Source organism: Apium graveolens, chromosome 10, assembly GCF_009905375.1.
Source record: "Apium graveolens cultivar Ventura chromosome 10, ASM990537v1, whole genome shotgun sequence".
In the NCBI taxonomy this organism is placed as follows: Eukaryota; Viridiplantae; Streptophyta; class Magnoliopsida; order Apiales; family Apiaceae; genus Apium; species Apium graveolens.
Genome location: NC_133656.1, coordinates 235,259,130 through 235,398,952, shown reverse-complemented (window position 1 = coordinate 235,398,952; position 139,823 = coordinate 235,259,130). Strand labels below are relative to the sequence as shown.

General features: G+C 34.3%; 10 protein-coding genes across 11 annotated transcripts; 4 read left to right on the top strand and 6 right to left on the bottom strand.

The window, feature by feature from the left end:
• Window positions 1-7,039: 7,039 nt before the first annotated feature.
• On the bottom strand, window positions 7,040-12,121 carry LOC141693747 (nuclear pore complex protein NUP43). The gene is made up of 5 exons (XM_074498908.1): window positions 11,349-12,121; window positions 11,008-11,077; window positions 9,217-9,451; window positions 7,473-7,546; window positions 7,040-7,358 (listed from the first exon to the last, which is right to left on the bottom strand). Exons 1-5 carry the CDS (start codon window positions 11,975-11,977, stop codon window positions 7,305-7,307), a joined length of 1,062 nt encoding a protein of 353 aa, XP_074355009.1. The 5' UTR covers window positions 11,978-12,121; the 3' UTR covers window positions 7,040-7,304.
• A 10,592-nt stretch (window positions 12,122-22,713) lies between these two features.
• On the top strand, window positions 22,714-35,964 carry LOC141693457 (protein REDUCED CHLOROPLAST COVERAGE 2). The gene is made up of 23 exons (XM_074498563.1): window positions 22,714-23,347; window positions 23,732-23,793; window positions 23,881-23,973; window positions 24,795-24,867; window positions 24,988-25,287; window positions 25,795-25,859; window positions 26,087-26,218; window positions 26,315-26,356; window positions 26,439-26,963; window positions 27,096-27,253; window positions 27,537-28,056; window positions 28,456-28,518; window positions 28,617-28,718; window positions 29,683-30,003; window positions 30,092-30,184; window positions 30,272-30,373; window positions 30,460-30,564; window positions 30,698-30,831; window positions 31,594-31,777; window positions 32,373-32,504; window positions 32,588-32,700; window positions 33,387-33,471; window positions 33,571-35,964. Exons 1-23 carry the CDS (start codon window positions 23,278-23,280, stop codon window positions 35,680-35,682), a joined length of 5,586 nt encoding a protein of 1,861 aa, XP_074354664.1. The 5' UTR covers window positions 22,714-23,277; the 3' UTR covers window positions 35,683-35,964.
• Window positions 35,965-36,788: 824 nt separating this feature from the next.
• On the bottom strand, window positions 36,789-38,536 carry LOC141693458 (S-adenosylmethionine decarboxylase proenzyme-like). Its single transcript, XM_074498564.1, has 3 exons — window positions 38,429-38,536; window positions 38,202-38,339; window positions 36,789-38,093 (listed from the first exon to the last, which is right to left on the bottom strand). The coding sequence occupies exon 3, from the start codon at window positions 37,972-37,974 to the stop codon at window positions 36,889-36,891; it is 1,086 nt and encodes a 361-aa protein (XP_074354665.1). The 5' UTR covers window positions 37,975-38,093; window positions 38,202-38,339; window positions 38,429-38,536; the 3' UTR covers window positions 36,789-36,888.
• A 1,419-nt stretch (window positions 38,537-39,955) lies between these two features.
• Window positions 39,956-40,414, top strand: LOC141692074 (glutathione S-transferase T2-like). Its single transcript, XM_074496815.1, has one exon. The coding sequence runs from the start codon at window positions 39,956-39,958 to the stop codon at window positions 40,412-40,414; it is 459 nt and encodes a 152-aa protein (XP_074352916.1).
• Window positions 40,415-51,337: 10,923 nt separating this feature from the next.
• LOC141693994 (uncharacterized) lies at window positions 51,338-55,751 on the top strand. 2 transcript variants are annotated; one of them, XM_074499195.1, is made up of 9 exons: window positions 51,338-51,638; window positions 51,735-51,788; window positions 52,367-52,450; window positions 52,986-53,111; window positions 53,412-53,479; window positions 54,610-54,679; window positions 54,818-54,883; window positions 54,982-55,059; window positions 55,158-55,751. In XM_074499195.1, the coding sequence occupies exons 1-9, from the start codon at window positions 51,369-51,371 to the stop codon at window positions 55,197-55,199; spliced, it is 858 nt and encodes a 285-aa protein (XP_074355296.1). In that variant the 5' UTR covers window positions 51,338-51,368; the 3' UTR covers window positions 55,200-55,751. The 2 variants fall into 2 exon arrangements, with proteins under 2 accessions (XP_074355296.1, XP_074355297.1); XM_074499196.1 differs by lacking the exon at window positions 55,158-55,751 and having other exon boundaries at window positions 54,956-55,059.
• A 1,379-nt stretch (window positions 55,752-57,130) lies between these two features.
• On the top strand, window positions 57,131-63,525 carry LOC141692393 (uncharacterized). The gene is made up of 16 exons (XM_074497209.1): window positions 57,131-57,449; window positions 57,867-58,098; window positions 58,201-58,280; window positions 58,892-58,992; window positions 59,123-59,245; window positions 59,373-59,442; window positions 59,668-59,754; window positions 59,840-59,905; window positions 60,020-60,112; window positions 60,587-60,643; window positions 60,766-60,894; window positions 60,981-61,071; window positions 61,350-61,438; window positions 61,722-61,912; window positions 62,328-62,441; window positions 63,308-63,525. Exons 2-15 carry the CDS (start codon window positions 57,885-57,887, stop codon window positions 62,410-62,412), a joined length of 1,476 nt encoding a protein of 491 aa, XP_074353310.1. The 5' UTR covers window positions 57,131-57,449; window positions 57,867-57,884; the 3' UTR covers window positions 62,413-62,441; window positions 63,308-63,525.
• Window positions 63,526-64,466: 941 nt separating this feature from the next.
• LOC141692392 (uncharacterized) lies at window positions 64,467-65,473 on the bottom strand. Its single transcript, XM_074497208.1, has one exon. The coding sequence runs from the start codon at window positions 65,378-65,380 to the stop codon at window positions 64,814-64,816; it is 567 nt and encodes a 188-aa protein (XP_074353309.1). The 5' UTR covers window positions 65,381-65,473; the 3' UTR covers window positions 64,467-64,813.
• A 1,487-nt stretch (window positions 65,474-66,960) lies between these two features.
• On the bottom strand, window positions 66,961-72,868 carry LOC141693087 (protein FLX-like 4). The gene is made up of 4 exons (XM_074498092.1): window positions 72,752-72,868; window positions 68,446-69,035; window positions 67,496-67,635; window positions 66,961-67,389 (listed from the first exon to the last, which is right to left on the bottom strand). Exons 2-4 carry the CDS (start codon window positions 68,979-68,981, stop codon window positions 67,181-67,183), a joined length of 885 nt encoding a protein of 294 aa, XP_074354193.1. The 5' UTR covers window positions 68,982-69,035; window positions 72,752-72,868; the 3' UTR covers window positions 66,961-67,180.
• An 8,516-nt stretch (window positions 72,869-81,384) lies between these two features.
• Window positions 81,385-82,065, bottom strand: LOC141692073 (uncharacterized). Its single transcript, XM_074496814.1, has one exon. The coding sequence runs from the start codon at window positions 82,063-82,065 to the stop codon at window positions 81,385-81,387; it is 681 nt and encodes a 226-aa protein (XP_074352915.1).
• A 26,542-nt stretch (window positions 82,066-108,607) lies between these two features.
• On the bottom strand, window positions 108,608-116,701 carry LOC141689572 (E3 ubiquitin-protein ligase XBAT32). Its single transcript, XM_074493914.1, has 10 exons — window positions 115,535-116,701; window positions 115,330-115,389; window positions 115,050-115,121; window positions 114,782-114,957; window positions 114,537-114,697; window positions 113,118-113,176; window positions 112,995-113,041; window positions 111,803-111,949; window positions 111,146-111,237; window positions 108,608-109,527 (listed from the first exon to the last, which is right to left on the bottom strand). Exons 1-10 carry the CDS (start codon window positions 115,727-115,729, stop codon window positions 109,058-109,060), a joined length of 1,479 nt encoding a protein of 492 aa, XP_074350015.1. The 5' UTR covers window positions 115,730-116,701; the 3' UTR covers window positions 108,608-109,057.
• Window positions 116,702-139,823: the final 23,122 nt, after the last annotated feature.

Genomic DNA, 139,823 nt, shown 5'->3' with positions numbered 1-139,823 from the left:
TTTTTTTTATTTCAGTGTGTAATCATCAGTAATCGACTACTCGTTCATGATAATGGATTTGTTTACTGTAATTTTATATCTGGTTAGATCTTCCTTGATACGTCGATTTACGTTCAGATAGGGCAATGCATCAATCAATAGTTTTCCACGATACATCTGTCTACTTCAGTCGATTTACTTTCGGGTTAAATGTCAAAATAGTCACTAAACTGAAAGGCATATATCAAAAAACACACTCAAATTATCAGTGCCTCATTTGCACCACTCTTGTTGAGACTTGAAAGTAATGATAGAGTCGTTAGTCAAATAGTTGACTTGACGGAAAATGTTCTTGCATTAAAAAAAAATAATTACAGGTTGGAGGACACCTGGCGACCTAAGCTCACCTAATTTCTTCTATATATAATAGAAGAACAAGGGTATAATTAGTGAGATTAAAAAGTCTCGGTGAAAAGACTAAACTACCCTTATTTTTAATTTTTATATAAAAGATGTGTTTTGTGGGAATCGAACTCAAAATATTTAATTCACCTATACAACCTCATACAACTATACCATAATGTCACATATGCTTTTTATCTTACACATAATATGTAACTGTGCTAAATTAATATTTTATTTAACTTTAAAGATAGTTACTTGAATTCCGTAAAAAAAAGATAGTTACTTGAATATTTGTACAGTTAATTTTAAAGAACTTAATTCCGGATACAAAATTAGACATAGTACATAAATGAATTATTATCTTATTTATTAATTATTTTTTAGTTTGAAAATGTATCTCATATATTTTTAACATATTTTATTATTATAAAAAGTAACAAAAATGCACATATATAATTTTTTTTAAAATATTGAAAATAGAATCGCTTATATGTAAATAATCTATATTACTATTACATATTTAGATAAGTTCGAATTATAATGAGTCAATGCATTTTAGTTTACTTCGAATTTGAAATCACAACTTGGCTTATTGTTAAAAAAATACTCAAAATTTGATTATATGACCCGGCCGAAAAACATCGTCACATTCTACGTTTAGTAAATTTAAATTACAAGCTCGCAGAGAATATCTTATCAATAATGTGAAATATTTTAATATCTTATCTTAATATAAATTAATGTATTTGAGGTCTTGATAGGATCAAGTCAATTGATAATTTGTATTAAAATTACTAAATTCACTGGTAGCGTAATTGTTTTTGGGACTTGTCCCGATTTTAAAAATATCAAAATTTGATATAAGATCTCACGAGATTTGTAAAACTACGATGATATATTAAATATATTTATTTTTCATTTTTCACTTGAAAAACTAGCCTTTTAAAAAGAATTTTTTTAGATAAACAATATTCATTGATCAAGAAAATATTGTACAAATATTTTGAATTATTTTAATATTTTAAATTATACAAATAAAAGTTATATCTTTACTATATTGTAGCATTTGATTCAAGGGAATTTACCAAAATACTATTTTTTATGAAAATATTTGCAAAAATACGGATACAGGTTGCATATATAGTTGGATATGAGGTTGAACGGTTGCATATGAGGTTGATCCGTATTTTGCAAATATTTTCTACAACTTGGGTATTTATGCAAAAATTCCTTGATTCAATGCATTTTATACTATTTAAAGGGAAATATATATATATATATATATATATATATATTGTTCAATAATTTGAAGGAATTAACCAGTTTAACTGATACTTATAAAACTTTATCGAATTGAAAAATATTTAATTTTAGGAGAATAGTATACAATGTTATCAAATTATTATATGAAAAAATATTAGAGTCGTAATTAAAGAAACTTAAAAACAGTTTAAATAACGATATAATTACAATTTTTTCTTCGAGTTCTTGAATAAAATCATGAATATCAATAATAAGTCTTTACAATTTATAATTTAATTTTATGTTACAACCATGTTTGGTACTCGATTGCATAACCCCTATTTTTAATATTTATATAAAATATGTGGTTTGTGGGAATCGAACCCAAGTAATTTTATTCATATATACAACCTCATACCACTACACCATATTGTTATATGTGTTTTTTATCATACACATATTATGTAAGTGTGTTAAATGAATATTTTATTTAACTTTAAAGGCTTTAATTGAATGTTTGAACAGTTAATTTTAAAGAACTTAATTCCAGATATAAAGTTAGGCATAGTACATAAATGAATTATTATCTTATTTATTAATCATTTTTTAGTTTGAAAATATATCTTATATTTTTTTAAAAAAATATATTGAAAATAGAATCGCTTATATGTAAATAATCTATATTAGTATTACATATTTAGATAAATTTGAATTATAATGAGTCAATGTATTTTAGTTTATTTCGAATTGAAATCAAAACTTGGCTTATTGTTAAAAAAATACTCAAAATTTGACTAAATGACCCGGCCGAAAAAATATTGTCACATTCTACGTTTAGTAAATTTAAAGTACAAGGTCGCATAGAATATCTTATCAATAATGTGAAATATTTTAATATCTTATCTTAATATAAATTAATGTATTTGAGGTCTTGATAGGATCAAGTCAATTGATAATTTGTATTAAAATTACTAAATTCACTGGTAGCGTAATTGTTTTTGGGAGTTGTCCCGGTTTTAAAAATATCGAAATTTGATATAAGATCTTACGAGATTTGTTAAAACTACGATGATATATTAAATATATTTATTTTTCATTTTTCACTTGAAAAAACTAGCCTTTAAAAAGAATTTTTTTAGATAAATAATATTCATTGATCAAGAAAATATTGTACAAATATTTTGAATTATTTTAATATTTTGAATTATACAAATAAAAGTTATATCTATACTATATTATAGCATTTGATTCAAGGGAATTTACCAAAATACTATTTTTTATGAAAATATTTGCAAAAATACGGACATAGATTGCATATGTGGTGGCATATGAGGTTGAACGTTTGCATATGTGGTTGCATATGAGGTTGATCCGTATTTTGCAAATATTTTCTGCAAATTGGGTATTTATGCAAAAATTCCTTGATTCAATGCATTTTATACTATATAAAGGGATATATATATATATATATATATATATATATATATATTGTTCAATAATTTGAAAGAATTAACCAGTTCAACTGATACTTATAAAACTTTATCGAATTGAAAAATATTTAATTTTAGGAGAATAGTATACAATGTTATCAAATTATTATATGAAGAAATATTAGAGTCGTAATTAAAGAAAATTAAAAACAGTTTAAATAACGATATAATTACAATTTTTCCTTCGAGTTCTTAAAAAAAATTATGAATATCAATAATAAGTCTTTACAATTTATAATTTAATTTTATGTTACAACCATGATTGGTACTCGATTGCGTAAAAAATAGTTATGGATTGTTTGTCAGTGATAATGTGAATACCATATATAAGTTATTGCAATTTATTTATTACATAATTTTAATTTTTGAATAATTATAAATGCATGTTATTTAAGTAATCAATTGTCCCAGTAAATGTTAATAATGAATATAAATGTACATAAATCAGCGATTTAGCATATAAATAATTGAAACCATCATAATTTACTAAGAAATGTAACATATGATAATTTACATGCTGACACATACACATATAACTTAATCTTACCTTTTTAACAGTAATGTAAATAAAAAAATAACATTTTTTCATACATACATACATTGAATTTCAAAAAGTAACATTTTTTATTAAAATCAACTTTTATATTGACAGTATTGTAAATTTTACATTATTGTATATTATTATTGCAAGTCATTTTAACTTCAGTTATGCATTTTTTATCTTTTTAAATTGCGTAAGTTAATTGTAAGTTAGTCGTGAACTCAGCAGTACATATAGTTTATTTAAATAAAATTCAAAATTTTTGGTCAATTTTATATTGAACATATATGTTAATTTTTAGTTTTTTTTGTAAACATAGTGACGGCATTCTACATATTAAGTTAAATCGTTTCATTTTAAACGTACATCGACTATCCTGTTTATATTCATTCATTAAATACAAATTATATAGCACAAACAAAAATATATATATTTTGCTTAATGAGCTATATTAGAAACGTTGTGTAATTTGGTAATGTATTGTATGAAAATAATACATGTTGATAAAGAATCAACTTATATTTACTATACGTTAGATATTGTACAACATTTACAAATAAGAAAATAACTAAGAACATTATAATTACATGACGCATAAAAAAAATCTAGAAAATAACAAGTGTTTCGCACGGATTATTATGCTATTTAAATTAACAATTGAACTTATATATATATATATACACATACAAATATCTATATACACAAACAAATGTCTGAAGCTCCTTTAATTGAAAGCCTCATAATTGGTTTGATGGATGAATAACATATCTATGTTAGTCAATGTCCTCGTGTGTTAAGCTGTGTGTTGCATGTGTAACTTAGTTGTGCTTCTTTTTAAATTATATGTTTTCTTAACTTTTTATTTTTCATTCTTACATCAGAATATAGTTCTTGTTAATTTCATTGATAATCTCAAAATTAGATATAATCTAAACTGTCAAATTGAAAATCTTGTTCAAAAATATTATAGCAATTTTTTGTTTCCTTTTTAACTTTTCAACAACTTTTGGGTTTTTAATAAATTTGAAAGGAGTGGTTGAATTCTAAAATTTAAAAGTTAAAATCTTATTTTTAAATAAAATTTCGATTATTTTTGTAAAATTTTAAAAAATACGTAAGTTAAATTCTCAGTTTATTTACTTTTTACTTTCATTTTCTTTAAATTTCACCGATCTATAAATTATATTACAAATACAAAAGTTTTCAAGTCGAAAAATAATCTTTTCAGAAAATCATGACGAAAAAGTGTGAATGTAAAATTTAAAATCTTGATTGATTCAAAATAAAACTTCAACTTTTTTATAACTTTTAAATAAAGGTTTTTTCATTTAATGTAAAATTTGAACCTTTTAAAATATAGAAAATGACTTTTTATTTAAGATCAAGTTTATTTTTAGAACAAATTGATGACTAATTATAAATTTAAGTTAATAATTTTTATAAATTTTAATATATTTCCTAAAAAATGTTATAAATCTAAAATGTAAGGTTTTAATTTTTATATAAATAAACTTGATTTAATTTTAAAAGTTTGAAAACTGATGTTAAACTTGAGCACCTTCCACCTGACATCATTTCCAGCTATTACTTTCGTTGAGTTCTGTCATTTTTCTGTTAAGACAATGAGATTGACTAACGGAACTATCATTACTATCAACTAGAGTGGTACAAATGAGATGCCGATAACTAGAGTGAGTTTTTTAATACAATACCTTCAGTTTAGTAACTACTTTGAAATTTAACCCATTTACTTTCCTATCAATGCACCAATCACATGTTGTAGTCACTTCGGCCAACTTGTAACTGTGCAGGAAAACACAAATTATGAGTAAATTTGAACTGAAAAGCCCGTAGCAAGCAAAGAACGCTGAGGACTCCGGTAAGTATATTTGGACTCTTGATGAGGCCCATCTGCAAGAGTTAGTCTAGAAGCCTAAATTTGGACCGGTCCAAATCTACCCAACCGTGGTGTATTGTTTTGTTCCAATTTAGGTCACTAATTACTGCCGGTCTAAATTTTTTTAATAATAAAATATTATCTTTTTATATTTTATATATTCGTTAGTTTATTGATTTAATGTTATTATATATAAATTAAGTAGTTTTAAATTATATTTTTTAATTTTCACTTATATATAATAGTTATTTAACAAAAATGTATTAAACACATTTTATTTTCATTTTTTTTGTTTAAGTGTAATGTTTTTATAATTTAATAAATTTATTAAGTTTGAAATTAATATGATCTTATTCGTTTCGCGTCCAATTGAATTAATAGGTATCTGAATTAGTACCAACACATTAAAATAACAATATATTAATAATTGAAAGAATAAACTATTAATATATGAATTTGGACCAAAATTTAGCCCGAACTGTTGGAATAAAGAGTTGTCTCGGTTCAAATTTAAGTCAAGATTTAAGCCAAAAAGTCTGGCTACTCTTGGAGCTAATAGTGTTAAAAAAAATCACCGAATATAAGTACTTGATAATTTTTTACATAAAACAGTCTAGCAAAACTGTCCAAAACCATAGAAGTTTTGAACAACACACAATCTAGCAACACTATCCATAAAAGGCTCAAAGGTGAAATATCAGTGGATACCATTTTAGAAAGCCTCAGTTTCCTCACATTATTCTTCTTTGCAAGCAAATGTTGCTTCCCAGCTCTCCTAATAATCTCCCCACTTCCGGTTGATTAATGATAGAGTCACAAAAAAAAATTACAAAAAAACTATTATCAAATGACGTGTAATGGGTGATGTTGCCGGTATGAAATAATTTGGTATGAAATAATTTATTTGATGCTATTGATATTAATAAGGGGTCCAGTTGTATTTAGAAAATAAAAATTTGACATGTGACATTTTATTATTATTAGTCACATGACATAAAAGGTTGAGGAGTAAGACTAGATGTAAGAGAAAAGAGTCTCTGGCTAATAACTGACCTAATGTGATATATACAATGGAAAGAAGACAGATATATGTTTTGTTTATCGAAACTTTCTTGATTTCAAAGCCTCGAAATTTCACCTTTTCATTTGAGTTGGCTGGCCCAAACTTGGCGAAATGTTGGTTTCTTTCTCCTTTTTTTTTTTCTTTTTTGCTTCTTGTTTTGGGTTTGCTAGTTATACAATTGGGATAATAGGGATTTAAGGTTGGATTTGTTTTGTTTTGTTTAAGTTTTGGATTATAAAATTTATAATTACATTTGAGGATAATGAGTTGCAACTTTTTATCATATCATAATGTGTCGTGTTCATGCATAGTGTGTTGGCATTTTGCTTGCTAGTAAAGCTTCTCTGAGCATCCTTTTAAATAAGATAAAAAAAATGTTGCAAAGAATTGTCATGACATGATATAAAAACACTTCTTACTCATCAGGCTAATTCAATTGCATTCACTTCCATTCAGGACATAATACACAGAGGCTACAGAGATGAGCAATTACAGAAGTTTACTAGGTCAGTTTTTCCTTGATAAAATATAATGATATCCTTAAAGCCAAAGATTCTTTTTAAGTTCCTGTTCAACAAAAATAAAGTTATCATAAACCAGAAATCGGAACCAGGCTTCTCGAAGGTGGAAAAGAGGGATTTTGATAATTTCCCCAAGGTGCTTCTGTAAAGCTATCATCTTTACAAGTTATGCCCTGGACAGTATTGCTATGGACTCCCATTCCAAGCTACATATTACATCCTGTAACAAACGGAAAAGGTCAGGTCAAATGTGTGTAGCAAGTAGTAACTTTCACAGGCTGGGATTCGAGGAAAATTACAAAGTTACAAAACCGAAAGAAATTTATTAACATACCGAGGGATTTTGCCTATCAATATCGAAGCAATTGATGGCACACGGTTCTACTAGAAGCTCAATGGGTTCTTCACCTATAAAAAACAAAATTCAATTGAATTAGTCACAAATTACCAGGGGAAAAAAAATCACAGCAAAATCAAGTCTCTTGAAATGCAATTGAGCATACTGAGTTGGGGGAAATCCAAAGGACATATTATTCTCTTGACTTCAGCGAGAGATATCCAGCAAGTAAATAGATTCACCTAACTTGCTTTGATATATTATAGTGTCATCATGCTATTTTTCACTTCCTAACCGTGAATCATTATAAGCAGGGTTTGGGGTGAAAACATTCTCCGAAATTACCCAAAAAATTCCACCAACTAAGAAAAAATATTATTAATTAAAATTTAAAAATGTAGAAAAATAATGCTGCCCTCGTAGAGAAAATCCATCATAAATAACCAAAATAAAAACCCCACAACGAATTCCATCACTACAAAACTCTATCTAGAAAGAGAGGCCTAGCACATATCCCCCGCAGTTGGACGCCGACGGTAAATAGTAGATGCAAGAAGAATCCAATAATTATGTGAAATATAATTCAGAAAGAACTCCCCCTGTTTAATAATGACTTTATTTAAGGTTTTGCCCCTATATTCCTCGTAAATGGGATCGATCATCAAACAGTAAAGTAGGCTGACACCACCCATTGTAAACACATTTCATCATCAGTACTCCTTCCAGAGAATGAAGTTTCATTAGCGGTTCAAATTACTTAAAGGATTGGGTACAGTTATCATGGATAAATAGAATTTTAGCAGCAACACACCATATAATTTTCTCCAAAATCAGAAAGTAATAAACATATACCATACACAGTATCTATAATGATATACTATCATTGTAACCTTCATAAATTTCTAATAAACAGGCGCATCAATCACAAATCTGGAGAACGGGCTGAAGACTAAATCATATCGCTTTGAGAATAAAGATATAAAGGACCCAAGATATAGTAAAAGAGGGCACAAGTATAATTAGTACTTTTGAATTTTGGTTTTACTTTCCAGCCCCAGTTACACATTAAAAAGTTGAATCGTAAGCTTCTCTGGCAAGATATAGTTGATTCTCAATTCCAGGGTTGATAAAATGTAAAAATAAATATAGTATATGAGGCGACCCGCTTCTATGAAAAAACAAAACCACAACCTATACACTGTTAATCACCAGCTAATCCAGATACTACTGATACACATACAACAAACATTCAGCGGTGACACATTAATCCTACCACAACGACAAAAAACTGAGATGGATTGGCCATTTATATATCCAACTCTAAGTAACATATATAACTTCTCCACTCATCCTTTGCTTTGCCTACTCTTTTTAAAAAATTCAAACAGCATTGTCGTAATTTTATTTTACTCTTTAACGATAGAAGTAGGATTTAAAGTCTTCTCCATAATGATGTGCAAAATAATCACTCGACCTTTACCATGGGGCATGGGAAGTACAACTTTATAGGAAAACAAATTATTTCATTTATTATAAACTTTTACATCTGCACTATACTGTTTAGAAGGAGAACATTATTTTTTCTGTGCTAAGACGTAAAGATCTTGACAGAGTTGATAAACTGCTTTTCAAGGTATCATGCTTCGACTGGTGATTTTTATGCTATCCATTAGCATATGAAAAGTTAAAAAGCACATAAAACAATCAATATCTGACGCACACTGCATCAAGAATTCCATACCTTGTTCGGCTACAGCAAGGATTCCATCTTCTGAGCAAATCATTACGGGTAAAACACGTGTAGATGAGACCCTATGATTTGAAGAGCGTGTAAAAGTGTCATACTGAACCTCCCAAACCTCACTTGCAGATAGTGATCGAGCTGATGCATCAGCTTGCCCCACACCTGAAAGAACTATTGGTTGTTGAGGCCACCGAATATCCCATGTAAAAACTGTACCAGACGAGCCTCCTGCCTTCAAACAGAGACACAAATTAAACAAAATGCTACTTTCACATTGTAAATCATGGACTAATATAAGACTTAATATCTTAAATTTTTGATACAAGTTAATATTAATCTTCATCAAGCATGCTAAAAGAGGAATATGAAGTTGTGAACACATAATGCAATATAATTAAAACACTGAAGTACTTCCCAGAATGTAACAAGATTATATGCAAGAATTCACTTCAAATTCTATGTATTTGCTGTAATAATCAGTCCTATTTGCAATGACTAAATTGCATTCTTCAACGAATTATATGCATATATGGTCGTATGAAATTATAGAGATTTTTGCCAAATGTGATTTGAGCTAATTTAAAGAATTTTATGCTGTTATGCATCTGCGCAAAGGATCATCATCACGGCAGTAAGTCAAGTCGGCGGGGATCTAGCTAGTCGACTACTATAATTGAACAACAGCAATAAATAATATAATATATAATTAATTATAGTTCTAGTTTCCAACACATAAGATTGTTGTAACATTCCGTTTTAGTCTGAACTAACAAACAACTAGTGCAACTGTGCAAGTAATTAATCTGCTTTACAATTACATCTCTCTCCAAAACAGTAACTATTTACCACAGTGCAGAAAAAAAACAGACAGTAATATAATCATACAAATTTGGAGAAAACGGAATGCTTATGACATGAAGAATGCATTCTTTGGATTTATAACAAGTGCAATGCTGAATACAGATTTAAAAATGCAAAATATTAGAAAATTTACTAGAGCAGAAATATGGAATGTGACTAAAGGTTGCAGGAATTAAATTCAAATTTAATACTTGACAACCAGTCAACTTTCCAATTGACAAGTCACCCCACTAGTTGACATTCCAGTTGACCAACTTCCTAGCAGAAAGCAAGACCACCAAAAATGACTGGTCAACTAGTCGTTGCTAGTCCAGTGCCGTGAGCCCATAACAACCACAGTGCAAAAAGTTTTAAATTGATTTCAAAGAATCAATTACATGAATATATCCAACTGTTTACAGGATTTTAGCAAAATAGCAACAATACTCTTTCCCAGCTACTGGAGATAAAATAGGACATACTAAAAGGAAAATTAAACTATGTAGGGCTTTTATAACAACATATAATTATTCAATGTCAAATTAACATGCCCAAAGTTTTCAATCAATGTGCCTTGTGAATTCTTTAACAAATAAATATTTGTAAACTTTTTTGATCAGGATCGGGTTAACTTTGCAGAGACGTATTCAAATTCACCGGCATAGAACAGGATGTTTATACATATATAGCCCGGAAAGATGAAAACACCTAGATCCTTGTTCATGAGATCTGAGAAAATCATTAAGAGGTCCTACAAGGAGAGCATCCTATCTTGTAAGACACCGAAGCATCAAATATATAACGTATTTTAACCTTATTTCCTAAAGTTAAACATTTCAATTTAGTATACATATATAATGTTGTGCATATAAAAATTTATACACCGAGTGACACATGGCTTCCCACTTCATTACAAGGTAATGCCAGAGTTAAAATTACACAACTTACCAAACAAGTGTGCTTTCGTGACGGATGAATGTCAATGGAATGCACTATCCCAGAATTATTCCCCTGTTCCCTGCAAATCATCATCTCAAACTTCAAGATTAAAAAAAAACATACCAATTAAGTATTAATGCTTTAGCAAAAACAGAAATCACCAAATGCAGTCAAGGGAAGCAATAACATTTACTCCAAACAAGCAATAACATATTTTAACTACAATTTTATCTATTGCAATACAAAATACAACATATATCAACAACTGTTATTAAAAATCGACAACTCGAGTATAACTAAAATTCATCCAAGAATCAATACACACACATATAACAACATTCGCAACTCACCAATTACCCTTAAACTGCGAAACAGCAGCACCAGGCTTCCGCAAATCCCACCACTGCACACTATACCCCAACCCACCCGTAACAAACTCCGATGGACTAGCCCACTTAACGGCACTATACGAAACCAATCCACAACTATCAAACACCTTCCTATAACTCAACTCATTCTCCCCCACACTCACCAAACTCACTCTCCCATCCTCCCCAACACAAACACACTCCGACCCATTTCCCCCAATGTCAATACAAGAAATGGGTCCCACATGTAAAACCTTTTCGGGCACAAAAAGCTCCGACCCATCAAACCCAACCTCATTAGGCTCAACAAATAAAAACCGAACCGAACCTGAAAAACTCGAAACGGCAATCAGGGGTTTGTGGAGAGTGTGAGAGACTTTGAGAGAGGTAGTGCGGGAGGGTAATATATGGGAAGAAAGTGGGGTCAAAATTGAGGGGTTAGAGCGATTTAGGGCACGGATTTCGAGGTGAGAAGCGTCGGAATTGGAGTCGGAGACGGCGAGGACGATGAAACGTTCGAAGACGGAGAGAGGTGGGAGCCACCGGACGGCGTCGATGTAGGTTGATTGGGGAATGCGGTGGATTTGGAGAGTTTCTGTGTTGATCGTCATTTTTAGGGTTTTAGAAAGAGGGGTTTTTGAGGTTTTTCAACAATTTAACGGTTAAATGTTGGAAATCACATCACATGCTTGCCATTAAGATTGGCCCGAACTATTTTTTTTAAACACGAAAATAGCGCATCTCTTAAAACTGCCGGTAAGGTGGTCCAATAAATTTTTTTTTGACACACGATAGCATTTCTTGAACTGTGTCTAATGTCCGTTATTTTTAGAGGGGTAAAATTGTAAGAATATTATGCAACGGCTATATACTTACATACTGCTGTATATATATATATCTCCAATTATATTTGAAGCATACCCTAAAATCTTTCACTAAATTAGTGTTCGGGTGCTTACATTAGGCTGGAGTTTGTGAAAAATGGCATACCAATGTTACTGTTGTCAATGGGCGGTGGAAAGAGTTGCACAGACAACTATAAATCACGGGCGAAGGTTTGTTGGATGTGTGTACGGAAGGCGTGGCTGTGATTTTTTCCGCTGGGGTTGAAGGATGTCACTGTTGCAGGGGTCTTGAAATGGAAATTGAACAACTTAAATTAGAAAACAAAATATGGAAATAAGGAGTTATTGGCATAGTGTTGTGTTGTATTTTGTATTTCTTTGTTTCACTGCCTAATGTAGAACAGATGCTAGGTTTGTAATTGTCTTGTTATATATGATAATGTGATGGTAATATGCTATTAATAGAGGTACTTTTGTGTATAATTCTAACATTTGATAAAGTAAGACTACAATTGTAAAAATAACCAATGTTAAACAGAAGCTACAAAGATCCATTACCAAAAGAAAAGTAGTCATTACATATAAGAGGATTAATAGATAGTTGCAATGTTTGTCATTGTTTGACAAGCAATTAGTAACCAGCCATTACACCTTCCAACTACCAAGTTACCACAACAAAAATAAGTAACCATCAACCAAAAGTTATGGCACATAAAAAACTCAGCTACCTGGCTATTTATCCTCTACTTTAAAACTAAAACAAAGGCAACGTTGGGTTCAAAATAAGTGGTTGCAACCACAACTACCACCATAATAGTCCCTATTCATTTCTTTTCCTTTTTCTTGGAGTAATTTTCTTGCTATGGACATGTTTCTGAAATCCTGAAGTAGAGCTGTATTGAGTGTCTTATGGTGGATTGGTTTGTTGTTGCTGGTGCTGCTCCATCATCTCTGGAATTGTCTATTGATCATGGTTTGTTTGCTGATTATGGAAAATGGAGATGCAAGAATAAGTCCCCCAATTCACAAGTGTTTAACATTATAAAAGCTACGAAAGGTAAAGTATTACCTTTGATGGACATGTCCTAGAGTTGTGCCCAAAATTCTTGCAAGTTTTGCACACAACTGTTGACCTATCTATGATAGGAATACCACCAGCATCTACAACCTTCTTCATCAAGTCATTTTTCTGTCTCATACATGAAAGAAGTTATAATAAGTTGAGAATGAATGGAATGTAGTCTAATATTTTAGAAACAAAATCTAAAACTAAGAACCATACTTTTGCAGCACAAGTTCTTGCATTGTGTTCTTGTGCTTTACAATATGTGCAGTTTATAAAAGTCCCCACTTTGCTCAGCTTAGTTGGATCTCTTGGAATGTCATTCTTTGTAGATCTTTTCTTCTTAGGTCTCCCTGTAGGAGTCTTGACATTTGGAGGCCTTGGACGGGGCTCATTAGCCTTTTTCCAGAATTCAGGGCTTACTGTTGGTTCCAAAATGCAGTTGTATAGCTGAAAATAGAAAATAGACATTTTATGAAAGACAAGTACCTCCAAAATATGGATTCAAACAAAAAGTACCTCCAAATTATAAGTGCAAGTAATGTACCCGCATATACATATCCTTTGAGTAGCAGTTGTGGATGTGTTTATCACAAGGCTCATTCTTTAAGGCTATGCATGCAACTGCATGGTAGCATGGGATTCATGTGAGATCCCACTTCCTACATGTGCATGTTCTCTTATTCGGATCAACTACCAACTCATGTCCACCTTTTGTATAAGTTGCCAAATAAGATGTGCCACCAGACCAGTTTACAACACAATTACCAGCAAAGTGGATAGCCCTAGCACAATGTCACCAAAATCATAATAAAACTTAGATCCCAATTTAAACACAATTAGAGTAATGGATCCTTTTCATGACAGATTTATGAAGCACTTTAAACATGGTTATGATTGGCAAGTCTCTAAATTTCCTTATAGAGCTGTTAAAAACTTCACAGTGATTGTTAACAAACATATCACTGTGAACCAATGTCCTAAATAAGGATCTTGTTCATTGACTGAATGACTTAACCATTAGCCATTCATAGCATTTTGGAGCAATCTATTTATAATCATACATTGTAATGATGTTAGTACTAGTTTAAATTAACATACATTTGATACATGCAGTTATTACATAAGTACCTCTTTCATCTTTGTCATGTGTAATTTGAGTTCTCACTCTGTTGAAGCCCTTGCAGATTTCCATAGCAGTTGCCTTAAAGCAATATCCTTGAAATCTTTATTCATGTTCTGGTACAAATGCATAACACATAATCTGTGTTCTGCATTTGGTACCACTACTTCCAAAGCATTTATGAGACCCTACAAACATACATCATAATTAGTCCAAACAATTATGTGATAAACATAAGTAAAAGGTTTAAGGAATTTTTAAAACCTTTTGTCTGTTAGAGATAAATGTCCACTCTTGTACAATATTGCCATCAATTTTCAAGTTCTGAGCCAGAAATTGCAAGAACCAGGTCCAGAACTCTTTAGTTTTTGATTCAACAAATGCCCGGGAAATTGGGTACATACCATCATTGGCATCTACCCCAGCTGCTATCAACAACTACCTACCAAAAGGACCCTTGAGATGGCATCCATCAACCCCTACAAGATGTCTACAGAACTGTGTAAATGCATTCTTCAGAGGGCCCAGACACACATACATCCTCATGAATCTCCCACTTTATCTTCACATAAAATCTTCATTGTGCTATCTGGGAGTACTCTCTTCACTTCATAAGCATAAACCCACACTTGACCAAACCGTGCAGAATGAGTGCCATTAATCTTCACGAGTGTTCTTGCTTTGGCTCTATACACAACATACTTGGAAACATTATATTTCAGATCATTGAAAACCTTCTTATGAAATGCAGCCACATGCCAGGTTGGATTCATTCTAATCTCCTTCTCATAGTACTCAGCTATCCATGTTGAGTTAATTTGTAGCCGGTTGAATGTGGGCATGCAACTGTGCTTATTCACAATGGTTTTGATCTGATAAGAGGTTGTCTTCTTCATTGGAGATGCATACACTCTTCATTCACAAGGCTTCTCACAAACATACTTCACTTTCTCTCCAAAATTCTTAACAAGTTGGATAGGTCTCCTGTCAAGAATAGCATGGGTCCTCACTGCCTTTCTAAAAATCTGAGATGATTTAAATATCATTTCAAGCTCAAACACTGGCCTCTCCATATCAACTTCCTCATTAAACACTAGAAATTTTAGTTACTCATCATCAGTTGAATTCTCTGTCATCCTCTCCTCATCACTTCCAGCATACACAGTAGAAACATCTGAATCTGCATCTTCATTCACATTTTTGTCTTCTTCTGCATCCTGATTGAAGGTATAATCTTCAATAACAGTCCTATCAACATACTTCTCAAAAATGAGATCATCATCCTTGTTAGAAGTATCAGAATAAAAGCTCTCAACGTCGCTGTCACTTCTGTTCAAAACATATTCATCACTATCATCAGGATCATAAAAATCCTTGTAAACATTCTCCATTTCCCTGATTGCTTCTTCCTCCTCAAAATCAGCTTGTGTTGATCCTAGGAATGGATCCTCCATATGAATTTCATCACCACAATCCCACCCAACATTCTCTTGACTTAAGGGTTCAATCCTAGTCTCATAAATCTCAACATACCTATTAGTCTTAGGCCTATCCTTGGGATTAATGAGTGCACACATTACCATCAAATCATCATCAGTTTCTAGGTTAAATAGGCCATGGTACATTGTTGTCCCTGGAAGTTTGTACCATAAGTTATAACCACCCCCCTACAACCACTTTCTATCAACATACTATTAATCTCAATCATACTTATCTCATCAGAGTCCCAAAAGTCCACAAATTTAAACATGCCCTCAGTATACCTCTTAGGGTTTTCTTCAAAACCACCATTACAAAAGAGCCTAGTTGTGAAAAGTTCATCAGCTGTTAAACAAATACCCACTTTATATTCTACAACTGAAGCTACATAACTAACATACATCAATTCATAGAGACTTAACACATGTATAAAAAAACAAATTTTTACACATTTATGCCTCCTATCCTAGCATGATAACATGAATTACACGAAAAAGAAATAAAAATCGAACACAGATAGTTTTTATCCAAGCCCTAGACCATTGCTTCAACAATTAAGTTAATATACAAACACCCAAATGTAATTCACACTAATAACTAACTCTGGAAAGCAAAACCCTAAATTATATGATCATACGCACAAGTTTTAAGAAAAAAAATGTGAGGGTTTCAGTAATTACCAATATACTCTGGACATTCATATGGCTCGAACGCATTTTCATCTTCCTTGGACCTCAACAACCATACCATTTTGCTTTGATCGCACTTGATCGCCTCATTATCTGAGGGTTAGGGTTTTTTGGAGGGAGAGTTCGAGTGAGTAATACAATAATTGAAGTGTATGTATACTTTATTTGACATCAATTACCCATTTAACCCTGTCCCTGAGAAAATAAAAAGACACGTTATCGTTCAGTTAAACTAAGTTAACGGAATGCTATCGTCTATTGATATTTTTTTCGTTCAGCCACTTTACTGATAGTTTCAAGAGATGCGCTATTTTCCTGTTAAAAAAATAGTTCGGACCACATTAGTGCAACTAAGTCTAATTTTTATTTTATTAGATTTATATGATTAATTAGGGTCATTATTTCACGAAGAACATCCTTATATAAAGAATACCAAAAAATATTAAAAATCATATAAAAATACATATTTTGATTCTAATTTTTATAAAAAAGAAAAATATTTATGTTACAAAAGTATATAAAAGATTTTATACTGAATAGTGCACTATATTTCTATTTTATACTAAATTTTTAATTTTAAATGAAATTCTAAGTTAGGTTTGATATGTTATGTTTAATCGATATTAAATATTGTGACTGTAATCTTAACAAACCAATCTTTTTATAAATAAAACAAAGTATTTTGATATTATTCTTTATATAAGGTGTTTTTGTGACGTGCAACCCTACAAATTAGTCGTTTTATTTTCGGATCGATACCAATACAAAATTTAATTAAAATTGAAAAAAAATTAAGATCTCTTCAATAATTTGACAAACATAAGTTTTTGAGATTTCCTAAAAACATAGCATCATAATCAAATTTCATAACAATACATCTAGACGTAATCTTTTTGATGTCGTGAAATATGAGGTTTTGCAATTTACATCGCGTTTTCATTTAGCACTATTTTGATGTGTGTATTCCATATTTCACAGTACACCATATAAATTATTATTAATGAAAAATAATTCAAAAGATAGTAAGACATTAAACTCTACACAACAAATAACCTAAAACTAGCATAAAATCATGTGCAAGGCACTTGTCGGTAACTTAATTTTTAATTAAATTATATATAAATAATATTGTTTAAAAAAATTGTAATATGAAATTTGATATGAGTAGTACTGCACAAAAAATTTTAATTTTGTCGGGGCTCGTGAATATAATTATAATGTTTTGTGGATGTTGTCTAAATTAGATAATTTTTCAGTATACTCATTCCATATTTCCAATTCTTCGAGAATTATGTTAAATGAATTTTAACTCATTAACAACAATCTTCCTCATAAAATTTGAATAGTTTTTTCAAATGTCGTGTCCTAAAAGTTAAAGTTCTAGTTTTAGTTTTATTGAAAAATCTTTAAAAATATTCTAAAACGCTACTCAATAATTTTTTATAACTATTTCGTATTATTTTTTCTATTAATTTACAATCTTTTTAAATATTTTTTGTCTTTCTTTCTCTTTCCATATCTTAATTTCTTTACATTAAGCAATTCAATTTTGAGCAATTAATTGAATAGATCTATGTTGTATTACAGGATGATCATCTTTTGACATCTGGGCTTGAGATTAATCAACTATGACTTGATAAATATTTTTTGTGTTTCCATCATCATAAGTTAAAATTGTTCATGTTTCTTACCTGTCCTTAGACAATAAATGTATTCATTTTTTTAATTAATTATAACTTCATTCACAAAAGTGTTTTACTAACGGGAGTGAATAAATAGACTAATCATTAAAATAAGTTTGTTTTTACTATAAGAGTAATTGCAGAAGTCCAAAAATATATTACCAAAACTTTCCCAAAAAATGAGATGTCGCTTTTCTATAAGTTATTTTCTCTTAACTAAAATAGACTCACGTGTGTTAATATGAATCCCACCAATTAAAACATGTTATTTATTTTTATGGAGTTATTTTGGTACCGATTTTGGTACATCTAACAATACTCTTATTATATTGAGCTTTGTATATGCACATTATTTATTCTTTAATTATTAAAAGTTTGTACATGATCCGGGTCTTTAGCCTAACTTTTTTCTAAAACTTATTTACAAATTTTTAATTTACATTTTTTTTCAAATTTTCTAAATTTACCTATTTATCAAATCAATATTGGTAAAACAATGTTCATAAAATTATAATTTCATCAAATGAATAACTTGTATGAACAATTTGTATGGTTTCAAATATAGTAGTGAAATATATGTTATTCTTAATTAATAGAAGAAGAATATCAATAAATGGAATATTATAATGGCTCATGAGGGTATTCATTGATCGAGATTTAACTGTATATTTTGAATTGATTAAGACTAAAGTTGGTTGCGCGATCAAACATTATTAACTCAACTTCCACATTAATAAACTTTTAATATAGAAAAATATTTTTTTTCATATTATCCCAAATGCTTAAATTATTCAATATTATTATCGCTCGTCGTTAAATGCTATCTACTATCATAAATTCGGTTTTTTACACTTTGTTACATGAACATCTATACATAATATTCTACATTTTGGTCTCTTATTATACAAGTTCCGCAAGTTATATACTATGCATGACTTATATGTATTTTGTGAGACACAACTATAAATTGTATAATATATATTACATATAGTCCTTTTTTAAAAAAGTGTATTTTGACCTAACATTCACCTAATTTGTATATTGAATCTTTTATTTCATTTTAATGAGCTTATTTTCAAAATCAACTAATTGTACTACTTATCGAATTCTACTAATAGGTTATTATATTTCTTGTCATAATATACAATTTTAAAAATTATATTAAAATTTTTATCTTACACTAAAATTTTATATTTCTAATTTTAATATATTATTGTATAGTATCCACAATCTTGATTATAATACAATATTATATCTAATTATGTAATATGTAACTAATAACATATAAATAGACTGGATCTCATTTATAATCATTAAAAAAAATTCAAAATTTCATTTTTTTCCTATTATTGATTTATTATATTTTTTAGTGTTCATAATTTTTTTATAATGTCATCTTATTATTGAACTAAATATTCTATGTATTTATTAAAATACAATCAATATTTAATTCATAATTTATTTAGTTATTATTTTAAATATTTTCTAATGTTTCATATTTTTTTATTATGTATATTTCAATTGATCAAAATAATACATCTCAAAAGATTAATTATTATATTTCTTATATAAGAATTTTTTTTATCAAAATGCTTGTATATAGATATAGGCTTACATATAATAAAATAATATATACAAATTATCATGCAATAGTCTACGACTATTGTATTTTAAATGAATAGTAAAATATTTATTGAGGATATTATAAATTAACGAAGAAAACTTTATGTACCTAATTAATGAATTATAACATAAGGCTAAATGTTCTTCTAACTTGGTTGGGAGCTTCAGTTAAGTTACTTGTGGTTACGAGTTCAATTCCCATTAACAACAAAAAAATATTTGTTTATGAAAGACTCACTAATTAGGTGTTCGTAAGATTTCTAATAAGATGAGGGTAAGAAATAGGGCATCCGACAAGTGGATAAAAGAGATGCGGATAATAATAAAAGAGGTGAAAGTTTTATATACATGAGTTTTTATGTCGTGAGCATACAATAAATATGAAATTTAATTAGTCTTGACTTATTTTTATCAATAAAATTGGTGTGAATGCATAGTTCATCAACATCTGTGATTTAGAGATCAATTAAAAATTTATCACATTATTTCTTTTTGTTCATGAACACACTTTAAAATATCATTTTTTATATTCATGACATGGTGCATGAGCATTATTATTTTAATATTCATTAGTTTCATTATTTTTTAAAATATATTGGTCAAAATATACTCAAATATTTAAATACAACAGTTAATTAAAATCCATTTATGCTAAAGTTTCTTTTAACGAAGCTTATTATCAAATATATGTTTATAAATTTTGATTATATAAAAAATATATATCAATCAAAATTACATTTCCATATTCTTGTTTAAACAATTAATGTAAGGAATTTAACACACCATTAATATATATTTTTAGACTATCATTCACCGATGAAGATGGATATACTCGCCCGCCCGCCACTAGTGGAATCAAGTTGGCCCCTGGGCTGGGGAAGTGGGCATTTCCATCGCGAATGATTCAATCCACTAATCTCAAATTTTTTGTTTCTCAAATAGAGAGAGTGGTGAAATAATATAGTGGTGAGTTTGTACTATCTATAAAATTAACCTAATAAACAAATAAAATTATATAACAAATACGAGAGAAAATAATTCAAGAATCAGGGTTTTTCAATTGGCAATCATGAATATCTAGTTTGTATTTCTTGTTTGCTAAAAACAATCCTTCTTATATTTATAAAATCCTCTCTCAAGGTAAATTATAGTGCCTACAACTATCACTTGAACGCCACTCCCATTATCATACAAAATACAATTATAGATTATTAAAAATCAAGTATTATAAGTTTCACAATTTTCGTATCAATCTTCTGATCTAATACTTAAATCGTATATATCATATTATGTACCAGAATTACAACTTCTTTCTCGATTCATTATAACTCCTAAAGATTCAATTAGAAGTTAACTACTCCTCTATTTGTATATAGTGTTCAATGACATATTAACAAACACAAGAAAATCACAGTAAAACGAAATAAATATAATAAGTCAAAAAATACTATCCAACTCTTAGATAAAGAGATTAGCCACTCATGATAAGATGAACAAGATAAAAATTTAGATCGCAAATCACGAGTTAAGAATTTAAGTACAAAAAAATACAACTCGAAAATTTTCTTTTAAATCCGGATGAATCCCTTCACTCCTTCCATCTCATCTCCCTCTCAAACTGCTTTTATCTCTTCTCTCAAGAATACGACTATATCTATTATATTTTCTAATAAAATATGTTATTGTTGTCTGTATACAATATGTAAAGCCGTAATATAATGGAGTTTTAATACGTTTTTCAAAATAAATTGGATTTTGATGTAAAATTCGTAAGCTATCTTCGAGGCCTGATTCTGGGTTGCTCCAGTAAGAATCTTGATGTTGGACCACTTCTAAACTGTACACAATTTTATTAGTTTCTCATGGGTTATATGATCGTCCAAATCTGATGTATAGAACTCAAGTTAAGGCTCAAATAGTGGTGTACGCATACGCAACACAATAAATATGAATTTCCTTTTGATTTGTGTCCAAATAAGCCTGATTCCATATAAATTGGGAATTCTTATTTCATGTCACTAAACATTAAACTCTAATTAATAATATCCAACTAATGATATAATATTATAAATATGAGAATAAAATCCTTTAATATATATATATATATAAATATACTCCATCAAACACTCTTTATCTCCGTCATTTTTAAGACACTTTGTCCCATCCCTTATTTTATTTATATATATATATTAAATATTTATTTTCTTCCATTTCTAATCTTCTCTCTCCTCTCTCTCTGTTAAATTTAATATCTACGACCACAAGTTATCTTGTTATTTTTAAATAAATAAATAGTGTTATATATACGCCAAACTACTAAATTATTAAACTACTGCACACGTAGTCTACTTATCCAACTAAACTACTTATACTATTATTAAAAAAATAAATAAATATTGTTATATATCTGCTAAATTAACAAATTGTTAAATACTAGATATAGCATGCTTATTCTAATAAACTACGACCACAAGTTATTCTATTATTTTTATTATAAATTTATTATTATTATATATTTATATAAATATTTTAAAATTATAATATCACAGGATAAATAAAAATTTAAATATTAAAGAAACCCTTGCGATGCACGGGATTTAAATTAGTAATAATAAGAAGAAGCATATATTAAAGAAAACCTGTGCATCACTAATATTTTAATATTTTATAATATTTATAAAAAACAAACTAAGAAGCTTTTACATATGCTCCAAGTGCCTCCATATAACTCATACTATACAAATTATAATCTAATAATTGAATTTTATTATGCCAAACAGAGGTGATCAAAAAATAAGACAAGCTGCGAGACAGAAAGTTACAAATGGGGAGAGATAGAGAGGAGAACGAGAGGGCCAAAATCCTTGGTCATTTTTGTCACCCCGAGGATAGATTATGGCACCCAACTAGCTAAGCTTCCTGGGCTTACCTTATCCTATCCAATTCTCTCTCAAATCTCTCTCCCTAATGCATATATCTCTCTACACTCTCTCCACTGTTCTCTCTCTGGCCCCTCTCTCCCTCCTTCACCTACACATTCACTTTTCCACTCTGTTCTCCAACCTTAAACTTGCTTACACACATACATGTCTAAAGTAATAATATATTTACACACTCTAAACCACCTTATACATGTAACATAATCACAGTCTAATTCTCCAATCCCATTTCTTTTCTTTACCTATTTTTTTGTATAAATTTTCTCTAGTACAATTCAAGTTGAACATATAAAAATAAAATAAACACAGTGCACATTCAAGTTTCGTATTGCGAACAGAGATTTTTAGTTGTACTTTTTACTGTTATGTAACGGCAAAAACAGTTTGACAACTCGAGAAAGATAATTTTAGACACATATATATATATATAGTTTACTCGATAAGTTTGTGTTGAAGACTCCAGCGAAAATGGCTCCCAAAACTGGAAAAGCAAAGCCTCACAAGGCCAAAGGAGACAAGAAGAAAAAAGAAGAGAAAGGTTAGTCACTGCACTTCATTTTACCGTCACCAAGGACCGAGTATAAATTTTACTCTTTTTTCCGACATTCAGTTGTAGCTGACAAAATTTGAATTCTCGACTTTTTACCTAATAAATATTACTGAATAGTAAATATTATCGAAAAATATACGAGTTACGCAATATGACTAGTAATATATTATGTTATTTTATTTATATTTTTTCCAAAATTTACATGTAACACAGGTCCAATTTGAATATTCCCTTATTATTATTATTAGATTTTTACGGAAAAGTATGTGAGTTATGTAACAGAACGAGTGATAGTTATTATTTGACGATAAAGTGTACATGTATTATTGTTGAACGAAGAATGTATGTTAATGAAGATATTGAAATTTGCAGTTTTGCCGACGGTGATAGAAGTGATGGTGGAAACACCGGAGGGGACACAGTTGACGCTTAAGGTATGTCGGAAAAAAAACACTATGACCACCTTAGTGTACTTTCTGTTTCGGGGATGTTTTTAGCTGATTTAATTTGATTTTTGATAGGGAATATCAACGGACAGGATTTTAGATGTGAGGAAGCTGTTAGCCGTCCACGTGGAGACATGTTATTTGACCAATTATTCATTCTCACACGAGGTACGCTCTCCATTCACAAGTGCCTTCTACCATAATTTACTTTATTATTTTAGTAAGTACTGATTATTAATATTTGCAATTTGCTTATTTTATAAAAATAAGTTATAAAAAAATAATTATATATTATTGAAAATAAAGAAGTTAACTTTTGTAGGTGGTCATAATGACGGATTTAAAATAAGAATTAAAAATATGAATTATTCCTAATATTAAAATATGATTTATTAAAATTAAGTTCGGAAGTGGTTGGTTTCCCGTGAAAGAGGTGAGAAAGAAGTCCAGAGTAATTAGAAGTTAAGTTAAATTGTAGTTCAAAGAGTTTGTAGATCTTATATTAGATACCTGATTTAAATAAATTATTTTTGTTTTAACTTTATTTTGAAAGATGAAAACAAATATTTTAGATAAATAAATTATTTTTTTAACTTTATTTTGGAAGGTGAAAACAAATGTTTTAAGAAAGTGTTAACCAACCGATCAAAGAAAACTATGTTTCGCTTATAATAATATAGTATAAATATATAGAAGTAGACATTTTTCTATGAATATGTAATTCAATAATTATTTCAATAAAAATTTTAGTATTCTAAAAATCGTTTGAGTTGAACGAGTATCAGACGAGTATTCGGAAATCAGATATCAACCGATTCAAATTTAACTGAGTATAACTTATTCTCGAGTTTTATAAATTTGAAGAATGTAAACAAATTTTAGTGCAAACAGATTTTTACGGCAAGGAAATTGGAAAAAGTTATTTATAATGATTTCTAGTGTGATTAAGTATTCATTTAAAATCTGAATTTTGTATTAAAAATTAAAAGGTGCGAGGAGCTAAACTTAAAGATTCGGTGGAAATCGTGACTCTAAAACCATGCAACCTCACCATTGTTGAAGGTATAGTTCTCTTCTCAACTCTCCAATTCACAATTTTAATGAAATTAAATATTATTTTTTTATATTACAGTCGAAAAATGAAATTAAGTTTTTCGAATTTTACTTTCTAAATTAATGCAGAGAATTACAGCGAAGAATCGAGCGTGACACACATTAGACGTCTCTTGGACATTGTTGCATGCACTACATTTTTCGGCGGTTCAACTAAACCGCCCGGTCGTCCTATTCTCAACGAACCGGGTTCTGCTGACTCTCTTTCCGGTCTAGATAATGCCGGTTCGACTGACAAGAAATCGCCCAACGGCGTTAAGTTGCTTAAGACGGACGGTGACTCCGTTACGGCGATGATGTGTCCGCCACCTAGACTTGGACAGTTCTATGACTTCTTCTCGCTTTCTCACCTCACTCCACCTATTCAATGTGAGTATTTTTACCTCAACTTATTAGTACTTTTCTGTATGCATGTTTGATTTGTGATTCATCGGACGATTTTTTAAAAATTGGATAATCTATTGGTCATTTATCGGAAATTGTTTAAATCGGACAAATATTTTTGACTAATTTTTTAACAATTTATCGGCAATTTATGAAAAGTCGGCCGATTTATATAACCATACTTTGTAGTTACCAGGGTATGCTAAAATCTCGACCAATATATTTAGTTAATAATTTTTTTAAGTCCAGACTAGCTTGGAAAATTAGTATATTTCAAAATATTGTGCATTTTCGTTTTGCTCTTTTTAAGATTTCTGGTTCAGCCACGGTTGCATCATGCTGCATCATGCTGCATTGAATATATTCTTTTAGTACAAATCTTGTATGTTTACTGAGAGTAAATCTTCTTGTTAGTATGAGATTTCAGCTGTGTTGTTTTCTCAAATTAATTCTATGGCTAATTATAATATATATATATTTTACATGATGCAGATATCAGGAGATCTGCTAGACCCTTCCTAGAGGATAAAACAAGTGATGATTTCTTCCAAATTGATGTGAGAATTTACGTAATTTTTATTTTGGTGGAATAAGTAGCAAAATTTTATATCTTCAACTATCCTTTGCATTCATTTAGTTGGAAAGAAAAGCTCCGATGAGCAGACAATGATGGTGTAGTTAACCAAAATATCAATTTACATGCACACATAAAGTTTATTTGGCTGGTCTGGTTACTTAACTAAGTGTTTAAAGGCTATGGCTGAATTTATACAATTCCATACAGGTCAGAGTCTGCAGTGGTAAGCCAACAACGATTGTTGCGTCCAGCAATGGATTTTATCCTGCTGGAAAACGAGTTCTTTTGAGTCACTCGTTGGTGGGGTTGTTGCAGCAATTGAGCAGGGTTTTTGATGCCGTGAGTAACTCGTTCAGTCTATAATGGAATATTTTGGTTATCAGTTATTTTCACACCATTGGTGTAATATAAATGTTTGGTCTAATTGTGGTTCAGGCATATAAAGCTCTGATGAAAGCTTTTGTTGAGCATAATAAAGTAAGTTCAAAATTTATTACCTTGCAGGATTACTACAGTTAGGCAGTAATGTAAAATCTGTCTTGTTTATTTGTCATTCCAGTTTGGAAACCTGCCTTATGGTTTTCGAGCCAACACATGGGTTGTTCCTCCGATTGTTATTGATAACCCATCTCTTTTCCATCCACTTCCCTTGGAAGATGGAACTTGGGGAGGAAATGGAGGTGGACAAGCAAGAGATGGCAAACACGATCATAGAGAATGGGCAAAAGAGTTCTCTATTCTTGCAGCTATGCCTTGTAAAACTCCAGAAGAGAGACAAGTTAGAGACAGGAAGGCCTTTTTACTTCATAGCTTATTTGTCGACGTTTCAGTATGTAAAGCAGTTGCAGTCATTTCGACTCTCATCAGCAACAATCAAAGCCCTGTGACTGCTCCTAGTGCTCCAGCTTCACATGAGGAAAGAATTGGAGATCTAAATATGATAGTGACTAGAGATATGTCCAATGCAAGCATAAAACTGGATGGCAAGAGTGATGGATGTCGGGTTCTAGGAGCATCAGAAGAAGAAGTTGCCAAGAGAAACTTACTCAAAGGCATAACCGCAGATGAAAGTGCCACAGTTCATGTCAGTATATCCTTTGCTGCACTGTTGCATTCATTAATTACTTGATTGCAATTGTTTGAATCATTCCAATTACTTGGCATTTGGCAATGATGCTAATTCTATATTAGGTGGTCAAATTTTCGTGTCTTGCAGGACACTTCCACTTTAGGCGTAGTTGTTGTCAGACATTGTGGATACACAGCTGTTGTAAAAGTTGCAGCTCAGGTGAAGTGGGATGGAAAGACCATGCCTAATGACATTGACATAGAGGACCAACCGGAGGGAGGTGCTAACGCATTGAATGTAAATAGGTCAGTCCAAGTTCTTTATCGTATATTATGGTTTGCCTCTTAAGTATTTGAAAGTCAAGTTTTTATTTTTGCTCAATACTTGTTATTAGGCCTACCATTTGATTACTGTAGTTTTCAGGCATCAACTGCGTATATGCATAGGGTGCGCTTATTACAAATACAGACCTTTAAAAGTTAACTCCTGGGCTGGAAAATTCCTGTTCTAATGCATTTGTTATGAAAAAGTTAAATGGGATAGACTGTTTAATCATCTTAGCAACTTTCCTTGCTTCTTACTTAACAGTTTAAGAATGCTATTGCACAAGCCATCCACGCCTCAATCATCTGGCGCAAATCAAAAGTTACAGACTGCAGGTGGTGAAGATTTATATTTTGCTACATCATTGATAAGGAAAGTACTGGAAGAAAGCTTGCTGAAGTTGCAGGAGGAAGACTCAAAAGACACAAAGTCTATCCGCTGGGAGCTGGGGGCATGTTGGGTGCAACATATACAAAATCCAGTTTCAGGGAAATCGGAATCTAAGAAAACCGACGAAGCTAAGGTCGAAGCAGCTGTAAAGGGTCTCGGAAAGAATGGTGGATTGCTGAAGGATATTAAGAAGAAACTGGATGAAAAGAATAGCAAGACTGAACAAGGAAAGGAGGCGTCTCTAACTAATAGCTTGGACCTGCAGAAATCATCCGCTAATAATCAGAAAGAATCAGAGAAAGAAGATGAGGAAAAGGAAAAAATGTGGAAAAAACTGCTCCCAGAAGCATCATATCTGCGCCTCAAGGAGTCAGAAACTGGTTTTCACCTCAAGGTTCGTTGAGTGATTATCTATCATCTACTTCCTCCATCCTAATTAAATGTCCTTTTCTTTGGATAATCCAATTTAGATGTTCTCTTTTTTTACTTATAGTTTTTCCAGAAAGAAAATCCAGCATTACACTTTAGTATTAGTTAATTGAAACGCAGAAAATTCTCCAGCAAGTAGTTTTTTCTTAATGAGCATGACAAAACAGCAGAGGACCTCTAAATGATGGATTTGTTCTTTTAAATCCTTTAATAAAAAAATACATCCATAAAATCTCTTTCAAGAGGTCATATGATATTTAAGATGCTGAAACCCAAGCACAGTTTTCTTTAAAAAAATTGACTTCCCTCTGTAACATATTACCTGCTTGTTCACATATTTGGTTGGTTCTGTTTATGATGGCAGTCACCTGATGAGTTGATTGAGATGGCACATAAGTATTATGCGGAAATAGCTCTCCCAAAACTGGTCAGTTATGTGACAGAATTTAGTGTTCTTACCTTAATAATGGTATTGGATGTTAGAGAAGCAACATGCTTTACTTTTGCAACTTCAACTTTTGCCAGGTAGCAGATTTTGGCTCCCTTGAACTTTCACCAGTTGATGGAAGGACAATGACAGACTTCATGCACACTAGGGGTCTACGAATGTGCTCCTTAGGGCGTGTGGTAATTGCTTCATTTATAATTCTGGCTTAATCATTAATATTCATACTACTTATACCACCAAGAGAAATTATTATTTGCTTCATTTAACATTCTAGCCAAATCCTCAATATTCATATTACTTGTACCTCTATGAAACGTGATCATATTTGATCATGCAAGTGCCATTATATTTATTTAGAACGTAGAAAAGAAGAAGATTTGATCGATAACCGCCAGCATTTTTAGTATAGAAACCTGTGAATTGGCAAATTTTATTTTATTTATATCTATATTTGGCCTGAAAAATTCATATTAAACAAAAGTTATTATATACCTAAGAAATTCGTCTATATTCTATAACGTACAACAAAGACACAAATTTACTCTCGTCTATGGTTGCAGAATGGTAACTTGACTGGATATCTTGTCAATTAATTTGTTCAAGGTTTTAGGAATTTACTTGGGATTTGACTATAGGTAAGTACAGGATTACGTTTTCCGGTAATGAGGATTTATTTTAATAGTTGTCGAGGAACAAAAAGGATGGCCATCATGTATACACAGGGTGTACATAATAACCTAGAGAGCATATGATTAATATTAAAGAGATTATCAAATTTACATTCTTGCAGATGTACTTTTACAGAAGAAGCAATACAAGTAAGATTTTAGAGCATTGATCGAGGTCTTTGGAATTAATAGGAAGTACTTTTGGGCCCTTATGAATATCATTATCAATATATTTCATACAAGAAATCTCTAATGTTGCAGCACTCTATCTGGCTTCGAGAATGATTTGCCCATGCGATGTTATTTTGGTCTAGTAATAGTTGTTTAGACCTATAGTTTTTCTACTTCATTATGTTGTATCAGGGTCTATGATCACATTCCTTGACTTGATTAAATAAACAGTTTCAGTTGCTTTAACTACATGGCTCCAAAGAATTGGCACTTGCTATAACCATCTTTCATTTTGTTGCTTCAGGTTGAACTTGCAGACAAGCTCCCACATGTGCAATCTCTTTGTGTACATGAGATGGTTGTTCGAGCTTACAAGCACATACTGCAAGCTGTTGTTGCAGCAGTTGATAATTTTGCTGATTTGGCTGCTGTAGTAGCATCATGCTTAAATAGGTTGCTGGGGACACCATCTGGGAACAGTTCTGATGCAGATAATGCCAGTATTGATACATTGAAGTGGAAGTGGGTGGAAACCTTCCTAATGAAGAGATTTGGATGGCAGTGGAAAATTGAAAGCTGTCAGGATCTCCGTAAATTTTCTGTTCTTCGTGGGCTTTGCCAAAAAGTATAGTATTCTCAACTTGAAACTGGGTGTCCTCTGAATTACGTTTACACTTTCTTGTCCTTTATTCTGATGCAATAATTTTCATCAGGTTGGACTTGAGATTGTTCCAAGGGACTATGATATGGATGCAGTGTTACCTTTCAAGAAGCCGGATATTGTGAGCATGGTTCCTGTATACAAGGTAGCATTTATATTTAGATGATTTAAAAAATGGTCGCGAAGTACAAGTGTTATATCTTTGGAAATTTTGGCAACATGGTTATTGTAGCATGTTGCATGCTCATCTGCTGACGGAAGGACACTGTTGGAATCATCTAAGACTTCCTTGGACAAAGGAAAATTGGAGGATGCTGTCAATTACGGCACTAAGGTAACCGACTACCTATTAATGTTAGATATATTGTTAAACTTTACTGATAAACTCATTGGATCAATGTCATCTTTTAATTTTTGTAGGCACTTTCAAAACTCGTGGCAGTCTGTGGCCCTTATCATCGAATGACGGCAGGTGCATATAGTCTTTTGGCTGTAGTGCTCTACCATACTGGGGATTTCAACCAGGTATGTTTTTTTTTGCCTTGATAGGGTAAAAGTGCTTTTTGTTTCACTACTGCTGATGCTTGTGCTCATGTACTAATTTGAAATTGGTGCAACTCAAATGTCATTTACCCCTATTTTTTCTCTTATAAAACAGGCTACCATTTATCAGCAAAAAGCTTTAGATATCAATGAGAGAGAGCTTGGACTTGACCACCCAGATACGATGAAAAGTTATGGAGATTTAGCGGTTTTCTACTATAGGCTCCAACACACAGAGTTGGCCTTAAAGTATGTTTATGTATATTACGTGTTCTTACTTCTTTTAGGTTTCCCTTCATGTCTTTTGAATATGTAGTAAAATTTCCTTTTTCCATGCACTAGTTTATTGCATTGTTTTAGTTCACTATGAATTAATATTCTGTCTGGTTTATAAATATTTGGTATCTTGGAAGTGGTTGAGCAGTTCAAAAAGAATATATTCATCTATCTCATTCTTTTTAAGAAGCTTGAATGTTGAAACATTAAAAAACTGAAACAGATTGAACTGTTAACATAGAAATAGTATGGGGAAATTTACTTCCTAGAAAGGTATGCTAATTGATCATCTTAAAACTGATCAAAGTTTTATTAGTCTATAGATTTTATTACTGTAAAAGAAAGTGGATCCTTGGAAGTTGTTACTATTATATATATGCCTGAATAGACCCTCCTTTTAGTCCATGTAACTTCGTATATGCAGTTTCTCATTTGTGATTTATTTCCTGCAAATCGCTCTCTTATGTTCTTTTGCGGTGTTTCTAAAACCTTTGTTGGATTATTGATTATATGGATATCTTTATTTTACTATTGAATAAGTAAGGACTACAATTATTTTTTTAGTAAGGCGATAAGAAGATCAAAGTATCAAATGACCATAATTCTCAAACAATGATACATTTTTTGTTGGCAATAAACTGATATGATAATGTCTTGGAATACAATTTCACACTTATACTATAGAACACATTCTTATTCTATGGAGATTAATACATGTGTCTATTCCTTTTCAAGGTATGTCAACCGTGCACTGTATCTTCTGCATCTAACATGCGGGCCTTCTCATCCAAACACCGCTGCCACGTATATTAATGTAGCAATGATGGAAGAAGGTTTAGGGAATGCACATGTTGCTCTAAGGTACCTTCACGAGGCTTTGAAGTGCAACCAAAGACTACTTGGTGCTGATCATATACAAGTAAGCTCATTCTCTTTGAAGTTCTATTACTAGCGAGCTATAATGTGTTCATGTATCTCGTAAAACTTGAAACTAAAAGCTGTGTCTCACAGAGTCACAGTCACAGGCCAAATTAAAGGTAAAATGAATATTCAACTTAAGTAGGAAGCCATAGGTACTTTCTTATAAACAATACAGACTATAGAACTTTCTAATTTAGAAAGTAAGAGAAGATAACTCAAAGGGATAATCTGTGTATCCATCATCCACTCAAAGTGTAAGTACACAAAAGGTCGCACTGGTCTTTAAATTTGAATGTAGGGCTCTAATGGACATCTTAAGCCAACCTGATGTAGGGCTCTAATACACATGTTGTAAGAAGGTTTTGTTAGGTCTTAGATCTGTAAGCATAGAGAGTCCGTAATTAGGAAAAAACAACACAATTATACTAGCTCTACATTAATAACTAAAATCTAAAAAAATCTGTATTAGTCTGTTCTATACAATATTTGAGATATTTGTCATTTCGAATAATCCCTTGGCATGTTCGAACAATTTTTGGCAACAGCACCATGCACTTATTTTCATTCGAAATTTGCTTATCTTCCACTTTCAGACAGCTGCTAGCTATCATGCTATAGCCATTGCTCTCTCTTTGATGGAAGCTTACTCCTTGAGTGTTCAGCATGAGCAAACTACTTTACAGATATTGCAGGCAAAGCTTGGACCAGATGATTTAAGAACACAAGTAATTTCTGATTAAATGTTTGTTGACTAAGCGTCTTTATGTTAAGGTGATTGATTTCTCAAAGTTATTTCTAATATCTGCAGGATGCAGCTGCATGGCTTGAATATTTTGAATCTAAGGCTCTGGAACAACAAGAGGCTGCACGGAATGGAACCCCAAAACCAGATGCTTCCATCTCCAGCAAGGGTCACTTAAGGCAAGTTTTATCTCCTCGTCAATGTTACAAATCCACATCTACATACAAATGTTATTTCATTTCCCTCTTTCAGTGTTATTGGCTACAAAATCATCAACAGAAGCCGTACTAAAGTCCCAGGTCTTGTAGATAATGACTTCTTGACTTCTTTTAGTATAACAGAGCCGAGTTCAGATATCGTTTCAAAATAACACTTGGCGATTTCTCTTTAGACTGGTACCTAGTACTAGAGTACTAAGCATTTTCTGGTATAATTATGCTAGCCTTATTGTATGGATTAATTATGTTTAAACGTGCATTAAGAGTATCATTGAGGATCCATTAATAGCCTAGCGTAAGGCACCTTCCCGGTCACGGGCTTAGATCCTCACTTCCCCTTCCCCTTCTACTTATAATTCTAATGCACTGGAAAAATTGCAACATACAAACAACAACGGGAAAAAGAACTAAATCGATGGTCACACATTGTTTCTTTAGATGTTTGTAAATTCAATTTTATTTAATTAGAATTTTGATAACTTTATGAAGTCACGACATATCTTTTACAGGGATCAGATGGATTGTATTACAATCTTGTTGTCATCTCAATTATTGTCAAATATCTAACCTTGTGTTAAAGTATGGAGTTAGTTCTTCAATACATTGCTGTTTAACTAAAATTAATACTTTTTTCTCTCATGGATCAGTGTATCGGACTTGTTGGATTACATAGCACCAGATGCAGATATAAAAGCAAGAGATGCCCAGAAGAAGCAAGCTCGCGCAAAGCTGGTAATTTCCTGCTTGGCACAACATTTCCTTCAAAAGCGAACACTCCTGTGTTTTAGATATCCCTAATATATCCTAAATGAAGTCTTTCTAATCATCCAGGTTAAAGGCAGACCAGACCAACTTGAAGGGACAGTTATAGATGAGTATCAGAAGGATGAAAATTTATCACCAGGAGACCTTATTAAGACAAATTCTACTGACGAAGAGACAAAATCTAAACCGCTAGATGTTTTTCAATCTCAGTCTGCTGACTCGATGCATGACAAATCCGAACCTGTTCAGCCTGAGCACATTGGAATGACTGCAAACAGTGACCTGCAACCAGATGACATCTCGGACGAAGGATGGCAAGAAGCTTTCCCAAAAGGCCGCTCACCATCAGGCCGTAAATCATCTAGTTCAAGAAAGCCAAGTCTATCAAAATTGAACACTACCTCTATGACTGGTACCCAGCCCTCAAGGTACAGAGGGAAACCAACTAATTTCACATCCCCGCGAACAGGTTCAAATGAGTCTGCTGCTTCTGCTCTTCCAGTTCCAAAAAATTTAACAAAGAGTGCTAGTTTCAGTCCAAAACTAAAAAGTCCTGCTACACCTGCTGGAACAGAAAAATTACCCAACCCAAAGTCAGCCCCAACTAGCCCGGCTGCAGCCGAACAAGTTGCGAAGCGTGCTCAAGTTATTAATTCGGCCAGTGTAGTAGCTGGAAAGCTTTTTTCCTACAAAGAAGTTGCTTTGGCTCCTCCTGGTAGTATCGTGAAAGCAGTGGCCGAACATTTACCCAAGGAAGGTATGTCTGAACAAAGTTCTGAAGTTACTAAAGAGGTGCCTATTACAGAATCGATTGAAGAACAATCCAAAGGACCGCACCCCACAAAAGGTGTTTCAGATAAGGAAATGACGATGAATGTTATCAAAGAACAAGATATAACTGTTGCTGAAAAAGTCACTGCTGATAAAGACCAAAAAGTGGAATCCGGCACCATTCCAGAAGTAAAGAGCGTGTCTAGTTCAGATAACTCTAAAAAACTAAACACCAATTCCAAAGGTGAATTGTTGGGAGCAGAAGTAGACAAACTCGCGACTTCTACAAAATCTAGTTCTGAGATTGTAGTGGAGGACAATACTACAAAACCACCAGACAAAGATGCCCCCGGTCCTGAAGCTGAAGCGCCATGCATAGAGGAAACTTTGCCTGATGTAACTAGCTCTGGTGGAAATGTTGATTGTCTGGAAAAGGACTCTGAAAAACAAGTTAATGCAATTGCTAATTCTGTCCCGGCAGTAACTGAAGGTGATGCAGAAAATGGAAAAGAGACGACTAAGAAGCTATCTGCAGCTGCACCTCCATTTAATCCATCAACTGTTCCAATTTTTGGTTCAGTTGCAATACTAGGCTTACCAGAACAGGGTGGTATATTGCCTCAGCCGGTGAATATTGCACCAATGCTTACAGTAAATCCTGTTCGAAGATCACCCCATCAATCAGCAACAGCAAGAGTGCCCTATGGTCCACGCCTTGCAGGTGGTTATAATAGATCAGGAAGTCGTGTCTCACGTAACAAGCCTGCATTTCACAACGTTGAACATACTGTAGATGGCAACCACTTCATGCCTCCATTAATTATGAATCCACATGCGGCTGAGTTTGTACCTAGCCAGCCATGGGTTCCTAATGGCTATCCAGTTGCTCCAAATGGTTATGTAGCTTCCACAAACAATTACCCCATATCTCCAGATGGTACTCAAAATGATGTCTGCGTGATTGAAAATGATATTCCATTATCTCCTGTAAGTCCAGAAAATTCTCCTTCAGCAACTGAAAAATCTCCTTCAGCAACTGTTGAAGTTGCTGCTGAAAGCCAACATGATGTTGAAGCAGATAATAGTGACAAATCCTCACCCGATGACAAAAACATCAACCAGGATGTCGAAAAGGAGCTGTCTGTAGTTAGCAAAGAAGCAGATGCTGGTGGAGCAGGAGTAGAATCAGGTTCTGTTCAGTCTGTGTCTAATGAAATAATTTATCAGTCTGAAGTTGTTGAAATACCCCAATCTGTAGCTGAAACCAATACGGATACTGATGCACCTTCAAGTCCTATAGCTGCTGCAAACAAAAGCTGTGTCAAAGTTTCTGCAGAAGAGAAACCAGACAAGCGTTGGGGAGATTACAGTGATGGTGAAACCGACATTGTCCAGGTTACATGCTGAGCTATTATTTTTTTTATTTCACGGAAGTAGAACTGGCCTGTCCCAAGATCAGTGTTTTGTTACTGTTGAGAGACGAATAAGCCACTAGGAAAACAGTGCTTTCTTACAGAACCTCGGAAAGGGGCCGGGGAAGATTATCCTGTAAAACTGATTTCTCTTGATGAACCAAATCCCATATGAAGTCTGTTACCTCTGGATTCATCAAGGCTGCCTTTCAATTTTTTCACGGTGGAAGCATCTTCACCTAGCTTGTGGATGATTTCATTGTTGTACTTTTTAGGCCTCACAGTTTTGTTTTGTTTTTCGAGAGAAATCATTAGATTGTGAGCAGCTTCACTTTTACAGGTCAGGTTGAGGAATCGACTGTGAGTTAACTTAAGAATTTACTAATTTGTAGTTTGGAGTTTTTTCCATTGCTATCATTATTGTGGATGTAATAAACAGAATGAACCAACATTCTTGACAGCTTTGACATGTTATTTATAAAACAGGCTACTATCATTCAGCCTATTTTTACTCTTTTACACTCTTGTTATTTTTGTATAACACTTTAACTTCATGGTTCAAAGCACCAAGTCGAGCAGGATTCACAAGACAAAGTTCTGTACCAAGTTTTTTAGTTCAATTCATTGCTTCCAGTCCGGAAGCAGGGCCGGAATGTGAAAGAGATTCTAATACGGTTTTGTATTTTAATCTCCTTCCCATTTTTGTTAACCGAGTCGGAATTCCATGCTCAAAACGGCACTGTACGGTTTTGTATTTTAATCTCTTTACCATTTCCGTTAACGGAGTTGGAATTCCATGCTCTAAACGGCACCATAGTATAGTTCGGTCAGAGGAAAAGAAAGTTAAACTTCTTAAGAAACCAGTTGTCTATTTGTATGTTATTAATAGAGTTTTTCAGTCATGCCACATCTTAGAACCAATGTGTGAATTCTAGTGAGTTATTATGTGTTCCTGAACTCTTTCTGTGTCTTGCACTGTTGTACATACCTTCTGGGCTGTGACTAAATTGATAGAAAATTCTCGATAGTTTAGCAGTAAAATCGACTATTCGCAACTCGTATTAGAAAATTCGAAAATTAAATGAAAAAACACTCGAAAAATAACGACGAAAAGATATAATTCCATCAAATTATGCAACATTGTTGTTCATGAAATTACAATGTACTACTACTAGCATTCAGATTCAACACCAGCAGTGAACTAATAAAACAATTTGTCTCCAGCTTCAGTAGCTTCCACAATCTCCTCAGCAAATCTCTCCCTGCATTTCGAAACCGCCTTCACCGCCGAGCTCCTCCACTTCTTCTCATCAGCAATAAAACACAAGTACACAATGCAGCCTCCTCCAGGCAACTCCTGTTTCACTCCGACATTACAATCGTACCCTCCAATCTCACTTCTCCACCACTCATCACCGCTCCCACTGCTCGTAATCGCAATGCTGAACTCATCCGGCTTGAAACACTCCAACACTCTCTTCACCATTTGCTCGAATCCAATTGTCGAAGGATCAAACCCCATTGCCTCGTAGCTCGCGTAACTAAACCCTTCCTCGGGTGTCACGTGAATAGTCGAGTATGCTACATTGTCAATTCCGTTCATTGAGTATCCACAGGGCTCAAACTCGAAATCGCATATGGTGTGGCTGGGGATAATTTTCGATATCCCGGACATTTTCGTCATTTTACCATCATTCTCCGGGGTTTTGAAAAACACTGAGGCTTTTTCCCTGTTTAAACCTGTCATACACATTTCCACCCTGATGTGGTGCTCGTCCGGGCTTACGGAGCCCGGATATGCCACGTAGACATGCCAGTATCGACTCGGAGAATTCGGATCTCCGAGAATAAATGCCTCTCCGGATTTGAAATATTTGTTCAAATATCCAACCTCTTCGGAAAAACTGCGGTGAGGGGCAGGTTGGACATTTTGAAAAATAAATGTTCCTCTCGAGTAACTCACTGAGTTGACTCGGAGTGAAATTGACTCAGCGAGTTTGAGAATTTGTGGAATTGATAAAAGCAGTTTAGTAGTTCCACATGTCTTGATAACAATCTTGTAGGGGAATACAAACAAACTCGACTCGGATAACACGTACGAGTCAAACTCAGAGTTGGAGAGCTGAGACACAATAGTGCAAGCAGCTGGTTCGAGAATCGAGTCGAGTTGAGAACGAGTCAGGACCCGGAGACCAGACCCGCTCGGGTCAGTAAAAACAGATGATTTCGAGAAAGTAATTTCGAGACGTTTCTCGTAGCCTTCAAAACCAATCGGTGAAACAGACATTTTTTAAGGACGGTAAAAAAATTGAACAAACGAGGTTAAAAAATTTGGGGATTTTTTAAATTGAGAGATAAAAAACGAAATGTAACGGTAAAAACTAATCAGGATGGCTTCCTCGCGCACTGCATAAACAAAATCAAAATATAAAATCAGTATATGCGGAATGCCTAAATTATAATAATCCCGATAAATAATCTCGATAAATGAATAAAATTATCCGTAACACTTACGTCGGAGTAAGCAGCGGATCTGAATTTCTTAATGCCACCGTTAGGACGAATATCTTCGATGCAATAACCAAGAGGAGTTTCGTATTGGACGCTACTGTTTGTTTTCGTCTCCATCAGTACATTAAACACCTTCAATTTCTGTAAAATCAACCAATATTATCAGATCAAACACACAAAAAACATAAACATCTATGCAAAAACAGATCTAAATTGATCAAAAAACTTACATTCAGATTCAGATGTATCAAGTTTGTTGATAGACACAGATATTTGTATGTATATAATCAAGATATTGTAGAAAAAGAGAGAAAAGGGGAGACTGTATAATGAAAAAGTGAGGAGGAGAATGCGATTATTTATAGAATAAAATTAGGGGTCTTGAGGAGGGACACGTGGCAGGTGGTAGGGGACGAAGGTTCAAGAAGAGTACTGGGGGTGTCACGTGGGGTGAAAGTGCGTGTTTGGTATGAGTGGATGAGAATTGATGGTGAGGTCATTTGTGTTGAGAGTTGTTGGCTGAAAGCATGTGACGAGTATTGAAAGTGTTTGTGGCCACAAATTTGATTCTATCCCCAAAAGTCGAAGTTTTGTTTTAAAATTGCTTGGCTATTGTGGTGCCACGTGGAATTCTTGGGAGGCGTTCCATTCAAGGACTTGTTTTCTTGCTCAAGAGTCAAGACTCGGTACTTGACTAGTCAATAGGTGTGATGTGAACCGTGTGATGAATTTATTTATTCTAAATATTAATCCCTCGATTTAAAATAATAATTCATTTAAAAAATTGTTTAATTAAAATCAGTTTGGCATTTTAATCTTCACAAATTCGTATCAATTTTGTACTACCTATTCTTTTCGAGCCTTTCTGCTAACTCTTAGAGCAGCCACAGCGGAGACCCGTTTCTTGGGCCGCATGAAGTGGTATTAGAGCAGTTTCAACGCCGTCTCATTTCCTCCATCGGTCCAGGTAAAAATGGAATTGGTCAGACCACATGGAAAAGTATACACTATAAGAGATTAGAAAATATGGGCATGCCCAGCTTACTGGTAGCGGCAGATTATTTTGTTTATATTATTTTTTCTGACTTTTTCTTATTACTACAGTTCTGCCATGTGAATGTTAATATTTGAACGTTATATATAAAAAGGTAACGTATATATTTTTAACAGTTATATTTCTACTCCTATATATAATCATCTCAATATACATATTTTCTATTTCACAAAAAATTTAATTTTTCTCTCTAAAAAAATGAATCCAAATAATCCCCCTCCTCAAATTCTCAAAATCCAAACCCTCAATTTTCATATCCTTATCCAAATTCTTATTTTCCAAATCCACAAAATTTTAATTTTACTACTCAGAACCCACACCCATTTTCACATCCTCAAGTTTCTCAATTTTCATTTCCGTATCCTCAAAATTCTCCTTATCCATTTTCATTTCCTCAATTTCAAATTCACAATTTGAAACCCAACAATCACCTATCAATATCCAAAATTCTCCAGATTCGCAAGTGTCGGCCTTTGGTACAAACTTTGTTGATCTAAATGATGATTATGAGGAAACGAAAGATGTACATGAAAATACTGGTCACTGGACGTGGGTTGAAGATAAGCTCTTAATAAGTGCATGATTGAATGTGTCAATTGATCCACTAGTCGGTACTGATCAAAAAGCTGAAACCTTTTGGGACAGAATTAAGCAATATTGTGAAGAGGACAATCCCGACGTCATCAAAAGAGGAGTTGTGGCTATGAGAAAAAGGTGGCAACGAATAAATGAAGGTGCTCGGATATTTTTATCATGTTTTGATGAGGCTCAACGAATGATTAGGAGTGGTTCAAACTTGGATAACATAATTGAGAAAGCTAATGAACTCCATATGGCCCAATACAAGAAAAAGACGAATTTTGATAATCATTGGCGTGAGCTTCGTAGACATCTCATGTGGAGAACTCCTGCAACTAGTGCAAGTTCTAAAAGAACTAAATTAAGTAATTCTGGAGCTTACTCGTCAAAGGGGAATAACGATACACCAACATCTGATGAATTTCAACCGGTTCGTCCAAAAGGTACAAAAGCTGCTAAAAAGAAGGGAAAGGGGAAGGCAACAACTGCGGAAATTGAAGAATATGAAGCTATTCAAGTTAATGACTTGAGAAAAATGAACATAATGGATACAATAAATGAAATGAAGCAAAAAAGAAATTGAACAAAGAGAGCTTGAGACGAAGCAAACTGAGCTCGATTTACAAGTCATTTTGGCGGATACTACTAAAATGAATGATGCTCAATGGATGATTCATGCAAAAATGCTTGAGAAAATTATGGCAAGAAACTAGTGCTTATCTATCTTTTCTTGTTTGTTTTTATTTGTTTGTAAACTAGTCGTTGGAAGCTAGTGCTTGTCTTTTCTTGTTTGTTTTTATTTGCTTGTAAACTAGCCGTTGGAAGCTAGTACTTGTTTTTATTTGTTTGTAAACTAACCGTTGGAAACTAGAATATATTCGTTTTTATCTTCTATATAAACTACATGTATTAGTTCTTTCAATTCACATCAACATGAATCAAACACCCATAACAGAAAGCTTCACAGAATAATTTACTTAAGAATTTATGGAAGAGTTTTGCGATGACACTAAAAATAATCATCGACTCGAACTCTTTCATAAAATATATGGGCAGAGCTCAACATCCACGCCTCGAAGATGTATTTACAGAGATCGTGAAGCAGGTCATCAACGTCTAGTGAATGATTATTTTTCACCGAATCCAGTATATCCAGAAAATATATTTTGACGAAGATTTCGTATGGGAAGACATGTCTTTCTTCGTATTGTGGATGTTGTCTCAAATTTTGATCCATACTTTCAACAAAGAATTGATGCAGTGAGAAGAAAAGGTTTATCACCTTTTAAAAATGCATTGCGGCAATACGTATGTTGGCTTAAGGTATATCTGCTGATGCTGTTGATGATTACGTTCGTATTGGAGAGATTACTGCGATTGAAGCCTTGAAAAAAAAATTCTCAAATATAATTACGTTATTTGAAGGTGAATACTTACGAAAGCCGAACTCAAATGACGTGCGACGTCTACTACAAATGGGTGAGGCTCGTGGATTTCCTGGTATGATGGGGAGTATTGATTGCATGCACTGGCAATGGAAAAATTGTCAAAAAGCATAGAAAGGAATGTTCATGAGTGGTCATAAAGGAGTTGCAACTATCATACTAGAAGCAGTTGCTTCATCTGATTTATGGATATGGCATGCATTTTCCGGAGTTGCTGGATCAAATAATGACATAAATGTTTTAAATCGGTCACTGATATTTGATGATGTGCTATAAGGTCGTGCTCCAGAGGTAAATTATAATATCAATGGAAATAATTATAATGTGGGATATTACTTAACAGATGGAATATATCCTGAATGGGCAACATTCGTTAGAACGATACCACGTCCACAAGGTGAGAAAAGAAAATTATTTTTAAAATATCAAGAAAGTCAGCGAAAAGACGTTGAATGAGCATTCGGTGTATTACAGTCCCGTTTCGCAATTGTACGTGGTCCAACACGCTTTTGGGACAAAGACGATCTTGGGAGAATCATGAGAGCATGCATCATAATACATAATATGATTGTTAAAGACGAAAGAAACACGTACGCCACTCAATTTGGTCCCCTGTCAAGTTATAATGATGCAACAAATGGTTTATCGCAACCAGAGTTGGGCGAAGAACCTTTTGTCGCGTATGAAACGTATATTCAAAACATTGTACAGATGCGTGATAAACGGGCACATCGTCAGCTACAAAATGACTTGGTTGAGCATTTCTCGCAATTTCATATTAATCGTTAATTTTTTTTATTGTAGTGTTTTAAATTTAACGCTTTCTTGTATCTTTTTTTAATATAATATTTTTCCTTGAAATTGTTTTAAATAATATGATTAATTACGGTGCATATCTTTTATATTATAAACTACCATTTTATTATAAATATAATATAATAAGAAAAAAACATGTCCTATAAGATTGGTAAATGGGTGTACCATTGAACAGATATGGCCAGTTTATTTCGGCGGCCAATTTTGTGTATGTGGCCAGCAGTGGGGTCAGGAGAAAAAGGAAAATGGTCATCAACATTGTGGCTGCTCTTAAGACCATCTCCAATGCATGGCTGAAGTCCACATTTTTGGGACCCAATTTTTATGCCACATAAGCAAGAATTTATTTTGTAGAAAAATTGTCCAACTTGCTCCAATCCATAACAAGAAAAAGGTGATTAAATAATCAAATAAACAAAAAGTTAAAAAAGTTGTTGTAGTTGGCCAAGCCCGCCAACTTGGGCTCCAGCCAAGTCCGCTTTTTCCTCCAACGCAAAAAAGAGGGGCAGAATTCGGGTCACTGTTTCTGATGCAACACTTGGGCCTGCATTGGAGATGGTCTAACATGCAAAATGCAGGGTCACTTGCCGCTGGAGCAGAAGGGGAGAAAGTGGGCAGGCTCTCTAACTTTGTTCCGTCCCACTTTAATATTTTTATGTTTTAAAATGTGAAAAGGTTGGTAAATCTGTAAACCACATGTGTGTTGCTACTCTGTCACTCCGCCAGTCTGCTTTTATATACGTTATAATCTTAACGTAAACATTTTAAAACGGTAAAAATTTTCTATATAAATACTCAATTCTCTCTTCTTCTTATTCATACTTTTTATTTCCACAAAAAAAATTCTACAACAAAAAGATAAATCCAAATAATCTTCCATCTTCAAATCAACAAAATTCATATTCTCAAAATCTGAATCCTCAATTTCCATATTTATATCCAAGTCCCTATTTTTCAAATCCGCAAAATTTTACTAATTCTCAAAATCCAAATTTTCAATATCAATTTTCACATTCTCAGAATTCTCAATTTCCATTTTCACATCCTGAAAATTCTCCATATCAATTTTCATTTCCTCCATTTTCAAATCCACAAGTTGAAACACAACAAACACCAATCAATATCCAAAATTCCCTAGAAACGCAAGTGCCGGCTTTTGGTCACGAAAACATTATTGATCTAAATGATGATTGCGAAGAAACCGAAGATTTACGAGAAATTACCGGTCAATGGAGGTGGGTTAAAGATAAACTCTTAATAAGTGCATCGTTGAATGTGTCAATTGATCCACTAATCGGTACTGATCAAAGGGCCGAAGCATTTTGGGACCGAATTCATCAATATTGTGAAGAAGATAATCCTGGTGTCATTAAAAGAGGAGTTGTGGCAATGAAAAAAGGTGGCAAAAGATGAATGAAGGTGCTCAAAAATTTGGTTCGTGTTATGATGAGGCTCATCAAAAAATTGGGAGCGGTTTAAACTTGGACAAAATAATTAAGAGATCTCACCAAGATCATTTAACAAATTACAAGAAGAAGTCTAACTTTGAGCTTCATTGGCTTGAGTTTCGTAGATATCCCAAGTGGAGAACTCATCCAACTAGCGCAAGTTCTAAAAGAACTAAATTAAGTAGTTCTGGAGCTTACTCATCAGAATGAAATAATGATGCACCAACATCTGATGAATTTGAATCGGTTCGTCATAAAGGTACAAAAGCTGTAACTAAAAGGAAAGGAAAGGGGAAGGCCACAACTGCAGAAGTTAAAAAATGGGAATTTTTACGAGTTAATCAAGAAAGAAAAATGGACATAATGGATAAATTAAATGAAATTCGGTTAAGGGAGTTGGAGGCGAAACAATATGAGATGGATTTACAAGTCATAATGACAGATACAACTAAAATGAATGATACTCAGCGAAAGGCTCATGCAAAGATGCTTGAGAAAATTATGGCCAAAAACTAGAGTTGTCTTTTCTTGTTTGTTTTTATTTGTTTGTAAACTAGCCGTTGGAAGCTAGTATTTGTTTTCATTTGTTTGTAAACTAGCCGTTGGAATATATTCGTTTTTACTTTCTATATAAACAATATGTATCAACTCTTTCAATTCACATCAACATGAATCAAACACCAGAAAGCTTCACTAAAGAATTTACTGAAGAATTCATTGAAGAGTTTTGCGATGACGCTGAAGACAATCGTCAAGTCGAGCTCTTTCATAAAATATATGGACAGAGTTCAACATCCACGCCTCGAAAATGTATTTACAGAGATCGAGAAGCAGGTCATCAACGTCTGGTGAATGATTATTTTTCACCTAATCCAGTATATCCAGAAAATATTTTTCAACAAAGATTCTGGACGGGGAGACATGTCTTTCTTCGTATTGTGGATGTTGTTTCAAATTTTAATCCATACTTTTAACAAAGAATTGATGCAGTGGGAAGAAAAAGTTTATCACCTTTACAAAAATGCATTGCGGCAATGCGCATGTTGTCATACGGTGTATCTGCTGACGCTGTTGACGATTACGTTCGTATTGGAGAGAGTACCGCGATTGAATGCTTGAAAAATTCGTCTCCAATGTAATTACGATATTCGCAAGCGCACAATTCTCGTTTTAATATTTTTGATTCATTCCGCAGAGACTAAATTAATTTCGCAACACTTTATTTTTTAATTTAGGCGAACCAGAACAATTTAAATTGGTAGAATTTAGTTTATGCAAAAAGAAAAATTCAAGAATGATTCTAAAGTTAAACGGCCCAAATCAAGTAGCATTATAGTCAAACCGGTAAAAAAAATTGCAGATGAATAATACCACTGATAAACATTAACTAAGCTAATTAAGGTAACCAAATTATTAATTAACTATTACCTAATGTGATTACACCAACATTAATTAAAACAAATGACTACTAATTATCATTGCTATGTACCGGATAAAAGAGGGGGATTTTGGACCATGGGCCTAAACCGGAGTGGGCTAGAAGAAAATAAAAGAAATGCAAAGAGAGTGTAGTAAAACATAATTTTGTAACTAGCACTGCTATTAACATGAAACTTAATTAGTACTAATTAATACTATCTAGTATTAATAGCAAGTTTATTTTACACTAATTAACGACTAGCTAATAAATGATGCTTAATGACGAGACAAGAAAATAAAATATGAGAAATGAAATGGACCGGAGGATGTTTTGGGCTAGTAATTAAATAATATGGACTATGTGTATACAGACTTGGCTAATTAAAATACTAGCAAACTCTAACACTAATGCAAACTGTGAGCAAGGAGATTGATATTTTAAAAGGCTAAACCTAGTAAACTATTGTAAACCGAAGACTTCTATGACTACATACAGTAATATTTAACGAACTATATAAAGAAATGAATTGATTTTGACAAGCTGGAAACATGATGCAGGTGCTACAATTTTAAGCGGACCAAAATGAAATACATGAACACTCTCTCATCCAAAACTGGTTTAGACAAGAAATTAACATGTACGTATAAACATAAAGTAATCGGGGAGAGGATAATAAATTCCTACCATCAAGAGTAATTTAAAGAAAATAACAGACTTCTCTGAATGAACAAATACTAAAACACAAATTGAGTTAATGCTGGAGTAACAAAATTTCGTCGGGAAAAAAAAAGTTTCAAGATCTCACCAGAAAAATCTAACAGCCAAACAAGCAAATAGTTACACTAGTAAGACAAAAAGGAAAAAAAGAAGAATAGGGAATAAGAAGGAGGCTCCTTTCATATCTCCAAGTATATAACTTGTGTGATATTAAAAGATATCATAACCCAATATTAAAATAACAAGACATAAAAGTAGAGGAGAAAATGTAATAAAAAGACTTTAATGACATTAATTGAAGAGAGTGTTTACAACTTTTGAGAGTCATTACAATGGAAATGAGAACTAGATCTAAAAATTCAAAAGAGAGGCTACTTTTAAATTTAGGATAAATTAAGATAAAACTGAGGTGATGAATACAAGGGGGAAGGGGGGTATTCATAGCTAAAAAGTAGGGTTTAGGGTAGAGTTGGGTGAATCTTGGTCATCCAAGTGAGATGTGTGTTTTGTTGATCTTGACCCTTGATTTCCGCCAACTCTTTTTTTTGGCTTTTTCTTCTTAAGTTACTTGGTGATATTATATTTCTTCCATTTTTGCCCTTTTCTCCTATTTTCTTCACATTTATCATATTTTCGAATATATACAAAATGGTGAGAATGCAACGAATTAATTTATTTAAAATATGAAAGCAAGCAATAAATAGGTATAAAATTATGCAAAAATATGTGATTATCAATTAATACTTACAAAAGCCGATCTCAAATGACGTGCAACGCCTAATACAGATGAGTGAGGCTCGTGGTTTTTCTGGTATGATGGGAAGTATTGATTGCATGCACCGACAATGGAAAAATTGTCCAAAAGTATATAAGAAAATGTTCATGAGCGGTCATAAAAGAGTTGCAACAATTATATTGGAAGCGGTTACTTCATCTGATCTATGGATATGACAAACATTTATTGGAGTTGTTGGGCCAAATAATGACATAAATATTTTATATCGATCACCAGTATTTGATGATGTGCTACAAGATCGTACTATAGAGGTAAATTTCACTTTCAATTGAAATAATTATAATATGGGATATTACTTGACTGATGGAATATATCCTGAATGGTCAACATTCGTTAAAACAATACCACGTCCATAAAGTGAGAAAAGGAAATTATTTTCAAAATATCAAGAAAGTCAACGAAAAGACGTTAAACGAGCATTTGGTGTGTTATAATCCTGTTTCGCAATTGTACATGGTCTGACACACTTTTGGGATAGAGCAGATCTTGGAAGAATCATGAGAGCGTGCATCATAATACATAACATGATTCTTGAAGACGAGAGGCACACATATGCCACTCAATTTGGTCCATTACCAACTTATGATGATGTACCAAATGGCTTATCGGAACCCAACTTAGGTGAAGAACCTTTTGTCCCGTATGAAACATATATTCAAAATAATATGCAGATGCAGGATAAACTGATACATCATCAGTTACAAAATGACTTGGTTTAGCATATTTTGCAGTTTCATAATAATCGATAATTTTTTTATATTGTAATTTTTAATTTTTTTCTTGTGTAACGTTTTTTATTTAATTTTTTTGAATAATATAGTGCATTTTAGTACGTGATTCTTTATTTTAATAATAATTTAAAATTTTAATTTACTTTAATTTTATTATTATTATTTAAATTTTATTTTAGAGTTTAAAAGTAAAATTAATTTATTAATAAATTGAATAAATAACATTAAATTATGTTACCAAATTCTATCCGAACTAAGTTTAATTAATCTATATAAAAAAATCCTGCTAAGTATATTTTTTTATAAAAAGCGCGAATTGGGTTGTCGGTTGGAGTAGTTTGGCCACTTATTCTTTCAAGCTTGTTTTGCCTTACGTGTAGGGATGACAATCGGGTCGGTCGAAACGGATTTAGCAAAAACCAAACCCGAACCCGATTATTTTTGTCAAACCCGAACCCGAACTCGAACCCGGAAAAACCCGAACCACTAAACCCGAACCCGATGGGTTCGGTTCGGGTTCGGTTCGGATTCGGGTTTGTAGATCACTATCAAATTGCACCTTAATTTGCACAAACTCTAATGAAAAATTACTAGGATCTGATATGAGCAAAGTGCTCATAAATATGACGGTATTGAAATTTTTGGGATTGAATTAGAGGGTTTTGAGAAGAAAATGGATAATATACCTCTATGAATAAAATTGTTGGTAAAATAATGCAACGATCTTGACCTTTAGTATACTTGTAGTGAAAATGCTGCTAAAAACATATTTAAATAACTTTAATGCAATAGTTTATAAAAAGTATAATTTTTTAGTACTAATATTAGTAATATATTATATATTATATTATTACTTATAAAATATAAAATATTATTTATATATTAACACCGGTTTCGGATCGGGTTCGGGTTCGGATCGGAACGGAACGGGCTTCGGGTTTTCGGGTCGGGTTCGAAACGGTATGCCTTAAAACCAAACCCGACCCGAAAATGGTTCGGGTTTAAAAATCAAACCCGAACCCGAATCCAAACCCGAAATATTCGGGTTCGGTAAAACCCGATCGGATCGGTACGGATCGGGTATCTATCGGTTCGGTACAAATTGTCATCCCTACTTACGTGGCTTGTACGTGGGTCCAAAAAAATAAAAACTGGTCCATGGCGCTGCAGATGCTCTTACTCCCTCTATACCGTTCATTTTTATAGATTTTTCTTTTTAGGATGTTCATTCAATTCCATATATTTCAAAAAAATATCAAAAATAGTAAAATTTAACAATATAAAAATTAACAGCACTCACTGCTTTCTTGCACTGTGCCGAGTTTATTCATAAAAATATTGATTAATCCCATCATTTTATTCACTTTTTTTTATTTTTTAACTAAAGTGTATTTTTTTTCTTAACCTCCGTCCTCATTTCATTCGTATAAAACTCAGTGGGACGGGGATATTATTTATTTTCTTTTCATCAATTTCATTTCATTAATACACCATTTGTCCCTTTGGGATTTATAAATTGGGAGACGAGGGCTTGATAAGTATTTTAAGATTTTTTTAAAATATATTTTCATAAATTATTTAAAATATTTGTTTAACGAAAATTTATTAAAAAGTGTATTAAAAATATATATTAGAAATAAATTAAGAAAATATATTTTATAATTACCATATAATCAATGCCGGCCCTGGACCGATACTCCCGCCCTTAGCCCATTGGATTCAGGGCCCAAAATAAATTTTTAGCTTGTATATGTTCTCGCATCTATCTGCAGCGTCAAGAATTTACTAGGCCTTTTAATCTTTCTTTAGCGACCAAAACTACTTTTATCAAATTTCCAGAATCATCATACTTCGAAATTAGATAATCATTCCATCCCAAAGCTGTCTTCCAATTTAAATCTTCAATTTTCAGAGAATCAAACAATCTTTTGTTGTTTATTTGTGTATCATCTCAAAAATTGTAGGATTGTGGTATTTTATTAAATCTTTATTTATTAATCTCGGCTCTGAATAAATAGTATGATATTATTTACCCCTAACAATTTCATGTTCTTAATACTTTTTACAGTCTACTAAATCTTATAGAATGGTTTTGAGAAATCATGAACCATTTTGTTACATTATATCGTAAGTTCTGGCAAATTTTTATTTTAAGAATATACTAACAATTATTGACATAAGGGTCCAAAAAATTTATCATGAATTATTAACATAATTCAAGATCGGTTATTCTCGAGCTGGAGCACAAACTTGTTTAAAAAAATTCAGTCAGGCTCCCTGATTGAAAAAACTCGGTTGGCTTTAGTTCAAACATGTTTAGTTAAACAAATCGAACTTGAAAACTTTACTGAATCAACCTCAGACACATGCTTCATAATTATTCATAATTTAATGAAAATCAAATTATAATAATTTATCCGTTGTCGTCACTGCCCATACTTTAAGAAAAAAAAAGATGAACACCGGAAGTATTGCGGTTATGCTTTTATTTAAGTTTCATGTTTGGTTTTTTGGCCATTTCTTTTAAAATTTTAAACTGAAAAGTAGGAAATTTGAAAGTCAATCCCCAAATTTGACTTTGAGTATTCAGAATCAAACCGAGGTTTGACCGTTTTTCTTCAAAATTAGTTTTCTTCTCTATGACTCGAAAATCGGATCGGTCAATGATAAACCGAGTACTCGTCATTATAATAAAGTTACACATTATAAATAAGTCTAAATTATATTAAATTACAACATCATAATAATATTAAATAACAGAACAAGAATCTATGATCTAATCTTCAATAATAATAATAAATTTATTATTATTACATAAAACTATATTCCCTAAACTTCATTCATCATCAAAATATACGACAATTATTTTTTCCCAATAATTCAAAAGAAAGAATAAAGAATGTAAAATATATCATATACAAGGAAAAATAAAGAATGTAAAATATATCCCAACATTATAATAATGATCATGATCTAATTATATCTCATATACCAGAGACGTGATATTATGCACACCTGCCAATATAAATTGATATCTAGTTCACTTTCACTCTAAACTCTATGTGAATATTATTAGTAATTAAACCACACACATCGTTAGGAGAGCTCATACCCTAGCACATGTAATCAAGTACTTTGACGATGTGCTAGTGAAGTTTGTCCATGAATTTGCGAATGTAGTAGTTCATATCCTAGTAAGGGTCTGTTGTCACGCTTACGGCAGTATATTTATGTAATTTTGAATTTTTTGAGATATACTATTTATTAATTCAATTTAATGAAAATAAATACATTTACCACAAAATCGGTCTAAGAACCCAAAATAAGTTACATACGAAACAAAATAAGATGAACAATGTCATAAGATAATGCGAAATAAAACAACATAATCAAGTTAAATGCAACATTAGATCTAATAACAATGAACTCAAAGATAAGATATTGAGAATGCGTACAAGTAAATATACATTGAGTACAATAAAGTCATAATGTCAGAAATGTATATGAGAATAAATTTAATAAATATTTAAAAGAAAGGGACAAATAAAGAATTCGCACGTCATATAAAAAACGAGCTAATTTTAAAATATTTGAAATCAGATGTACTATATCGAGTTTGACTGATTTTTGGAACACTTATTCGTAAATATCGTAAAATATTTAGTCATATTATTCTCAAATTTTCAAATAATTTGAAATCGTTAACTTGCCATTACAATTGTACTAATGTTAATTTTGAGAGTTTTTTTGAAAAATGTCCAAAGCCAAAAATATATTTGCAAAATTATTGTCACTTTTTAAAAAAAATTACAAATAAAAGGTATTTTTGCAAATTTTTAAAAACTAAGTTTTTTTTTTGAAAAAAATGGTTTTCTACAATTTGATTCAACTATATGCAACATTCGACGAGTTTATACAACTTCATGCAATCTCGTACAAACTCAAATGCAACAAAAAAACTCAATTCAACTAGTTATATGTCTGTTCAATTTCGATTGATTCCGTATTTTTATAAAAAAATTTTAAAAAAATAAAAAAATTGTAAAAAATAAATAAAAAGGATAGTATTTTTATTAATTTGTCTGCTTTTTATCAATTTGTAATAAACATTTGGTTTGAATTCTACCTTCTAAACACTAGTCAAATCCAAAAATACAATAAAAAATGGCGACATCGTTAATGTGCCGTTGCGTCAATTCTCTCTCCATCTTTCGCACTCGTTTATTCACCAACACCTCTATACCTGCACCAAACGCCGTCGTTTTTCTAACCGCTAGAAAACACATCGCGTGTTCCTCAATCGCCGCCGCAGAAACCACCAGCTGTTCCGACGCCGTCGTTGTCTCCGGCGACGAAAAGTACGGCCATAAAGAAATCATCAGTATCACTCCACGCCTTTACGATTACTTACTTGCTAATGTCAGAGAACCAGAGGTGTGTATGTAATTTGATGTGTGTTGTGTGTATGTGTTTGTCAATTTAAGGAATGTGCGTAATTTTGTGATGTTTGTTTGTGTTTTTGGATTTTAGGTTTTGCGAGAATTGCGCGAAGAGACTTCGACATTGCGTGGTAGTCAGATGCAGGTAACTGAGTTTTTCGTGATTTTTTACGGTTAAATTAGAGATGTGTTTATGTCGTTTTTGTAATCTGAAGTGTTTGATTGAGATTGTGACATGAGATAATCGAGTTAGTTGTCGAATTTGTATATAATCTGTTTAGTGTTTCCGAAGGAAGTTATGGCTCTCATTAATCTGGAAGTAGCATAAGTAAGCTCATTGTGTGAAAATGTTGATCGATTTTATGCAGATAAGGATATAATTAAAGTGTACTCCTACCTTGCATAATTGTGTAAAGATGTGGTCAGCTGAAAAAGCATCAAGCAGGAGATATTAGTAATAATAGATTATACATTTTTATCAGTAATGTTTCAAGCCGGGGATATTATTGATAATAGATTATATGATTTTATTTGTAATGTTAATGCATTGGAAATTGAGGTCTGATGGAGTGTGCAGTACTTATCAAGTCTCAAATATTACAATGTTTGAGCTATAGAGTGTCGAAAGCAAATATTAATTATTGTAAGTTGATTAAATTGGGAATTGGGATTCATTTTTGAAGCTTCTTTATTTTCTTTTTGATGCTCATGCTTTGTCCATAGGTATCTCCTGATCAAGCGCAACTGCTTGCAATGTTGGTCCAGATTCTAGGGGCGGAAAGGTGCATAGAAGTTGGTGTCTATACGGTATGCAAGTTATAATTCTCACTGGTTTGTTCGACCTCTTTTTCTTCATAAGCTTACTTTCGAGGACTTCTCAAATATCTATGCAATGTGTTAAATGTTGTTAAGATATAGTCGCTTTAAAGCAGTGTCACTGCCTTTTTGATGAAAAATTATTATAGAGCTGCTATATGTATCAAAGAGAAATGCAGACTGGACAACCCTAAAAATCCCCTTAGTTTTTTTACAATTTTAAGTAAGTCTTGGAACAAGGCTTCAAGGCTTCAGTAGTTTAGTTTTCCTGCAAGACTGCCTCTGGGCCTTCTTGTCTGAAAGATAGTTGGAAATTATAATTGTTGAGCTACAGAATTGACAAAATTGTGCTACCATTTTTCAAAAATTACATACTTAAGAAGTTCATGAACAACACAACCAAGCACCAACGTGCAATGTTCATTTTGGTGTTGCAAAATGTTGAACACACTTTTATAACTTTGTTTTAAATTTTTGGGATTCAGTGAAATATTATGAAACTTCTTTGGTTAATTATTGCTTCCAGGGATACTCCTCACTGGCTGTTGCCCTTGTCCTACCAGAATCTGGCCGTTTAGTTGCTTGCGAAAGAGACGAGAGAGCCCTTGAGGTGGCAAAAAGGTATTATGATCAAGCCGGTGTCTCCCATAAGGTGATAACTATCTCCTCTCCTGAGTTTGTATTCTGAAAGTGTTTTCTTTCCAATTTTCTGTCATGCACTTATGTTCTCTACTTTTCTATAAGATACATTGACAATTTTTAGGTTCTAATTAGTGATTAATAATATCTAATAATAATGATATAAACAAGGAACCAATTCTAAACTTTCAAGGCCAACTGCAATGACCCTGACTTGGCGACTCCACATAGTAGGGATGCTCATTTTTGTATTGATTTACGATCACGCACATTTTGCTGAGATATTTTGTCTTAAGATATTTAATTGCGTCAGGTTGATGTCAGACACGGGCTTGCAGCTGATGCGTTGAAATCAATGATTCAGAATGGAGAAGGTTGCAGGTATTTCTCAAATTTGTTTGTTTTGAAGTTGTGTGACTTCAGCTTACTACATAGACCATAGTAAATTCATACTACCTTATAGGAAATGAGGAAAGTCAAAACCTATAAAGAGATTACCGGAGGGTGTTATGTGGCATTTGTAAATTAAATTTATATGGGTAAAATTATTATGAAGAATAGACAGCTAAATAAGTTTATTAGTTTCTAATTTTATTTCCCAGAGTTGGTTTACATAGTTTCTACTTCACCGGATTAGTGGTGGTATGTTTAGAAAAGAGATTGTTTATCTTGAACAAGAAAGGATATGACACTTAAAACATAGTGGAGAAAGAGGTAGATTTAGATTAAAATTTATAGGAGATGACAGTTGAGAATTGAACTGAAACCTTGACCTTTATAGTTATACCATTGGTCAATTGGTTATGCTATCACTGTGCTAAACTTCACCTCACGTTTCTAGTTTAATCACCTCAAAGAATGTACTTTATAATGTGCATCGAGAATGGATTAAGAGAGGTATCTTAAGTATGCACCAATTCATGACTCATGAGTTACATTATTGAAGTACTTTAATAGTGAAATGGTTCGAGACGAGATCGTACCTAAGTTTTGGTTTCTACAGCCATAGTGCGTGGACATGAAAGCGTAAATATTTTTCTATGCTTTGTAGAGGTACCCTTAATGCGAACAAGCGACCTCGATGGTGATAAAGACTTAGAATATACTATCCTGCAAGAGCCTTAATTTCACTAAACATTCGAACTCGACAAAAATTATAGTATGAACTTAAAACTGCTTTGCTGAACATAAACATTTGGCCGGATATTTTTTCGATTTGCAACTTATTTTTTTTTCTTTTTATTACGTGAGTATTGCCCTACCCCTAGTATGAAGAATATACCAAACCCCAAGGCAGGAGAAAATTGTACTTTTGACAAAGCAATTCTGCATGTCAAATGATAGTATTATGATGTATTATTTATTTTGAAATATTGTTGTGAATTTAAAGTACTGTACTTTTCCTTGTGCTCCTCACTCTTTGCATATATTTTTTTTCTTACTTTCTTCAGTTCACTATTAATTGTAACATATCTAATGAATCTGGAAATTTACTTGTGTTATCTCTGTAGTTATGACTTTGCATTTGTTGATGCTGACAAAAGAAATTATCAAGAATACTTTGAATTGCTGTTACAACTGGTTAGCATCATACCATTTACTATTCTGTGTCTAATATGCCATCTATTTTTCTGAAGGGGGTACATGAATTTGGATGGTTCAGTTTACATCCATCATATGGTTAAGATATATAAACTTCTCTTAATCCTAATATTGTAGGTGAGGGTTGGTGGGATTATTATAATCGATAATGTGCTTTGGCATGGAAAAGTTGCTAATCCACTGGTAAGTAAAGTTACTCAATATCTAGTGAATGAAGTAACATGCTGATGCGAATTCTGAATTTCAACTGGTTAGATTATTCCATCAATCTATATATTCAGGTAAATGATGCCAAGACTGTCAGCATTAGGAATTTCAACCAAGGTATAATGGAGGATGAACGTGTAAGCATAAGTATGGTAGGTGCCTGAAGTTGTGCAATTTTTCTACTAAGCGTAATTATAATCATCTCAAGTCTATACACATCGTTTAAATATATTTCTAATTTTGTTAACAGGTGCCCATAGGTGATGGCATGACAATCTGCCGAAAAAAATGATCTCTATCAGTATGATGCGACTCTAAACTCTACTAAATTTTTTATCAAGAGGATGCAAAGTCTTTTCCAAATTGAAGGGTTGACACCTGATGACCAAAGCTAAGCTGTGAAGGGGGAGATGTGGTTCTTTGAAGAGCTAAAAGATATGTCATGTTCATGAAGAACAGATGTTACAAAACTACAGTCTGCGGAACATGAAGAAGACATGTTATGAAACTACAGTCTGTAGTTAATCTGCATCTTTTGTGGAATGATATATCATATCATATCACTCACAAGTCTAAAATCAAATAGGGAATAGTAGGAAAAATGCATCAGCTATATGCAAAAAAAAAAATTATAGTCTGAATTGACTGGGAACTCTCTGGTGCATAGGGATGACAACGGGTCGGGTTCGGATCGGGTATCATAAAATTCAAATCCAAATATTTTCGGGTTATCCAAATCCAAATCCGTCGGGTTTTGGATCGGATCTGGAATTTTTCGGATATCCAAAATTACGAATTATGTAGTCAAATTTTGTATTAATTATACATACACACTATTAATCATATTTATATGATAGCTAAAATTAAAATATATTAACTAATAAGTAGTTAAACACATTATATTGCATAGGTTAACATGGTGAGTAATATCTACGATTAATAGGTTGATAACATAATATTTAGTATTTTATCACAAATTATTATCTTTATAAATATAAACAAAGTATATTTTACATAATAAAAGTTGATTTTAAAATAAAAAGTTATAATTCACTATATAAGTGTTGATAATTTTGATAATAATCTATTATTATACAAATAATATAAGAAAATTATGTAAATTATATGTATTACATCTAAAATATTAGGGTGGTGGCCCTAAAATGTCACATGGGGTTAAAAATGACCCTAAATGTAACTTCAAAACGGTACATCGTGTACCGTTTATGCAAATCACATAAAAAGGAACTTCGTGTAATGTTTTGGCATTTTAATTTTTTTTTATGCGCAAAACGGAAGATAAAGTACCGTTTTGGAACAAAACGCTATATGATGTACCGTTTTCAACCTCCGTTTTGCACATTATAAAAAAATTAAAAAAAAAACAAAGTACCAAAACGGAACACTAAGTTCCGTTTTGCATTAAAAATACAAAACGGAAGATGAAGTGCCGTTATGAAGTGACATTTTGGGCCATTATTTTTAAAAATGACATTTTGGACCATTTAACACAAAAAAATGACATTTTGGTCCATTGTTCAAAATATTATATATAATCTATAATAAATGTGTCGGGTTTTAATCTCGGATTTCGGGTATCGGTTCGATATAGTTAAAATCCAAATCCAAAACTTCGGGTTTCAGATCGGATATCCGCCGGATCAGATTAATTTGCCATCCTACTCCTGCAAGAGACTTGTTAGGATATAACCTATAAAGTATGAACTGGTAGTGCCGTAGGGCTAGCTGGTAGGTATGTGTAGTTATATGCATGATGCATCTAACTCGTTATTGACATGCTATCTAAATTTATCAATTGCAATTAGTTAATTATCATTTACTTTCTAAAAGTATTTGTTATAATTATTTATTAAAATGCATTTATTGTTCAACTATAATCAGTTAGTAACTTAGTTTTAAGAACCAGCAACAACTTAATTAACTTGAAACGAAATTCTTAAAAAAAATTGATTTATTACATTAAATTTGAAAAGTTAATTAAGAAAATCTCGCTCTGAAAACACTGGATACAGTTATTATGTTCCCATTTTTGTTTTCCTTCAATGTATTACAAAATTACAAAATACTATTAGTAGAAATACAGTGAACCAAGAATCAAGAATCAATGTATTGCACAGGCTAAAAAAAGTAAGTTTCCGATTAAGGACATAACTACAAAATTATCTGGGGAAAGAAACAGAGGATGGCAGTTACTTGTAACTAGATGCATTAAAATCTACTCATTTCTTACGTACACTTTTCAATTCAATCAAGAAAAAATTACAGATACACAATACATAATTCTTGTACATACAGGCCAGTACTATATTCTTTCCGGCCCTCTGGCTTTCTTTTACTTGATACCATTTGACATTTGTCCATTTCTAGCTTTATATACATGCAAGATTGCATACCCTTATAGTCCATCAACAAAATGTACAAATATATGTTCTTGATTTTTGTAATTTGAATACCTTCATATATGCACCAGGGGCTCACAATTTTTGGTTTGGGCAAAGTCTGATACTTAATCATCACCCAGGTAAAAAAAATGTTTCTTTTTTATTTCTTGTTGACAATTTGGTTTTTGGTGCTATATTCTTGTGAAAAACATGTTTTATGTGTCATTGGTATCATTTTCTGGGGGAGTAGCATAAGCGGAATGTGAATGTGAATGTGAGCGAGAGAGAGCGAGAGAGAGAGCAATACAATGTGTTGTTGTAGTTGTAAAATATTTATGATAAAACAATATAATGTGTTCATGTTTTCCAAAGAATTTTACTAGTGTTGCTTTCAAATTCAATTATCTGGGAATATTGCTTGTTACAACCTTTTTATGTTTTGTTTAAAGGTCACTTAAATGTACCCTTTAATTCTGCTTTAATCTGCAGTAGAGGATCTGTGTATGGAACAAAATTTTGTTTACAAGCTTTTGATCACTTTCTGCATCCATTTATAGTAAAGCAAAGATTCAAAGATGAGGATGTTTGTTCGTTCTGTGCGACAATTTAGATCAGCTTGCCAGCATGGAAGGACTAACTTTAGTAATGAACTAAAGAACATACCCAATCGTTTAATTAGTACAAGTCCAAAATTTTTGAATTATACTGGAGGTGTGCTCGTGCAGCAAAATCCCTCTTACATAATCACAAGAGTGTTATGTACTGAAGTTTCTAACGTCTCAACTACAGGTAGGCCTTCGTCGTAAGGCCTTTTCAACTCTTAGCTTATTTAATACAGTTTGCAGGTCTAAAGATGTCACATCGTTTGTTGAACCTTTAAATTGATCACAGGATCACATTCCGGAGGGCCTCTTGTGGAGTATGAGCGTAGAATTGCTGCAGGGGAACTTGTGGATGGTGACATTTGCCAGGTGTGATGATTGCCTTATTCTTAATGATTGTTGTGAAGCTCAACTTGAATTATCAGTTGATACTATGTCCATGACCGTGACGTGGATCATAAATTTGGCCCTTCGTATTGAGATTTCATTTAAAATTATTACTATTCTCTTTGATTCAACATTTATCTTCCATTTGTTGGCATTCTAGATAAATTTATTAGTAAGCTTTAATATCCATTAAAAGTTTATTTTGTGTAATTGTTGCAGCTAAAAATATGCAATTTTTCTTATAGATATGATATGATATTCACAGTATTTCTAGAAGTGTTACCACTGACAGTTCTAGCTTAGAAGAATAATAGAATACATATTTTTTCTTCTATTTCTGCACAAATATTTAAATGCAGAAATTTGAATAGTAACACACCTAAGCCTCCACTGATCACTAACCTCCTATCATCGGGAGGTGATGGTATCCACCGGTTATATGCCAAGGGATTTCAATAGAATAAGTTGCCAGCGCATTTTTGTGGCTAAATGTGAGCAATCAAGTCACATTGTTTGTTGCATCTGCTCCTGTTGTGCTAACCTCTTGAATTTTTTAAACCCTTATAGACTATATTCTTACAGTAATTTTGCAGGTAGGCACCTTAAAAGAAATTCAGAGACTATATAATGAGCTTATTGAGTCAGAAATGGCCTGTCGTTTAGATCGCTATGATGCTTCTGAGAAAGAATTGAGGTAGTGTATGCTTCACTCTAAGTTTAAAGCATCATGACCATTAAAATAACGATTTATGTCAGTTAGTGCATTAGAGTTCCCACCCTTCATTAGCATACCATGAATACAAATTCAGTTAGTGCACTTTCAGATGTAGGTGGTTGTGGTCCCGTCTCAAACCTCAGTATACTTACTCACCTGTAAAAGGACTTTATCTATATGGAGGTGTTGGCACAGGAAAAACTATGTTGATGGATTTGTTTTTTGAACAGTTGTAAGCTTTACTTAAATCCATGCCCCCTTTCATTCTTTAAATATTTCGGTTAATGGGAAATATTCTGCACATCTGAAGCAGGTACTGTCCAAATTATTGTGCTTGACTTCTATTGTTGTTCACTCAGGCCTTCTAGTTGGAGAAAAAAGAGGATCCATTTCCATGACTTCATGTTGGATGTCCACCGCCGCTTGTCGGTAAGGAAATATAATGATCTTAAACGTGAGTCTAGTGAGCATCTCTGTCTATACAAGGAAGGTCATTCAAGCGCTAAGATTTGATGTGTCCATTGGCACAAATGAGCTAAACTTTGGGAATTTTGATGCAATTGTTACGTTTTCTTGAATCATGATAGAATAATTTGATATTTACTCATTTTATACAGACGCTTTTTAATAATCTTCAAAATTTTGCAAGTGCAGAAGCACAAGGGTGTGGATGATCCCCTTGAAGTTGTTGCCGCTGAGATATCTGATGAGGCAATTTTGTTGTGCCTTGATGAATTCATGGTATGCAATGGATTTATGTTTGTTATTTGGACACTCAGTTGCGTAACGATGGCTGATCCTTTCTTTCTGTTTGATGCTCTCAAAGGTAACTGATGTTGCTGATGCATCATTATTGAATCGTCTTTTTAGACATCTATTCAGCACTGGAACTGTAAGTTCAAGAACCTGTATTCTCTTGTGCCGTTTGATCTCTTACTTTGAGCTACATTTGATCAAATTGAGTAATGTACTATTTTATGTGTATTTGTCATCCTGACAAGTACAGATTCTCATCGCTACTTCCAACCGTGCCCCGGACAACCTTTATGAGCGTGGGCTGCAAAGAGATCTTTTTCTACCATTTATTTCTGCCCTGAAGGTATGTATAAGTTAATTTCTTAAGAGTATAAGGAGATTCCTTAGGAGGGTGCTAATCAGACAAGCTGAAGCAAGTGTTTTGTGCTCTTACTAAAGCGGTGTCAATCGAAAGAGACTAGACATGATTTAGACTTTTGGTTAGACAAATTTTGTGTATGGAAGTTCTTCTAGGAAGGTGCTATTAGCCAAGCTGAAGCAAGTTTTTTATACTCCTGATAAATTGGTGGCAATAAAAACAGACAAATTTAAAATTAGAGATGTCCACTTCAGATCGTGGGGTGACATAACATCTGCATTGTTTCAGCCTATTTGATTAAAGCTACTACTATTCAATCCTAGTACACATAACATCTGCATTGTTTCTATATAGCCACTATTTGATCCTAGTCCACAGACATTGCTGTATGCAGGATCAAACACATCAAGTGTGTCGACTCGGTCGTTGTTTAGTAACTTGGTGCCTATCTGATTGTAGGAAAGATGTGTAGTGCATGAAATTTGTTCATCTACAGACTATCGCAAATTGACTTCGGTAAAACATCATTAATTTGCACTCTTTTATATAGAAATTACATTAAAGCTTTTATGGCTGTCATATTTGTTGGAAACAATCTTATGCTTGGATGGGCCATTTTATGCTTTTACTTGCGGCAGGCTGAGCAAGGTTTTTATTTTGTTGAGAACTCTCCATCAGGCCTTCTAAAGCAAAAATTTGAGCAGTTAATCTCTCACCATGCAGCTGTTCCGCAAGAGGTGGAAGTTGTAATGGGAAGAAAATTGCAGGCAATATTTCTGCAGCTATGCTTTGTTAAGGTTTTTTTTATAGTATGAATTGCGAAAGATTTTACCTTGTACATGTTCCTGGTCAGGTTCCGCTTGGTGCTAATGGATGTGCATACTTTACTTTCGAGGAGCTTTGTGACAAACCTCTTGGAGCTGCAGACTATTTTGGATTGTTCAGTAAGTTGTTAAAAGTAGATTCACTATTATGGCTGTTACCTGATGTCAAGTAGCTTTTGTGGTGTTTGATTAATTAGACTCTTATCATCAGAAACAGAAACAGAAATCTGTAGAATTTTAGTCTGTTTTGACCTGAATAGGAGCAAGGCTATCCTTTAAAATGTCGCACTAGTTTGATAAGTTGTCATAATATTTATTCGTTATAAGTTGCCATTTCAAGTTTATACAAATCAACACCCTCTCAAAAAAAAGGACCATCTTTTGATTTTGGTTTGCAGAGAAATTTCATACCCTGGCTTTGGATGAAGTGCCAGTATTTGGGCTCTACAACAGGGCAGCAGCCTATCGTTTCATCACTCTAGTTGATGTTAGTTCATTTCCTTCTGAATTGGTTTGATACTTGACCTAGTACTATTCTGACAGTGTCGAGAATGTATTGTATGTGTTGGCCAATACTGTATACCAGCCAGCACTGTCGTGTGAATTAAACAGTAAATTTAAATCTTATGTTTTTAAATGTAAAAATGGACCTAATAAAATTATTTTCGCGTAGGCGTTATATGTGATTAAAAGGGTAAAAGAATATGAAACTGGTTGCATCTTTTTCCGGATAGTACAAACTTGTCACAATTTTTTTATTGCATGTGCAGGTTATGTACGAGAATAAAGCCCGGCTAATTTGTGCAGCTGAGGGAACTCCCCTCCAGCTATTTGAAAAGATCGTCACAATTTCTGAAGCACAGAGTATGGCACCTAGAGGTTCAAGATCAAGGAGGAATGATGATATTGACCTCTGTGTGGATAATGAATTAGGTTTTGCAAAAGATCGGACTATCAGCAGGTAAACTTTTACTGTATTAGTGATTAAATTCTGATTACCATATTTAATATGCTGCATTTCAAATTATTATGAATGTGCAACTTGTATACATTTTTCAATTAGTCCTATTCGTGCATTTCATTTTGCATCAACCCTTGGCAATTAGCAGGTATGCTTGATGTTTCTACAGCACTTTTTGTGAGCATTATTAGTTGAAAAAGCTACATACTTCTTAGAAAGGTTTATATACTGTATGTGATGCACTTGCTCAATAGCAGAAGGATGTCAACAGAAGGATCTGGAAAAGTTAAAAATTGTATTCTCAATTAATACAATGTTTTAACTGAAAACAAGGCCATTCATTATCTGTTTGGTTCGATCATGCAATCCTAGTGTAGTTGGAGTGACTGAAGGTAAAAACAACTTTGTGATCCAGGTTAACAGAGATGAATAGCAGTGAGTATCTAGAGCAACATGCTGAATTGTTGGCAGAAGCGGGGCACCAACAAGGTGAAAACTGACAACAAAGGGCTACAAGGATGACTAATAGGTTCTTATGTCCTCATTTTTTCGTTTGCTTTACGGTTGCTGATCATATATATTAATGACAATATATGGTTAACTATTGCTGGATGCTTTGTTCTCAACTGGAATGGATTTTAGTATACGTGGTCTGATAATTAGCTGTATCAATAATGTTACGATTTCATTTAAACATACAGTCATGCGAACCCAGAAATCAAAGTGGGTTCATGTTCATATATAAGGCTGTCCTGAGTAATCAGTAATCACATATATGCATTTCCTTATGTGATCTCTCTACAGACAGATATTGAAATTACAATCTCTGCTTAATTGGTGGACACATAAATATTCAATGTTACTCTTTCCTATACACATGAGATCATCATTCATGTTAGTCATTCACAAGTTAAAACTATCAAACTCAAAAACGTTAGTTTTGAACATATAAGAAAAGTTGGTACGTAGTAACAAAATCTTCACAAAACGACACTCATCACTTTCCTTGCGACAATATAAGTGACAGATGTCGAGCAAACTTGATAACTTTTGCACTCAGTTTGTACTTTGAAACTTTGTAACAATAATCTTGCAGTTGATAATGAGAGAACTTTTGAAGAACCCGGTATCTTTTTCCCACACATATTGTACTTCTAGTACTATTAGCTTCAGAAACTTGCTTCTGACCTTTCAGTTCTGTGATTGTTGTTTACTTGCCCATAAATTTTGACAGTTTATTTTACTTTTGCATGACGGACTTGACTTAATGGGAGGAGTCTAACAGCTCTATTTCGATTGATAGTACTCAGACTAGATAATGTGTAATCTCTTTTTGCTACTCTACCTAACGCTGACTTAGTTGGAGTGATGTAAGTAATATTTCTTGTGATCTAGGTTAACTGCAAGTACATGGAGCAACACTCTGAGATGTTAGCAAATAAGTGGCACCTACAAAATGATAACGAGGCATACAAGCATTAGTACTCTGCTGAAAGGTCTTATGCAATTAACCATCGCGAAGATGAAAGCATCATCTGCAGAAGACGCTGTTCATGCTTCGCATAAAAGAAGATAAATTAAATAGAAGGTGTTCAGTGTAAATTAACCGTAATCTTTATAGTTCTTCCATCTGTATGAAAATGACATTGTTATTCATCTCTTTTCATGACATAGATTATGTGTCGCGTATCACTCAATCTGTTACGTTAAAACTAATGATTAGGAGATGGTGCTAAGCTACTGACAATCTTAGCACATCTAAAATAAACACGAGCATCATTAGAAGCAAAAGTAGATGCTTCATCTTTGTTATCCATAACGCTAGTAGCCAGTCTCACCATTCCTTTGTGACAAATCCATCCCATCTTCACCAGTTCACCGCAACAAAAACCTGAAACCTCTGCAACCCCAAGCAGATCATTTCTTATTTCCTTACCACAGCTTTTCGTCAAGTTCTCACAGCAATTTGCCACAAAACTTTCAAATTCCGATGATAAGTTAGCACCGGAAGATGGAAATGAAGTAGGTGGTAAAATGAACTCGTTTTCGAGTGAAGAAACTAGGGAAGCAGGAGCCAAGTTTAAGATACAGAGTGTGAAGAAAATAACCACGGTGGACAAGTTTGTAGACTTAGCTGCCATGGTGAAAAAGAGAGCTTGTTTTACTACTAGTACTAGTACTAATGTTCTCTTGATGAGGAATTTTGTGTAGAGACATGAGCTATTTATAGGGCTGGGAAGCTTGAATAAAGTTTAAGTTTCATTAATTGCGTTTATGGTTTTATTTAAAGTTAGTTTATTATTATTGAACACCTAAATGTACAAGTAAAATATTGTCTCAACAAATTTGTAGATGCATGTATCCATTCATATTGTATTTATTTATGATATTTTAATTAGTTTGGATATTGCAAATGATAGGAAAGTGTATCATACTCTTTTTAGCATATATGGTTTAGGCTTATATTCTCGTAAATGATTATTTGTTCTGACAAATCTGGGACAAAGCGAGACTCGATCCGGGACATGAAATGACTGGCGACAACCAATAAATCTCAGGTAAGCATAATTTTTAAAATTCTACTTGTCTTATTTAAAAGGTGACAAGTACTAATCATGTAACAAAGGATAAAGGGGCATGCAACAAGACTGCAACATTACACTGATGTACAATTCTACCAAGTCATACATACCATAACATACAATCACCAGTATGAAATAGACTGATATGCAGATATAAGCATATCAATCTATATCATCACCACTTATTAGTTATTTCATAACACAAGTACAAACAATGGCATTTCATTCTACCATTATAACTTAACACTAGTTATATTATTTGTTTATCATGATTCATGGTGCTAATGCAAGTACTTGGAGTTTCCACTCTATACTTCCCTTAGTTGTTGTCATTGGATCCTGAACCTGCCCTAGAACCTGCATGGGAGCCAGCACCTGAACCCGCTTCGGACCCGGCTCCTGAACCATCCCTGGACCCGGCATGAGAACCAGCATAAGAACCTGCTTCAGAGCCTGCCTCAGATGACCCGCCTCCAGAACCAGAACCAGAACCGGCATGTGATCCAGCATGTGAACCCGCTTCAGAGCCTGCTCCAGATGAACCGCCTCCAGAACCAGAACCAGAACCGGCACTTGATCCAGCATGCGAACCAGCTTCAGAGCCTGCACCGGACCCGGAAGAACCCGAACCAGATCCAGACGAAGAGGCCGAACCCGAACCAGAACTAGACCTAGAACCTGATCCAGACCCTGCCCCGGAACCAGCCCCAGCTCCCGAACCCGAACCAGACCCACCCAAGCCTATACCGACTCCAGTTCCAATCCCAAGACCCACACCACCAAGATCCAAACCCAAGTCCTTCCTAGCAATTCTACACTCAGATACTATAAAAGCAGACATCACCATAACCATAAAAACAAACCCTACAGCATTTCCAGCTCCCATTTTTTCTTCTTAAAAAAAACTATAAACCTTTGGTGCTTGCTCACTAAATATTTTAAATGAAGAAGAATGTTTCTGCATATATACAATCTGCATGGAGACTCTCAGCTATTTATAGACATGTATGTTTAGCTATAAACAGTAGTTTGGGAATATAAATGATCATTGTAATTTGAGTGGAGTTGGTGGGATATACATAAAAACTGCTGCATGTGGCTAATATTGCATGTTTTCTTGAGGGTGCTCTACTTTATTGACAAGTGCTATATAATTTACAGGGCCAACTGTAGATTATGATATCCACCAAGTGTAGTGGAGCTCATAGTTAGCCAATCTTTACTGCATATTGGATCTATATATTGTCAAATGCACATTCTGCAGTCTCATCTAATTTAGCTGTATAGGTGCAGACTGCAGGTGATTAAATTGAAATAAACTTTGTAGTATAATGCATAGAATCGCTTCCGTTTCTGAGAACGTTTCCTAGCATTGTTTCGCGGACATTTTCTAACAGGCAAGGGTCTAAACCTGTAGCTCTAAATATTTGATTCACATCGGCAATAACCAGAATAGTTTGTGTTTGTAAACATGACACCTAATTCTAATAATCGTATCACCAAATCGATAGAATTCTAGTTCTTATGGTTCTTTTCCATTTCATCGTCTTTCACAGTTCCTTTGACCAGAGTTTTCTCAGTCTCTTGTTCACTCACAATTCCCAGTTACAACCTTTTCTTTCTAAACCTATGTCTGCAATGCTTCATAAAATCTTCTTGTTCTTAAAGTATACAAACATATATGAAAGGTTAACTCTCAAAAGCCTTCACTTGCTAGCTTTCAAACATGTTACAACTAAGTACAATCATATAACGTACACAATTACAACCTAAAGGAGATCTTGCAGTTTTAAAAACCATAAGAGGGTGTTTGAAAACCTATATTTCATTTCAAATGACATGATTTAAATTGCTATTTCAAATTCTCGTGTTTATAGTAATATTTGAATGTTCCGGATTTCAAATGAAATCCAAATTCAAATTCACAAACAATTTATTTGATCAAATTTAAAATTTTAAATAAAATCCAGTTTTCCAAACGAGTAATAAGATAAAAGGAAATCTTGCAATATGTTCCTGAGCTATACATCCGGAGTTTTGATTCAGCTGTTCCTTATTAAGCCTTCATCAATATATATACTCCATATGTTCCAAAATAACAATAGCTTGACTTTTTGACACACAAGTCCTCAAGCGCTTTGACCACGTAGTTCAAATTATCTTATTTAAAGAAAATCATTATTTGAATTAAAAAAGTTAAAAATTATATAATTAATATTATAATTTAAAAAAAAATAATAAACTAATATTTCTACTTGTGTGATCAAAGTAATTGAAAGTGCCTGCCAGAAAGTCAAGCTACAGTGTATATTTAAATTATTATTATTAATTTATTTGAATGCACTAACAATATTAAATAATTAAGACCTACATGGAATGTCAATCCATTAAAACTCTTATTATCCTATTGGGCTCAAGACATAAGATATTCATCTTATCTAAGAAGATTATAGCAAGGCATCCACAATCATCAACTTCTCAGTTCTCATGTATTTACGTCACCCAAATATAACAGTTGTAGAATCCCCCTACTGAAGGGGTCAGATGAAATATTAGTAGCTTTAGACAGTATATCTCCCTCAAGAGTTGTCTTAGAAAGGGAGTAAAGCTACCAAAACTACTATACTTTCAAGAACAGAGTATCCAGGTGATTACTACTACTTGCATAAGATGCATTGTCAACCTTTCACCTCAGACCATGTGGGTGATTATACGCTCCAACAGCTGAACCAGGGAAAGCAGTCCCTCCAACATTATTGGTAGCTGTAGCATTGCTACCTCCATAAGGCCTCATAATCTCACCTGAAACGCCAAGGCTCGTCTGCATGGATCTGCTGTAATTGTCAACATAACCACCAGCATTATGCATGTAAGGAGCACCATAAGGGTTTGGCACTGCACATACATCAATAAGAAAATTGTTGAGTGAGAATTACAATGATGCCAGCAGTTGTATAATAAACTAATACAAGTGCAAATCAAAACAAACAGAAAACCATACCCCTTGCCCTTCTCTCAGCATTTGCCACCTGTTCACGCAAACTCTCCCGTTCTCTTGACATGGCAACCAGATCCTTTTCCATCATTTTCATTTTCACTACTTTCTCATTATTCCAACCTTTTTCATACTCAAATGTAGTGCTTCGTAACCAGAATACAAATGAAAAAATTTTAGGGAAGCATGTTTGAGCAGGAAATAATATTTGCTATAGACAGTTCTGCTGAATGGCACATTATTGCATCCAAAGAAACAAAAGAAGAATCTATACACAACTATCACTAGATAAATGGCTAAACATTGATAGTATAGGATTCAGGGATTGCCTACTGCTGAAGGCTCAAGCCCCCCCCCCCACTCTTGTACTCTAACTTGATAAAAATCAATATTAGCCAGTGTAAGCTCTAGTATTTGTTTATTATTTTGTTTTTTCTATAGATTTAAAATATATATGTGTGTGTGTATGTCTGTGTAAAAAAAATTAATCTAAAGGTCATTACAGAAAAGTTTTTTATTAGTGCGCCTCAAATTCACAATATTTAGACATTTAAATAAAAATCCAACCGTACAGATATAAATATCAAGTAAAAATTAATAGATATGCAAATTTCCAAATGATTTAGTAATTTGATCAATCACTTTTAAACAAAAAATAAACGATCAATCTCTACCGTTTATTTTATATAAGAAAATAATATCGTCATAAAAACAATACTATACAACTTAGATTTGCACAAAAATTGTTCTAAAACAATATTTTTGACCTAATCTTTATATCCGTACGGTTGGATCTTTACAAAATATTTATTTAATATGATTATAGGCCGCACCCGCACCAAACACATATACTGGATGTTCATTCATTACAGCTATTGCCATTTAACCTTATCAAATGAACACTCTGATACAAAAGAACTATTTTCAATGATACAAGAAGATGAGTATTCACTTACCGTAACCTTTGGTGTTCGTTCTTCATACTTTCTAGTTCAGAATGCAATTCTGGGAGCCTTTTAATATCAACACGAGCTATTTCCAATTCTTGGCTGGCTTGCTGAATTTTAACGCTCAACTCTTGATTAGTTTTTAAAACGCCCTGTGCCTCAATATGAGCCTGCTTCAGGTCATTCTCTATACTTTCACCAGCAGATCTCTCAGCTTCCATTTTTGCAATTTTTTCAAACAACACCCGAATTTGGATATCGGCTTCTGTCTGGGTACTTCTTATTTGTGCTCTTAGACTTTGTATGTCCTGCTGAGAAGCAACAAGATCATGTCTCAAGGTTACATGAGTAGAAGCTAGTCTATGATTGTCCCCGGAAAGCCTTTCTATTTCAGCTTCCTGAACTGCCAGTGTATTATCAACAAGTTCAGGAGGAAGGGTTCCCAAAGTCCGGTTTGCAGAAGATAATGGACCATGACGCATCATCCCTGGAGCTTGCTCAGAACGTCCACCATAACCTGGTGGTAAATGTCCTCTTGCTGCCATTTGTTGCTTGAAAGAGACAAGTACTCACAAGTATAAGGTTCTGAGGGTCCACGCCTATTTGTCCAAAAGAGTTATAGATATAAATAAAATATAATAGAAAGTATTTAAGTACTTTAGCACACAACTTCAAATGGATAAAATCATAAAACAAATATAATTACTATTAGAGTATAGTAATTCTATATTGCACATGCATATCACATATTCAGGAAAGTTGTGCCGACTATCAAATAGTAGACCTATTACACATTAGCTAAAGGGGAATCTGTGGTCCACTACTGCACATTTTACACACTAGTTTCTCGCCCCCTTCCCCCAAATTACACATATAAATGGATGACACATCAATATTGAAATCATCAAGATGCCCAATGGCCTGTCCTGCAATCAAGTAGAGAGGCACACGAAATCTCTCACTTAAAATAGTAACATTAGAAAGCATTATGCTTTGGAATGCAACTACAGAAAGTCAGCAACCACTGGTTACGTGCATCACCAACCAGCAATTATAGGTATTCCGGAAATCTAGAACTTCTTTTATTTGTTTTTGATATTATATTTGACGCCAGTTCCCCCATTTAGTTCTAATGAGAGAAAATCAATAAATATGGCATACAAATGATAGGGTGAATAAATATATTAATATAAATAGTATTGTTAACCTCAGGTTTCTTATCATAATTTCCACATCTCCTACTCAACGGACTTCAAAAAGTTGTCACTGTTACACGGGTATTGTTCTCCCAAGTTGTTGGTTGCTATTGGTATCAGAGTTTTGTATGTATGAATGACACTTTGTAGTTTAATTCGGATTTGGGTTTCCGTTGCAACACAAATAGCCAAATTAAATAATGTATAATTTCCAATAGGTTGATGGTTAGTTTAAATTTTAAAAAATACTATGACATGCAAATTGCTGACTGGATGTGAGATTCAGGTTTTGAATATTTCTTGCCTTTTTCTCGGTCATCAAATCCCAAACAAAGTTAATTTTAGAACCCTGATGAATTATCAGCTAACTGTTCACGTCGTATATGCCTTGAAAGAAAATGAGCACTAAAATTACAGTCATTACCTAGAAATCTAACTGTCTGTGTGCACGTTAAATTAACAAATAAGATGTATGAACAATCAAAGAGTGCATAAATCTTGACCAATTGTAGCTGTAGGTCTTGGCACAAGGTGAATGCTTTATATGTGTCTCGCTTTTAAGGCCCCGGGAGACCACTCTGCCTCGGAAAGACTTTTCCTTAAATACTGCCTTTCCTTTATAGTAATTTAATCATTAGAGATTAATTATTTTTTATTTCCTTGATCATGTAAGATTCTGTGTTTAATGGTACTGAGCTAGTCATCAGCTTTCAGAAAAGGATTCAATAAAACATTAGTATGCAGTGAATTACTTATACTCATAAATTTTTTGCCTTTTTTAGGCTTAGTGTTACACAAGTACGTGCTTGGGGTATTTGTAAAATTTTCATACTAAATGTTTTCATAAAAAGTAATCGTGTTTTTTGGAATATTTACTAGATCTTGTATAAATACGTTTTCAAAGTGTTACTGGTCATTTGTTTTTCTTTATGATGAATATATTAGAACCAGTAGAAACTAAAAAGTTTCATGTCTTGTGGCTTGTTTCTGATCCTTAGACAAAATTAAGGAAACATATAAATCTATTATAATGAATAATCATTGTCCAGCTTCAGACGCAAAAGGAGGATCTTCTCGACGAGAGGATTGATAGTCATGTGTAAAAAATAGAAGTTTTAGCCTCTGTCCATATATTCCCTTTATTAACACTCAAATATGGTATACATTATATGCAAGTAGTATTAAAAAAACTATTGGGTCTAGTTACCCCACCCGCGCCACGTAAATTTGCCAATGAAGACAATAACAACAAATTCACAAAGTACGGAAATCGACTTAGAAGTATTTGGTTCCAAGGGCCCACACCTAATTGTCCAAAAAAGTCTTCGATATAAAGAAAGTAAACGGTAGTTAAGCCATTCAGCACCCAAGTCCTCCCATTTAACTCCAGTTAAAGAAAATCAAGAAGTATTGCATACTGATTAAAGGGTAAATAAGTCAGCGATAGCCTTGTCACTCTCAGGTTTCTTTTTATAATTTCCACATATCCTAGTTAACAACTTCAAAAAGTTGTTTTTGCTACACAGGAATTCTTCTTTATCTCTCATTTCCCGTTGCCGGTTGATTTCAGTTCCAGGATTTTGTTTTTATTAATGACACTTTGGTAAATATATTTGGGTTTGGGTTGCTGTTGCAACACAAATAACCAAATTAAGTTAATGTATAATTTCTGATAGGTTGTTAGTTAGTTTGGTTGATTAATAGAATTATTTGTAAGTTTCTGACTGGCTGTGAGACCTAAAGTTTGAGCTTTTGTTGCCTAAAATGTTGGTCATCAACACCCCTGCCAACCCCGGGACGAATAAAGTTTTGCAAGAAAATGAGCACCAACTCAACTTTACAACGGAAATAAATTAAGAGATTAATGCTATCAAACTAGAAATCACCATCCCAGTATCTCACTATCAAACATTCAGATATATGTACAATGTACAATTAATCTTTGTCCATTTGGGAATCTCCTGTAGTTCAAAATATATGAAAAAAGGGTCTAGACATATGATAAAAAAAACTAATCAAGACAATCTGAGGTGGAGTTAGTAGCTAAAACTAGCGGGGGTCAAAAGTTATAACTTTTAAGATTGATACAATTAAATGATTTGTATGTTATCTAAGCTACATGAGTACGTACTTAGGGCCCTTAAAACCCTAAAGATAAATATATGTAATAATTTTAAAGAAAATGTTTTCATAAAGTAGTCATGTTTGTATAAATACTTTTGGAAGTATCATTTGTTTCTTTTTCTATGATGATCACCGTAAATTACAATATAAACAATAACAACAGTACGGAAATCGAATTGCTCTATCTAAAGCAAGGCATGAGTTTATCAACACATACGTAAAATGTGATATAAAGCTGTACATCAATCCAAATATACCAAAAATGCATCAAACTACATGCATATATTACATAAATGCTTAATTTCCTAGCAAATTCAGATAAAAGCATTTTACATTTCCAATTTGGCAAATGATCAAAATAATAAACAAAAATTGGCAGTATAAACGGTACCTCAGCTTTGATTCAATTGAAAACACAAGTTCTCTCTCTCTCTCTCTCTCAATTGAAAACACAAGTTCTCTCTCTCTGTGTGTGTGTGTGTGTGATTCAATTGGAAACACCAGTTCTCTCTCTCTCTCTCTATCTCTATCTCTCTCTCTCTCTATCTATCTCTCTGTGTGTGTGTGATTCAATTGGAAGTGTGATTCAATTGGAAACACATGTTCTCTCTCTCTCTCTCTCTCTCTCTCTCTCTCTCTCTCTCTCTCTCTCCGTGTGTGTGTGTGTCAGTGTGTGTGATTCAATTGGAAACACATGTTCTCTCTCTCTCTCTCTCTCTCTCTCTCTCTCTCTCTACGTGTGTGTGTGTGTCAGTGTGTGTGATTCAATTGGAAACACATGTTCTCTCTCTCTCTCTCACACACACACACAAGTCACAACACAGAGAGATATAAGCACATGTATAATGCCTAATTTTAACATTCAACGAAAGCAAAGAAAGTACATAAGAAACATTTATCAAAGAAATAAAAATGAATTATAATCGATCGCAGAGTACACACAGAGAGTAACATTTATAGATACAAACATAACTTGTGGGCGTGTGTGTTTTCACCTGGATTGAAACCAGGAGCGACAAAGATGCACGAGTGGAGCTCCCCAGACCAGAATTGAAAGAGAAATTGTAGCAGTGCTTGTCTCCCGCTGCACAAAAGGGTTTTGTAATTGAGCCACGGGATATAATTGTAAAACATTATTTCGACATTTTAATATTTATTTTTCGTAAATAATTTGAAAATTATGAATTATAATTTACAAGTTCGATTATACATCATCTTATATGGATTAAATTATATGACAATTATTCACGAGAATTTAGACCACATTTTTTATTTGAGAACATGAACCTAGATCATATACTTGTCCTCAAGTATAAATGTGAAGTTATATAAATATTATTAATCTGAAAATTATAATATAAACGTAAATCACAAATTAAATTATTTAACTATACAGTGGAAATATTAAATTAAAATTAAATTATGTAATTATATAATGGGTAGTATGCATGAAATAATACATTTTTTGAAAAATTAGATGTGCTGGTTTGTTCAATTAAATTTGTGGTTCGATTAAATCTTGTATTAAGGAAAATTTGAAATAATCTAGATTACACATGGTGCATAGAAATTTATATCATACATGATCTCAAGTATAAAAGTGAAGTTATATAAATATTAGGAAAATTATTATTGATGTGCATATGTAATTGATTTATTCAAATAATGTCATTATATATTTTACAGTCTGACATCTTTAAAGTAAGTGATTAAGTTATTAATGTCTTTTAATTAATTAAACTTTATATTAGTACATTTTTTCATGACAAATAGATACGTCCATCACCGATATATATATATAAATACAATCATTATAAACACACATACGTTATATTAGACATACCATATAATACATGCAGAATAATACACACACGTTGACCACACACATTTTAAATACCGTACATGCATTAAACACACACCATAATAAATATTTCAATCTCTCCCTCGATCTCTCGGCATTTCGTTGGAAACAATTTGTCACCACCGCCACAAAGCAGCCGTTAGTGGTGCCTCCATCATCATCCTTAAACTTCAGTTATCAATCATTTACACAAGTTTAATAGAAAATATAATTATTTAGCCAATATATGTACTGGACTCCAGACAAGAAGCCCAAGTGTAATTAATACGACATTTAATGTGTCTTTAGGATAAATTTTCTATCCATATCGTTTGCCCCCAACTTCCGTGAATACTGCTCGAGTTTTTGTGGAAGTTGTAATGGTTTAATCGCGACTCGGGGTACTTTCGGCCCTTCTCAGGTATCGGCCCTTCATGGGTGTCGGCCCTTCATGGGTATCGTCCCTTCATTGGTGTCGGCCCTTCAGGGGTATCGTCATTTTATCGTAAAGTGTGGAGCAACCTACACATTTACAACGACTTGCTAGTGCGAGTATACACACTTAAGTCCTTTGCACATGCTATTTGGATAGTGTTTAACACTAAACGGTCCTAATCGGGACTAAAAAGCGAGCATTTATCACCCTTTAACCTTCGTCAAGGTTAATTATAGGGTGAAAGCTGCTAACTGGCCCTAATCGGGGCTAATCGGCCCTAATCTGGGATAATTTCCATGTACAAGTTGTTAATTAGGCTTATAAGACCTAATTTTAAGCTAGAATGCACTAATTGGCCTTAATCGAGGCTAATCTGCCCTAAACGGGGCTAATCAGGACTAATCAACATGCATAAGACACTAATTATCCCTAATTCACACTAATTATAAGAGCGAACAGGTTAAACGACCCTAATATGGGCTAATTTCATCATACGAATCACTAATTCTCCCCAATTCGGGCTAATTACACTTAACATACACTTATCGACCCTAATCTGGGCTAATTTTCATTAATCGGCCCTAATCTGGGCTTAATCTAAAAATCCTGAAAATTCAAAAATTTCAAAATTTCTGATTTTTTTTCATTTTTTTCAAAAAAATTTCAAATTTTCGAAGGGGGGTCACCGGGGTCGAGCAGAACCTTCTGCCGGCCACATGCCATTGAATGTGGGTTGGTCGGCCTGGAGCAGGTCCTCCTGCTCCGTGCTCCAATTTTTTTTTTAATCTCCCACTCAGAGTTCAAGTCTTCCACATATCTTGTCATGCCCTTCTTGCTCTTAGTTGTCCATGGAATTAATCTCGTGGTTGCTTTTGAGTTCCTCATTGCTCTGCTACAGCTGTTTCAGTAAACGTTCTGTACTCATCCTAGTGGACGTTCTGTACTCGTTCTTGCTAAACGTTATGTGTCCTATTGAACTTGTTCTTATAGGAAGTCTTATAATTCACTGAACTTGTCCAAACCTCTTTGGTAGGATGTTCTATACTTCAGCAAACTCGTTCTCGTAGACGTTCTAGTCTTCACGAAACTTGGAGTTATCCTTTCTAAGAAATTTTCAAAGGACCTCTCAAGAAGGCCTCCAGAGCAACTTTTGAAGGCCTCAGAGCTCTCCTATAGGAGCTTCTGGTCGGCCAAAAGGCCTCAATTTGTTGGTTGGTCGGCCAGGGCCACTACGGAGGCAAATTGTGGTCGTCTTGCCTCTTCTACGGAGGCGCCTGGTTGGTCAAAAAGCCCCAATTTCTGGTATAATCGGCTGGGAGAACTACAGAGGAAAATTGTGACCGTCTTGGCTTTGCTACGAAGTCTCCTGGTTGGCCGGGAGGCCTCAATTTATTGGTGGGTCGGCCAGGAGCACTACAGAGGCAAATTGTGGTCGTCTTGGCTCTGCTACGGAGGCTCCTGATTGGCCAAAAGGCCTCAATTTGTTGGCTGGTTGGCCGGGAGCACTCTGGAGGAAAATTGTGGTCGTCTTAGCTCTGCTACGGAGGCTCCTGGTTGGCCAAAAGGCCTCAATATGTTGGCTGGTCGGCCGGGAGCACTACGGAGGCAAATTGTGGCCGTCTTGGCTCTGCTACGGAGGCTCCTGGTTGGCCAAAATGCCTCAACTTGTGGGATGGTCGGCCGAGAGCACTACAGAGACTAATTGTGGCCCTCTTGGCTCTGCTACGGAGGCTCTTGGTTGGCCAAAAGGCCCCAATTTGTGGGCTAGTCGGTCGGGAGCACTACGGAAGCAAGTTATGGTCGTCTTGACTCTGTTACGGAGGCTCCTAGTTGGCCAAGAGGCCTCAATTTGTGGGCTGGTCGGCCGAGAGTACTACGGAGGAAAATTGTGGTCGTCTTGGCTCTGTTAGGGAGGCTCATGGTCGGCCATATGCCCTCCAATTGTTGGTTGGTCGGCCAGGGCCACTACGAAAGCAAATTGTGTTCGTCTTGGTTCTGTTACGGAGGCTTATGGTCGGCCATATGCCCTCCAATTGTTGGTTGGTCGGGAGCGGTCTTAATGGACCTTGGGAGCCTCCTGCAGGGTAGTCTGATCCGTCGGGAGGGGAACGTTTTGTTCTCGTAATCTTGAGTTCAGCTGAAAAGCTAATCTTATCTTAATATTTGTAAGCTCTGATAATCGTGGTGATTAGTGTAATTAATTCTCAGTTTAGACTTACGACTTGTGTTTAGCCTCATCCAGGCTTTTTTGATCGTTTTCTAGTGAATGTTCTATTCTTCATGAAACTTGTTTTCGTGTACGTCCTAGTCTTCACAAAATTTGTTCTCATGGACTCTTTAGCCTTCACGAAACTTGTTCTCGTGGACGTTCTAGTCTTCACGAAACTTGTTCTCGTTGGGTGCCTAATTTTTCAAGAATTTTCAAGGAATTTCAGAGGAGTTCCAACGAAAAACCTTCAGGAGGATCTGGATCAACCCTACAGGGGTTCCTGGTCGGCTATGAGGCCTTCATGTGGCCTGGTCGACCAATCCTGCTCTTTTTGGTGGACGTTCTGCCCTTTTTCTAGTGAGCGTTATGTACTTGTTCTCGTGAACGTTCTACTCTTCACGAAAATTATTTCCCTCCGTGAGGGTTCTAGTCGGCCTAATCCTTCCTTGTGGATGACTAGGCGTCACTGACTCTTGATAGGCCAGAATCTCACCTCCGTGAGCGTCTTACTCTTCATGAAACTTGTTCTTGTGAACGTTCTATTCTTTACGAAACTTGTTTCCGTGGAATTTCTTGTCTTCACCAGGAGCATCTCTTGGCTCTAGTTCATGATTTTCTTGGAACCTTCACTTGGGGGGCATCCCTATTAGTTCCGGACGTCTGTAGACGTTCATTCGAGGACGTCCTAGTCGACCTGACCCCTCCATGTGGAGGAGTCGGCCTCAAAGACTCTTGGTCGGCCATAGAGACCAAGCCCTTGAGGCCGTGGTCGGCCGTAACCTCAATGTCTAGAGCTTCTTGGCCCTTCTGGACCGTATTTTGTGGAAGTTGTTGAACTTCAATATGAAGGGTTTCGAGCACATAAACGCAACGGAAACAGTAATTAAAAACGTGAAAAATCAGAATTTTCGAAACCCACCGCAGGATCCATGCGAAAAATAGATAGTTAATTCGTAGATCAAATTGTTTACCTTAAGAAGTTTTACAAAATGGTTGACTAATAGAGATCCAAAGATTGTTCAATTACCACGCATCTTGCTCTCGCGATCTACGCTCTATCGGTATCCACACGAATGCTTGAACTCAAGGATTGGATGTGTACTAGCACAAACTCATTTCTTCTTGCTCTCTCCATCTTCTCTTTTGGTGGTTGGGGTTTTAGTAAAAGTCTTGCATACAAAATCAGCCACAAAAGATATTATATAGAAAGCAGAAAAACAAATTATAATTCTTAATTAATTAGGAGTTATTATTAATTTGAAATTCCTATTTGTATTATAATTAAGTCTCACTTAATTATTTAACAAATAAATTTCATAATTAATATTAGTAAATTCGAATATCATTATTTATCTAATTAATTAAGTCAAACTTAATTAATATTATAAATAATTCAAATTACTTTAATTTAATTTAAAACCAATTTAAATTAAATAATCCTTCAAGCATTCTTTGTATGTGACTATATAGGTTATTATTACGTTGGCAACGAATTTTAAATCTAATTTAAAATCGTAAACAATGAGCGGCATGTAGTAATACATCATTGCTACCAAGTAATAATAATTAAATCGGTGATCGATTAAAACTTTCGTGAATAATGTACAATATAATATAATGCCTTTAACCACATATTATAGATTAAACTAGAGATATGTAATGTGTCATCCTCATCAATGTTTAATCCAGGTTTTCTTGATCAATGAGTAGACTATCATATCAAATCAACATTTAAGTGTGGCCACGCATTTCATAGTCTAGCTCACACAATAGCTCACACCCGTGATGAGGAGGGTTAAATCCTTTCTAGATCATTCATATTTCTCATACGATTCATAATATACCCGAAATATACTTTTATCATTACCCCGGTCAAAGGTACGAACGCTGGCCTCATCTTTGTCCTCGTCAATGAGATCGAGAGCGAGCCTCATGCCTTCTTCATTGGTCTCTGGCTCGTAAGTTTTGATCCTAGGGGATCCATGAGTAATCTCGAGGGGCACCACGACCTCGCATCCGTAAGCCAGCATAAACGGGGTAGCTTCAGTAGTCACTTTGCAGGTGGTACAATATGCTCATAGTATAGGCAGTAACTCATATGTCCAAGTGTTTCTCGAGCGTTCAACCCTTTTCTTTAGTCCATCAAGGATGATTCTGTTGGCAACTTCCGCCTGCCCGTTTGCTTGTGGGTAAGCAACCGAGGTGAAGCAAAGTTCTATGTTATCATCATCACAGTACTCTCTGAATTCCGCATTATCAAATTGTCTCCCATTATCCGTGACGAGGATGCATGGGATCCCAAATTGGCATATCATATTCTCCCAGAAGAATTGGGTAATTTGTTTGGTGGTTATCTTGGCCAGTGCTTTTGCCTCAATCCACTTAGTAAAGTAGTCTATAACTACCACAATGAACTTCCTCTGTCCCGATGCTACGGGAAACAGTCCAAGTACGTGCATTCCCCATATTGCAAAAGGGATTGGTGTGCTGATAGATGTAAACCTCTTTGGGGGTTGTCATACTATTGGAGCGTGCCTCTGGCACCTGTCACATTTCTTCACATAAGCCTTAACATCGGCTAGCATAGTTGGCCAATAAAATCTCAACCAAGTTATCTTGTGAGTAAGGGCCCTGCCCCCCAAGTGTTGTTCACAAATCCCTTCATGGGCTTCTTTAAGTGTCTCCTCTACTTCAAGAGGTGTCAAGCACTTCAGGTACGGAATAACAAAGGACCTTTTGTAAAGAAGGTCTTTAATAAATGGATATCTCAATGCTCTGACCGACAGCTTGTGTGCCTCCTGGGCATCATCGGGGAGCCAACCTGTCTCCAAGTGGGTCTTGATTGGGTCTATCCAGCAGCTTGTTACACCGATCGGTGCTATCACATTTATGACATGAACAGTAGGGGTCTTCAAAACCTGGAAGTAGATATTTCTCGGATAGTTCTCGATTTCAGACGAGGCGAACTGAGATAGGGCATCCGTCGTAGTATTCTCCTCTCTCGGAACATGTTCTGCGTACCATTCATCGAACTGAGTCAGTATTCCCTTTACGACTCTTAAGTACTTGGTCATAGTATCATCCTTGGCCTCAGACTCTCCATTAACTTGAACAACTACAAGCCTTTAGTCTCCACATACCTTCAAGTTTTTGGCCATCACGACTCTAGCCAAGCCTAAACTCGCTATCAATGCTTCATATTCTGCTTCGTTGTTCGTGGTTGGGAAATCCAACTTCAAAGCATACTCAATCATAAACCTATCAGGGCTTTGCAAGACTAGGCATGCTCCACTAGATTTTATTTTGGACGCTCCATCAAAATGGAGGATCCAATACTCTTTCAGGGTTGTGCCTTTATCCTTGTCCTTCTTTCCTCCTTCTGGGTTATTATCTTTTGCCCCCCGACTTCTTGGTCGTTAATGGTGCATTCGACCACAAAGTCTGTTAAGGCCTGAGCCTTAATGGTCGTTCGAGGCTTGTACTTGATATCAAATTCTCATAACTCAATTTTTTACTTGATGAGCCTTCCACTGGCCTTTGGGCTATGAAGAATGTTCCTCGAGGGTTGGTCCGCCAGGACTTCGATCTTGTGAGCCTAGAAGTATGGTCTCAACTTCCTCGAGGTTGTGATGAGAGCGAACGCGAACTTCTCCGTAGTGGAGTAATTCAACTCTGCTCCACGGAGTACCTTGCTTACATAGTATACAGGCTTCTGGAGCTTCTGCTCTTCCTTCACGAGAACCGCACTCACTGTTTGTTCAAATATCGCGAGGTACAAGTAAAGGGTGTCCTCCGGACTTGGTTTGGCCAGAAACGGAACTTCAATCATGTACTTCTTTAGTTGTTTAAAGGCCTCTTGGATTTCAGCTGTCCATTCAAAGTCCTTCACCTTCTTACGGGTTTTAAAAAAGGGCAGACATTTGTCTCCATACTTGGAGATGAACCTCCCCAGAGCTGCGATTCTTCTTGTCGGTTTCTGAACGTACTTGATGTAGCATGGAGGCTCCATGTCTAGGATGGCTTTAATCTTGTCGGGTTTGGCCTCTATTATCCTCTTAGAGACCATGTGACCTAAAAATTTTCCAGATTCAACGCCAAAAGCACATTTGGATGGGTTTAACATCATCTTTTGGTGCCTCAGCACTTCAAATGCCTCTCTGAGGTGACTAATATGATCGGACTTGCTTAGGCTTTTGACTAACATGTCATCGACATAGACCTCCATGGTCTTCCCAATTAGATGGGCAAAAATCATGGTTTACCAATCTATGGCAAGTAGCTTCTGCATTTTTAAGTCCAAAAGCCATAACAAGATAACAAAATACACCAAAGTCAGTTATGAAAGATACCTTGGGGGTGTCATCCTTATGCATTCTAATTTGATTGTAACCACTGAAGCCATCCATAAAGCTTAGCATCTCATGTCCAGCAGTGACATCGATCAGGGTATCAATCCTTGGTAAGGGGTAACAGTCATTGGGACAAGCATCATTCAAGTCAGTGAAGTCAATGCACATCCCCCACTTCCCATTGGTCTTCTTAACCATTACGGGGTTGGCCAACCATTCAGGGAATTGCACTTTCTCAATGAATCCAGCTTCTAAAAGCTTCTCGACCTCCTACTTAATGGCTTCCAGTCTATCAGGGGCATAAGTCCTCTTATTCTGCTTCACAACCCTTCGGGTCGAGTCAACGTTCAATCTATGAGTTATAAGGTTCGGGTCAATCCCAAGCATATCAGTTGTTGTCCAAGCAAACACATCACCGTTCTCTTGTAAGAAAGTTGTCATTCGGCCCTTCATGGGCTTTTACAGAGATTCCCCAATATACGTGACCTTCTCTAGGTCTAAGGGGTCTAGGGGAATTGGGACCAAGTCCTCGGCTTACTTCCCTCGCAGTTCGTCATTCTCTCGGATATCTATATCTTTTATGGGGATGACTTGCCCCACGGTTCCATCAGGCCTAAGTGCTGTAATATAGCAACTTCTTTCGCTTTTCCAAAACCATTCCTAGTTGGGAACTTCAGTACCATGTGTTAGGTTGATGGCACAACCTTAAAAGCATGGATCCATGTTCTACCCATGATAGCATTGTAAGTAGAGGTTGCCTTGACAACCTGAAAGTTTAATATATGTGTGGCCTCTCAGGGCTCTTCCCCGATAGTTACGGGAAGTTGTATTGCTCCTTCGACTTTGCATTCCACGTAGTTAAATCCGTAGATGGGTGCATCAGATGGAGTTAGTTGAGAATCTTTATAGCCCATCCTTATAAATGTGTCATGAAACAGAATATCCATGGAAGCCCCATTGTCCATTAGGACCCCTATAACATGACAATTTCCAATTATCAGAGTGATAACCAGAGGATCATCCTGAGGAAATTTCAAACCTTCAAGGTCTGGGTCACCTAACTCAAGCGTCATATCTGACTTAGAACACTTAGATGGCTCTCCAATTATGCTCATTACTTCTCTCACATAAGCTTTTCGGGAGTTCCTTGTAGTACCATTTGTTGTAGGACCTCCCAAGATCATATTAATTACCGGCCCTCGGGGCTGTGGTTTGCGATCTCTGTCGCTACCTCTTCGATCGTCGTCTATTCGATCATTATCTCTCTTTTGGCCTCTGGCCTCTTCACCCTTGGTGAAACGTCCGAACTTTCCCCTTCGAATCAGATACTCAATCTCATCCTTGAGTTGCCTACAATCGTCAATATCGTGACCAACATCTTTGTAAAACCTGCAATATCGACTTTTGTCTCTTTTCTTGGGGTCTCCCCTTAGTGGCTTCGGCCATTTGAAATCTTTGTCTTTCTCAATTTCCATAAGAATTTGGATCCTTGGAGCATTCAACCTCGCATATTCAGTGAACCTTGGTTGCTGATTCTTATTAGAAGAGGAGGAGTCGGAGCTTCTGTCAATCCGTGGATACTTGTCCTTGGCATCGTACTCCTAATCCGTCTTCCGCTTCTTGCTTCCAGTAGGTTAATTATTCACAGTCGTCTTCTTCATACTCTCCTCCACCTTGATATACTTTACGGCTCTATCATGGAGCTGCAACATGCTTTCGGGAGGGCTCTTAGCCAGGGACATCTTCAATAACTCGTATTTAATCTTTTGATGTAGGCTATCACAGCTACCTTATCGTCAAAATCATGGACCTTTAAAGCCTCCGTCGTAAATCGATTCAGATACTCTCTCAGGGATTCCTTTGCTCCTTGGACTATGCCCATGAGAGAGGCCGAACTCTTCTCGTGTACTCTGCCACTTATCAACTGCTTGATTAAAGTTTGGCTCAAGTCCTTAATCGACGGTTATATCACCTTTGAGCCATATAGGATGGGGTTTGAAGGTAGGCCCGACACTTAATAGTGTCATTCACGGGCTGTAACAACAGGGCGTTAGAGAACGTCCAAACATGATTAACAGGGTCGCCAGTACCATCGTATGCTTTGATGGTGGGCATCTTGAACTTTCTTAAGGTGCATGCGGGTATTCATTATCTCTTTGGTGAATGGTGAGTTTGGATCATCAGGATCTCCTAGGGGCATAAGATCACTTGGATCAACCCTTTGGGCAATAACCCTTCTTGGTATTGGACCATCCAGGTCTATAATTGGAGGAGGATCTCTTCGTCTTGGAGCAAGTGGGGATCTTGGAGTCAGATGCGTCTCCAGGTTGCGCTTTAGCCTTTGGATCTCAGCTTCATGAGCCCTGATCCTCTCTTAGACATCTTGAGGATTCGTCCCTTGAGTGATCTTGGGGTGCTGGTCAGTACTAGTCATTGGCTCTTTGCCAGCACGCTTCCTTCTCGGAGCAACATCATCATCTGATGATTTGAAGTCTCTATAGGTATAAGGTCCAGAGAATTCTTGATCCTACAGAATATGAGCCAACCCACGTATGTATTGGGGCATCCGCCCTTGTGCTTCACTCCTGTTAGAGTGTCCTCTTCCTCCAACTTCGGGGTATAGAGGCATCCTGTAAGGGGGGTTAGTAGTCACAATCATCGCGTATTCATACCCAACGATTGAGAGTTCACAGGTGCATGTAGCTGCTGAAATTGGGGATTCGTCCCATGAGGAGTCGGGGGATTCGTCCCTTGTGGCTGAGCCTCAGTTGCCCCTACCAGGATTCCTCCTTGGTTGAAGGCATATATTGAGTGCGGTGGTACTTCCACCACTGATGCGATCATTCACAATGGGACATGAGTGTATGTTCCACTATTGTTTCTGCTCCGTGTGTTCACCATGGTTGTTGTAATCTTCCCACAGATGGCGCCAAATGTTGTGGAATAAACACTAGCGAGCTTCGAATTTTAATAACTGCTCTTGCGTTCGGGACTATCGGTCCTTGCAAGATGCCCACATATCTCTGTATTGTAGAGAATCAAGCCAAAAACGTAGTTCTAGGTTGAGGGGTAGAGCACTTTATATAGAGGTGCGTCTAGTGTTAGACTTCTGTTGAGAGACTTGGTGGACAAGTCTCCAAGTTAGATGGTAATTAGGAGTCCTGTAAGGGAAGGAACTCCGGAACCTTCTGTGTAGGACTTTGAGTCCGTTTAGAACACATGTCTCTACTCTTCCGGTCGTATTGGGCCTAGTCCGTGAACAGTTTATGTTCGTAGAACTTGACGACCTCAGCTGCTGGGCCTTGTCTACATGGGTCGTCTTAAGTCTGCTATGAGCTCGGACCAGACAACTCTGTACTGGACTTCAGACAAGAAGCTCAAGTGTAATTAATGCGATATGTAACATGTCTTTAGGATGTATTTTCTATCCATATCAAAGATTTTTTTTGTTTACTTCTTAAAGTTCATGATGTTTCGACTGTCAGGAGGATATCAGGCTCGTAATAACTTGTTTTAAGGATATCCACGAGCAAAATGGTACCATTTGAAAATATCAATTATAGAAGGGCACTAACGAGAAATTCTCTAATATTATTACTCTAAAAATTATAATATATGCGTAAATAACGAATTATTATGTGATTACATTACGAAGTATACTGAAGGTCCACAAAAATTGCTATTTAATCAAAAAAATTAAAAATTATATATATATATATATATATATATATTCGTTAAGTGAAATATGCTCATGATATAATTTTATGGATTAATATTTACGATAATTTTCTATAAATATGACATGTTTTATGATATATTTAATTTGAAATATGCCTATGTTTTCATAAAATATTATGTTTTGCAAATATTTTTAACATGAATAAAAAATACATCATAAATACACATTAAATGTCACATTAACGCTTGTAATTCATGTTCAGAACTTAATGCAAACCATGCCGGTCAAGGCTTGTCATGAACTAGAAACGGCCCAGATCGTCAAGATCCATGAACATAAGTTGTTCGTGGGCGAGACCGGGTGGGAAGACAAGATACATGACGTCGAACATGGACATTAACTCCTAGAAGGAGGGATCTAGAATCTGCTGCCTTACAAAAGTCCTAATCACCATCTAAGTTCAAAACTTGTCTCCCAAGTTTGCCGACCCAAGTCTAACCCTGGACCCAACTCTATATATATGATTCTACCTATCAATTTAAAACTATGTTTTTGACTTTATTCTTTACAACAATTAGTTCACAAACGCGAGAACATCCACTACCCTATCATTAAATAGTAACAAATCCTAATTTTTATTTCATCATAACTTTCTTACAAAATGTATTAAATAATATATAGGGCAACATTTTACAAAAAATATATATATACTTTAATTGATATACTCATATACAATTTAAGGATGCTATTTTCATAACTAGTACTCTATCAATACAAATATAATTTTATTAGTATATTTCTGTTACATAGCTTTTTGATGGGCTACTGCGAGCCCATATCTGTTGGTAGGCCGAACTTGCGTAAGTCTATTTTTAGATTTGTATATTTACTAGTAGCTATCCCTGAAAATGGGCCTGAATAGTTTGCTGAAATATTTGGACCAGCAAAACACAGGGCTTCGTAGATCCATTCTTACATTTCTAGACTGCGGCCTAATATGTACTGCAATAAAAGTCTGTAGAAATTTGGATTTATGTATATTTTTATATAAGAAAATATCAGTTTTTTTTTTAATTTTGAAGGAGAAAAAGTTGAAAATCTACGCAACTTTTTGTAGTCAAAGAAATATGTCATACAACGCGGCAAACATTCCGAGAGCAATGTTATATGTTCCGATTTTTTTAAAAAAATATATTTTTTAATATCGTTACTCGATAAATTACGAATTTTAATTTGTGAGTACATATGTACTCTTGCAAAATTTTATTTTATTATTAATAAAATTAACATTTGTTAAGTTACTGATTTCTCCGGAAGAGTTCAAATGTTCGAATTATGATTGATGTATTTACAAGTTATTGATTTCTTTAAAAAAGGAGATCAAGAGTTCAACTGAATTATAAAAGAAGATTGGCTTGCTTCCTCAGCTAGGTTTAAACGAAAAATAATTATCATTCACTTTTTTTTCGTAGTTAACCCGCAGCCGCTACCCTTCGGGTGCACTGGGTAAACCCTACGGGTTCACGTAATAGCCTGCAAACCACGTGAACCAAGGTAAATCGCATTTAAGCGACAGGCTCTGGCTCAGGAGGCATAATCATAAATTCTCCTCAGGAGGCATAATCATAAATTCTCCTCCCGTGAGATTCGAACCTGTGACCAAGAGGTTAGTTTTTCCTCTTTTTAACCACCTGTGACTAAGAGGTTAGTTTTCCTCTTTTTAACCAACTGAGTCAACCCTTGCGGCCAAAAAACACTATGAGTGAACACCACCTAGGCTACCATGACAAACAATACATATATGCATGACGATTCATTCTAAAAGTTCGTTCATGTTCTTGGTGCAGGAGGAATTATTTTATGCAGGGGATCAAAATTATAAATAGATATATGCATGTAGTGTTTAACAATGTAATTTACTACAGTATAATTTACTACATTTTCAACTGTTTGCAGTACCACCATTCTTGTTTTCAATTCCAAGGGCTTGGATCTTCCTCATAATCCTCAGTAGCACCAATTCTAGAATTATACGGAAGAAAATGTGAAAGTTCCCAAATATTCGATTGACGATCATAATTATACGGAAGAAAATGTGAAAGGTCCCAAATATTCGATTGATGATCATTATTTCATGTTGGTTAAAAATGGAGTACCGACTGAAATCGACCGCTCTATCGTTATTTAATTTAATAACAAACGATTGTGTAAGTCGATCATTTTTTACGAGATTGTATTATATAATTTCTTAAAAGGTACATAATTATTAATTTACACAAAATGTGAACATATATGATATATTACTTGTAGTAGAGCTTTTGTTGCTGCACATGATCTATAATCATCTTGAGAGAGCTGACTTGAGATTGAAGCAGACTGATATAATCCGCAGTCTGCTGAAACAACGAATCTGTGTCATCGATGACTTGGCTCCCCGGTGTTATTATACGCTGCAGTTTTCTCAACATCCTCGTATTGTTTCTGCTCTTTGAAGAATATACTCTCGTTCTTCTTTTCCTTCCTCTTATAACCAGCTTCATTCCCATCTCTCTCTCTCTCTCTCTCTCTCTCTCTCTCTCTCCCTCCCTCACTCTCTTTCTCCCTCCCTCTCTCTCTCTCTCTCCCCTTCTCTCTCTCTCTGCTGAAAAGAAGGGGGTAACGTACAGAAACAAGAAGTTTGTGTTCTATGCAATATGTTTAAAAAAGAAAGGAGTTAAAAAAGGGCATGTTACATGTAGGAGAAAGGTAGTTTATGTTCTATGGTTTTTATGAAATAAATGAAGTTGATGCACGTCTATATATAGCCAAAATTTCAGCAACTGTATGCATATCAATTACAGGTGTAAAACTCGGAAATCGTTTTTACTCAGTTAGCCTACTCAAAATTCTGATAATTCCAAAATAATCCCACTAATTAATTATTTTTTGAATTTTTATTTTAAGCGGTTTTAATTAACCTTCAATTATCGAGTACCGCTTCAAATCAACCAATTTTTATAAACATAATATAAATGTATAAAATGACAGTTTCACAAGTTGAGATATATAATGTACATGTATGTATATGTATGTTAAACCTAAAAACAATTTTTTTGCGCACCATTTCTTTAATACGAGTGAAACCAAACTCCCTGCGTATAGGAGACATAACAGTGTTTCTTTAGTCTCGAACATATGTGGTTTTGGCGATCTTCCCGCCGCTAAAGTATATCAAATGTTACGCGTACACTCATTATGAATTATGTCCGTTTATGAGATTAAGTAGTCAATCGAATGTAGAATCATGAATGTTATCCTAATCGAATTAAGTATATTAAATATTATACGTACACCCGTTTACAAAATTAATTAATCAATCGATTATAGAATCATGAATGTTATTGTAATCAAATAAAGTACATCAAATATTACGCGTACACTCATTATGAATTACGTCAGTTTATGGGATTAATTAATAAATCGATTATAAAATCATAAATGTTGTTATGATTGAATAAAATTACGAATGTAGAATCGCGAGACTCAGACAAATTGAATAACAGGAATCATAAGATAATGCTTATATGATGCATAAAAGTTTTGCACTACTTTGCAGAGAGATATATGTTTTTTCCCTTACTCGAACTACTGAATTTTTGCGAAGTAGAAACAAAGGATATATTGCAACAAATGAAATATTAAGTTATTATGAAAAAGAGCAGATTACTACAAAAAAAAACAATCAGTGGCCGATATCATTATGAGTAGACAAACCTAATCAAGAACACTGTTCATACAATAATGGTGCATCAACGTATATAGACACAATGAATCTTTTTTCAAATGCTCGGAAGAATCCAAATGACACCCAAACTTGGATAAAGATTGAGGTGATTTTACACAATTATTCATGGTATCTTGTCACTACGAGAAAATCCGATATTCCTGGTCATTTAAAAAATTATAAAAAATGATTGATTATAATCGACCGATCGAGTAACCTTATTTCTGACGGGCAGAAATATCCGATTTTACTTATATACAGTAGATTATCAATAAGATATATTATATCTCACATCAATTTAATTTTTCGTGATATGATCATAATAAAATCTCGTGTTCGAGCACAAAAATTCTACCGTAAATGAACCGCAAAACGAAAATATTTAACAATAATTTATACTTATGTCGTGACAATCGTTTGTTCGTGGCGGGTCTCAATAATACACATGATATTGTATGCAATAAACACAAAAAGGTTGCTTTCGGGAGAGGGATGTGAATTAATGAGACGCACGTTGGGGGGTTGATAATAGTTTGTTGATTGATACATGCATGTTTTATGGTGAATGATACAAGTAGGCTAGGTTTATAGACTTAGCTGGTTTCTATATGGGCCTTCTTCAAATAGTCCCTCTCATTCGGGGTGATCACCACATGTGCTGCCACGAATATCCCCCTTATATTTACTCCTTTTTCTTTGGCCCAACTCCGGCCTTGTCATCTTTCATATCGCCGACGTTGGACGGATCCAGAAATTTTAATTTACGAGAGTGTTAGGCAAATTTTGAAAAAATATTTTTATATTTTCAAATTTTTAGATAATACTTCAATATTTTTATTAAAAATTTAATACATAAAATTTCATTTTAGGTAATACGTGTCTCCCGACACTTTTTACTTATCTTTCCCTGATTTAATATACACTGAGTGTGTTTGGTTGGGAAGTTGTTGTACCGTCATAATTATGTTATAGTGTTCTGACTTCTGAATCTGAAGCTTGAAATGGTCGTGCAAACGAATTTACTTATATGTTTAACGGTTCGAATTATATTACAGTATATTCGAATTTAATTCAAAAATAATTGAGTTGGGCTCGATTTTAACTTTTTGTCTATTTTATTTAATCAAGTTTGAACTCCAAATTGATTACTTCAATCGTGTAACATTTACGAATGTAATCGAGTTGTTACTTTTTATTATATATCAATAATCAATAAAGTTATATATTTATTTTAAAAATTATATAAAATATATTTCTTTACGTAATATTGACGGGGAATCTGGTAACAACAAAGTTTGAGGTTTCTCGCCGGAATTAAGATCTATAATGGTGGTTTTTCGCCGGAAAATCAAGCGGTGTGTGGTGATTGTGTGTTAATTGGTGGCTGAGATTGATTAGAGTAAGTTGTGGGTCCTTTTCAGATCTCAACTTCTTAGCCTATCAATGTGCCTACGTACCCTTTATATAGAGATCAAGTCTGACGTAATTCTTGGGGAACAAGAAATCTAAATGGTTTAGACTTCTTATATTTAGGCCCGGTAGAAGCCCAACCAGAATCCATCTTCCGCTAGCTTTAGGAATGTCCAACTATAAGGACCAACAGCGAAGGCCCAAGGCTCGTTCGTAATCGTAGAACTTCACGGATAATGCATCTCCTTGTGCAAGGATAACACTCCGCTACAGCTATCTCCCTTGATTTACGGACGCAGGTATAGCCACAGTCCACCCCAAATGTCGGACGCGTCCCTATCCCCCGAATGAGGATAACCCACCAGATAACAGGACAGGTTATCCCAAGCTCTTGGGTGCAAAGTGCAGGATGACTTCGGAGTTCTCCAACGAGGACACCCGTTGAATACAAGAACAGAGTTTCCAGAGCACACACCAGAGTTAACCCCGCATCCCCAACGAGGACACCCGTTGAATACATGAGGAGGCCTTCAATCATCATGCATACCCCTGGAGGCCTTCAAACTTTTCACGGACATCCCCCTCCTTGACCGTCTCAAGGAAGGAATTCTTCAAAGAGTACCTGCAACAAATACGTTAGTGCAAATAATCATCCATTCCTCCTTCCATCATTGCCTTGTCCTGAGGTTGTTCTTGTTTTCCTTGTCCCAGGTGAGGATAAGCTCATTGCATCATCCTGAGCGAGGACAACCCATTTGTCTTGTCCTGAGCAAAGACAAGCCCAGAACGAGGATAAGCCCGGAGGGAGGACAAGCCCGCAGCGAGGACAAGCACGAAGCGAGGACAAGCCCGAAGCGAGGACAAACCCTTTGCCTTGTCCTGAGTGAGGACAAGCCCGAAGCGAGGACAAGCCATTTGCCTTGTCCTGAGCGAGGACAAGCCCGGAACGAGGACAAGCCCGGAGTGAGCACAAGCTAGGAGCGAGGACAAGCCCGAAGCGAGGACAAGCCCGGAATGAGGACAAGACCGGAGCAAGGACAAGCCCGAAGCGAGGACAAGCACGAAGCTAGGACAAGCCATTTGCCTTGTCCTGAGCGAGGACAAGCCCGGAACGAGGACAAGACCGGAGCAAGGACAAGTCCGAAGCGAGAACAAGCTCGAAGCTAGGACAAGCCCTTTGCCTTATCCGGAGCGAGGATAAATCCGTTCATCCAAACAAGCCACATAGTGCATTCCTCTTGACTAGGGTGCGCCCTACCCCTAGGACGCGTCCACTTATATTGTGTTGTAGATTAAAACCAAATATAGTCCATATCTTACATTTCATTAAATGTGGGTGTGTCCTAAGTCTAGGGCGCGTCATCCACTCATGCGTTGCGGTCTAAAACCTAATCCTTCATCCTTTTGCCCCAATTTGATTCCAATTGACCCGTTCTTGACCCGAAATGATCCATATCCAAATTTTAGCTATAACACGTAATTTATTTGAAATTCAGTCAAAGCCATTACATTCGATTTTTTTAATCAATAATTTCTATACATAGTCGTTTTAAATCGTGAGGCGAACTCGAGCACTCTAATCTTTAGCCGAGTCTTGGCGTCTATTCATTACATATTTTAAGATTTACGACGTCTCACCCAAAAAACTAATAATTAATCTTTTCTTTCCTGCAACTCATTTCAAATAACTTTTCCTTTAAATCTACTCCAATGTCCAACAACTTCTACAAAGTTGTCAGCATGTATCCTACTATTGTTTAATATATGTATCATGTTTATAATGTTAAACTATCGCGATAAATATTTTATAATTTATTTATTGATATAAAATTTAAATTACAACCCAAATTTAAAATTACTAAATAAAATAAAATAATTATTCTAAAATAAAATGAAAAATCAGGTAAAATGATTTCCAAAACCATAAATGTTGAATCAAATCTACCTGAAGATTGCGGTGAATATTTCTATCACGAGAATAGAGCTGTTATAGTTCAACAATCCACTTACTCCATTATTTACATAGTAGATTGAATTCAATCTACCTCTTCGATGATACCATTTACATAATAGATTGAATTCAATCTACTGTCTCTGTGATATTAAGTTGCATTATTTGCACAGTGGATTGAATTCAATCTAAAGCCTCGGCTTCATTTACTGCTGTCATAGATAAAAAGAGAGGAATATTACTTTTGTGGGTCGAGAATTGATTAAAATATTATAAAATCATTTCAAACAATCGTTGTTCCAGGTGAACAACTTTGCCCAACAACTTTGCTAAGCAACATAGCATTTCAATGCTAAATAACATAGCCTAATCAACAAACAACTCTTTAAACAACACCCATTACGGGTGATCTTACTAAGTCTCCTCAACCAATTTAAATTTCAACGTTAGCTTGTGTTGCGTGTGCCTGTATGTACATATGCACAGCCGCACAGAACGACTCCAAAAAGTAGCATATAGAATGTATCATTTTATAAGAGCAAGTCAAATACTGGATGCAAAATGGCTATAGCCATTACCATAATTTGGCATCAAAAAGTTTTTTTTGGTGCTAAAATAAAACTCCAACTACAATGCTAGTTGCATTTTGCAACCAAATAATTACAAATTTAACTCATTTTTCTCTTTCCCACCTAAATCTTATTTAAAGTTTACCAGTATACATATCATTTATGGTTACTTGGTAGTGTGGCATGGATGCATAAATGCATTCATGGTTTCAAATTTAGAACCAATGATGCATATATGCATATTTGCATCCAAGGATATAACCCTTTTGGAGTTTAAATTTTTAACGTTTGGTTTCTAGTTATGGAAATGAAAACAATTATAGCATTGCATTGGACTTGCTCTAACAATGAAAAATAAGATTAGACAAAGATTATTACTAGAGTTAGGGCCTGTTTGGCAAATTTGATAAATCAGCTTATTGACTTATAAGCCCACAACAACTTATTGACGAATATTTATCGATCTGACTTATAAGTTGTAAGCTGGTCAATTGATTGTCAGTAACGACGTACTTTTTCTCAACTTATTTTTTATTTTTTATTTTTTTATAAATTTTAGTTTTGAAATATATTTTTTTAAATGTTAATCCAACTTAAAATATAAGAACTAAGATAATTATATTTAAAAATTATTTATTTTAATTCATTTTAATAAAAAAATTATGGATTATAAGTTAAATTATCCAAACACTTTTATAACTTATAAGTATTTATCAACTTATCTCTTATTAGTCACTTATTCAGCTTAAATCATAAGTTACTTATTTTAAGATTTTTCAAACGGACACTTAGATTCTTCAACAGATTAAGTGATTACTAACTGGTAATAGGATTACTAACTGGTAATTAATAATCCGCAGAGATCGGTACATACTATGCTTGCTTCATTATGAAGGATATCTGTTCTCATAGACATTTGTGTGGTGACACTATAGCTAGTATGTAGGTGCTTATTATGGAATAAATTCACTGAACATGACTCGCACAGCTGAACAACTGATGGAGTTCATTCACGTGTCAGCAGTTGTTCACATAGTGATAGTTGTACAAGTATCCTTAGACTTGAGGTCATCATAGTCATCTTGTGTACACTGAACTATGCTTTGGTTTAGTTCTTAGTCTCCAGGGACAATTATTAGGGCTCTACTGGGTATAGAAATTTGTACACGAAGATAGTGTATGATCAATAAAGGATCTACCCCTTCCAGTGAAGGAAGCGAATGTTCAAGGCTGATCCACTTATGCTAGTTCAGGAATCTCTGGCCGGAGTGAATGAAATTAGAAAGGAGTTTCTAATTTGCATAGAACTAAGCATAGTAAATGGTAAGCAAGTGATTAAATTAGATAGGCTTGACACGAGATCCATGCCTTGTATTTAATCGGGACATTGTAGGGTAGAAGGAGTTTATTGTACGGTAACTATTCACTGAATAGGTTCTTGGTATTCTAAGCAGTGAATTCATATTATCTGGATAGTCGCGATATGCTGAGAAGTATCCCTCACGATGTAGAATAAATATGATTAATTAATTAATCATATTTAATGAATTGGAGAATTTATATAAATAATGATAAAATAGTTTTATTATTATTTATTTCTTCTACCGGCTTAATATTGAACCTACAGGGTCACACCATCAAAGGAGAATGATTTAATGATGGAGGAATTAATTAATAATGGCTAATAATTATTTATTTGTGAAATAAATAATTAATTGGCAAATTTAATAATTGATTAAATGAGATTTAATTGATTATAAATTAATTAAGAAAAGTTCTTAATATTATTAATTAAGAATTTAATTTTGGAAATTAAATCAAGAGAGAGAATTATTTTTAAAGTGTTTAGAAAAATGATTAATAATTAAAAGGTGTTTTAATTATTAATGAGAATAAAAAATGGGATAATAATAATAATATTTATGGGAAAATTTCAGCTGAAAATTTTGCCTATAAATACACTATTATAAACCCTATTTTTATTCGAACCCAAAAACCCAAAAGTTTTAGAAAACCAAATTCTCTCCACATCCTCCTCCTTAATGTTGTTTTCTTGGTGAATACCGGTGGAGTGCTTCACGTTTGAGGAGCAGCTGCTAAGGATCTCCGAACGTTGCTTTTGGATCGCATATTAAAGGTTAGTAATCGATCCCCACGTTTTTACCACGATTTATATGCTTTTATTTGGATTTTGTATGTGTAAAAGTGTTTTACCATGCCCCCGCTGCGATTAAAATCCAACAATGGTAGCAGAGCATAGGTTGTATGCATATAGATCTGTGGTAAAAATTTCAGAATTTTATGTGCTTGTATGAATTAATTATGATTTTTACAAGTTATATCATGGATTAATTTTGTCTGATGAGAAATCGTTTCTCATAATAATTTTGAATGTTGATCTGGGTTCTACAAGTGTTGTAGATCGTCTGGGTATTTTTTTCATAATTTTAGGATGTATAGATTTTTTATTATGAATTTTTGAAGTTCTTGCAATTAAATTCATAATTAAATAAATCATATATATATATATAAATTGATTGTAAGTATGTATATATATATATATGTACTGCTGTCTGTGATGTTCTGCACGGATAGTTAGAAAAGTAAGGAACAGTCAGGTCTGACATGCACGGCGTTCGAGAGAATCTGTCCGGCGGCTGCTGCAACAAAAAAAAGGGGTGTCGCGCATTCCGGGAATGCGTTACACCCTGTGGCGCATTCACGGAATGCGTTACACCTTTTAATGGCTTAAAAGGGTTGTAACGCATCACCGGAATGCGTTACAGGGCTTGTAACGCGTTCCTGTAAATCGTTACAGCCCGACTGTCCACATTAAATTTGATTTTCTAGGAGTTTCGTAACTCCGTTTTGGGCGTGCAATATACCGTTAGATTCGTTTTTCCGAGAAGGATCTAATGGAGTGATCAATTTTAGTTTATATAAAAGTTTTGAACTGTTTATATTTCCGGAAGTGTTTTAGAGCTGTTTTAACTGCTTTTAAATGCTTCATGTGATACATAGAGATGCATAATGCTTAGACTAATGTGCTAGATGATATAACATGCCTACCTTGATGTTTATTCATGTTTATATATGTGATATATGCTTAGTTTATCATGCGATGATAGATTTAGGTGAACTTAAATGGACATAAGGCGTTTGTTAGACAACCTAGTATAGTGAAATTGTTTCATAACCTTAAGAATAATATTATGAATACAATCATGAGATTCTTGTGTTTATGAAACACGTAATTGAATATGAATTTTTGATATGAGAGAAAGGATGATTCTGTCAACAACAGATTTCTATCTGTAAGAAATGGTTATTAAGTGACGCCTCTTGACAATGCTCTACCCGATCTGGGAATCATCTGATTATTGATTATTGATTTGAAATATTTAATTTAAAAGGAAGAATCTCTTTATAATATGATTATGATTGTAACGTAATATAATCCCTCTAAAATTAAATAATATCAAGTAGTAATTGGCCAATGACACAACAGGCTTGTGTCGGTCATAGCTTTCCAACATGATAAAAGTAGTTCTTATTTTTAAATCATTGTCGTTTCGTGCCACAGCCGAGGGCTTTGATTTCAAAATAAGAAATACTTGTCTATTACATAGAGATGTGTACATTGAATAAGAATCTAAAGGTCGTTACGTGCCACAGCCGTGGGCCTTTGGGGACTGATTCAATTGTACGGAATGTTGGGTTAGACTTGACTTAGAATATTGAGTTTGTCGTGCCACAGCCGTGACTCAATTATTCAAGAGGCTGAAGTTTGATTAGGGAATAACATTAGATGTAATTGACAAGAGTTGTCTGCCTATTGAACATTACATGGCATTTCGTGCCACAGCCGGGGTTGTGTAATGGAATGTAGGATCCCTATTCCCACTAGCATTATGAATGCTTAATTTTTCACGTACGGGGATGAATAAATTAGATAAACTAGTGGGAGCCACTTATGAATAAAGACTCGATTCATATAGTGTTTTAAAATGAAATCGAATATTTGCTAAGTGTTTTTAAGTATTTGTCATTTACAGATTTACAATATACATTATGTCTTCTGCACTATCACTCAGGAGCATACTGGATGCTCACAAATTGACTGGTCCTAATTATGCTGACTAGCTTCGAAACTTGAGAATTGTTCTCAGGATTGAGAAGTTGGAATACGTGATTGACTCACCTAAGCCTACTGAACCTGCTAGCGATGCGCATAATGATGAACATGTTATGTATTGTAAGTGGATAGATGATACAAATGTTGCTCAATACATCATGCTAGCTTCCATGAACATTGAGCTACAGAAGCAACATGAGCATATGGATGCTCACACTATCCTCATGCATCTACAAGAGTTGTATGATGTGGCAGGGAGGACAACTCGATATGAGATATCGAAGGAGTTGTTCGGTTGTAGGATGTCTGAGGGATCATCTGTGAATGACCATGTACTTAAGATGATCAATTTGATTGAACGTCTTGGACAACTTGGTTTTGCCATGGATGGGGAGCTGAGCCAAGACTTGGTCTTGCAATCGCTTTCGAGTTCGTTCTCGCAGTTTGTTGTGAACTTTCACATGAATAAGTTGGATGTCAGCCTGCCTGAACTCCACAACATGTTGAAGACTGCGGAATCGAATTTTTCCCCTAAAAAGAGTTATGTTCTTCTAATTGGTGAAGGTTCCAATCCTAAAAAAAGGAAGAGGAACCCTTTCAAGAAGAAGAAAGTAGGTGAGAAAACGCCGGTTCCACCAAAAGCTGAAGACCCCAAGAGCAAAGTTGTTTGCTTTCACTGTAACAAGGTGGGGCACTGGAAGAGGAACTGCAAGGTTTACCTTGCAGAATTGAAGAAGAAGAAGGGTAATGAGACTATCGCTTCTGATTCAGGTATGTTCATGATAGAAGTGAATATGTCATTAAATCAAATTTCTACTTGGGTATTAGATACCGCCTGTGGTTCTCATATCTGCAATTTATTGCAGGGACTAAGGAGAAGTAGGACTCTTGAGGAAGAGGAGGTGATTCTACTGATGGAAAATGGAGCAAGAGTTGCTGCTGAAGATGTAGAATCATTTCATTTACATATGCCTACGGGCAAGACTATTATTTTAAATAAGTGTTATTTTGTTCCCTCGATTGTGAGGAATATTATTCCCATGTTAGACTTGGCTGGATTTTCATTTATTATTGAGAATAATGAATGTTCTATTCTTAGAGATAATATTCTTTATGGACGTGGTGCTTTAAATAATGGTCTGTATGTATGTGACATAATTTATTTCAGATTGAACAAACTAATAAAAGAAAAGGGATGATGAAAATCTCACTTTATAGTGGCACTGCAGTCTCCATTTAGTAGACATGGAAAGAGGGCTGCAAATTTGCTAGGAATGGTACACACAGATGAATGTGGACCAATGTCTAAGCAAGCCATGGGTGGATTTTCATACTTCATTACTTTCATGGATAATAGATCTAGATTCGGATATGTGTTTGATGAAACACAAGTCTGAAGCCTTTGAAAAGTTCAAAGAGTATAAGTATGAAGTGGAGAAACAACCAAACATAGTATTATAACTCTTCGATCAGATCGAGGTGGTGAATACTTTAAAGGAGTATTTCTAGATTATCTAAAAGTAAATGGTATAGTCTCCCAGTGGACTCCTCCAGATTGGTATCTGAAAGGAGAAATCGAACTTTGTTAGACATAGTTCGGTCCATGATGAGCTATGAGAATCTTCCAGTATTCCTATGGGGTTATGCATTGGAAACCTCAGCATATTTACTGAATAAGGTGCCTTCCAAAATCTGTTCCTCAAACTCCGTATGAGATATGGAAAGAAAGGAAACCGAGTCTTAAACACGTTAAGATTTGGGGATGTCCAGCTTATGTCAAGAAAGTTGACCCAGATAAGCTGGAATCTCGATCCGTAAAATATAGTTTTGTGGGATATCCTAAAGAGACTTTAGGGTATTACTTTTACACCGATCATCGGGTGTTTGTCTCCAGACATGCTACCTTCTTGGAAAAGGAGTTTATCCTTGAAGGAAACAGTGGGAGCAAAATTGAACTTGATGAAGTTCAAGAAGCACAAACTACTACGGATCAAGTGGAAACACCTGTTCTGATTGAACAACCTTTTGTGGAACAGCCCATTCATAGAACAGGGAGAGTGTCTCGCCAACCTGAGAGGTAATATGGCCTTTTCATTAAGAATGACAATGAGTTGTCGATCATTGATGATGACGACTCTGTGACCTATAATGAGGCTATGAGTAGTGTTGACTCAGAGAAATGGCATAGTACCATGAAATCCGGAATGAAATCTATGTATACGGTATACGAAAGATAGATTATAGCAGATGGCCAGGTGGAGACCTATAAGGCCAGGCTTGTGGTAAAAGAATTCAAATAAAGGCAATGGATTGACTTTGATGAAACCTTTTACCTATAGCACTGTTATAATCAGTTCGGATTTTGCTTGCGATTGCTGCTTACTACGACTATGAAATCTGGAAAATGGCCAGATGGTTTTCTTTCCAAGGGAAATGAAAACCTAGTGTGTAAGCTACTGCGAACCATATGTGGTTTAATGCAAGCTTCTCGAAAGATGGAACATTCGTTTTGATGAGACAATCAAAGAGTTTGATTTTATCAAAAACGTAGATGAACCATGCGTCTACAAAAGGGTTAGTGGGAGCGCGGTAACATTTCTTATATTGTATTGAATTAGAGTTGACACACATAACAACATAGCAGACCCACTCACAAAGCTACTGTATGAAAGTCACTTTGATCGTCATAAAGACAAGATGGGTATTAGATACCAGAGAGATTGGCTTTAGTACAAGTGGGAGATTGAAAGGAATATGTCCCTACTTTTGGGATTTTGCCAGTGATTGAAAGGAATATGTCCTAAGTCCAATCATGTATTAGGATTTAGGAATAACTTCCTATGTAATCTGTTTTGATTTCATTGATATTAATAAAAGACTTGTTTTATTTTTATTATGGGCTCTATCTATTTAAGTGTTTAAATAAGATATACCATAGTTTAGAGTAAAGCTTTTTATGGATTATGATGAGATCATAATAGTGAGACCTAAAAGATGATAACTCTAAACTTAAATAGTTCCTGGTCGTAGGATTACTAACTGGTAATTAATAATCCGCAGAGATCGGTACATACTATGTTTGCTTCATTATGAAGGATGTCTATTCTCATAGACATTTGTGTGGTGACACTATAGCTAGTATGTAGGTGCTTATTATGGAATAAGTTCACTGAACATGACTCGCACAGCTGAACAACTGATGGAGTTCACTCACGTGTCAGCAGTTGTTCACATAGTGATAGTTGTACAAGTATCCTTAGACTTGAGGTCATCATAGTCATCTTGTGTACACTGAACTATGCTTTGGTTTAGTTCTTAGTCTCCAGGGACAATTATTAGGGCTCTACTGGGTATAGGAATTTGTACACGAAGATAGTGTATGATCAATAAAGGATCTACCCCTTCCAGTGAAGGAAGCGAATGTTCAAGGCTGATCCACTTATGCTAGTTCAGGAATCTCTGGCCAGAGTGAATGAAATTAGAAAGGAGTTTCTAATTTGCATAGAACTAAACATAGTAAATGGTAAGCAAGTGATTAAACTAGATAGGCTTGACACGAGATCCATGCCTTGTATTTAATCGGGACATTGTAGGGTAGAAGGAGTTTATTGTACGGTAACTATTCACTGAATAGGTTCTTGGTATTATAAGCAGTGAATTCATATTATCTGGATAGTCGCGATATGCTGAGAAGTATCCCTCACGATGTAGAATAAATATGATTAATTAATTAATCATATTTAATGAATTGGAGAATTTATATAAATAATGATAAAATAGTTTTATTATTATTTATTTCTACTACCGGCTTAATATTGAACCTACAGGGTCAGACCATAAAAGGAGAATGATTTAATGGTGGAGGAATTAATTAATAATGGCTAATAATTATTTATTTGTGAAATAAATAATTAATTGGCAAATTTAATAATTGATTAAATGAGATTTAATTGATTATAAATTAATTAAGAAAAGTTCTTAATATTATTAATTAAGAATTTAATTTTGGAAATTAAATCAAGAGAGAGAATTATTTTTAAAGTGTTTAGAAAAATGATTAATAATTAAAAGGTGTTTTAATTATTAATGAGAATAAAAAATGGGATAATAATAATAATATTTATGGGAAAATTTCAGCTAAAAATTTTGCCTATAAATACACTATTATAAACCCTATTTTTATTCCAACCCAAAAAAAAGAACCGAAAAACCCAAAAGTTTTAGAAAACCAAATTCTCTCCACCCCCTCCTCCTTAACGTCGTTTTCTTGGTGGATACCGGTGGAGTGCTTCACGTTTGAGGAGCAGCTGCTAAGGATCTCCGAACGTTGCTTTTGGATCGCATATTAAAGGTTAGTAATCGATCCCTACGTTTTTACCACGATTTATATGATTTTATTTGGATTTTGTATGTGTAAAAGTGTTTTACCATGCCCCCGCTACAATTAAAATCCAACAAATGACACCCGGAAGTAGTGGCGTTCCAGGGATAATTTATTTTTATTTTTTTTCTTTCCCTCCCCCTCCGTTTGTGGCTTGTGCGTTTTATTTTGAGGTAAAAATTTATGGCGAAGGGCATGTTTTGACCTCTTATATTGAATTAAGTATAAATTATTTTGGTCTAATTATTTTTTTTGTCGTATAGTAATATAAACCTATTTTCAGTACTTATATTTTATTTTAATAAAAAATTAGTATATATATGACTTTCGTAACTTCAAAAAGGGTGTCTTGCGAGTCGAGTGCGCATTTTTTTATGAAGACACAATTTCACGAGTTTTTTAAAAGTAGTTGCATTTTTTTTATAAAAAAACTTCTTTCTATGAAGTAGTACTACCGTAGTACTTTGATTACTTTATATTTTTAAATTATTTTTTTTTATTTTGACTAATAAAAAATGGTAGTATAAATTCATAATAAACGAAAAAATAACTAATACAAAACAGTATTTCGGCACAAAATTGAAATTAGCACGCAACTATTAATGATAATAACATTACAATAAAGAAAGATACAACTAGTATAGATCTATAATGCATAAATCCAAAAAAAAATAATGCCATCAAATTAGAACACAACAATTTTCGTCAACATGCTGCGATCGAGGTTCAACATCACCATGATCATGGGCATCAATACTTCGTGTCAACACAAGAGGTGTATTGTTAACCCTAAATCTACAGCGTAACTCACCGTCTTCCGCACTCTGACGATTAACGTAAAACCTGGTTGAAAGTGCATCGGTCAGCCATGTCTCTCCTGTATCAGTATCAAGGTTCATAAATATGCCTAGTTCGATACACAATAATAACAGTTACCGTGTTACATAATAATAGTTAAATAGAACACGTTACATTGTCCATAGCCTACGACAACACAATACATAAATAGAAATAAGTATGATGCAACAATACAAATATTAAAAACCAATAATATATGAACCGGATCATTCATCTGTATCATTAGAGTCATCATCATCTTTATTGACGTTCCAACTATGGGACTCGATGAACGCCTTCATTCCCTGCAATTCCCTCGTTGCCTCCTCATTTTCACGCTGCAACTCACGAATATCTGCCTAGTGGGCTACATTCTCTATGATAATTTCTTCCCTAAGCATTTCTATGATAGCTGTTGCACGGGGTTCAAGTGGCTCTTCGATCCAACGTTCGTAAATGCAAACACCGTCGGGACATTTGATAAATCGCCTGCCTGCGTCAATACCCTTCCAGTAATGCGCTACAACAACTGTTTTTTCACAAAAATAAATATCCAAATTTGGTAGTGAAGACATAATTACTTTTGACGAGTGTGCGTTCATGAGGTTGTAGCTCTCTATTTATAAGTGATTTGGTAAAGCATAGATTTACAACTGTGAAGCAACTTTGAATGACAGTACACGTGCTAAACATACTATATAATTACAGTTCGTTTCTTAATTGTGACTTGTCATTGTTGCTATCACATGCATTCTTTTCAAAATAATAAATTCATTGCAGAGAGTGACTTTATTTCATTTCATCTGAAAACAATAATCTTTTTTTATGAAAGACTAATCTTTTCTTTTGTATTTTATTTATATGATTTGACTTGTCATTACTATTTTTTATGTGTCCTTCCAATTAAACAACTCATTTATTTTGTTGCATTCCGCATGTGGCTAGCAGTCGCCACCCTTTATAAATTGGCAGTTGTTGCAACTAATTTTGTTTTAAATGCTCAATGCACACTAAATGTACCTCTACATCAAACAAGTAACATTTTTATATATTATGTTGAACTACAATACTAAAATTCATGATTACGAGGACTCGTCAAGAAAAAATATATTTCCCCATGATACCTTTTTCCAAGGAACTAAAATCATACAAAAAAGAATTTAAAATAAAAATAAAATTACATACTACAAATAGGTATACATCACTACTCATCAACAAAAAAATTAAACCAAAATATTACTTTGAAAATTAAATATGAGTGTTGCAAATTAAATATGCTCTCACGTAACAAATGCACACTCGACTAACATGACACACTTTTTGAAGTTACAAAAGTCATATATTTAAAACTTTTTTATTAAAATAAAAAATATATACTTAAAATAGGTTAAAATCACTAATCAATAAAAAAAATTAAACCAAAATAATTTTGTAAAAGTATAATATTATAGCTCAAGACATGACCTCCATAGATTTTTTTTTAACCTTCGAAAATAATAGACAAAGACAAAGGGACGGGGAGGGAAAGAAAAAAAACAAAATAAATAAATTATTCTCAGAACGCCACCGGCAGACCCTAGGCATTCTGTGCCATTTTTAGAAATGTTTGAATGGCTATACTAAAAAAAATGAATTTACTGTTAAAATGTGTCAAAAAGGTCCGAAGCCCTTGAACAATATATTTTCACTAGCAAGTCACATCTGACAAAAGATTTAAGCTCGTAATTAAAATTATAAGAGAAGAAGATAGTGGCAAATGGATCACTGAGAAAAATTGGACTATCACATTCACAAGCCTAAACAAAGTACAAGGTCGAAAAGTCATTACACCATGCAACAATTTTTGTCGTTATTTATTATATATATCAGAAGATACGAAGAAAATTTGAGACTAGCAAACAAGGGAAGTACATAAGAATGCTAGCCTATTATCCTTTACGTAACATGTGAGCATCTCCAACTCATTTTTTTCTTTAAGTTTGACTTTTACGTAATTTAAAATACGTTAAATGTATATTTATTTTTCAATTTTTTTAAAAATAAAAATTTAAGATTTAAATTTTTATCACAAAAAGAAAATAATCAAAGAAGGTATGGGGTTAATGACCCTTAAAAAATAAAAATCAAACTGGACAACTAATTTGGGATGAAGGAGTATTAACTCATTCTTTATAAATAACATAAATTATGACTCTTAATGATTTTACATGTATTCACCTCCAATAATAATTTTTGTAATACTCCTAAATTAAAATTTTCTTATTTCAATCATAAGAGTATAAAAGAAGGTGTTTAGAATGTATAATAAATTAATAATTAAAAGCATGTCCAATAATCTCTTTATTTGAACTCTTAACTCAAAAATAAAGAGGGAAGAGAAACTCGCTATAAATAATTAAAATGCACCTTCAACATGTTATTTATAGCGAGTTTCTCTTCCCTATTTATTTTTGAGTGACAACTCACTCTTAACTAATTTTGTATAATTGAATTATGTCTCCCATTCTTTTCTATCTTCCATTCTTTTGTTCTTTTATAATTTCAATATACTTATAATTATAAAATAATAAATAAAAATTGGATTTAAAGATTATTGTTGGAGTTGAAATACCTTATCTTTCTAAAAACTATTTTTTTAATACTTGTAATATTTATAAAAAGTCGGTTAGACTTGCTTGAAGAATTGAATTTAATTCTTAAAATTGAGAAATGAGGTGAAACTCTTAATGTTAAGAGTTGGTTTAAAGAATTTCTTGAAACAAAATTATGGTTCTCACTCCAGGGTTTTTAAGTCAGGAGCTAAAATGTGGAGTTTGATGAAAATGCTCTCCAAAAATTACTTAATTTTGAAATGATAATTGGCGAAATTTAATTTATGAGAACACATATATAAGCATGGGTCCAATATCTTTATCAGAGGCCCTATGTCATTAGAAAAATTAATACGAATTAAAAAACTCACTCATAACTATATTTTATTCTATAAATTAGATATAAATTAGTAGTTAATCGTTTATAATGAACAGTATACAAAATTAAAATAGAAAACATATTTTAGGACGGTGGGAATAATGGGTGGGAGGATTATAATCTAGTACACTCTCTGTCCCTAAAAACGTTTCCTATTTATATTGGACACGTTTGCCAAAACACACTTTTAATTGTTAATATATTTAATTTCTTAGTAGTATTAAATATAAAAATTTTAAAGCATTCATAAATACGAACTTATGACTATATTTGCCTTTATAGATTAGATGTAAATTAGTAATCAATCGCTTACCGTGAACAGTGTAAAAAGTCAAAATAGGAAACGTATCAAGGGACGGAGGGAGTATAACATATGAGAATATACAGTACATAGATTAAAAAAGTAGTACGTATATCCCAACGTAGTCACTACTCAGGCGGCTGGTAAGAATATTGTAATATATACAATACATAAATAATCTCCGTAATTTACTTGTACCATCTTCCCCTGATCAGTCCCACATCCTAAGCTCAAGGACCCTCTCTAGCTAGTGCCATTAGCAGCAGCTTGAAGAAATATAAAAATATAACTTCAAGAAAAGATTTGCAGTAATTAAATGAAACGACTTGTCACTTCTGAATCAAAAGGCTTCACCTGATTTTGTATATTAAATTCCTGAATTCCTGTCACTTACCCCACAAAGAATAAGGGCATGTTGGCTGTGTTGATAGTTATGTTATCGTTGTATAAATAGTTAGATTTTTTTAAAAATTATCCATAAATTATTAATAAAGAGAAATCTGTGGGGTGTCCTGAGTTTATGATATTTTATAATCTAAAATTTTAAGAACAAATCTGTAAATACAAACACAATCCCCTAAATTTATAAAAATACCCTTACGATACATTTGTCTTTTTTAATTTCAGGCATGTATTTTAAGGTCGGTCTTAGGACCAACGATCACTTTAATAAATTATTCAAAAATATTTGATTAATACATTAATGTTCGACAGAATTATTCAATTTTTTAAAAATAAATTTCTAAATTACAAATTGGTATGTTAAGTTAACTGATTAATTTCAATTTTCAATATTAATTATATTTAGGGATGACCATCGGGTCATTTCGGGGTTGGGGAGTGCTATCCCCACCCCATCCCCGAATTTAAAATCGATCCTCCAACCCGTCCCGATCCCCGAATGATTTTACTCGCCGATCCCCGCCCCAAACGGAGAACGGGAATCCGTGCGATGATTCAAGAATTTCTTTATTTTTTCATTTAATAAAAATTAAATTGTAAATAATATTTTCAATAAAAATTCACATAAATAAATGATAATATATAGTTTTTCTTTAAAATTAAATATTAATTAATTTTTAACCTTAATTTGAATTAATATTTATTTCTAATATCAATAATAAACAAAAATAATATTATTATAATGAAATAATATCATGATAAGTAAACTTAAATCATCTAGGAGATAAGAAATTTAAAATATTAAAATATAATATATATTTTAATATTTATTTAAGATTTTTTATATATAATATTATTTTTATTTAAAATACAATTCGAGATCGGGGATCGAAGTGGGGAGACACTAATCCCTGACCCCGCTCAGATCACCGAATTTTTCACAAATATATCGCTGATCCCTGTTTCATATCCGGAAAAATCTCCAATTCTCCCCCGAACGGGACGGGGAAATGATAATCCCTAATAACCCTCATGTCTCTAAAAGATTTGGTTGAAATAGTCAAAAAACGCATTTTCCTATACCGAATAATCATTAAAAGCAGTGTTGTAAAAATTGGGAATCAGAGAAGATCGGTCGAGCTACCGATTTAGGATTAATTGAAAATCGGGGATTAATCGGAAGGATTAATCGGGGTAAAAATCGGATGTATTATAATATTAAATTATATTTAATATATTATTATGATTATATTAGTTACTTATTAATAAATATATATTTATTATATCATAATTTCTATAATTATTCATTTTTAAATTAATATAGTATTTTAATAAATAATTATATATACTGCAATAAACAAAAATTTATAAAAATAAATCGGATTTCAAAGATCGAATCGGTCCGATACTTTATAGGGGATTAATCAGGGATTTTTTTAAAAATCGGGATTTTTAGAACACCCATTAAAAGAAGTGCTACGCGGGGGTGTTTTTTACAAAACAAATATACGTACACGCATTTAATATAATCTTACACAGAGCTTCTGTTCACAAGTCTGTGAGAGAAGTTAGAAATAAAGAGAAAGTACATGTTCTTCTTCTTCTACTTCTTCTAGTTTGGTATTTAGCGTAAGCAAGTAGGTAAAAGATGTGTGACAGACATGACAGTAAGCAGTGATGGATTGATTGGTTGGTTTGTTCTGTCACATTTATATCTCCCTCTTTTCCTCTTTTCCTCTTTCCAATTTATATTTTATTCCTCTCCCGGCTTATTTTTTTGGGTGAAGGACAAATTTAGCCTATTTTTACACAAAATTGACAAAAATAATCAATTTCTGAAAAGTTGGCCAACTTTGGCAGATGGATACCCAACTGTCAGTGGAGTATCCGCTTTATATAAGATACCCAACTGGCAGTGGAGTATCCCATATATGAAATACTCAACTACCAACTACCAGTGGAGTATCTTATACAAATTGGGATACCCAACTCACAGTGGAGTATTCAATCGGTCAAAATTGGCCACTTTTTTCAGAATGACTATTTTTGTTAAATTTTTTCAAAAATCAGCTATTTTTGTCATTTTTTCCTTATTTTTTTAGTTATTAGGTTAAATCATATAGTTTGTTTTAGGCACCGAGATTCAGAAAAAGTATAATATTATAAGAAAAAAATAAGAAAATTGGGTAAAAGAGGGGCGTCAATCAAATATTAAATATATAAAATTAGTGTAATGAAAGAGAATAATGAATTTAAGTGGGTGCAGTTAATTTTTATATTATAAATTTTTTACTATTTTTGAAAAGTTTTAAAAGGTAAGTATAGATTTAAATGAAATATCTCAAAAAGAGAAGTGTGCAGAAATGAATGAGACAGATGGAATATTGATCGTATCATTCTGTTATTTTTTTTTTAACTTTTTTATGAATAATAATTAAAGATTCAAACTTTTATTAACGTCTTAAAATCTTATTTATGAAAAGAAAATTTGATAAATAATTAACAAATTTACATTTTCAATACACCTTAAAGGCTTGTTTGGAGTTTTTAATTGGAAGGAAGCAAATGATTAAAAGCTAAATTTCATCCCATTTTTGTAGTAAAAATTTTGGAGTGAAAAATTGTCAAACTTACATTCATTAAAACTTGTTTTCTCTCATTTTAAAAAATTCAGGACTGCGATTATAGAGGCAAGTGAAAATATTTTACTTAGCCTTCACTTACTTTTTTGCCGGTATAAATTAAACTCGTCCATATGCTCTCTCGAAAAGAGAAAACACACTTGATAGTGAAAATAATGCAACTCCATTCAAACATTTTCATGCACAATGGTCTGCATGCCTTGCAATCCTTCACACCACAATGCTTTGCAGAAGACGGTTCTTCCTTCCATCTTCACGACACTTGGAATCGATTGAAGTTGTTGTCTTTGCCTTCCTTTGATTCTTGATATCTCCGTGGCGCTATCTTAACTGAGCTTTTCTATCGTTTTCTTTCGTCCCTTCTATTTTGTTTAACTTTCTATTTCGTGGTAGTGGTAGCTAGATTTTCTTTATCTTTTAGTAATTTTTTCTTTTTCTCGACATTTTTCTTGACCTTGCAAGGCTTTTCTGTGATTTTAGTTATTTTTCTTCGTTTTTTAAGAACATTCTTCGTCTCCTATCATCCAACCTCCTCTTTTCTTATTTATCCCTCCTGAGCTTACATTGTACAACCTTAACAAGTTTACAATGGTTCCTTCCTTTTCTGCTGTGCTCTTTGACAAAGCACATAAATTTGCCTGTGGTAAAAAGTTTTATTAGTAATATCTTGTGCAAACTTTGGTTGTTTTAGATAAGAGTTTGAAGTTTGCTTGCTGTAATGTTATGTATCAATAGCAAATCTAATGAAGTATAGTTTTCTACTATTGTTTTTAATATTTGAGACTTGTTTTCTGATGATTTTTCATTGCCAGTAACAGGCCGGAAAAATGGCATGCAAAGTGCTGCTCATGAAATGAACAAATAATGTTAAACATTATTAACAAAAGATTTAGAATTTAACCTATCATTAAAAGGTTGGATTTGATCCCAAAACACTATACTAGCAACATAATCCAGAGCTTTTTCATAACAAGTCCTAAATGTAACAAAACTTCATTCATTCCAAATTTGAAAGAATCAAACAGGCTGTAGAGTCTTCTAGACAATCTTGAAAAAAGGTTGATATGTATCAAATGATAATATACAGTTGCTTGTACCAGCTTTCACTCATAGCAGATGCTATATTTACAAGAGCAAGAGAATGAAAAACACTTCATCTTTTCATTTGGGAATCATCAAACCCAATCACACTAACAACTCGAGTAATTGGATTATAAAATCACATAAATGATTAGGCTAAAAGAAAAGCAGATACAAAAATGTAGCATTTGCATGTTGATCTTGTGACGAAGAGGAGTGCAAATATGACTAGGAATTATCTAAAAGCAATGGAGATCAGTAATCGATACCCGTTGCTGCACACTAGTGAAGAGAGCACAAACCACAATTTTGCTTGGTCACTCTCAATGATCTAAAAGCAAAATAGATCAGTACTCGATACCCGTTGCTACACACTGGTGAAGAGAGCACAACCACGATTTTGATCGGTCACTATTAATAGATGTTGAGCGTCTATAACTGGATTTCAAACACTTGGAATCTGAAGCTCCCATGCACAGGCTCGGATTCATTTTCAGCAATGACAACTTATGGCAGCTCAAAGAGCGGAAAGATGATCCAGTGGGGGGAAATCGAGCAGAATGCACATCGGGCTTGCAAAATGGAGTCTCTAATGTGTCTGAACCAAGGGCTGTGCAAGTGCAAAATGAGAGCGATAGACTTGTCCGAGCAATGTCCTTAACTATCGGTGATGTGGCCTCAAGCTTGACAAATGAAACTATGCCGTGTCGACATAGAGGGCAAGCAATTGAACCCGGGGGACCATGAGCTACTGTAGTAGTGCAGTTTGTCGAACAAAGATACAGAGCACATCGAGTGCAAAACTCATGATAGCAACCTACATCATGAAGAGTTAAAATCATTAACTAATGAAACTTATGTAAAGACATATTAAACCAGAATCCAAGAACACACATAAATTAATTACTAACAAAGATTTCCAAGTACATTGCATTAGAGATAGAGCTTAGAATAAATTTGCAGAGCAAGTAGAAATTAAAGCTTCTTGGGGAAAAAGGTAACAGAAGTAAAATTATAAAGCCCCAAAGAATAATTATTGGAGCTTTAGGTAAATGAAGAGAAGATTCTTTGGCATGGTCATATTTTACAAATTATTCGGGTATCTCAAACTTAAAGCGCAAAAACATTTATTAAATAAGTTGGCTAGTTTACTAGAAGATACATGTTATTTTATGGTATACATTGCACGTGTCGTCAAACCTGAAAGTGTTTCCCCGCTATTGATTTTATGACAGTAAACTTAAACCAAATATATATAAAACACTCTTGTAAATTGAATTATAATTAATGAAGGAAGGTATGTAATCCCCATTTTACTTCTATTCAACTACAAGGTATGGCCTAAAGGTATCTCTTTGGGTTCCATTGCGAGCACCTATACTGGAAAATTTTCTGCACTTGTACTGGCATTAACCAAATAATTTTTATCTCAAAATCTAAATCCTGTCCAGGATAGAATCGACTGGAAAAGACATCCAGAGGTGCAGCAACTATGCATCCAAAGTCACATACAAAGTACTCAATCATGCAAGCTAAACCCTTCATACCTCACCTTCAGATAGAAACAGAGTTAGAGGCTGCAGCACGAAGTAATCTTGTGTTTCCTTATAGTTGACACGAGAATAATAATTTTGAATATCATATGGCTACAGACGGTACAGAAGGGTATTATGTACCTGGCCACACCTCTACTCCTAAAGACCGGAGAGGCTGTTTTCCGCAAAGACTCGGGATTTAATATTACCAAAGGTGTTTAGCATTTATCATAATGGACATTCAACAATGTCATGCATTGGATAGTCTTTGACTTGAATGAAAATTTTATTAGCTCATCATAAATTTTATTTGATAAAGCCAACAAGGAACCACAAGCATATAATATTATAGTCAAAAGAATATTTATCATCACATTTTTTATACCAGCCGTAGAGGACACAGAAGCGAAAAGTAGCAATGCAGTGTTGATACCTATGATATTATAACATTAAGTGCTGGCACATGATAGAACTGGAAGCACAAAACTTGATATATTGCATTAAGAGCCTTAAAAAATATACAACATTAGTCTTGGCACTTGGCAGCCTCAAATCTAAACTTATCTTATATGACGATGTAGTCTGCCAGTTTAAATTACAAAAACTGCTTCGCATACCCATTTCTAATACTTTCAAAGTGCAAGAAGATTATAAATCCTTATTGAGCACCACAAGTTCATATTTTACACAATATAGCCACTGATGGAATTTAAGTTTATATACAACATGATATACCTTATTCAAATGGCACAACACACTTCACCTACTTAAAGCATATCTAATGCATACATTTTCACATTTTGTTTACATGATAATTAACACTGAGTTCGCCACAACCAACTATGGAACCAGATCTTAAAGATGTTTAGTAAATTGTATACAAGCTCTAAAAAACTGTACCTTCTGCAGCTACTGTGCACTTCCTCTCCAAACAAACAACACATGGGTCCATACACGTGTTAAGAGAATCACCGCTACGCCATCCACATTCTCTACACATGACCAAAACAGGAACATTTTGAGTAACAGTAGATCCCTCATCTTTTTGAAGAAAAAAAATGTTCATTCCCAGTCAAACAAGGGATGACAATCTTTGTTGCATGGCATTGAAACTAAAGTTGCCTACGCCGAATTAGAGAAAAAAAATGCATGCCCAGGGTTGCTATACATTTTAATGTTATAGACTGTCAATGTGTCAATTAGTTATTTACTATAGCTGTCATTTCCTGTGCAAATATTGGTTCAGATACGCAGTACACTTGATTGAAATAATGATTAAGTGATCTCAACAATACAGCATAGGAACATATGTATTATCTATTTTCCAAAATCCCTATGGCACTGATATGCGTGTGTTTATGTGTGCGCGTGTGTCTGTTTTGGGACTCGATGCAGTCCACATATACAATCTTTGACTCTGAAATATATGATTCAAGGTGCAAATAAAAACATGATGAACAAAAATGATATAAATACATGCAGAATACACTCATATGTAATATACTGAGAAACCATATGGGATACCCGATGTAGTGAATAACTTAAACAGCTGTTTACCTTGCAATTTTTACAATGCTCATGAAGGGAAGACACAAGTACGGAGAAGGTGGAAGAGCAAGATAAGATTGTTCCTGAGCCTGTGGGGTCAGAATATCCTCAAGACCATCTCTATGCCATGAATGAGCAACTGCCAACGGAGTCCACCTTTTACCATAAAAACTATTGTAAGTTTCAAATTATTCATAAAATAGCAGAAGCTAATAGCTGATACAAAAGATGCGGCTATCTAACATTCCCACGACACTCATGTCATGGGGAGCAAATAGAGCATCAATGTGCATTAGGCATTAGAATGAGATCTGCATAAGCATTAATTAGTTACTTATTATGATAGACTATGCAACAAAAAAGGTCATTCTTCCCTTGCCAAAATGATAAAAGCAAGACAGACTAAATTTCAGACTAGGTTAAATGGAAACTTAATTTTCTGTTCAACATGAATATTATTAATTGGGAAACTAACTACTGATGAGTGATGACCTCCCGTAGAAAGTCAAAGACCATACAGTGTCAAAGCTTAAAATTGCAGAAAAGCAATTTATGCAATTTCAAAACAATTAAATGCTAGCAAAGTACTCGATAGGTTTGGCAGAAACTAGTGTCCAAGCTGTTCATTGGCAATTAAAACATAATTTTAACCATGACCAGCTAGCAACAATTTTCTTTAATCGTACTGAACACCACAAGACTCGAAATTCTACTCAAACTGCTGAACTTCATTGGTATTTATCCAAAAATAATAGGAATAGGGGGAAAGGCGTTTAATGCATCTTACTGCATTATGTCTTTTTAAATTTATGCAGTATACTGTATACCAGTAATAGAAATTCTTCTCAAGTAAATCGAAAATCCCAAACATAGTAACTGAACAATTTCTTTTATTTTAACAGATTTACCTTTTTTAGGAGAAACTTAATTCACGGTATAAGATAATGAAGATACTTTATCTACTTGTCATCCTAATAAATGTTTGCAAATGATAAGAGTATAGAGAAATCTTACGAAGAACAAACACATTAAACTATAATACAAAAGATGTATTTAAGGGATTGAGGATTAAAAATTGCAGTTGGTTAATTATAAACAATCTAAATTATATTTGATGAACAGATTTAACTACGGAGCCTTATATGAAAGATTGCAACTCAATAGAATAGGCAAGTGCAGTGAGCGTAGACAGAATGCATACCCGTTCGCATTTACTGCCGTCAGACTTGCTCCCTTAGCAATCAAGATCTATGATGATGCTATACATCAGATAAGGTCAACAATAGTAGAAACAAGAATCATAATAATAACTAAAGAAACATACCTGGCAACACTGTGCATTTCCACCACATGCAGCATAATGAAGAGGTGTGCTTCCTGCACCTGTAGACCAGAAAAACAATTATAGATGTTGAAAAAAGAAAGTAATAACTTGATACTATTACATTCTTTTCAAAGTTTGGCTACAGTTCTAATAGAAGGTGTAGGCAGCAATTCACTGGCTTCTACATCAGTCCTGCATTACTCTTACAGCTGTCACCATACTAATGTATACTCCACTATGATGTATAATCTCCAACTATTATCATTTAGTAACTACATAAGAATATAGACGATGTAGATTTTTTAGAAGGCCTTTAACTGTATCCTTGGAACATAAACATGTCCACACTTGGTACATTTGTTGTCAAAAACCTAATTGAGAGTAAATTCATTATTCAAATGCTAAATTCAAGACATCAGTGTAGTATATAGTTCGGTGTAAGAGTTGAGGTTTACAAAATTATCTAATCGGCTTGTTTTGATGTAGGAACCGATTTTCCAATCTCTCCTAATACTGGTCTGGCTTTTATCATTGATAAATGTTATAGCAGTATACTTTCTCACAGCAAGGCAGCAACCCAACCCACAAGCAATCACTCACCCCCCCCCCAACCAACATCCTCATAGTCCTGGTCAGACCCTCCTCTCAGCTAACCATGTAATAATACATGTTGCCTAGCTCTTGCCAAAAACCAGAATTCTTAAAAAAGGAAAACTGGGTCCACAATCTTACTATAGCAGTTGGGAAAGCAATCAAAAAATGAGAACTAATCACGATAGAAGTCCCCCATGCAGCTGTCTGTAAGTTTGAATAAAATCTTTTTTGTTCTGTGACAACTTTTAGATTAAATTTTTTGTTAAACACTTGTATACATTAAGTCTTGTGCCTCTCTTCGATGAGGTGCTCTCCTCACCTCAGACCTAGGCTTCTAATAACACTGATCATTAGACATTTTCAGATGCTGTTAAGATGGTAGTGGTGCTAGGTTTCTCTTGTGACTGTCCCTATGAGATATTAACAACATAAGGCAATGACATATATACAGACAACTAATTCTGAAGACAACAGTAAATATGTCAATACCTAGGTCTACTTTGACTGATTAAAGGTCAACAATGATATTATTACATATATAATCTACAAAATCTATCTCACAGAGGATGAAGAAGAGAATGATCAAGTGGTTCAAATTTCAGGTCTGTCGTATCTAGCATTCCATTCAATCATTAAAGAAAGAAGCGAGGTATGACTTTTTAAAGAAGCCAAGATAACCAAAAATTATGAACAAAGAGAGACAAGTAATATGAAGGTATTAATAGTGATTCATGGGGAGTGCATGGTGCACCAAAATAAAAAACAGCATACATTGAGGTGTATAACTAGTAGTGCCTAATAAGGAGTTCAAATATTGGAACCTGCCTATTAGATCAATTGTGGTCCCATCTTCAACAGTGACCTCGGATACAGAAGCCCCAAGTTCTATGAGTAAATGCACGCTATCAACATGCCCATTGAGTGCAGCCATGTGAAGGGCAGTGATGCCTCCATCTGAGGTACCATTAATTACCTGATAGAGTGATCTGATACAACAGAGCCAACAGCATACTTTAGACGTACGTGGAATACATTGTCAACTATTAAAGGTAGACTGCTATGTTGGGTACCTCCTATCAAATTCCGAGATAGATTCTTCAGTTCTGGATCGTTTGTTTAGGATATTGCAAAAATTTGGAACACTGGGTATATAGTCAGCAAGCAGGATCCGGATGCATCGAGAATGTCCATTTAGAGCAGCCAAATGCAGTGCAGTACCTCCATTAAGGTAATCGGCTCTGTGCATCTGAAATATGTACTTCTAAGTTCATGATGATCTCATAAAGAATATTGCAACAAAATATTTAAAAATGCTAATTGTAGTAAACACGATCGTACATTAGCTTTGAAAAGGACCAGTGTCAGAACAACTTCCCAGTGACCGTATTGACAAGCTTGCATCAATGCAGTCTGTTCCACAAACATGTATTCATCAATTCATTTCTTAGTGAAAACATCTTAAATTAAATTTAACCACAAAACTTAATATTACGATGGTGAAAGTATACGACTTGAATCAATTGCATGACTGGACATACACTAAGCAGAGAAATTGACTGTATAATTCCAAGAGAGGAACATGGTGATATTTTAATGAACAAAGACAAGTAATATTGACCTGCCCGCGGTAATTTCTGAGATTGATATCAACTCCGGACTCGAGCAGCAGTGAAACTATCTATGAAGATGAAACAAAGTCTTAAGTATAAACGCATATATTTTTCATACATTAAACTATAGGAGCATCTGACAATATGAGTAGTGAGTACTAATCAGATAACAAATTTAATATACAAGCTTAAGCTAATATGAACTATATATACCTCATGGTGGCCCTGAGCTGCAGAATAATGAAGAGGGGAATTCCGGACACCAAAAGTTGAATACCTAGCAAGACGGGGATTATATTCCAATAAAGCTTTAGCTTCCTGAAGATCTCCATCTCTCGCAGCAGAAACCAAGCGTTCCCCGGATGCAGAACAACCAAAGGAATTACTAACAAGACTCAAAAACTTCATGATTCTCTAATAATTCCAGCCAAGATAATAATTTTAGATAGAAATACACACCAAATCTAAATGTAACACCCTCTCCTACCAATAACAAATCCTTTTACAATCCTGATCATCCAAAAATCACAAAAACTAAAATGTATAACAGGTACCGATAAAGTTCCTTCCTTTATCAATCAATCTGATCACAATTCACAATTCACAAACCGCTTCGCTTCTTCCACAAACATCAAAATGAATCTATAATATCTTTCAACACTATGCCTACCAACTCATATGATAGATACAACACTCAAGAAAGCCTTTGACCAATTATCAAACACAACATAAACATATCACCAATTCATTGCCCAAACCCACAAGCCCTTTTCTTGATTTCTCTCAAAAACTCAAATTTCACAAACCCCACTTCCAATTTCCCCCGGAAAATTCAAATCTTCAAGACCCTCTTCTCAATTCACCCTAAAAAAACACAAAAATCCAAATTTTCCCGGGAAAAAATTAAACTAACAAAAACAATAAAAACCCAAATCACATAACACAAAAGGGTCCTCAAAAAACCCCCCAGAATCAAGAAACGTCAATTGTTGGTGATTTGATCAAAGATCAAACAAAAACATAAAAAAAATATTAAAAAAATTAAAAAACAAGCACTAGGGATTGAAACAGGCAAAGGGTAATTAGAATGTCGGTACAGATATAAAAAAACATGTAAGTATATAAAAGGATAGATACATGAACAATACAATACAAGTGCTAATAAACAAACACAAACATGTATACACAAGTACTAATAAACAAACACAAACACAAATAGTGGGTGTTCTTTAAGAGGTTTAGACAGCGACTATTACGGGGACTCAAATTCTCATAAATTATAAGCCCTGTTTTGCTCAAATTGTTGAGCTTTTTAATGATTGATTCATATAATATGTGTATAGTTGTTGTATGTATAGCTTGTGTTTTATATTTACCTGTATGTAATGATGGACGCACGTAACACATTTTATCAGTTTAAAATGTTATTTGTGGGGTGTTTCCAAAAACAATTTTTTTTTGAAATTATAATAGAAATATCATTTTTTGGAGTATAAGGTAAAAAGTACCCATGTAATACGCATTTTAAATTGGATAAATTTATTACATAATTGAGAAATGAGTATTATGTAAAAAATTTAAAAATAGAAGCAGCAAACGCATATCACAAATTTTTATTACTAAAGTCAAAGGTCTGATACGAATTAGGTATCCTAATTTATAATTTTTAGTTTTTCTTTTAACTTTTGTTACACAAATTATCTCTCGGTTAAAAAAGAATAACCATCTTATTCGTCACATTTTCGAATCCTACAAGAAGGAGAATTTATAATTATACCTCCTGAATTATAGCCTATCACTTAAATGCGGTTTATCTTGATTCACGTGATTTAAAGGTTATTGCATGAGCTCACGGTGTTTAACCAGTACGCACCGAAGGGTAGTGACTTCTGGTTAGCTACGATAATTTTTTTTTACCCATTCTTAAAATACATATTATTAATACCCAACTTATAAATATGTATTAGACGAGTATTTTTGACCAAAATTTTCAAAAATGGTATTCTTGTCCCGAACTCTGAAAAAGGGATTTTTTTAATCTTTTTTTCTTATTTGTGTTTAGTTTTTGGGTGGCAAGTTTTCATTTTCATTTAAACTTGAATTTATGGCTAGTTATATAATTGTAATATTATTAATGAAAATTATCGTATTCAACGCGATTAATGGAAATAAAAATAAAATTTAAATAAAAAGATACAAGACACATGATGCACATTTCAGGGATCTAAACTATAGTAATACAAAACTGGGATAAATTTCACTCGAATTTAATACCCACAATGGTTTATACATCGATTGTAGTTGTATGTTGATAGCTGAAAAAGCAATAAAATAATTATGAAAATGCTATGTGACAGTGCGAGGAAATAAAGACCTCGCCTATGTTGGGGAAAAAAATAATAAAGACCTCGCCTGTAATAATATCAATATCATTATTATGAGGATGATGATGGCACCCCATGCAAAATTAATTTATTAGGTATCAATCCTTTTTATAACCCCACTTTTTTTATATTATATCAATATTGACGGCTCTACTAATTCCTTTCCCATAGTTTCTTTATTTGCACATATTTTGATCAAGTGTTGTTAATTTTGTAAATTAATATGAAATTTATAAAAAAGAAAAATGTTCTTAAATACATATCAACTGATTTTTAGGGATGATATACAATGAAGTCCTCTTTCACATTTAATTATATTTTTTTACAATTTTGTCAATAAAATGTACTACCTACTTTGGAGCATTTTTTGAAAGAATGCTAAAAATAATATTTTTTTAATGTAAATGGCTGAAAATACCTATTATGCCGGCGGCGAATGGCTGAAAATACCGTTTGTGGTATGAATTTGTCAATTGGATTTTCCATTTTGTACTACATACGTATTTACCAAATTGATATCCAAATATATTTTTTTTAATCTGAAGGCATTTGATAGTTGGATATCTCAAATGTAATACCCAAATTGTAATTTTCTGAGATAACCAGTTCAGTATTATCGTTACACAATTAATAAATACATAATTGAAATGATATTTTCATGTACTTTCAAAATAAGCATTTTGATGAATTATCCGAACAATTAGTATTTTTCACTTTACCCCTTTTTATTCCCAATTCAGACTTGCCTCGAAAGCACGGGTTTAAAAAATATATTTATGAAAATTATTCCCTCTGTCCCTCCCATTTGTTTACACTTTTTTTGGAATGTCTCTCCCAATTGTTTATATTTCAAAAATTTCCAAAAATAGTAAAGTTTTTATAAATTCTAAAAATAACTACATTCACTGCTTCTCTACAATATAATTTCTAAATATCCCTGAAAAATTGCTTCAAAAACCTTATAGTCAAATTTTTCCACATATTCAGAGTTGTCCTTCAAAACATAACACTTTCTTCCAAACACATGAAGTTGCTTCACAGTAGGCTTCCTTTTAGATAAGATTGAGTAGGGTGATTTTATAAGATTCTTGTTAATGAGATATCTGTTTTGAGTATAACATGCAGTGTTGACAGCTTCTTCCCAAAAACTCGTTGACAATTTAGCATCCCGCAATATTATTATAGCAGCCTCTACTAGTGTTCTATTCTTTCTCTCGACTATCCCATTTTGCTGAGGTGTTCTAGTAGCTGAGAATTTTTGAATAATGCCCTTGTCTTTGCATAATTCAGTTAAAGTTGCATTTCTGAAATCTGTGCATTTGTCACTCCTCAATCTTTTTACACAATTCTGCTCTTCAGCCTGCTTCTCAATCTTCTTGAGGTGTTCAATTATGATGTGTGGAGTTTCATCCTTAGAATTCATAAATTCTACCCATGTGTATATTTTTTCCTTGAAATTGATAAGACATTAACTGGTCCAAATAAGTCAACGTGAATAAGTTACAAAGGTACACTTATGAAATTCACAGTTTTACTCTTGTGGCTTGATTTCTTTATTTTTCCTTTTTGACAAGCCTCACATACCTCATTTTGAGCAAACTCCATATTTGGCATGTCTCTCACCAACTCCTTTTTAACTAAGATATTGATTTCCTTGTAATTCAGGTGAGAGAGTTTTTTATGCCACAACTTGCTTTGTTCTTCAGATGCCTTGGTCTAGAAGCAACAAATTCCATCCTCATTTGCTGAGTCCAGGTCTGCAACAAATAAGCTTCCCTTCCTTGCTTCTTTTAAAGCAGTTTCACCAGTCTTTTTGCTGATAATTTGGCATTCCCCTTTGTCAAATAAAACATTAAATTTGTTGTGAAATTGCATATTTGACTACATAGGCTTTGTAATTTATGTCATTGTTAAACTAGTAGAATATACCGCGCTTCACGCGGTAGAGGGAACTGTTGATTAAATATTAGTTGAATAACTATGTTCAAAAAAAATTGTTTCAGAGTTTCATAACATATTGTGTAGGCGGGTGGCTTTTCTGAATTTGAACCCTCAACAAATAATGGTAACCCACACTTCAATATTGTGTGTTACAAATATATACTGATATATGTAGTTAGGGAAAAAGAGCAGAAACTTCTTCCTGAATTTGGAGGCCAAAGATGATAAGAAGATTGTTATCATAGTTGGATATATTTCTTACCTTCTTTGAAAAAAAATTATTCTTCTTAGAAGTTCGAAGTGGAGGCCGAACATAACTAAGGAGTTCCAAAAATAAGTCATACTACAGAAAAATGAAGCCACCGAAGACCATGGCGAGAGTTATGCATTTTTTGCATGAATTTTAAATGAATGGGTACATGTGCATGATTTGGAATGAATAGGTGCAAGTAGAAAGGTGTCATTGTTAATGCAATCTAATTTGGATCAGCTGGCAGGAATATGTGCGAATGTGTGGTAGCGTGAACATCTTGGAACTTTAAAATACAACCACAACATATTTGAATTTTTTAAAAAGAAGTTGTGCATTAATTTTGCAACCATGTTAACATTTTAAGACCGGCCTGCAACCCAACTAGTTTTTTATGACACCTTCCCTTTTAACGCCCGAACCTTCTAAACCGAAGCCAAAGTAAAGACACATATAGAGAAGCTAATATATCCACAAATAATTGCAAAATAGTAAGAAGTGTATCCAGTTATATGCAAGCACCTCAAATGTCAAGGCACGAGTAGCAGCTCCTTGGTTTTTACACATTATAGAGGGTAGAAATTACTCCCTTATGTCAGATTCTTCATTATTTTGAGATACATCAAGAAGAACTGCATTTAAATTGGAACCATATTATAGAAGATAAAACTGAGCCCAAGGCTCCGTTATTCTTTAATTATTGTGACAATTTTTTAAATTTTTAACCTAGGCGGTCAAATATAATTTATAGATCATGGTACTGTGTATCAATATATTTAAAAAGATTACTAAACGATGCACTCTTCCAGGGAAATGAATTAATCCAGGGTACCTTTTGTATGACTTCAGTGTTAAAATTGAGATAGGCAATATAAAGAATCTATATGCCTTATAATACACACTTCCTAAAAAAGCTAGATATACCGCTATATCAAGCTTTGCATAATCGAAAATATCACGGGAGACTTGCCCTCTAGTTCAAGTGATACTTGGTCCAAAAGTCTCCAATTCAAGTGATATCACGACAACCTGCATTACTAAACGCCCCACTTTTTGTCGATCTTGTGAAACTTACCTGTTGAACGTACCAAAATTTGACCATTAAAGTCTCTGGTCTAATGAAGCAGACGACTAAATTATAAGAATCAAGATTTTTTTTCTTAAATTAAGCTTGCAACAACCTTATTAATGTCCATATGAGAACTAATAGCAGTTGATAATTTTTTAGGTTGATTTGTGTTAGATTGCAAGTATTAATCCCTCTGTCACTCTGTGCCACAGAAAAGTTCTTTTTGTTGTCTTTAAAAAGAGGTGTTCGTTGTATTATAACATGTGACAATATCTACAACCTTATAGTGATGCCATCAATTTCAACACTAATAAATTTAACTTGTATTAATCAATTAATCGTCGAACAAATATGCACACTAACTATTTTTGAATAAATTTAAGCCACTCCCTTAAAAAAAGTAATAAAATCCTTCCCCTAATAAATAATGCTAGACTCGTAGTTGTGGTAGACACCTCAGTCTAGCAAATGCCAATTAGTAATCAAATTACCCGGAACCTCAGTCCAACAGTAGACACATTATCATGGCCAAAACTTAATGAGCTAATTTGCTCGTCGAGATGTCAAATAAGTACTCAGTTTGTCCTGAATGGACTGAATTGTTTCCAATTTTTATTCGAATAAATCAAAATAAGACCAAAATGAATTTAATCAAAGTATTTAATCAAAATTATTTATTAAGTTAAATTATATCAGTTATGAGTTATTGATAAGTCTAAAGTTTATACTTGTAGAGAACTCTGTGAATTATCACTTATCGAGATCTCTACAATGACTTATCGAGAAGTCATAATAAAACTTGTCGAGAAGTCCTTCGAGTAGTTAAAAAAATGACATACCGAGAACTCACTCGAGAAGTCTCAGAATGACTTGTCGAGAAGTCAATTAGACTTATTGAGAACTCAGTTTTCTATATACTTTTGATCTTTTTGATTCTGCCTTGTGCTAATTTTACATATTAAAAATGTAAATCAACATTTAGACAGTTTTCTCAGAAATGAAAAATTCCAAGCTAAGTATTGAATTTTGAAAAATAAATATGCAGAGATCTCTGAAATATTTATAACTCATATTCCACTTAATTTTTATTTAAATTAAATTAATTTTGATTTACTAAAATTTAATCTACTGCAAAACATTAGCCGAGTTCTTGCCTTTAGGATGAAGAATTTAGTATTTTAATTTCACTCACAAGTCTAGTGAAAGTGGCTTCATCCAAAGGTTTAGTAAAAATGTTAGCTAACTGTTTTTCTATTGGAACAATGTTAGGTCACACTTTCACTGTAGAGGGGGTGAATACAGTGTTTATTACAATCAAATCAAACTTCAAGAACTTATGTAACAGAAAACAAACTTTATTTAAACAATAAACTCTGTTACAATCTGGAACTGTTATCTCTCAGTGATGAACAAAATATCACGAGAGCTGCTAGGGTTATAATAAATAATATTCTCGATAATGATAACGCTTATAGTGTAAACCCTATGTCTGTGTTTATATACTACACAGTTACAAGATAATCGCTAATTGATATGGAATATAATTCTGCTTCCTAAAATATATCAATCAGATATCTTCTATTCCAAGTATTCCATTCTTCACGGAATTCCTTCTTCATGCATATCTCTTCTTATGTTTATCTTGATCTTCTTAACTTTAATCAGCTACTGTCCTTATCTGATCGTCCTTCAGCACTTAAGTTCTGATATCTATCTCCTGATAACATAAGTACTGATATCCCTTAAGTTCTGACTTCCAGTATAAGTACTGATCAGTTAAGTACTGATTTGTTCTGTTCAAATAAGATCTGAAATCTAAACATAAAACATATTAGCCATGACATTATCAAATATATCTAACAATCTCCCCCAACTTGTAAATTAACAAAATATACAAGTTTAACAGATATTTGATGATGTCAAAAACATTAAGTACAAATGCATGAAAAATAGACAAGATAACTACAACTTACAGTCCTTAAAGTTTTTACCAATTCAACTTCTGATAACAACTTCAATCTGTATAAATATCAGAATTTAAGCAGTTGTAGATCTTCGACTTGGCTTCATCATTTTCTGATCTCTCTGATGTCAGGAGTTGTTCTGAGATAATTCTTCAACAAACATTTCTCAGCATATCTGAGTTCATCAATCATTCTCCGTTTGACATCTTTAAGCTCTGCAGTATCTTCACCAGTTTGAAATATTGCAGCTCTGAGATCATTAATCTTTGCTTTTCTCAACTCCCGATCTAGTCTTATGACATAAGCTTTATTAGACTCTAGATTGAATTCAAGCCCCTTAATACCAAGATATGTTCTGATCTGTGCAGTATTAGGCTTCATATCAACAATATCACCATTGTGATTTCTGTACTTTGGAACATATCTGCTGTCAGACTTAACAGAATAAAGTCTTTTCTGTCTCTGAATCTGTTCCTTTAAGTAGTTTGCAGCAGTCTCTGTTATTCTGTCATCCACTTGAAGTAAGAATAATACATGCTCCAATTCTTCAAAATACTTCAATGGAATGGCATTTTGTCTTATATGATAAACCCTACCATCTGTCATGAAATACAACATGATGTATTCTTTCAAGTAGGTATGGTAAACCATCTGTACAGATTCTAGTTGATTCAATCTCTCAGGAGTTGCTCCAATACCTGGTTCACTCAAGGAAGTTGGATCATCGGTAGTGTTGTGTACTCTTCTTTCATCAGCACTTCCCAATCCAGTTTTATCTCTAGCTTCCTTTCCAGTAACTACTCTTGCTTCAAAACCACTTGAAGTAGTCTTCAAAGATTGAGACTGTTTTGCTTTAGTGAATCCTGGTAGGAGTGTTTTAGATTTATTTTCTGATATCAAGTTAACTTGAGCACTGTCAGAGGTTACTTGCTTCTTCTGAATATCAGAACTTACAATTTCTTGACTCTGAACAACTTGAGCCATGTCAGAGGTTGTTTTAAGAACTTTTCTTGAAGTCAGAGCAAGATTATCTTTTCCATCAGTAATTTCTTCTTCATCAGGAGGTACATAAGGCTTGATAGGTTCACCAACCTTTTCTTTACCCTTGGATCTTGGATCTATCTGTGGTTGTGATCTAGCCAAAGTTTCTTCAGTATGTATCCTTTCTTTGATCACAATGCCTTTAGGTTTTGGAAGTAACTTTTTACCAGAAGCTTCAGATTTAGATGTGACTTTCTCTGATTTAAGTCTGGCTTCTTCTTCCTTTAAACTTTCCAAGTCCATCCCTGGATTTTCTTGAAGAAATAACTGTCTTGACATTTTCTCATCAAGATCTAGAAGTTCATCAGAACTTATCCTTTTACCAGCAGCAGAACTTATTCTTTTCCCAGTATCAGAACTTGTTCTGTGACTAGCTTGTCTTGATGTAAACCTTCTACCTTGACTATGACCACCACCCATTCCAGAGTTTCCTTGGTCATCTTTTCCATCATCCTTTCCTTGTAGTGACTTGTTGGTTTTGCATTTGGACTTAATTACCTTCTCCCCCTTTTTGGCATCAGCAGGTAATAAAAGAGAGATAAGTAGTTCCACTGAGGTCTGGATTTCAGTAAGTTGTGATTGCTGAGAAGCTTGATTTGTCAGAATTTGATCAATATGAGCTTGTTGCTTCTCTTGAGTTTTCTCAATATAAGCAACCCTGTCAATGGTAGGTTGGAAGAACTTTTTCTTATCAAGTTTCCAAACTTGTTCCTGTTTAATAAAGTTCTCCTGAATCTTGTGTAGCTCTGCATGAGTGTTGGAATGAAGACCTTGTAGATGTTTAGTACTCAATGCAGTGACTCTAAGCTGGATTTTAAAATCATCAGAATGTAACATTTCATCAGCTTTAGTCAAGTGCTCAGCAAGATGTAAAGCATTTGGAACACATGAAACTGAGTTCCATTCCTTAGTCCACTCCTGACCTGCAGGAGTTTCACTCCAAGGTACTGGTGCATCCCTGATAACAAACTCCTTTAGCAGTTCAGACTTAGGAAGAGTCAGTGGAGAAGTATGTCCTGAAGGACCTGCTTCATCAGCATCTACAGTTGTAGCAGCTTCACCAGTATCTCCAACATTTGCAGCATCAGAACTTAAAGAATCAGTATCTTCTGATAAGACAACTGTATGAGTAGCAATGGAGGCTTCAACATCCTCTAATTGCTGATCTGATACTAAGTTCTGATCAACAGCCATATCCTGATGCTCACCTAAAATCTGATCATCATCTTGATGCAGAGAAGGTGTTAGTGATAACTCAGGAGTTTGAACAGCATCAGTAACAGGTGTTGTGGAAGGATTATTTGCTGTTGGAGCTTCTAAGAAAAGTATTTCAGGCATAACCAAGTTCTGAATATCAATTTCAGCACTTGTGCTTGGATCAACAAGAGATATAGAAGGTGAATTAGCCTTGTCAGATACAGGTTCCTGAGATGGAGTTGATGGAGAAGAAGTGACTGGAGCAAATTCCTTGTCTTGTGAGATCAGAGATTCCTGATCCCCTTCCTTAGCTGCTTCCTCCTCATCATCTGAAACTGGCCTCTGTGCCCTCTGTTTCTTGTACTTCCTTGTTGATTTGGATTCCTTGGGAGTTGCAGGAACCGTCATACGTCTAAGCCTCTTGAGAAGCCTAGAACCCCCAATTGCAGAATCCTTCTGAGAAGTTGCCTTCTCAGCTTCATCTATCATAGGTTCTGAAGAGGGAATCTGATCCTCAGAATCTGATTCATCTCTCAAAGTAATCCTCCTCTTCTTCTGAGATGTTTGAGGAACAGTCTTTGTTCTCTTTGGCTTAGAGGATGTAGGCTTCACAGTAGGTGCTGAAGAAGAAGGTTGAGCAGTCTGTGAAGTGGAGAGATAGGATTTGAGATAAGTTCTGAGGGTAGGTTGAGTAGAATGAGAGGTAGGGACTGAGGTTGATGGATTTTGGTTATGGTGAGTTGGTTGAACATTTGAGTAAACAGATTTGTAAGTAGCAGGATCAGCATTTACCAGAATCTGTTTCACAGACTGAGGAATCTGTAATTGTCTCACCATTGATTTCTTTGTGTCAGCATTTATCAGGTCGTTAAAGTACCTTTTTGCAACCTTAAAAGGTGGGGTTTGAGTGCTGACTAACTGGGGTTCAGCAGTACAATACGTATAAATAAGTTGACAGAATCTAGCAAAATAAACAACATCTCGATCCTCTGTCATCCTATCCCCAATAAAACCAATTATTCCAGTTGCAAAATCAAAATGAGTTTGATGGATAATAGCATACCCGATGTGCTGACTCAGAATTGGGATGGCATCAAAATTTGAACACTTGTTGCCAAAAGCCTTGGTGATGCAATCGAAGAAGAAACTCCATTCTCTTCTGATATTAGCCCGTTTCAACTGTCCAAGTTTCGTCAGACTCTTTTCATATCCCAAATCAGTCATTAACCCCCGAAGGTCTGATTCCTCTGGTATAGAGAAGGTACAATCTTCTGGAAGATGTAATGCTCTTCGTACTGTACCAGGAGTGACTACATAGGAAGAATCACCCACTTGGAAGATAATACTGGGAGTTCCTCGTTTACCACCATCATCATAAACTCCAGTCCTCCAGAACCGCAGAACTTGTTGACTTGAAAATAATTCAGGCTGAGTTAAGGCGTACCCAACCTCACTATGTGCAAGAAGATCTTGCACAAAATGCAATTCAGATGGAGCTTCAGCATGATCAAGAATTGCAGCATAGTTGTTTGGAACAAACTTTGCTCCATCAATGATTAAATCCTTTGGTGCCATGTGAAAAAATATTGAAATTCAAGTATGCCTGTTAGGTGTGTGAGATAATGTCTGTATGAAAAACCAACGTGAGAAAGAATGAGAAAGAGAGTAAAAGTAAGAAGAGAGATAAAGTATAAAGAAAGTAAAAGATTAAAGAAATCTTCTCTCTGTTGTTCTTATACTCTAAAAAAAATGTTACCGTTGGACACCTGTCAGACATGCAGTAATAACGGGTAGTTACTGGGCTCGAGAAAACAGGAATGATTACTTATCCAGTTGCCTTGTTTCAAGGAAAAACCATTTCAGTTATCAAGAGACACAGGTTTAATTCAAAATTGAAACCGTTAGCACTGATTGAATTGTTTTTCACTGCAACATTAATATTCTGAAAATGAATCATGTTAAAAATGACCGAGATAATTTCGATGAATAAGTGCTGACAAAGAATCAGAACTTAAATAAAGACAAAATTTAAATGGTCATCAGAATATCAAGCAGGATTTAACACTACAGATAAAATAACTCAGAGACAAAATCTTGAAGTAAAAACAGTTTTCATTAATATATCAAGTCAATACATATATGAAATAGAAATTACATCAATACAAGATTTTCCCTAAGCTTCTAATCCTAACGTCAACAGCTTTAGTCCTAGCTAAGAAGCCTGACAAAGCTGAGGATGAAGAAGAACAGGAAGAAGATGAGATTAAGTCATCCTCCTCTTCCTATCTTCGACAAACAAGATAGCGAGTCGAATGATTCGCTCTTGCTGACGGATACGACGAAGGTGAAGGTCTCTTCGAACGGCCACCAGATCACGTTTGATAACCTCTGGAAATTGAATCCAGAGATTGTGAGGGATGTTGGTGATAGGGTAGGGAGTTGAAATTCCATTCAAAAAGACATGCACAGTCTCATCACCGTAATTGTAGAACCAGCCAAATTCAGCCATTTGTGATAGTAAATGAAAAACAAGACTGAATTTGTGATACAAGTGTGATGAGAAGACTAATATGAAGTGGTTGCATATATAGGCATGAGAATGCCAAGAGACACAAAGATATTGAATGCAGACAGGTAGAATTAATTCTACCTCGTCTCCCTAGACTTTGAAAAAGAATAACAGTCATTGGAAAAAGAATGTACACATGTAACAAGAGTGAACTGTTCAAGGACGAGTGTCATTATGTTTTAACCATAGACTATTAATCTTCCACTTCAACATTTCGAAATTGAGCTGAGACTGTTACCAAAATTTACTCACAGATAAGTCAAGTAAAGGGTTAGACTGAAAAATCAGAACTTAGACCTATACCAGAACTTAACAGTCATCAGAACATAATGTCTTAACTCGAACAAGGAATATCTATCTTAGTAAATACTCATACAAGTTCTTAGTTATGAACGTCAGAACTTAATTATCAACACGTGTAACTAGAACTTGTCCTCAGAATTTGTGCAAAAGTGACACAATGACTGTTGATCTAAAATAACATAGACCACCACAGAAATTTCATCATTCATATGGAGTGATGTGTGTGTGCATTAAGCTAAATAACAGACAAAGAGTAAAGTCTGATCTACTTCAGTACATCTTAGAAATAAGTCATAATTAAAATTTTGCTAAAGAGCTGTCATTATCCTGAAACCTACTGATAAATGAGTTCATGCATGAGTTCACCTCTACTGTTTTTGTGCTAATTTTATGCATCTTTTGAAATTCTATTTTACAGAGGCTTCTCAGTGTAAGTGAGTCACGACTGTTTATCAGAATTTATGCTATTATCAGAGTATTTCTCCAGTAATCATAGAGTGTGAAAAGTCACCAAGAAAATATTTTGCTTTTCTAATGCATATTTACTTAATACCAGCAATGCACTTGGGTCGTCCCTTTCACATTTTTACTCTAGATCTCAAAGGAGTACCTGATATTATTCTTTGATTATTGTTCTTCTTCTTTTGATAAGTGAGGTTTATCAGCACTTAGTACATTCAGCAGTTTTACTAGAATCAGAACTTAAACAGATGAGTAGCATTATTCTAATTTGTGACTTAGTAATAAGATATACAAAGTAAACTTAACTAAGCTCAGTTATCAGAATTTGCTTGTGTCATAAGATTTCCACAGAAATAATTACTTCTTTCATGGGATCATTTGTTTATTGAAGACTAGTAGGTCAGTATCTAGCACAGTTATCCTCATAGGATTGAATAGTTACTGAAACAGACATGTCACTTATCAGAGTTTAGAAACATATATCAGACAACAGTCAGTACTTAAAGACATTTATCAATTAATGCACAGAACATACAAAGAGATTAATTCTGTAAATACTGATCATAAAGTCTGATAACATAGAACAAGTTTAAGCAGATTTAGAGAAAGAACCTGAAATCATTCCAAGTTCATTTACCAATTTTGAAAAGGTAGCTTCACACAGTGGTTTTGTGAAGATATCTGCTACTTGTTGATCTGTGGGAACAAAATGCAATTCCACTGTACCTTCATCCACATGTTCCCTGATGAAATGGTACCTGATGCTGATGTGCTTTGTCATAGAGTGTTGAACTGGATTACCTGTCATAGCAATAGCACTTTGATTATCACAGTAAATAGGGATTTTGAAATACGTTAACCCATAATCTAGTAACTGATTCTTCATCCAGAGAATCTGTGCACAGCAGCTTCCTGCAGCAATATACTCTGCTTCTGCAGTTGATGTGGAAATTGACTTTTGTTTCTTGCTATACCAAGAAACCAACCTGCCTCCAAGAAATTGGCAGCTACCACTTGTGCTTTTCCTGTCAATTTTGCAACCTGCAAAATCTGCATCTGAGTAACCTATTAATTTAAAATCTGATTCTCTAGGATACCATAATCCTAGATCAGCTGTTCCTTTAAGATACTTAAAGATTCTTTTTACAGCTGTTAAGTGAGGTTCTCTTGGATCTGCTTGAAATCTTGCACAAAGACAGGTAGCAAATATGATATCTGGTCTACTAGCAGTTAGATAGAGAAGTGAGCCAATCATACCTCTGTAATCAGTAATATCTACTGAATTACCAGTATCCTTATCCAGTTTTGTTGCAGTGGCCATGGGAGTGGATGCACTTGAACAGTCTTGCATTCCAAATTTTTTCAGCAAGTTTCTGGTGTACTTAGATTGACAAATAAAAGTTCCTTCTTCACTCTGCTTGACTTGAAGGCCCAGAAAATAACTAAGTTCTCCCATCATACTCATCTGATATCTTGACTGCATTAGGTTGGCAAACTTTTTGCAAAGTTTGTCATTTGGAGACCCAAAAATAATATCATCAACATAAATCTGGATCAAAAGTAAGTCCTTGCCATGGTTGAGATAGAACAATGTTTTGTCAATAGTTCCTCTGTTGAATCCACTTTCCAGAAGAAACTGAGCTAAAGTCTCATACCATGCTCTAGGAGCTTGCTTAAGTCCATAAAGTGCTTTATCAAGCCTGTAGACATAATCTGGATGTTTGGAATCTACAAAGCCTGGAGGTTGTTCAACATATACTTCCTCTTCCAATTCTCCATTGAGAAAAGCACTTTTCACATCCATTTGAAAGACAGTAAACTTTTTGTGAGCAGCATAAGCCATGAATATCCTTATGGCTTCTAACCTAGCAACTGGAGCAAATGTTTCATCATAGTCAATTCCCTCCTGTTGAGAATATCCTTTTGCAACCAGCCTTGCCTTGTTCCTTACAATTATGCCATCACTGTCAGTTTTGTTTCTGAATACCCACTTTGTACCAACAACCGATCTATTCTTGGGTCTTGGCACTAAGGTCCAGACTTTGTTTCTTTCAAATTCATTCAACTCTTCCTGCATTGCTTGCACCCAATCAGCATCTTGAAGAGCTTCTTCCACTTTCTTTGGCTCAGACTGAGAGAGAAAAGAATTGTAAAGACATTCATTCGAAGTACCTGTTCTAGTTCTGACACCTGCCTCAGGATTTCCAATTATTAAGTCAGGTGTATGTGATTTTGTCCACTTCCTTGCAGATGGAAGATTTTCTCTAGAACTGGATGCTCCCCCATGATTCATGCTGTCTTCGGTTTCATTTTCTGATGCTCCCCCTGAAACTATGCTCTCTGAGTTGGATCCTTCAGTATTTAGATTTTCAGTACTGTCAGTACTTGGCTTATCAGAACTTGACGAATCAGAATTTGAAGAGCCAGATGTATGTTCTGATGCTTCTTGAGATGTGATAATATGTTGAGTATGCTCCCCCTGCATTGGTGCATCTTCCTTTGACGTAGTCACCACAGTTTCAATAACATCAGAGTTTAATCCATCAGAATTTACAGTATCAGGACTTAGACTGTCAGGACTTGAGGTATCAGAATATGAATCTTCATTTTCAAATCTCAGCTTATCATGATCAATGCAATCTTCAAGTCCAGTGATCTTCTTGTCATCAAAAGAGACATTGATAGATTCCATGACCACTTTTGTTCTCAAATTATAGACTCTGAAGGCTTTTGTAGAAAGTGGATATCCTACAAAGATTCCCTCATCAGCTTTTAGATCAAACTTGGATAGCTGTTCAGGATGAGCCTTGAGAACAAAACACTTACATCCAAATACATGAAAGTATTTGAGATTTGGCTTCTTGTTCTTCACCATCTCATATGGTGTTTTTCCATGCTTGTTAATGAGTGTTGCATTTTGAGTAAAACAAGCAGTCTGCACAGCTTCAGCCCAGAAATAGGTTGGAAGCTTTGCTTCTTCAAGCATTGTTCGTGCAGCTTCAATTAGAGTTCTATTCTTCCTTTCAACAACTCCATTTTGCTGTGGAGTTCCAGGAGCAGAAAATTCCTGCTTTATTCCATGATTTTTGCAGAACTCTTCCATTATTAAATTCTTGAATTCAGTGCCATTATCACTCCTCAAAATTTTCACAGAATCTTTGATCAATTTATCCAGATGTTTGACATGATCAATCAGGATAGATGCAGTTTCACTTTTTGTGTGCAAGAAATACACCCATGTGTATCTGGTGAACTCATCTATTATGACCAACGCATATTTCTTCTTTGCAATAGACATGACATTCACTGGACCAAATAGATCAACATGAAGTAGATAATAAGGCTCAAGAATTGATGATTCAGTCTTGCTCTTGAACGAAGATTTTCTTTGTTTAGCCTTCTGACATGAGTCACAAAGACCATCAGGAACAAACACTGATTTTGGCAGTCCTCTCACAAGATCTTTCTTGATCAGTTCATTTATCTTATTGAAGTTTAAATGAGAGAGTTTCTTGTGCCAATTCCAGCTTTCTTCAGTTGAGGCTCTACTCACTAAACAGATTGCAGAACCATCAGAACTTGTTGAAAGCTTAGCTTCATAAATGTTACCACGCCTGAATCCCTTCAGAACAATTTTTCCTTTAGATTTACTAACTATTTCACAATGTTCTGCAAAGAAATCAACATGATAACCTCTGTCACAGATTTGACTTATACTCAGTAAGTTGTGTTTAAGTCCTGAGACCAGAGCTACATCTTTAATAATGACATTCCCAAGATTGATATTGCCATATCCCAAAGTTTTTCCAATGTTGCCATCTCCATAAGAAACACTTGGGCCAGCTTTCTCCACAAAGTCTGATAGCAGGGCCTTATTTCCAGTCATATGTCCTGAACATCCACTGTCCAGAACTAAAATATTTTTCCTGTTGCCCTACAATCAAAAAGACCACTAATTATTAGTTTTAAGGACCCAGACTTGCTTGGATCCTTTGGCCTTTTTAGGTTTGTTAACATTTGCAGCGGATTTAACATCAGATTTTATGTTAACAGTTTTCTTATCAGAACTTATACTAGAAGGAACAACAGAAACTTTCTTTAAAGAAGGTTTTATTTGATAATAATCATAGTACAAACTATGATATTCCTTACAAGTATAAATGGAATGCCATAAACTACCACAATGAAAACAAGGATTTTGTGGTTTGTATCTAACAGACTGACTCTTAACTCCTGACTTTGTAGATAAGGAGTTAATATTCTTATTCTTCCTGCAAAAAGAAGCCAGATGGTTAGAACTTCCACAGTTATGACATGCTTTCCTAGGAGCATCAGGAACAGATTTATAGTTATTGCTTTTATTCACACCTTCCTTTCCATTCCTGTTTTTCCTAGGTGATTTTACCTTGTTTTCATTCTTAACATCTTTCAGCTTATGCTTAAGCTGCTTCTTTGTCATTAAGCCTATGTTAACTTCAGCTGTCTTTTCCTGTTTTAGTTTGTCAGAAGCTAATTCCTTTTTAACTTCTGATTTCTCATTTTCGGATTTTTCAGTTACAAACTTAACAGGTTTTAACTTCGGCTTTTGCTTATCAACAGGCTTAATTTCTACAGTTCCTTTTTTATTTTCTCCATAGCCTAAGCCCTCTTTCCAGTTTCCACTGCTTAGCAAATTTTGAGTTGTTTTGCCAGAGTTAGTCCAAGTTCTGATAATCTCTCTCTCCTTTTCTAACTCAGTTTTTAGAGATTCATTCATTTTTAGCACTTCATCCCTAACATAAAAAGCATCATCTCTATCCTGCTGAGTTTGATGAAACATGACTAACTCTTTTTCTAAGAAATCATTTCTTTTCCTAAAAGCAAGATTTTCAGAAGTTAATCTTTCACATGTTAAAGTTTGATCTCTATAACTAACAAACATGGTTTTAAGATATCTTCTCAACTCATTAATATCATCAGTATGAAAAGCATAAGTAGTCTGAGGTACCTTTGTTTCAGCAGCTTCAGAACTGCTCTCAGAACTTGATTTATCAGTATTTGCCATCAATGCATAGTTCTCCTCACTTTCAGAGTCTGAGGTGTCTGTCCAGCTTTTCTGCTTTGTGACAAGAGCTTTGCCTTTGTCATTCTTGGTCTTCTTGCAATCAGGAGATATGTGGCCTTTCTCACCACAATTATAACATTTAACATTAGCGTAATCTCCTCTGTCAGACTTTCCTCCTCTTCCTTCAGATCTTCTGAAATTCTTCTTATCAGAACTTATGCCTTTCCTGGAAAACTTCTTTCCCTTCCTGAACTTCCTGTATGCAATCTTTGTGATTCCTTTCACCATAAGAGCACACAGCTTCATCATCTCCTCATCAGCATCAGTTTCAGGCAAGCTTTCAGAATCTGAGTCATCATCACTCTCAGAACTTGATGACTCAGTATCAGATTTTATGATAAGAGCTTTACCCTTATCTTTCTTTGAGGAAGGTGGTTTGGGGGATTCCTCTTCAACCTTGAGAGCAACTGTCCTTGACTTTCCTCCTTTCCTCTTGCTTCTTTGTTCCATCTCAAGTTCATGAGTCTTGAGCATTCCATAGATTTCATCAAGAGTTGTTTCATCAAGATTGTAGTTGTCTCTTATTGTTGTTGCCTTCAAATCCCAACATTCAGGAAGAGCTAACAGGAATTTGAGGTTTGTATCTTCAAGATCATACTCCTTATTTACTAATGACAAGTCATTCAAGAGTTTGACAAATCTATCATATACATCAGTCAATGCCTCATTAGTCCTAGAGTCAAAGTGTTCATACTCTTGAGTGAGTATTGTCTTCCTGTTCTTCTTAACTGTTTCAGTTCCTTGACACCTTGTCTCCAGTGCATCCCATATCTCCTTAGCAGTCTTGCAGTTGATTACCCTGTTTGACATTACATTATCAATGGCACTATGCAATAAGTGACGTACCTTGGCATCCTTAGCAATAGATGCTATATCTTCAGCAGTGTAATCATTCTTTTCCTTTGGTACGGTCATTGCTGCTTCACCTGCAACTACAACAGCGAGCTTGGTAGGTTTGTGAGGCCCTTCCTTGATTCTATCAAGGTATTCTGGATCTGTTGCTTCCAGAAACATGGTCATCCTTACCTTCCATATGGGATATTCAGATGGTCTCAATATGGGAACTCTGATAGTCTCATATCGACTCTGAGTTGATGTCTTTGATGATTCCTCAGTTTTGGTAGGCTTAGTTGGAGTTTCTGTGTCAGACATGATTGTGTTTGGATCTTTAACTGTATGTGTGTTAACAGAAAGCTCTGATACCACTTGTTAGGTCACACTTTCACTGTAGAGGGGGTGAATACAGTGTTTATTACAATCAAATCAAACTTCAAGAACTTATGTAACAGAAAACAAACTTTATTTAAACAATAAACTCTGTTACAATCTGGAACTGTTATCTCTCAGTGATGAACAAAATATCACGAGAGCTGCTAGGGTTATAATAAATAATATTCTCGATAATGATAACGCTTATAGTGTAAACCCTATGTCTGTGTTTATATACTACACAGTTACAAGATAATCGCTAATTGATATGGAATATAATTCTGCTTCCTAAAATATATCAATCAGATATCTTCTATTCCAAGTATTCCATTCTTCACGGAATTCCTTCTTCATGCATATCTCTTCTTATGTTTATCTTGATCTTCTTAACTTTAATCAGCTACTGTCCTTATCTGATCGTCCTTCAGCACTTAAGTTCTGATATCTATCTCCTGATAACATAAGTACTGATATCCCTTAAGTTCTGACTTCCAGTATAAGTACTGATCAGTTAAGTACTGATTTGTTCTGTTCAAATAAGATCTGAAATCTAAACATAAAACATATTAGCCATGACATTATCAAATATATCTAACAAACAAAAATGAGCTCAATGGTACCATTTGCAGCATGTTCTCTAAAGAAATGGTACCCTACATCAATGTGCTTTGTTCTAGAATGATTAACTGGATTATCCACAATAGATATAGCACTGGTATTGTCACACATAATTGGAATTTTGTGTAACACTAGGGCATAATCCATTAGCTAATTTCTAATCCAAAGCATTCACAACAACTTCCAGCAGCTATGTATTCAGCCTCAACTGTGGAAGTTGACACAAATTGTTATTTCTTGCTATACCAGGATATAAGTCTTTGTCCAAGAAACTGACAACTTCCTCTAGTGCTCTTTCTATCAACCCTGCATCCAGCAAAATCTGCATCTGTGTATCCAATAGCTTCAAATTATATTCCCTTAGGATACCATAATCCCAAGTTTGGAGTTCCCTTCAAGTATCTGAAAATCCTTTTCACAGCCATTAAATGTGATTCTTTTGGATTGGCTTGAAATCTTGCACACATACATGTTGCAAACATAATGTCTAGCCTACTAGTCCAATTATTCCTCTGTAACCTGAAATGTCTATACTTTTTCCTTTCTTATCTTCATTCAACTTGGTAGCTGTAGACATAGTTGTAGATGCAGGTGAACAATCAACCATACCTAATTTATTCAATAGATCTTTAACATACTTGGTTTGGCTGATGAAGATTCCATCACTTCTTTGACTGACTTGAAGTCCAAGAAAGTAACTCAACTCTCCCATCATACTCATTTTATATTCACTCTGCATGAGTTTTAAGAATCTTTGACGTAGCTTTTCATTAGTAGAACCAAAAATGATATCATCCACATAGATCTGAATTAGGATCATATCACCACCATGCTGCTTGTATAAGAGAGTCTTGTCTATTATTCCTCTAGTGAATCCATGTTTAAGCAAAAATTCTGACAGTATGTCATACCATGCTCTACGTGCTTACTTTAGTCCATATAGAGCCTTGAGTAGTTTGTACACAAAGTTTGGAAATTCAGAATCTTCAAATCCCGATGGCTGTTGCACATAAACTTCTTTTTCCAACTCACCATTAAGGAATGCACTTTTTACATCCATTTGATACACCTTAAAATTTGAGTGTGCAGCAAATGCAAGAATGATCCTTATTGCTTCAAGTCTTGCAACTGGAGCAAAAGTTTCATCATAATCAATGCAACCAACCTTGCTTTATTTCTGGTGACAATTCCATTTTTATCCATTTTGTTTCTGAACACCCACTTTGTACCAATAACACTTCTATTTTTTGGTGCAGGAACCAACTCCCAAACTTTATTTCTTTCAAACTGATTTAGCTCCTCTTGCATAGTAGATATCCAATCAGGATCAAGTAGAGATTCCTCAGTTTTCTTAGGCTCAATTTGTGAAAGAAAGCATGCATGTAGACATTCATTAGCAGATGCACTTCTAGTCCTCACTCCAGTATTAAGATCACCAATAATTGCTTCTCTTGTGTGACTTCTATCCCATTTTCTGGTGTGAGTTTGTTGACTTGAATTTTCTGTATTTTCTTCATCATTGGATTGACTTGCAGAACTTTCATCTCTTTTCCCCCTGAGTTTATATGCTATCAAATTCAGGTGTTTGAGACGAGCTTCCATTTTCATGATTCACTTGTTCATTTGACTCTTTTTCCATTTTGTTGCTTGTGTTAACTTCAACTTCATCTTCAGAATCACAATCAATATTGAGATTTTCAAATTTAAGGGTCCCAGCTTCATTTTCATCAAGGCATTCTAAATCTGGACACTTGTCATCATCAAAAGTCACATCTGTACTTTCCATAATTTTCTTTTGTTCAAGCGCATAGACTTTATAGGCAGTTTTCTCCAATAAATATCCCAGAAAAATTGCTTCAAAAACCTTAGAGTCAAATTTTCCCACATATTCAGAGTTATCCTTCAAAACATAACACTTGCTTCCAAACACAAGAAGATGCTTCACAGTAGGCTTCCTATTAGATAAGATTGAGTAGGGTGATTTTATAAGATTCTTGTTAATGAGATATCTATTTTGAGTATAGCATGCAGTGTTGACAGCTTCTTCCCAAAAACTCGTTGGCAATTTAGCATCCCGCAATATTCTTCTACCAGCCTCTACTAGTGTTCTATTCTTTCTCTCGACTACCCCATTTTGATGAGGTGTTCTAGAAGCTGAGAATTTTTGAATAATGCCCTTGTCTTTGCATAATTCAGTTAAAGTTGCATTTCTGAAATCTGTGCCTTTGTCACTCCTCAATCTTTTTACACAATTATGCTCTTCAGCCTGCTTCTCTATCTTCTTGAGGTGTTCAATTATGATGTGTGGAGTTTCATCCTTAGAATTCATAAATTCTACCCATGTGTATTTTGACTAGTCATCCACCATCACAAGTGCATATTTTTTCCTTGAAATTGATAAGACATTAACTGGTCCAAATAAGTCAACGTGAATAAGTTACAAAGGTACACTTATGGAATTCACAGTTTTGCTCTTGTGGCTTGATTTCTTTATTTTTCCTTTTTGACAAGCCTCACATACCTCATTTTGAGCAAACTCCATATTTAGCATGTCTCTCACCAACTCCTTTTTAACTAAGGTATTGATTTCCTTGTAATTCAGGTGAGAGAGTTTTTTATGCCACAACTTGCTTTGTTCTTCAGATGCCTTGGTGTAGAAGCAAAAAATTCCATTCTCATTTGCTGAGTCCAGGTCTGCAACAAATAAGCTTCCCTTCCTTGCTCCTTTTAAAGCAGTTTCACTAGTCTTTTTGCTGATAATTAGGCATTCTCCTTTGTCAAATAAAATATTGAATTTGTTGTGAAATTGCATATTTGACCGCATAGGCTTTGTAATTTATGTCATTGTTAAACTAGTAGAATATACCGCGCTTCACGCGGTAGAGGGAACTGTTGATTAAATATTAGTTGAATAACTATGTTCAAAAAAAAATTGTTTCAGAGTTTCATAACATGTTGTGTAGGCGGGTGGCTTTTTTGAATTTGAACCCTCAGCAAACAATGGTAACCCACACTTCAATATTGTGTGTTACAAATATATACTGATATATGTAGTTAGGGAAAAAGAGCATAAACTTCTTCCTGAATTTGGAGGCCAAAGATGATAAGAAGATTGTTATCATAGTTGGATATATTTCTTACCTTCTTTAAAAAAAATTATTCTTCTTAGAAGTTCGAAGTGGAGGCCGAACATAACTAAGGAGTTCCAAAAATAAGTCATATACAGAAAAATGAAGCCACCGAAGACCATGCCGAGAGTGATGCATTTTTTGCATGAATTTTAAATGAATGGGTAAATGTGCATGATTTGGAATGAATAGGTGCAAGTAGAAAGGTGTCATTGTTAATGCAATCTAATTTGGATCAGCTGGCAGGCATATGGGCGAATATGCGGTAGCGTGAACATCTTGGAACTTTAGAATACAACCACAACATATTTGATTTTTTTAAAAAGAAGTTGTGCATTAATTTTGCAACCATGTTAACACGGTAAGATCGGCCCGCAACCCAACTAGTTTTTTTATGACACCTTCCCTTTTAACGCCTGAACCTTCTAAACCGAAGCCAAAGTAAAGACACATATAGAGAAGCTAATATATCCACAAATAATTGCAAAATAGTAAGAAGTGTATCCAGTTATATGCAAGCACCTCAAATGTCAAGGCACGAGTAGCAGCTCCTTGGTTTTTACACATTATAGAGGGTAGAAATTACTCCCTTATGTCGGATTCTTCATTATTCTGAGATACATCAAGAAGAACTGCATTTAAATTGGAACCATATTATGGAAGATAAAATTGAGCCCAAGGCTCCGTTATTCTTTAAATTATTGTGACAATTTTTTAGATTTTTAACCTAGGCGGTCAAATATAATTTATAGATCATGGTACCGCGTATCAATATATTTAAAAAGATTACTAAATGATGCACTTTTCCAGGAAAATGAATTAATCCTGGTACCTTTTGTATGACTTCAGTGATAAAATTGAGATATGCAATATAAAGAATCTAATTGCCTTGTAATACACACTTCCTAAAAAAGCTAGATATACCACTTTATCAAGCTTTGCATCATCGAAAAATATCACGGGAGACTTGCCCTCTAGTTCAAGTGATACTTGGTCCAAAAGTCTCTAATTCAAGTGATATCACGGCAGCCTGCATTACTAAACGCCCCGCTTTTACCGATCCTGTGAAACTTACCTGTTGAACGTACCAAAATTGTTGAACGTACCAAAATTTGACCATTAAAGTCTCTAGTCTAATGAAGTAGACGACTAAATTATAAGAATCAAGAATTTTTTTCTTAAATTGAGCTTGCAACAACCTTATTAATGTCCATATGAGAACTAATAACAGTTGATAATTTTTTAGGTTGATTTGAGCCTTAT

Coding starts and splice junctions, on each gene's coding strand:
- LOC141692393 (XM_074497209.1), top strand. CDS start 57,885: ATGAGGATGTTTGTTCGTTCTGTGCGACAATTTAGATCAGCTTGCCAG. Junction 59,755..59,839: donor TGTGCCTTGATGAATTCATG/GTATGCAATGGA, acceptor ATGCTCTCAAAG/GTAACTGATGTTGCTGATGC. Junction 61,072..61,349: donor AGACTATTTTGGATTGTTCA/GTAAGTTGTTAA, acceptor TTTGGTTTGCAG/AGAAATTTCATACCCTGGCT.
- LOC141693458 (XM_074498564.1), bottom strand. CDS start 37,974: ATGTCTGTTTCACCGATTGGTTTTGAAGGCTACGAGAAACGTCTCGAA.
- LOC141692073 (XM_074496814.1), bottom strand. CDS start 82,065: ATGGAAATTGAGAAAGACAAAGATTTCAAATGGCCGAAGCCACTAAGG.
- LOC141692392 (XM_074497208.1), bottom strand. CDS start 65,380: ATGGGAGCTGGAAATGCTGTAGGGTTTGTTTTTATGGTTATGGTGATG.
- LOC141689572 (XM_074493914.1), bottom strand. CDS start 115,729: ATGAAGTTTTTGAGTCTTGTTAGTAATTCCTTTGGTTGTTCTGCATCC. Junction 114,958..115,049: donor TGGTCCTTTTCAAAGCTAAT/GTACGATCGTGT, acceptor TACATATTTCAG/ATGCACAGAGCCGATTACCT. Junction 111,950..112,994: donor ACGGCAGTAAATGCGAACGG/GTATGCATTCTG, acceptor TTATGGTAAAAG/GTGGACTCCGTTGGCAGTTG.
- LOC141693087 (XM_074498092.1), bottom strand. CDS start 68,981: ATGGCAGCAAGAGGACATTTACCACCAGGTTATGGTGGACGTTCTGAG. Junction 67,636..68,445: donor AACGAACACCAAAGGTTACG/GTAAGTGAATAC, acceptor CTGGTTACGAAG/CACTACATTTGAGTATGAAA. Junction 67,390..67,495: donor TGCTGAGAGAAGGGCAAGGG/GTATGGTTTTCT, acceptor ATGTATGTGCAG/TGCCAAACCCTTATGGTGCT.
- LOC141692074 (XM_074496815.1), top strand. CDS start 39,956: ATGAGAAAAAGGTGGCAACGAATAAATGAAGGTGCTCGGATATTTTTA.
- LOC141693747 (XM_074498908.1), bottom strand. CDS start 11,977: ATGACGATCAACACAGAAACTCTCCAAATCCACCGCATTCCCCAATCA. Junction 7,547..9,216: donor CCTTGCTGTAGCCGAACAAG/GTATGGAATTCT, acceptor TGTTTTTTATAG/GTGAAGAACCCATTGAGCTT. Junction 7,359..7,472: donor TTGATAGGCAAAATCCCTCG/GTATGTTAATAA, acceptor CGTTTGTTACAG/GATGTAATATGTAGCTTGGA.
- LOC141693457 (XM_074498563.1), top strand. CDS start 23,278: ATGGCTCCCAAAACTGGAAAAGCAAAGCCTCACAAGGCCAAAGGAGAC. Junction 24,868..24,987: donor CAACCTCACCATTGTTGAAG/GTATAGTTCTCT, acceptor AAATTAATGCAG/AGAATTACAGCGAAGAATCG. Junction 28,519..28,616: donor AAATAGCTCTCCCAAAACTG/GTCAGTTATGTG, acceptor AACTTTTGCCAG/GTAGCAGATTTTGGCTCCCT.
- LOC141693994 (XM_074499195.1), top strand. CDS start 51,369: ATGGCGACATCGTTAATGTGCCGTTGCGTCAATTCTCTCTCCATCTTT. Junction 51,639..51,734: donor CTAATGTCAGAGAACCAGAG/GTGTGTATGTAA, acceptor TTTGGATTTTAG/GTTTTGCGAGAATTGCGCGA. Junction 53,112..53,411: donor AAGCCGGTGTCTCCCATAAG/GTGATAACTATC, acceptor TAATTGCGTCAG/GTTGATGTCAGACACGGGCT.